Raw genomic sequence first — 144,179 nt, forward strand, 5'->3', positions numbered from 1 at the left:
GAGGAGAGGGATAGATTTTGGGACTGGGGAGGGTCTTGCTATAAAATGACATCTGCCCTGCTCAATCAGCTACTAGAAAATCACCCCACTTTTCAGGGTTACTTTCTCTCTGCAGTACAAACTCTAAGTGGAGTCTCTAAGAGCTCCAGATGAGAGCTGTGCCTCAGTCTCTAACCGAGGAATCCAAGGGAAGGCAGCCAGATATTTATTTGTGTCAGTTGGGAAGTCAGATCTCAAAGGGACCTAAAAAGTATCTTCTGCTCAGAGGAAGTTTCAACTGATGTATACATATATATAAGAAAGTGTGCTAATCTTACACGTGTGGCACAACAAATTTGTACATATGTACCTATCCATGTAACCACCTCCCACACCAATAAACCATTTCTGGCACCCCAGAAGGCTCCCTCATGACAACTCCTAATAGATTCCCATCTGTGTCAGAGATCAGCACTACTTTAACTTCTCTTACCATATTTTAATTCTGTCCATTCATGAACTTTTTCTAAACAGGATCACAAAGTATGTATTCTGTGTCCGGCACATCATTATGTCTATGGGAGTCAATCCTACCATTGCATTATCAGTTTTTTTCTTAACTCATGTGTCTTCCACCGTGTGAAAAATTTACACAGTCCCATTCTAATGTTTATGGATATTCCACCTCCATTTTTTGGCAGTTATAAATAAAACTGCTATGAACATTCCTGTGCATCTTTCTTGGTGCACCATGCATTCACTTCTCCCAGGTATTTATGTAGGAATAGAATTGGGTATGCATGTTTGGGTTGTTTTACCATTTTAACTCCTACCGGCAAAGTATGAAAGTTCCAGTCACTCTACATCCTTGCCCATACTTGGTACTCTGTCTTTTTAATGTTAGCCATTATGGTGGTTATCTGGTGGCTAAAAATAATCTCCCTGTGGTTTTCATCTGCACTTCTCGGGAGACTAATGATGCTAAGCACCTTTTCTTATTTCTATTAACCATGTAAATCATGGGTTGGGACCCCAGTACTGGTCCATGGCCTGTTAGGAACTGAGCCACACAGCAGGAGGTGAGCAGCAGGCAAGCGACTGAAGCTTCAACTCTATTTAAAGCCACTCCCCCATCACTTGCATTACTACCTGAGCTCGGCCTCCTGTCAGATCAGCAGCAGCATTAGATTCTCATAGGAGCACAAACCCTACTGTGAACTGCACATGCGAGGGATCTAGGTTGCAAGCTCCTTATGAGAATCTAATGCCTGATGATCTGTCACTGTGTCCCATCACCCCCAGATGGGACCATCCAGTTGCAGGAAAACAAGCTCAGGGCTCCCACTGATTCTACATTACATGAGTTGTTAATTATTTCATTATATATTACAATGTAATAACAACATAAATAAAGTACACAATAAATGTAATATGCTTTAATCATCCCAAAACCTTCTCTCCCCACCCCAGCCCACCCCAACCCCCCTAGTCTGTGGAAAAATTGTCTTCCACAAAGCTGGTCCCTGGTGCCAAAAAGGCTGGGGACTGGTGAAGTAGATGTCTTCTCTTATTATAAAATGGGCATTCAAGTCCTCTTTGGAGGGCTTGTCTGCCTGTTGCTCAGATTTACAGGAGTTCATTTTATGTTCTACCGGAAATACGTTTTTTATATATATATATATATATGCCGGAAATACGTTTCGTAAATTTTTCCCAGTCTGTAGCTTGCCTTTTCACTCTCCTAATAGTGCCTTTTGATGATTAGATGTTCTTAATTTAAATAAAGTCTAATTTACCCATGTTTTCTTTTATGGCTAGTACTTTTTATGTTCTGTTTAAGAAATCTTTCCCTATCCTAAGGTCATAACAAATATTCTCCTATGTTTTATTCTGGAAACTTAATTGTTTTACCTTTTACGTTGAGAGGTATAATACTTAAAGAATTAATTTTTATGTATAGTGTGAGACAGGGGTCAGGGCAAATGATTATTAGCAAAGTTGATCAAGTTTCTCTGATTAAGAGTATTTATAATTTAATCAGGCTTTTTTTTTTTTTTTGGAGACAGGGTCTCACTCTGTCACTCAGGCTGGAGTGCAGTGGCGCAATCTCGGCTCACCGCAACCTCCACCTCCTGGGTTCAAGCGATTCTCATGCCTCAGTCTCCCAAGTAGCTGGAATCACAGGTGCCCGCCACAACACCCGGCTAATTTTTGTATTTTTAGTCAGAACGGCGTTTTACCATCTTGGCCAGGCTGGTCTCAAACTCCCGACCTCAAGTGATCTGCCCACCCCAGCCTCCCAAAGTGCTGGGATTACAGGCGTGAACCACCGCGCCCGGCCAATCAGGCATTAACATAGCAACCACAATATACCTTGGGAGAGAGCCAAACAGAAGAGGTAAAAGAAGTTGAAAGTAAAAAACAAAATGAGAAGACAAACCTCCTTTGGTTTCCCAATGCAACGATTTTCTATTTCAGAACCAAGCACAGGATGTACTAACCTCACACCCGCCCTATTTATGGCCACTGTGAGGGAAACATACCTGTGAACTCAGACTTAAAGCCTGGGGGAGGAGGTCCTGCTGAGTTGGTGAATCTCTGGTAACGGTGGGAAAATGGAGGATACTCAGAGTACGGTGGAGGAGAAGAATACTGCCCGTCACTCAGGAACAGCTTATAGACTACAAAGGCAATCCCAAGGAGTACCACGATGGTAATCAATCCACTCATGTTACAGGAATCCGCAGAGGACCACTTATAATAATAATCAGAGAAAGAGGCAAAGCCGTGCTGCTTTCCAGACTCCTTCAGTTTCTGCAGGCCAAGTTCCGTATAATCTAAATTGTACTCCAAGCCACAAGAACCTCTTAGTACATACTGGTCTTCAGAGGACTCATAGCCTTCACAGCTCACCACAGTTTTTCCAAATTTGTATGCAATATCTAAGTCCGTCTTACATTCCCACTGTGAAGAAAAATAGAAACAGACTATTAGAAACAAACATTTTTTTCATTTAATATATGTTACTTGGGGGCCGGGCACAGTGGCTCACACCTGTAATCTCAGCACTTTGGGAGGCCAAGGCGGGTGGATCACGCGGTCAGGAGTTCGAGACCCACCTGGCCAAGATGGTGAAACCCCATCTTTATTAAAAATACAAAAATTAGCCAGGCGCAGTGGCAGGCGCCTATAATCCCAGCTACTAAGGAGGCTGAGGCAGGAGAATCACTTGAACCTGGGAGGCGGAGGTTGCAGTGAGCTGAGATCGTGATTGCACTCTAGCCTGAGCAACAGAGCAAGACTCTGTCTCAAGAGAAAAAAAAAAAATGTTACTTGGGCTATATATCCATCATAAAATTGCAAAATGAAGCAAGGGAATGATCCGCAAAATTCACAACGGTAAGTATTCATGTCTAAGGGAAGGAAAATGAGGGGCTTCAAAGATAATGGTGGTATCTGTGTTCTACTTCTTATGCTGGATATTGCGTATATGAGTATTCGTTTTATTACTATTCTTTATTCTTTACATATACATGTTATATATCCATCTGAACATATTAAGTATTCTACAATTTATAAAATTTAAGCAAACTGCCAAAATGTCAACTTTTTGCCACTGTTGTTCAAGATGCTTTCTTTAAAAATCCAGATTTCTTAAAAGATGTTAAGGCTCAAAACAGCATCATATATGAATGTCTGGTAGCTACACAAAGCAACAGAGATATTACATAACTTTCAGAGAAAAAAACTTTTCTACACAAATTTTATAAAACCATGGACTAACTTTCCAGGGTCCAATTCTATGTAATTCTCTTGTATTTTTTAAAGATATTTAGAAAAATGCAAAAAGAACCCAGGCTAGCCCCAAAAATGTCCACCTTATAGAAAAATATATGCCCAAGTTTGGTCTACATTCTATATTTTGTGGTGAAAAAGCAATATGCTTCTTTAACTCTTAAGATACAAGCTAAAGGCCAGGCGCGGTGGTTCATGCTTGTAATCCCAGCACTTTGGGAGGCCAAGGTGGGCGGATCACCTGAGGTCAGCAGTTCAAGAACAGCCTAGCCAAAATGGCAAAACCCCATCTCTACCAAAAATACAAAAATGAGGTGGGCATGGTGGCAGGCGCCCGTAATCCCAGCTACTTCAAAAATAGAGGCTGAGGCAGGAGAACGACTTGAACCCAGAGGCAGAGGTTGCAGTGAGCCAAGATCATGTCACTGCACTGTACTCCAGACTGGGCGACAGAGGGAGACTCCGTCTCAAAAAAAATGAAAAAAGATACAAGCTAAAGTAGATTTAATTGGTTCTGTTGCCCTTCTGCAAATTTTTGTACAAATTATTTTCCTCTTTCAAAGTTCACACTATTTTACTTCATTTATAATAGCCTTATTGAAATATAATTCACACATACCATACAATTCACCCATTTCAATGGTTTTAGTATATTCACAGTTGTGCTACTGTCACCACAATCAATTTTAGAATATTTTCGTCACCCCAAAGAAATCTTGTGCCCATTAGCAGTCACTCTCCATTCTCCCCCCGCACACCTCCCAACCAACTTTCTGTCTATATGCATTTCCCTAACTGGACAGTTCACAGGAATGTAATAATACAATATGTGGTCTTTTGTGACTGGCTTCTTTCACTTAGCATAACATTTTCAAGATTCATCCACGTTGTAGCATGTATTACTATTTCACTTTTTTATGGCTAAATATTTCTTTGCATGGATATACCACCTTTTATTTATCGTTCATTAGTAATGGACATTTGAATTGTTTCTACTTTTTGGCTATTATGAATAATGCTGCTATGTATATTTGTATGCAAGTTTTTGTGTGGACATGTGTTTTCAATTCTCTGGGGTGTATATACCTTGGAGTGGAATGACTGAGGCATACATGGTAACTCTACGTTTAAACTTTTGAGGAACTGCCAATTTTCCAAAGCAGCTGGACCATTTCACATTCCCAACAGCAGTGTATGAGGGTTCCAATTTCTCGACATCCTCACCAGCCTTGTTATCTTTTTTATTATAGCCTTCCTACTGAGTGTGAAGTGGTATCTTACTGTGGCTTTGATTTGCATTTCTCTGATGGCTAACAATAAGGAACACTTCTCATGTGCTTATTTGTTACTTATATATCTTCCTTGTAGAAATGTCTATTCAGATGCTCTGCCATTTTTAACTTGGTTGTTTTCTTACTGAGTTGTAAGAGTTATTTTATATTCTAAATACAAGTCCCTCACCAATTATGATTTGCTAAGCTTCCTCCCATTCTGTAGGTTGTCTTTTCACTTTCTTGATGATGTCCTTTGATAGTCAAAAGTTTTTCATTTGGATAAGATGCAGTTTTCCTTTTGTTGCTGTTACTACACTGTTTTTAAAATAATTTCATTTGGAGGAAGATTCATAAGTTTGTTGACTTAGGTAAATAAAACAAGCTAAACTTGTATTGGTATTTCATGTTAACTACCACTTCCTTAATCGTGTGTACTACAAGTAGCTTCTAAGTACTGTATTTAAATTTCAACTCTTGGAATAGAAGGAGTTTCTGTCCTGCTACTAAATGGCCTCTCTCCTGCTACTAAACATAAGCCAATGTATGATATGCTCAACATTCCTTTGCTCATGCTATTCCCTTCTCTAGCCTTTCCTCTCTAAAAATGTTATCATTCCTTCCTAACACAGCACAAATGTCTCATCCTTTAAGTCCCAATGGCTCCAACCAGACGTGACTTTATAATGTTGTGTTGGGACCTACATGTAATCTGAGTGCCTGTCTTACCTCTTCTACTAGTAAGACAGTTTCTTCATTCTACCTTATTCACTTTTGTATATTGCAATTAATACATGTTTAATGAATGACATCACCATTACTGCCTTTTTTTCCCATCAAGACTCTAAAAGTCATAAGTAAAGTGGGAGTGAGACTTCTGCTATAACCCAGAGAATTCTATGATTCAACTTAGCAGTACTGGGGGAAAATATTGTGAAGTAAGTATCACCCAGTACACATCAACTTCCTCTCTGAATTGCAAAGACCACGCATAAAGGTTGTATCAAACAAGAACATCATTCTGAAGGAGAGGGGAAATCATCAACACAAGTTTCTTGCCTTGTGACCAGTCGTCTTAAATCCCTTTTGAAAGCAGTCAGAATACAAAGTAGAAATATGTAACTAGTGATTTAAACTGAATTCATTTAATAAAATCTATCTCTAAAGCATATTCAGTTTTGGAACTTCAAGGAGATGCTCTGCTCGTATACAAAACACCAGCGTCCCAAAGGCAATAAATGAAACCTGCTGAAATGCTTCCATTCAAAAGTAACCACCCTCAGTTCTAAGACAATTTTAAAATCAAGTGCTAGAAGCACAATAGAGATATATGAACCCCTACTATTTACGATCTATAATTCCTAATTATCTTAACTTTGTCTTAAGGGTAGGTTGGTATTCTTTGAGGAACGACAGGAAAATGACAACCATAAGAGATCCCCTATCCCTCACCCTCAAGTATATAAAAAGTTGTGAAAATTTACAAATATCTTAGAAGGAGGTCACGATACAAAAACTAAAATGAGTATTTTCAGGCTTTAAAATTGGTTCATTTCTTTTGGAGGCCATTTCTTCCACAGGAAGAGTGATTGATTTACTTACATATTTTAGGCTGATCTGAGATTTCCGTAGGTGCACCCTCAAAAGACTGAATAATGTCCCAATAAACAATTTACTGAATAAAAACCCCATTTAGACTGCTATCACTGTAGTGGATATTACCTGTACATCATACCCATCCCAGCCTTTGTTCTGACACTGTATGACTTTTGGGGTATAAGAATCACAACCAGCTGTGCCTCCAACACATTTCAACTGTGGGATGGGATCCAGCCTGCGGGAGGTGGTATAGCGGTCATAGTGGAGGGTAAGAGCTTTTACATCCCGCAGCAACATTCTGTCTGAAACAGCAAGAAAACAGAGGAACACAAAGTAAGTATCGTGTCAGAGAAAGAAAGGTTCATCCTAACGAAACTCTCGTCATAGGAAATGCCTTTCTTGCCTTCTGAGGATGGCTAAGAGAGGATGAATCTATTTCTCAAAACTATCCCAACAACATTCAGGCCTTCTGAACAAAATTCAGGTCACACTTTTAAGATCTCCCTGCATTTCAGGCCAGATGCTTCTACAGCACAAGTTGTACATCATTTTTGCTAAATCAAAAGAAGAAAAAGTTAATTAACCTGAAACATTGTACTACTGTGTAATAATAATAGTGGTTAATTAAAATGGCAAAAATATAAGCATGTTCCTGAAGCACATTTAATGCTTCAAATGTCCATCAACAGGTGAAGAGATTAACACATTCTGACCTATTACAGTGGAATATTACATAGCAGTTAAAATGAGTGAACTAGAATTCATGTATCAAACCAGATAGATGGCAAAAACATTTTAAACAAAATACAAGTTGCAGAATGTTTTGTATGATAACTTTACATAAACCTTTAAAAAAGGCAAAACAGTGCTACATACTGTTAATGTCTATATGTATATAATAACAACATGAAAACATGTATGGGAAGGATTTAACACCAAATTCAAATAAGTATCTAGTCTAGGGAGAGAGAAAGAAAAGAGATTTTAGCTCTATTCCTAATGTTTTATTACTGGAAGTGGGGGATTTGTAGCAAATATGGCAAAATATAAAGATTCAATAAAACTGGGTGATGACTACATGTAGGTTCATTGTACACTTCTGTATGTTTAAATACTTTAGGTATTTCATAATTTTTAAAATCAAAACTTTATTTCACAAACTAAAAAATTTAAAACATACTGACAAGAGACTTTGAAAGGAGGAGTCAAAACAATAAAATTATGTCTGGCATTCATGTGCAAAAATGAATTTCTAGGTCGGGTGTGGTGGCTCATACCTGTAATCCCAGCACTTTGGGAGGCCGAGGCAGGTGGATCACCTGAGCTCAGGAGTTCGAGACCAGCCTAGCCAACACGGCGAAACCCCATCTCTACTAAATATACAAAATTAGCCGGGAGTGGTGGCACATGCCTGTAATCCCAGCTACTTGGGAGGGTGAGGCAGGAGAATCGCTTGTACCTGGGAGGAGGAGGTTGCAGTGAGCCAAGATCACACCATTGCACTCCAGCCTAGGCAACAAGAATGAAACTCAATCCCAAAAAAACAAAAAAATGAATTTCTATGCATTATTGGAAAATAAGGACAAAGTCTTCCTATTTATCATGTTGTGGATTATTGATGGAAGATGCTGTGGATTGGCTCAGTCAACATCCACTTCACCCTCAAACAGGTATGCCTTCCTGCAAAGCAAAAGGAATCCCAAAACCTCTTGCAGCTATAGTTGCCAAAAGCAATTTCAGTTCTGCCAACCAGAGGGACTCGAGCAAAATCTGGAAAGCAGACCCTAGACTTATACAGTGCTCTGTCCTTCAGCTAGTAAACACAGGCATGGAGACCATGAGTTTTCAAACTGATAGTATCCTCTAATCAGCTTCCTGGCTGTCATGAAGCTTGACACGAACAATCTATTTTTCAATGTGGCAGATGTAATAGGCATCGCTTTCTACCATTTTGTGAATACCCAATTCCCTATATTCAACCTGTCAGATTAGCAGAATTTGCAGCCTCCCAAAATTCTACTAAAACTATAATAAATACATTGTTTTGATGATGTGAATGACTGTGGTCAGGTAAAACCAAAGAGGAGATGACAGCAGAATTTTGGAAGGAGAAAGCAAATGGACTAGTGGTAGATGACTACACCTAAGTGAAAGACAAATGCCAGAACAGCAAAGGGGGAAACTGAGAATCAACCTGATGTACATAACAGAATCCCTAAAAAAAAAAAAAAAACAAAAAAAAAAACGGGAAATGGCAGCTCTGGAATGGGAGATGCCTGGAATACACACTACAGGGTGAAAGCTACTTGAGAGGAAGCCATATTCCCAGATCCTCTCCCCAACTCCACACTGTTCTAACTCCCTCTTCCCCACTAACGAAACTGTCTGGAGATGTATTCTCTGGAGAGGATAAAACTGAAGGGATTTGCATTGGGGACCATCTGGCATAGTAAAGGGCATGGGTACAAAAACAACCAAACAGGGAACCCAAGTGACTGTGCGCACTCTGACTGCTGAAAGCACAGTTCTCCTTCCCCGCATGGTGCACAAAATGCTAACAGCCATCCCCTTGTCCTCTTGTGGGAGACTGGATGACTATTCCCTTGGTAATCTAACCAAGAAGAAGTACCTAAATACTGACATCAGGAACTTCCTCCAAAAAAGAGCAACCTAGGTCACCCTGTTGTGAAGTTCAAAATCAAAAGTGCAACTGCACACTGATAGCTTCCAATGAGCTTTTTGGTTCTCCAGAGTTAACCATGAGCAGGGAGCCAAGTATTACTAAAAATATGAGGAAAGTCCCTGCTATGGTTTGAATGTGTTCCCCAAAGTTCCACATGTTGGAAACTTAATCCCCAATGCAACAGTGTTGAAAGATGGAATCTTTAAGAGGGCTCTGCCCTCGTGAATAGATTAATGCTGTTCTTGCAGGACTGGGTTAGTTATCGCAGGAGTGGACTCCTGATAAAAGGATGAGTTAGGCCCCTTTCCCCTCTCACTCTCTCCCCTTTCTGCCTTCCACCATGGGATGACGCAGCAAGAAGGCCCTCACCAGATGCCAGCACCTTAATATTGAACTTCTCAGCCTCCAGAACTGTGAGAAATGAATTCAGTTTTTTAATAAATTTCCCAGTCTTTGGTATTGTGTTACAGTAACATTAAACAGACAAAACAGCCCCTAACATGAAATACAGCAACCAGGACAAAACAACAACAAAAGGAAGCAGGAGGAAAAAAGAGATGACGCACAAGAAGAAAACTTTTTTAAAAACACTGTAATCCAGCACTTTGGGAGGCCGAGGTGGGCGGATCACGAGGTCAGGAGATCGAGACCACGGTGAAACCCCATCTCTACTAAAAATACAAAAAATTAGCCGGGCGCAGTGGCGGGCGCCTGTAGTCCCAGCTACTCGGGAGACTGAGGCAGGAGAATGGCGTGAACCCGGGAGGCGGAGCTTGCAGTGAGCCGAGATTGCACCACTGCACTCCAGCCTGGGCGACAGAGCGAGACTCCGTCTCAAAAAAAAAAAAAAAAAACACTGTAATATCCTCAGAGAGATCAGAGAAAAAGACTGCATTAATAAAACAATCATTTTTAAAAGGAATACTCAGAGAAAAAACAAGAGCTTTTGGAAATTAAAAACAGGACAGCCAAGATTAAAAACAACAGAACTGCCAGGTGCAGTGGCTCATGCCTGTAATCCCAGCACTTTGGGAGGCCAAGGCAAGCAGATCACTTGAGCCCAAGAGTTTAAGACCAGCCTAAGCAACACGGCAAAACCCTGTCTCTACAAAAAAAATTATAACATTAGCCAGGTGTGGTGGCACACACCTGCAGTCCCAGCTACTTAGAAGGCTGAGGTGGGAGAATCACCTGAGCCTGGGGAGGTTGAGGCTGCAGTGAGCCATGCACTCCAGCCTGGGTGATAGAGTGAGACCCTGTCACAAAACATAAATAAATAAATACATACATACGACAGAACTGTTAAAAGAAAATCTTCTAGAAAGTAAAGCAAAAAGAGGCCAGGCGTGGTGGCTCATGCCTGTAATCCTAGCACTTTGGGAGGCCGAGGCAGGTGGATCACGAGGTCAAGAGATCAAGACCATCCTGGCAAACATGGTGAAACCCCGGCTCTACTAAAAATACAAAAATTAGCTGGGGATGGTGGCGCGTGCCTATAGTCCCAGCTACTCGGGGGGCTGAGGCAGGAGAATTGCTTAAACCCAGGAGGCAGAGGTTGCAGTGAGCCAAGATTGTGCCACTGCACTCCAGCCTGATAGAGCAAGGCTCCATCTGAAAAAAAAAAGGAAAAGGAAAAAAGAAAGTAGAGCAAAAAGATAGAAAGTAGGAGAGAAAGGCCGGGCACGGTGGCTCACGCGTGTAATCCCAGCACTTTGGGTGGCCGAGGCAGGCGGATCACAAGGTCAGGAGTTCGAGACCAGTCTGGCAAATATGGTGAAACCCCGTCTCTACTAAAAATACAAAAATTAGCCAGGCATGGTGGCGGGCACCTGTAATCCCAGCTACTCAGGAAGCTGAGACAGGAGAATCGCTTGAACCCGGGAAGCAGAGGTTGCAGTGAGCCGAGATGGTGCCACTGCACTCCAGCCTGGGGGACAGAGCTAGACTCCGTCTCAAAAAAAAAAAAAAAAAAAGAAAGAAAGAAAAAAGACAGTAGGGGGAAAAAAAAAAAACAAGAAAATTACCAGTTCAGGACCAGTTCAGAAGTCCAAAAATCCAACAAGGGCTTCTGAAAGAATGAACAAGAGAATCTGATTAGACAAACTCCAGGCTGTAATTCAAGAAAAGTTCCCACACTGAAGGACTTGAGTTGTCATACTGAAAGGGCCCAACAAATACCCAGGCCTGAGAAACAGACCACACAAAGGCACACAAAAAGTAAATTTTAGAACACTGAAGACAAAAAAAGATTCTACAAATTGCCAGAAGAATAGGGAGAAAGCAAGCCATATAGAAAAGATAAGACTTAGAAAAGCTTCAGGTATCTCAACAGGATAGAAAAAGAAAATGGAGAAATATATTCAAAAGCTCTAAAGGAAAAAGTCTGGCTGGGTTTGCCAACCATCGCTTTGCTAATGGTGGAACAAACTGATGTTACAACATCTCCTATGATGCATTTCCCACAAGTATTTAATATGAATCTAATCAATCTAATAAACTTAAGGTCAATACCCTATCTATATAAAAAATATATATATATATAAAGAGACCTAAATATACTTCCAACCAGGAACCCAATAGGGTTTTTTGGGGAAAGAAATTATGTTAAATGTCCTGTGGACAATTTTTTTTTGAAAAAGAACACATAGGTTACCAGATAGTAAAGGTTACTATAAAATTATTATCATCAGCCAGGCACAGTGGCTCACGCCTGTAACCCCAGCACTTTGGGAGGCCAAGGACGGCAGATCACCTAAGGTCAGGAGTTCGAGATCAGCCTGGACAACATGGTGAAACCCCATCTCTACTAATAATACAAAAATTAGCTGGACGTGGTGGCATACGCCCATAGTCCCAGCTACTTGGGAGGCTGAGGCAGGAGAATCACTTGAATCCAGGAGATGGAGGTTGCAGTGAGCTGATACTGCTGTCACTGCACTCCAGCCTGGGCGACAAGAGTGAAACTCCATCTCAAAAAAAAAAAAAAAAAAGATTATAATCAAAATAGTAGGGAATTGGAACAGAGACAAGGAAATTGTGAAACAAAAGAAAGATCAGAAATAAATCAAGATACATTTGGGAATTCAGTAACATAAAGTGGTCTTTTTAATTTAATGGATAAAAGATGTCTTCTTTAATAAATAGCACTGGCATAATTGACTATGCAGCCACAAGAAAATCCACCTAAAGCTATATAAAAATTTAATTCCACATGGGCTACAGATCTAAAATTTCCAAGAACTATATTCAAATAAACTATGCTACATTAAACACAAACTACCTCCTCATACATAAAAAATAAGACAATGAAAATGTTCAATGGTTTAGAAAAATCAGACTGTATTAATCAACTAAATAACAGAAATAATAAATTGAATTTATTGTAACAGAGTTGCAATAATGCAAAGAACACTGAACTAAGTTGGTGTCACTAACTGGCTGTGACTTTGGCCAAGGCATTTATAATTTACCTGTGTAGAAGTTTCCTCACCTACAAAATTAAAATATTATCAACCTTGAAATTTGTTGTGAAGCTTAGATATAATTTATTACCTGGCAGAGTACTTGAAGCATGACAGGTGATCAGGTATGATAAATATTACTGAAAGTTTTAAGATGGAATAGCATTACCATAATCCTATAGCATCTTTCTTCCCTAGAGATTCTTAAGGTCCAAGAACAAAATTCTAATACCCACGCCCCACTAGTTAGATCAGTCAAGGGACACAGGAGCTCCCTGAACTCGACTCATAAATCAAAATCCACGGCAGGTCTCAAACAAGATAAACAAAACCAAACTCCCCTAAACCTGATCATCCCACATTCTTCCACATCTCAGGAAATGGTTAACTCCATGCTTCTAGTTGCTCAAGCCAAAAACCTTGGATTTCTCATCTTCTCTCCTCTCACTCCTACATCTAATCCTTCAGAAGATCATGTTAGCTCCACCTTCCAAACAGGTGACAAGAGAATCCAGCTACTCTAACCAGCTCTCCACTGCTCCTGCCCTGGGCCAAGCGGTCACCACTCTAACTTACCGTACAATATTAAAATAGACAGCAATATATATTAATTCACTGGTTTCCCTGCTTCCCTCCTACCCTCTTCGGTCTGTTTTCCACAGAGCAGCCCAAATGAGCCTTTAAAGATATAAGTAATTTCAGGTCATTTACTCCTCCTCCCAACTTCAGGTTTCCAGTCAAATGTCACCCTAACAGTGACTTCCCTGACCAATGTACGTTTTTTAAGTCTCCACTTCTGCCCGCACACCATGTCCTCCTTACCCTGTTTATCATACACGGTGCATACCAATTTTCACAATATAGCATGCTATTTACATGTTTATCTGTTTATTGTCTATTTCTCCCCAATAGAGGTAAAGTCCTTGGAGGCAAGACACTGTTTTGTTCACTGCTATATTCCCAACACCCGGAAGAGTAACTTAATATAAGATTACATTCAATAAGGAATTTTGAAAATTCATTGGTAATCTCTTTAGAATGGTGCTAATTTTTTTTCCAGACAAATTACTGCTCAATGTGAGCTAAAGTAATGGCATCCAAGTCAAACAAAAGATAAATTAGGGAGCTGATTAATGCTTTAGTAAAGGACTTAATAAAGAGTATGTCAATAAAGTATCTTCATTAAAAAAGTTCCTCAAAGTGCCGGGCGCGGTGGCTCACGCCTGTAATCCCAGCACTTTGGGAGGCCAAGGCGGGCGGATCACCTGAGGTTGGGAGTTCAAGACCAGCCTGACCAACACGGAGAAACCCTGTCTCTACTAAAAATACAAAATTTGCCAGGCATGGTGGTGCATGCCTGTAATCCCAGCTACTCGGGAGGCTGAGGCAGGAAAATCGCTTGAACCCATGAGGCAGAGGTTGCGGTGAGCCGAGATCGCGCCACTGCACTCTAGCCTGGGCGACAAGAGCGAAACTGTCTCAAAAAAACAAAACAAAACAAAAAAGTTCCTCAAAGTAAACTTTGAAGTAGAATTTACATAAAACAATTGAGTTTACTCTGCAAAATATTGTGGTGCTTTGTGTTCCAGAACAATAGTTTTACAGCGTAGACAAACCAGGAAGTGGTTCATCTTTAATTTAAATTTGGTTCTTCTTTTATAGTTTTTATAGTTCTTCTGACTCTTCAACTGCAAACTTCCTTTATTAAATTTATTTACGAACTGATTCAAAGTTCAACAAATTAAAGTTTCATTCTAGGTTTTTTCACTTGTAATTCTGATCAAGTCTCCCACTCATACACAGCTTTCTAGAAATACAAAAGAAAAACGTACAGACATTTAAACACAACTTGGCTTTTTATTTTTTGGTAATAAAACGTCCACATCAAATGACTACTCAACGTGATGTGCTTGCAAATAGCACCTTCTCTCTCATTTCAGCATGTAAGAATAGGCTATTACAGAAATAAACCTGTTGCTTAAATTCGACAATGCAGGCATTTCCAATCACCAAATCACAAAGGCAATATGCTTTCCATGCCATCTTTACTTCGCAAACCAAAAGTGATGTCGTTTTATTTATTTTTCTTTTTTTTTACAGAATTCCAATGTAACAGCATGCGTCATTTATTACATGGAAAAAGTCAAAATCTGTATCTAAGTATATAGACATATACGTATTAATTGCACGGAATATTACTGATCCCATGAAAATTCCTTAGACAATTTTAATACTGTACTGACATAAAAGAACCTCTTTCCTAAAACCCACTTATCATGTACCATCACCAAAAAAAAAAAAAAAAAAAACGAGAAAATTATTTTTTAAATTCTTCTCTACGGTGAAAGCCAATGGGAAGAGCTGATGCCGCGCGATGTACATCACTGCAATCGTCAGATAAGAGGCAGCGGTTCTCATAAAAACGCGGTGGCTCACGCCTGTAATCCCAGCACTTTGGGAGGATAAGGCGGGTGGATCACGAGGTCAGGAGGTCGAGACCAGCCTGGCCAACATAGTAAAACCCCGTCTCTACTAAAAATACAAAAAATTAGCCAGGCATGGTGGTGGGCACCCGTAATCCCAGCTACCGGTGAGGCCGAGGCAGGAGAATCTCTTGAACCCAGGAGGCGGAGGTTGCAGTGAGCCGAGATCACGTCACTGCAGTGCAGCCGGGGCGACAGTGTGAGACTCCGACTCAAAAACAAAAAAGAGTGCAATCTGCGATTCTGCTAACAGACCTGCGAGGTCTGCAGCCCTGTCCGCTAAGGGTGACTCAGAGGCTGCCAGTGGCAGGCAACGGCCGGCGATAGCAACAGGCAGCCATGACAACAGCAGGCCACGATGACATCACACAGCCATAACAACAAAGCAGATGCGCAGGTGAGTGTCCAGCTCTCCAGTTATACTGAGAGATGAGAAAGACGACAATGGGCAAATTCCGGGAGTCCGGGGCAGGGAGAAAGGGGACCTTAAGGATCCCCAGCCGTCCCGCCCCGCCCACTCGAGCCGTTCCTACCCGCCTCCCAAGACGCCTGGGAAGAGCAGTGGAACCAGGGAGAGCACGAACAGCAAAGAGGCCAGACATGAGGAATCCGGGCACCCAGGCTCCGGGGAGACGGCGCACGGAAACGCAGGGGAGCCTGCACCGGCTGACGGCGGCGGAAAAGGGCGAACGAAGCGCCTGAGGGCCCTGGCAGCACTCACCAGGGTCGTTCCAGCCCAGGGCAGGGTCCGCGGTCAGCAGAAACAAATGCAAGCCGAGGAGCAAGCAGTACCCGGCCGCTCCCGGCCCGCAGGCTGCGGCCATGGCGCTCGATGAAGATGGCGCTGGGCTGCCAGACGCCTGCGGGCCGAACCTGGGTGCGGTAGCGCGCGCGACGCTGCGCAGCTACACCGCCACCCCCGGCGGCGGCGAAGGAACGGCCCGACTGCAGAGCTGCAGCCGCAACGGATCCGTGCGCCAACCCTACGTCACTGCCGCTGCGGCCCGTGGGGCTCAGTGAGTGGCCGCCGTGGGCCCCCGCCCCTGGAGCACAGCGCGGCTTGGGGCGGGGCGAGGCGGTGTGGGCGGGGCCAAGGGCCAGGGGAGGCAAGGCTGGAGGCGGGTTGGAGGTGTGGCGCCGCGGTGTGGGCGGGGCCGAGGGCCTGTCACCGCCGCGCCCGCGGGCGGGGCGAGGGCGGCGCGCAGCTTTGTTGTGTCTCGTCTGAGATTCGGGAAGCTTCTGTGCGTAGGCGATGCAGTTTGAGAGGCTGAAAACGTCACGACGCGAAATCTAAGAAATGTAGTCAAATTATGTATTATTAAAACCTCAATAACTGTACCAAGGGTAGTTCTGTGCTTTATTCAGCTCTATGTGTTCAGCACTTAGCATAGCGCTTGGTACATGGTCAGTGTTCTATGACTGGTTGCTAAATACAGAGAAGATTCAAGCGAAAGGTAACAGGGAAATATATTGTCTGGTTTCAAGGCTCAGAACCTTTACATGGTTCCTTGCGCATGGAGGCCGGAAGACTATAAAATGTCAGGAGGAGAAAATATCGTCTGAATGAAGAACCAGCCAGAGAAAACAGTTCTCTGAACTTTTGAGGTCTGGCAGGCTTGGGTTTCTTTCATTCATTCATTCATTCATTCAGTCAATGAATATATGTTGAATACCTAATACGCACCAGGCACTGTTTTAGGCATGGAGGGTACAGACGAGATCCCTGTACTCATTGAAATAGAATAGGACAAACGACATACCAATTAAACAACAAAAATAATAGGTAATGATAGGTAATAACATTGATAAAAAAACAGGGTGATATAATGGAGCCTGGGGACACAACTTCAGGGAGGGCCTTGCTGAGGAAGTGGTTTTTGAAGCTTGGGACCTGAATGATGAGAAAGAACTAGCCGTACAAAGATCAGGGGACTCATCTTCCCATCCGGGGAACAGTGGATGCAAAAGCCCTAACTTTGTGTTTCGAGGAAGAGTCATTTGGTCAGATCCTATAAAGAGTTCAGTCCCACAAGATGGCCCCAACTTCAGACATCAATCACAAGTCTCAGGTTGTGACCTATGCTTCTGACCAACCAGCTATAAATTAGGGTTTCCAGGCCGGGCGTGATGGCTTATGCCTGTAATCCCAGCATTTTGGAAGGCCAAGGCAGGTGAATCGCCTGAGGTCAGGACTTCAAGACCAGCCTGGCCAGCATGGCAAAACCCCAACTCTACTAAAAATAGGAAAAATAGCTGGGCGTAGTGGTGCACACCTGTAATCCCAGCTATTTGGGAGGCTGAGGCAAGAGAATCGCTTGAACCTGGGAGGCGGAAGCTGCAGTGAGTCAAGACTGCCCCACTGCACCTGGACCATGGAGAGAGACTCCCTCTCAACAGATAAATTGGGGTTTTCATAACCTCCCATCTTGAGTTCCATAATTTGCTAGAATGGCTCACAGAACTCAAAAAAACACTTTATGTTTACCAGATTATTATATTGAGCACCTATTAGTACCTAACAGTACCTGCCAGGCACTGTTATCAGTATTGGGGATACAGCAGTGAATAAAACAAAATTTGAGGGACAAGAGGCAAACAAGGCCATAACTGAAGCAAAGTAAGTTAGGGGAAGAGTGGAATAAGAGATGGCAGAGCAGTGGGGCCTCGGCATGGAACCAACCAATGGTGAGACGAAGGACTGAAATAGAGATAATAGAGAATCTATTCTCAACATGTTAAGTTTATGGTGACTATTAGGCATCCAGGTAGACGTGTCAAATAAATAGATAAACTGTAAAAGTCTGAAGTTCAAAACTAAGGTAAATTTGGTAGTTATGTTGTAAATATAAAGATAGCATTTAATGTCATGATGCTATTGTTTGAATGTGTCCCCCAAAGCTCATGTGTTGGAAACTTAATCCCCAATGCAATAGTGTTGAGAGGGGGGACTCTTAAGGGGTGATTAGGTGATGAGGGCAGAGCTCTTAATGCTATTATCACAGGAGTGGGTTAGTTATTGGGGAGTGGGTTCCAGATAAAAGGGATGAGTTCAGCTCCCTTTCTCTTTTGCCTACCACCGTGAAATGACACAGCAGGAAGCTCCCCACCAGATGCAGGCCCCTGGACCTAGGATTTCCCAGCCTCCAGAACCATAAGAAATAAATCTCTATACTATAATTTCCCAGTCTCAGGTATTCTGTTATAGCAACACAAAATGAACTAAGACATGTGGGAAGAGACACAGTAACATGAGAGAATTGAGATACCACAAAAAAAGGAGGCCCAGGCTATGGGAACACTAACATTTTAACCTCAAGCAGAAGAAGATTCTAGAAAGAATCTGAGAAGTAACCTCTGGTGAAGAAGGAGGAAGAACTAGGACAATAGGATATGGTAATTGAGAGAAAGAAAGAATGGTCAACAGTGTCCACTGTTGCTGAAAGCTTGAAGCAAAATTTGGTCTCTGAATTTTGCAATGTAGAAATCACTAATTACCTTAACAAGAGAATGTTTGTTATTTTAGATTCCCACCATGTACCATGTACAGTTCTGGACAGTCATGAACAAAAGATGAAAGGTTGTTATAATAAACATTCCAGTGGGAGAGGTAGCCAACAAATCATGTCATTTCAAATAAATAAGTGCTTTGGGCCAGGCACGGTGGCTCACACCTGTAATCTCAGCACTCTGGGAAGCCGAGGCTCAGGATCACCTGAGACCAGGAGTTTGAGGCCAATCTGGGCAACATAGTAAGACCCCATCTCCACAAAAAATTGTTTTTAAAAAATTAGCCAGATGTGGCCAGGCACGGTGGCTCACGCCTGTAATCCCAGCACTTTGGGAGGCCGAGGTAGGCAGATCATGAGGTCAGGAGATCGAGACCATCTTGGCTAACACAGTGAAACCCCGTCTCTACTAAAAATACAAAAAATTAGCTGGGCATGGTGGCGGGTGCCTAAGTCCCAGCTACTCGGGAGGCTGAGGCAGGAGAATGGCGTGAACCCGAGAGGCGGAGCTTGCAGTGAGCCAAGATCGCACCACTGCACTCCAGCCTGGGCGACAGAGTGAGACTCTGTCTCAAAAAAAAAAAAAAGCCAGATGTGGTGGCATGTGCCTGTAGTCCCAGCCACTCAAGAGGCTGAGATGGGAGGATCACTTGAGCCCTGGAGGTTGAGGCTGCAGCAAGCCATGATTGCATCACTGCACTCCAGCCTGGGCAACAGAGCAAGACTCTATCTCAAATAATAATAAGTACCTTGAAGAAGAAAACAGAGCAATATGACAGGTAGTGCTATAACAAGTAGGATGGCCCAGAAAAGATTCTCTGAGAAATTACCATTTGAGCTGAGAGCTAAATGATGAGGCTGTGAAAGGAAAAAACAAACTGTTTTCTCCTTTCTACTGGCACAAAACACAGAGCAGTTCTGTGACCAGAAGGGGGGCTGGGGGAGTATTTCCCTACACACCAACCAACTCTAAAGGACATCAACGCGATGTCCTATAACTCAATTCAAGTTAAGGGCCCAGTCTCCCATAAGACTGCCCCAATTCAGACTTCAGTCCAGGAAAATATTTTATGTTTACCAGTTTATTGTAAAGGATTTATAAAGGATACAGATGAACAGCCAGATGAAGAGATGGATAGGGCAAAGATAAGAAGGCCATGGGGCTTCCATGCCCTCGCTGGGCACTCCACCCTCCCAGCACCTCCCTGTATTCAGCAACCTAGAAGCTCATGAAATCTTGTTGTCTAAGAGTTTGTATAGAGCTTAATCTCCAGCCACCCCCTCTCCCACCTCTCCTGTCGGTTGGTGGGTGGGTTGAAAGTTCCAACCCTCTAACACTCTAATCACATGGTCTTTCTGGTGACTGACTTTCTGGTGTCTGTAAACAATACAGTATAACAACTATTTACATACTATTTACATTGTATTAGGTATTATAAATAATTTAGAGATTATTTAAAGTATACAGGAGGGGCTGGGTGCGGTGGCTAACACCTGTAATCCCAGCACTTCTGGAGGCCCGAGGTGGGTGTATCACCTGAGCCCAAGAGTTCGAGACCAGCCTGGGCAACGTAAGAAGACCTTGTCTCTACAAAAAAAAAAAAAAATTAGCCAGGCATAGTGGTGCATGCCCATGGTCCCAGCTACTCGGGAGGCTGAGGCAAGAGGATAGCTTGAGCCTGGGAGGCAGAGGTTGCAATGAGCCGAAATCACACCACTGCACTCCAGCCTGGGTGACAGAGTGAGACCCTGACCCAAAAAAAGACTTTTTTTCTCTGAGCTTTCTCTTAATCAACCTGTAAGAGTTAGTAATTCTCAGTTTACAAAATTGTGAAGAGGATTAAATGAGATGAATGCTAAAGCACCAGGCACATAGCACCTGCTCAAAAAGTAAGAATTCCCTCCCTCTCATCCACATTCTCATCTCCACCATTTAACTTTGGAGAATGGAAAACCATCCATATAAGAAGTATTGAAACTGAAAGGTAACACTAATTAGCTATTACATAACAATAGAGAACATTTAAAGGATATGACATTAACTAGCATTTAGGGTTCCCTTGGAAAACTGGTGGAGAAAACTGACATTCTACCTTTTTTCCGACAATGACTTTCAAGCTTTGCTTTAGTTTGCACAGGAATCGTTTGAGATTCTTGTTAACTTTTCAGATTCCGGGCTTTACCCACAAGAGTTCTAAATTCAGAAGGTCGGGAGTAGCAGTCAAGAATTTGGAAGGCATCCCAAAGTATTCTGCTTTAGGTGGTCCTTGAAATACAACATTTAGACACACTGTTTTTAAGGTCTCAAGTGACTGTGAGAGGTGACAACGTGCTAGCAGCCCTCGCTCACTCTCGGCACCTCCTCGGCCAGGACGTCCACTCTGGCCGCGCTGGAGGAGCCCTTCAGCCCGCCGCTGCGCTGTGAGGGTCCCTCTCTGGGGCTGGCCGAGGCCGGAGCCGGCTCCCTCTGCTCCCGGAGAAGTGTGGAGGGAGAGGCGCGGGCGGAACCCGGGGCTGCGCCCGGCGCTCACCGCTCGCGGGCCGGCGCAGGTTCCGGGTGGGCGCGGGCTCCACGGGCCCAGCACTCAGCGCAGCTGGCCGGCGCCTGCTGGGCTTGATCAGAGGCTGGGTCCCGTGCGTGCACCGCCATTCCCTCTTCGCAGGGTCGTTGGCCAGAATGGCGGGTCTCCGTCTCTTTCTCGTTTCCCCTCTTTTCCTCTTGGTTGTCTGGGACGAGCGCCTTCTGGGCTGCTGGAGCACCCGGGGTAGGTGCCTCAAAATCCCGTGAAGAGTGTCAGTGAGAGGTGAAGCCGGCTGGGCTTCTGGGACCAGTGGGGACTTAGAGAGCTTTCTGTCTAGTTAAAGGGCTGTAAATGCACCAATCAGCACTCTGTGTCTAGCTAAAGGTTTGTAAACGCAACAATCAGCCTCTGTGTCTAGCTAGTCGGGTGAGGACTTGGAGAACTTTTGTGTCTAGCTAAAGGATTGTAAACGCACCAATCAGCACTCTGTGTGAAGCTAAAGGTTTGTAAATGCACCAATCAGCACTCTGTCAAAACGGACCAATCAGCTCTCTGTAAAATGGACCAATCAGCAGGATGTGGGTGGGGCCAGATAAGGGAATAAAGGAAGGCCACCAGAGCAGCAGCGGCAATCCGCTGGGGTCCCCTTCTTGGGTGTGGAAAGTTTCTTCTTTTGCTTTTTGCAATAAATGCTGCTGCTGCTCACTCTTTGGATTAGTGCTGCCTTTATGAGCTGTAACACTCATAGCGAAGGTCTGCAGCTTCACTCCTGAAGCCAGCGAGACCACGAACCCACTGGGAAGAACAAACAATTCCAGACGGGAGGAACGAACAGCTTTGGACGCGCCACCTTTAAGAGCTGTAACATTCACTGCGAAGGTCTGTGGCTTCACTCCTGAAGTCAGTGAGACCACGAACCCACCAGAAGGAAGAAACTCCGGACATGTCGGAACATCAGAAGGAACAAACTCCGGACCCACCGTCTTTAAGAACTGTAACACTCACCGCGAGGGTCCACAGCCTCATTCTTGAAGTCAGTGAGACCGAGAGCCCACCAATTCCGGACACAACTGGTCCCTAGACCAGTAAACCAAAAATGGTCCTTAGAGTGATGAGTGTTTTTGTGCTGGAAACACTGAATCTCATGGGAAAGATAAGGAGCACAATCTTTCAGGATTCTGTGACCATGGGAGAAAAGAATATAGATTCCTGTAACCTGATGAGTAATCCCAGTTACCCATGAATGTTGTCAAGGACATCTGTACTGCCAACACATTTGTACTGAAAAGAGCAAATCAGGCTGGGGGTAGTGGCTCACACCTGTGATCCCAGCCCTTTGGGAGGCCAAAGTGGGAGGATCTCTTGAGTCCCAGAGTTCAAAATTAGCCTGGACAACATGGCAAAACCCCGCCTCTACAAAAAGTAAAAAATTAGCGGGCCATGGTGGTGCATATCTGTGGTCCCAGCTACTCGGGAGGCTGAGGCAGGAGGATAGCTTGAGCCCTGGAGGTGGAGGCTGCCATGACAGGAAGCTACCATGACTGTGATTGCACCACTGCACTGCAGCGTGGGCAGCAGGATAAAACCCTGCCTCAAAAAAAAAAAAAAGGAAATTTATCTTTGTAGCTATCTTATCCTACATAAGATAGCTACAAAGATAAAAATAATAATAAAAATAAATGAAAAAAATAAAGCTACATACCTACCTCACAATTTGCCAACAAGGATATTCCTTGTGGACAAAGGACAGAGAGAACTCAAAGTCATCTTTTGCTCACTGTGAGACAAATGCTTATCTGATTGCTTCCTTTGCCCTGTTTTTTCACTAACCCAGACTAAAGCATAAGTGACTATACCTGTAAATTCTGTATTCTGTGAAAGGCTAATCAGAAACTCAGAAGAGGCCGGACATGGTGGCTCATGCCTATAATCCTAGCACTTTGGGAGGCCGAGGCAAGTGGATCACTTGAGCTCAGGAGTTCGAGACCAGCCTGGCCAACATGGTTAAACCCGTCTCTACTAAAAATACGAAAATTAGCCAGGTGTGGTGGCACATGCCTGTAATCCCAGCTACTTGGGAAGCTGAAGCAGGAGAATCACTTGAACCCAGAAGACGGTTGGTGCCACAGCACTCCAGCCTCAAAAAAAAGAACAAAAAAATTAGCCACGTGTGGTGGTGGGCACCTGTAATCTCAGCTATTCGGGAGGCTGAGGCAGGAGAATTGCTCGAGCCCAGAAGTTGAAGGTTGCAGTGAGCCGAGATCGCGCCACTGTACTCCAGCCTGCAGCCTGGGTGACAGAGTGAGACTTGGTCTCAAAAAAAAGAAAGGAAGAAAAAGAAACTCAAAATAGGGCAACCGTTTGTCTCTTATCTACCTATGACCTGGACACCCCCTCCCCACTTTGAATTGTCCCGCCTTTGCAGACCGAACCAATGTACACCTTACATACAGTTATTGATGTCTCATGTCTCCCTAAAATGTATAACACCAAGCTGTGCCCCAACCACTTTGGACACAGGTCATCAAGACCTGCTGAGGCGTGTCAAGGGTGCGTCTTCAACCCTGGCAAAATAAACTTTCTAAATTGACTGAGACCTGTCTCACATACTGTGGGTTCACAGAACAAAACAAGAAAAAGTGTTGTGGTAGGTGACATGTGGGATGGAATTATGCACTTCTCCAGGAATTCTACCTATCCATTCAAGATGGCTGGGGAGAAGGACGCATATGCCTGCTTCAGTAGTTTAGGGAAAGGAGCTGGTGGCTCACAGATTCCGTGTAAACAGCGTGTACTTCCATGGCATATGTTCAAGTGTGCCTTGTGGTTTTGTTACCACATCCTTAAATGGAAACTTTTTTCATGATACAGGAAAGAGATGGTAGATCTTTCTGCACTAACTTGAACAGAAAAAAATTCTACTCTCCTACAAAACACCCATAGAATCATTTGGTGCATTAAGACTCAAGAAGTGTCCTGTTTGTTGTTGTTGTTGTTGTTGTTGTTTAAATTGTAATTCAATTCTAGAAATAGTAGAGAGAAGCGAAGTGGGTAATGCCTCAAGCTTCCCAGTTGCTCTCATTTTAAAGCATATTGGAAATATCTCTTCTAAACATTCATTCCACAGTCTTACATGCCACTTTATGTTAGTCTGATGACTGAAAAAAAGTTAAAAATTCAAATCGTACGTAGCTCACCCCCACCTACTTCCTTTTAAAACCTTCGAAAGATTTTTGTTGCTCAGAGAGAAAACCCAAAACTGCTTGTGTACGTCCCTACTATATAAGCATGCTGCCCTACCCCAACCTTGACCAACCCCATTAGCCACCTCTCTTCTCTCCAAGGGACCAAGCAAGCTCCTTGCTCCATTTGCTGGCAAAGCTCCTAACTCCCCACCACACATACATACATGCGCACACGCAAACACACACACAAACACACAAAAACACAACACACAAAACAAACACGCATGCACAAACACACGCACACACACAAACATGCATACACACGCAAACGTGCACATACATACAAACACGCACACAAACACATGCAGGCACACACAAACACGCCCACAACACAGACACGCACGCAAACACACGTGCACGCACAAACGCATACACAAACACGCACACAAACGCATGCACACACAAACACGCACACACACACACACACAACACCCAAACACGCACAAGCAGGCACACACACGCACACACAAATACCCATGCACACGCAAACACGCACACAAACACGTACACACAAACACGCACAAACACATGCATGCACACACACATGCACGCACACACAAACACAAACACGCACACACACAAACACACGCAAACACACACACACAAACAACACACCCCGCCACCTGCGATGGCTTTTCCGTTCTCTATTAACACATTTATTGATCACTGTGTTGTCTCTCCTTGGGGGAAATTTTCCCTGGCAGATGGCAATCAAAAGTTTTCAGAGAACTATTTACCCATCTTTCCTAGTGTAGGAAAGGATAAAAACTTTCTTGACCCTCCTAGGTTCAGAAGCTGAGAACTGTGAATTAAACTAACAAAGTACAGATTACCAGGAAAAAAAAAAAAAAAGGTTTATTTTGCATGCACAAGGAGGCTTCACAGAAAAGAAGTGAAAACTCAAAAAGTAATTAGGCCTGGGAGCATGTATCATTTTAACAAAGGGTGATGCATTGTGGAAAAGTAGACAAAGGAAAGGTTTTGGACTTCTAGGGGCAGTAGATTTTAAGAAGGTAAATATATACGGGAAAACTAATGAAAGATAAGGGCTATTTTAGTAATGTTTTCACAGACTACAATAAATGCTGTTTACTGGGGCATAGGAGTTGCATCCTCTCCCTGGTCTGGGAAATGTAAATATTTATAAGTAGAAAAATTTGTTTACACATTTTTTGGGGGCCAGGCGCAGTGGCTCACACCTGTAATTTCAGCACTTTGGGAGGCCCAAGTGGGCCGATCACTTGAAGCCGGGAGTTCAAGACCAGCCTGGCCAACATGGTGAAACCCTGTCTCTACCTAAAAATACAAAAATTAGCCGGGCATTGTGGCTCATGACTGTAATCCCAGCTACTTGGGAGGCTGAGGCAGGAAAATCACTTTAACCAAGAGGCAGAGGTTGCAGTGGCCTGAGATCACACCACTGCACTCCAGCCTGGGCGACAGAGCAAGACTGAAAGTTAGCTGGGCGTAGTGGTGCGTGCCTGTAGTCCCAGCTACTTGGGAGGCTGAGGCAAGAGAATCGCTTGAACCCGGGAAGCGGAAGTTGCAGTCAGCCGAGATCATGCCACTGCACTCCTGCCTGGCCACAGAGCGAGACTCCGTCTCAAAAGAAAAACAAAACAAAACAAAAAGTGGAACTTTATGTTATCTTTACAAAGGGAACTTAAGCATGGCCTTTGGGTAGAAAAGGAGAGAGCAGAGAGCTCCTCCTATGCCTGTTGCTTCTTATTTGCTTTCAGCTCAAAACAATCCTTAGCCTTATTTTCACTCATGTCCGTGTGAAGAGACCATCAAACAGGCTTTGTGTGAGCAACAAAGCTGGTTATTTCCCCTGGGTGCAGGTGGGCTGAGTCTGAAGACAGTCAGCGAAAGGAGATAGGGGTGGGGCCATTTTATAGGATTTGGGTAGGTAAAGTAAAATTACAGTCAAAGGGGGTTATTCTCTGGCAGGCAGGGGCTGGGGTCACCAGGTGCTCAGTGAGGAAGCTTTTGAGCCAGGATGAGCCAGGAGAAGGAATTTCACAAGGTAATGTCATCAGTTAAGGCAGGAACCGGCCATCTGGATGTGTACGTGCAGGTCACAGGGGATATGATGGCTTAGCTTGGGCTCAGAGGCCTGACATTTATTTGTTTGTTTGTTTGGAGACAGAGTCTTGCTTTGTTGCCCAGGCAGTGGCACAATCAGAGCTCACTGCAGCCTCGACCTCCTAGGCTCAAGCAATCCTACTTCAGCCTCCCAAGTAGCTGGAACTACAGGCACACACCAAGCCTGGCTAATTTTTTTTCGTTTTTGTAGAGATGGAGTCTCACTATGTTGCCAGGGCTGGTCTTGAACTCCTGGGCCAAAGCGATCCTCCTGTCTTAGCCTCCCAAAGTGCTGGGATCACATGCCTGAGTCACCACACCAGACTTCAAAGTGGCATATTTTAGAGTGACATATTCTGATCCCCTTTACTAGCAATTATCATTATTGCAATTTTACATTTTTTGTGTGTCTGTCTTCCTCACCAGTCTGCAAACAGTACCTGGTTTTGCACATCTCAGCGTCTAACCCTGTGCCTAACACATAGTAAATGTTCTATAAATAATTGTAGGATGTGTAAATAAAGGTATTGAACCTGGGCTTTCACTTTTTTTCGTTGCCTTGTTACTACCAAAAAGACAGCCACCCAAGGGACTGGATTTCTATTAAATCCACCCTTTACTGAGCCCTGCTGCTCCTATCTCTGGAGGTGGGTCCTCACCAGAACCCTACTCTTGTGTAGGAAACCAAGGAGCCAAGTGCAGACCACCCAACTAACCTTAATTATAGGACTGGGGATGGAGGGATGGAGGGAGAGAGGAAAAGGCACAGTAAAATAATGTGCGCAGTGGCTCACACCTGTTGTCGTAACCGAGAGAGTTATAGAGAAACGCCACACTTTGAGACTAATTCAGGAGTCCTTTATTGCCGGCGACCGAGAGACGACTACAGCTCAAAATTCTCTCGGCCCTGAAGAAGGGGCTAGATTTCTTTTTATACCTTGGTCTAAATAGGGGAGGGGTAGTCTAGCTGAAGCAATTTTTACAGAAGCAGAACAGGCAAAGAGTTAAAAGATAAATGGTTACAGAAACAGTTACAGGAAAATAAACAGTTCCAGGTGCATGGGGCTTAAATTATCACAAAGAGATAAACGCAGGGGCTTTGGGTACCATCAACCGAGCGCGTTCCCAGGAGCTGCTGGTACAGCTTGCCTCAGTATCTTATCAGTAAGCACATTCCTGGATGTGCTTGGTGTCAATTTGCACCAGTTATGTCCTTAAGGGAGGGGGACAAGGTGCTGCAAGCGAAGAAACCAAAATGGAGTCTGTCCCGCTCTCTCAGCTAAGAGAGAGTCAATCAGGTTAAAACAAGGTAGGGTATCAAGCTGTAATCCCAGCGCTTTGGGAGGCCGAGGAGGGCAGATCCTTGAGCTCAGGAGACCAGCTTGGGCAACAAGATGAGAGTCTCACACCCCGCCCTGTCTCTACAAAAAACAAAACAAAACAAAACAAAACAAAAAGCCAGGCATGGTGGCTCATGTCTGTGGTCCCAGTTACTGCGAGGCCGACGTGAGAGAATCACTTGAGCCCTGGAAATCGAGGCTGCAGTGCCCGTGATCACACTCCAGCCTGGGCGAAAGAGACCCTGTCTCAAAAAACAAACAAAACAATGTGAAATTAAACCAAAAGCCATCACACGTGCATCCAAAGGACGGCCGCTACCCGCGACCCCTTCCCAAAGCAGGCGGGAGGTTGCGGGATCAGGGACAGGGGCTTCAGCAGGGAGCCCCCAGACCGGCCCTGACAGGAATTCAAGACCTGGCGCCTGCTCATTCCCCTAGTCGGGGCGGCGGCGGCAAGCCTCGGCCGGCGGCGATCTGCAGACCAGCGGAGAAGAGAGGCAGGGGTTGACCCCACAGCCCAGCCCGGCGCGTCCCCCGCGCCCCCGCGCGAGCCCGAGCCGCCGGCGGAAGTGCTGCGTCGCGCACTTCCGGGTGTTGTCTGGCCGCCGTAGCGCGTCTTGGGTCTCCCGGCTGCCGCTGCTGCCGCCGCCGCCTCGGGTCGTGGAGCCAGGAGCGACGTCACCGCCATGGCAGGCATCAAAGGTGGGCCTGGGTTGCAGGACGCGGGAGGGCTGGGGCCGGCGGGGGAAGATGGGCCGGGGGTCCCACGCGGCCCCCGCACTTCCCCTCCGGGCCCGCGCGCGCGCGTGGGGTCCCTGCGCCGGGGAAGCGACCCCCGCCCCGGCCCTGCGCTTGGCCCGGAGGTGGGCGCGGCGCCCTCGGGCAACGGACGGTTGCGACCCCGGCTTCGCCCCGCAGCCCCCACTTTCTGCCGATTTCGGCAGCCTCTCTCCCACCCATCGCCCCCCGGACAAAATATGAAGTGGTTGGCGGTCAGTGAGGAGTCCCGTCGCGATTTGGACGGCCACACACGTTTTGCAGGAGTTTGCATCCGAGAGAGAGGCAGGCAGAGCGTGGGATTGAGGAGGCTGAGGCTGCTGGAGATGCCAGCTATGGAAAACCAGTCATTTCCCACCGAAAGGCACAAGTGCGGTCTGCGGGCGCTGCACGGGTCTGCCCGAAACCTCGACCCCACGTCCACCCCGGCCGCCCGCGCCCGAGGCTTTACAGGCTCCCGAAACGGGTGCATTTTCATCTGCGGTGTCTGGACCCTAGAGTTGATCCTGTAGGCGACCCCAAAGTGCTCCTGGCTCTCTTCCCTCTCCGCAGTTGCACCCTGAGGCTTTTTCAAATTTCAAAATTTTTCTTTTTTTCTTTTTTTTTTTAAGAAGATAAAATACTGCTACAACTTAATGAAAAACTACTGGCTTATTCATGTATTTTCTTTTAAAAAAAGGAATGTTGCATTTGTTCCAACTGTTAGGTAGTTTTGTTGTCAGTGTGATGAGAAGCAAAGTTTTCAGCTACTGCTTAACTAATTACATTGATTTCTTGACCTGCCGCTCTGTAGAAGGGCAGTCAGGCAGGAAGCAAGAACTTTGGGAGCAGTGGTTTTCTTTGTATTTTTTCTTCTCTAAGGAAAACTTAATCGAGTTTTTTTTTCAGGGTCACAGTCTTACTGTTTCTTGTTTATTTTCAATGTCTGAAAACATTTCATTTCCCATATAAAACCTTCTCATTTAAGCAACTGGGATACTTTGTAATCTCCTTTTGAACTGTGATAGACTCTAAACCCTTATGTGAAAGGCAGTTATTGTGAATTGCTGTGGTTTTTAGGATGTTGCCCGTTTCCCTGTTCTTCCCTGTTTCTTCAGTGTCAATAATACGGGAGTCTCTTAAGAAAATAGCTTTGTAATTTACTTCTCCAGACCTAGGGAAATACTGCATTAAACTGATGAAGGTGCCTCAGGTGAACTGCACTTTTGATTTCAGCAGGATTTTCTGGTTGTTATGAGTCAGTATATTTCTTTCTCTTGGCCTAATATCTTTATATTAGGAAGGAGTGTTGCTGTAATTAGAGACCATTAGGCATTTCTTGAGCCATTTGTCTATTACTTTTTGATATATTGGATTTTCTGGTAACTCCCAGGTTAGAGAAGTGGTCCCTCCTTCTACTCTAATTTCTTTGTAATCACAGAATCAGCATCTTGTCTCTAGAGAGTTTTGCTAGATAATTGGGCTGCTCCATCCCTAGCCTAGAGGCTTTGGGAGTAGAAACCAGACTTACCTAAGCTTTGTCTTCCAAATATTGCATCACTCAATTACTGTATGAATTCTTGCCTTGTTGATGTGTCATTTAAGAAACAGATTATATACAAATGATGAAGTGTATATATAAATCTTCCTAGTTGCCAATTTCATAAGATTGAAGAAACTGCAAGTTTTGAGAACACTTTTAAGCAATTTATTTAACCTCTAATTGGCTACCTTATTCGGTATGACTGGAAGATGAGATGTCACATCAAACTGTGTTATGAATATTTAAAAAAAATTTAGTATTTAATCCCGGCGCGGTGGCTCACACCTGTAATCCCAGCACTTTGGGAGGCCGAGACGGATGGATCATGAGGTCAGCAGTTCAAGACCAGCCTGTCCAAGATGGTGAAACCCCATCTCTACTAAAAATACAAAAAAATTAGCCGGGCATGGTGGCAGGCACCTGTAATCCCAGCTACTCAGGAGGCTGAGGCAGGGAATTGCTTGAACCCAGGAGGCAGAGGTTGCAGTGAGCCAAGATTACGCCACTGCACTCCAGCCTGGGCAACAGAGTGAGACTCTGTCTCAAAAAAAAAAAAAAATATATATATATATATATACACACACACACACATATATTTAGTGTTTAATGGAATAGAAGTATTATCTCAAGGTATCTTGATTCCCCCAAACAAATGTTATTCCAGTATTCATATTCATAGCACTTACAATAAGACAATCTTGGTTTATGTTTTTAAAATTGTTTTTTGATACCTGAGCCTTATCTCATTTTAGTCCCTTGGTTTTGTTTTTTTTTAAGGAATCATTTTTCATTAACTTTGTAAGAGTGTAATCAAAGAATTTAGGCCTTCTTTTTTGATAAAAACTTGAATGACTGTTCTCTGTCACAGAACAGCCACCTTCAGAGGCCCTCATGGTCCTAAGGTGGCTTGCCACTTGCGGAGATTACCGTGAACATGCTTTTTGAGATTTTTCTGCCTGGTTTAAATTTTTTTTGTTGTTTCCTCCCTCCTGTCAAAGGGCAATTCTTGCTTGTATGCAACTCTTTCTCCTAATTCCCATTTGTTTCAGTGTGGGAAGATAAACTTAGAAAATTTTGTGTCACAAGGTATATAAGTAATAGTGATTACTTTTGATAAGAGAAAGTTCCTTTTCACTTAATTTTTGTTCTGGGTATATGAATTACCTATTGAAAAATATATATAAGTGAGCATAGATGATTCTTTAAAATAAAAATGTGTTTTACTCTGAATTCCCATCTAACAATTGTGTTACGAAAATGAGTTAGTATAAATAAGAACTTAAGGGTCTGTTTATAGAGAATGTTGGCTTTAGTATATGGGCTTTGTAACATCTATTTTGTCTCTTTTTAGTGGCCTTTGTTTTCTCCAGGATTCTAAGTTGCGTATAAATGGCGTCTGAATGAATGAGGTGTTACTAGGTAGTATTTATAGTAATGGACTTAGCTGTCTTAACAGTACCTTTAGTGTTCAGAAAATTATCTGCATTTAAGATCTAGTCCAACTGTCATTTTAGAGAAGGAAGAACTGAGACTCATAAATTACTTGGACAACTAGTTAGTAACTATTAGGGCCTTGGACCCTCCTGAGTCTCAGTTCCATGCTGCTTCCACTCTGCTACATTCATTCCACAAATATTTGTTGAGTGTTAAGAGCCAGGCACGATCATCACAACAGAAAAACTTGCTCCCTCCTTTCATGAAATGGACAGTTGAGAAGGAAAGACAAAATACAAACCAGTAGGAAATCGCAGCTGATAATTGAGCAAAGGAGAGGCATTCAGTGAACAGAGAACCTCAGCATACACGGGTCTCTGCCAGGAATACTCATCCCAAATACCCACATGATTTCCTCCCTCCCCTCATACAGATCTTTGCTCAGGTGGTGCTTCATCAGAGATGCCTTCCCTGGCCACTGTATCTAGACTAGCACTCCCATCCCTTACTCTACCTGACGTTTGTCATCACTTGACATTTATTCACTTGCTTGTTAAAAATCATTTTCTTCTCCCACTAGAACGTGAGAGCAAAAGCTTTGATTGTTGTCATTGCTCTGTCTCCAGTAGCAAGAACAGTATCTGACACACATTAGGTGCTCCATAGATGTTTGTTAGAGGAATGAATAAATAAATATAACAGGGAATTGGTCTAATCAGGAGGTTTGGAAAAACTTCACTGAGGCCAGGTGCGGTGGCTCACGCCTATAATCCCAGCACTTTGGGAGGCCAAGGTGGGCAGATCGTGAGGTCAAGAGATGGAGACCATCCTGGCCAATGTGGTGAAACCCCGTCTCTACTAAAAATACAAAAAAAAAAAAAAAAAATTAGCTAGGCATGGTGGTGCACAGCTGTAGTCCCAGCTACTCAGGAGGCTGAGGCAGGAGGATGGCTTGAACCTGGGAGGCAGAGGTTGCAGTGAGTCAAGATCACGCCACTGCACTCCATCCTGGCGACAGCGCAAGACTCGTCTAAAAAAAAACCAGCAAAAAAAACACTTCACTGGTTGAGCTGAGATCTGAAGGAAAAGCAGGAGTTAAGTTGGAGGAAAGTAGAGAGGAGTGGGAAAGGACCATGCCTCATTCACTGTTGTATCCCTAGTGCTTGTCACATATTTAGTGCTCAGTGAATATTTCTTGAATGAAAAAATGTCTGAGGCAGAAGGGACAAAGTGTGCACAGGCCACGTGAGTGAGCAAGTCTGCTGATTTCCAGGAAAGGAAAGAGGGCCAGTATAACTGAAGTGAGGGTTCAGGGACACTGTAGTAGCCTGGTGTGACACATCACAAGAGAGGTGGGCAGGGCCCGGTCATGAGAACCAATGTGGAACTGAAGAAAACAAATGGTAAATTCATTGTTTTCCTTACAGTTTATATTGCATTCCCCTGTAAACTTGAAGTGCCTCGTTTGCTGTAAAGTAAAAATGCAATTCTTTTCCTGTAGCTGGAAATAGAATGGTATTCAGGACTAAGTGATGTGTTCGGGGTTGCCATGACCTGCATCAGCGATCTAACCAAAAACCAAATCTGCCAAGCCACTATGTCATTGGGTGTCCTTGATTATGACCGTTTTAGTTGTGCAGAGTATATCAGTAGTACTTGGCAAAGTTTAACTTGTTTCCTGTTCATTTTGGTTTCTCTATGTTAGCCTTTGTTTTGGTAACTTTTAGACCTTCTACAAATCTTTCGAATTTTAACTTTTGAATTTTAATAAAATGACCTAACAACAACAAAACTAGTTATTTTCTTAGCCACTGTAACTGTAGAAATACAGGTTATATAGAACTCAAAATAAATTTATCATTTACTTATTTATTTTTTTTTTTGAGATGGAGTCTTGCTCTGTCGCACAGGCTGGAATGCAAAGGAGCAGTCTAGGCTCACTGCAACCTACGCCTCCCGGGTTCAAGCAATTCTCCTGCCTCAGCCTCCCAAGTAGCTGGGACTACAGGCATGTGCCACCACACCCAGCTAATTTTGTGTATTTTTAGTAGAGACAGGGTTTCACCGTACTGACCAGGCTGGTCTCAAACCCCCAACCTCATGATCCGCCCGCCTTGGCCTCCCAAAGTGCTGGGATTACAGGCGTGAGCCACTGCACTCAGCTATCATTTATTTCTTTGCTTTAGTCTAGGTCATTGGTTAACTATGCCTATTCAAGAAAGTTGTTTCTATTCACTAACATGTGAGAGCATCTTAAAATGTACTACTGTGTGTGTGTGTGTGCGCGCGCGCACGCGTGTAGCTTTAGAAACTATATTTCACCTGTAGAATGCATCTATTGCTTATAATAACGTGTTAAAGTAGTGATACCTCAGAAGGATTATAACCCATTGTCCTACAGATTTTCTAATGTAGATTAGGGAAGGAAACCCAGCTCTACTTTTGCAAACTATTTAAAGATTTGCAACAAAATTAATTGATTAAAATCATTAACTACAGATATTCTCGGGCATTTTTTCTGGTCAGTTTTATGCACATTGAGAGTATATGTGCAAGAAACAGGAGCTGATTAGAAGAGGTTTTCCTATAGGATGAGGTTTCTAAAGTCCAGTAAACTTGAGAATGTGGAGTTTCTCCACATACTGCTTTTCAAAACTGTAGTGATCTGTGAAGTAAATATAATTCTAATGCCCAGAAGAGCATTGAGCCTGTGGACTTTGACTCTTTAGAAAGGGAACCAGCGTCTGGGGAATATGGTGGGGTACTAGCAGTAGGTTAGCGCTTTAAAAATCGGTGTCACTGGCTGGATGTGGTGGCTCACGCCTGTAATCCCAGCACTTTGGGAGGCCAAGGCAGGTGGATCACCTGAGGTCGGGAGTTCGAGACCAGCCTGACCAACATGGAGAAACTCCATCTCTACTAAAAATAGAAAATTAGCAGGATGTGGTAGTGCATTCCTGTAATCCCAGCTTACTCAGGAGGCTGAGGCAGGAGAATCACTTGAACCTGGGAGGTGGAGGTTGTGGTGAGCCGAGATCAAGCCATTGGACTCCAGCCTGGGCAACAAGAGTGAAACTCCATCTCACAAAAAAAAAAAAAAAAAAAAAAAAGGCCAGTGTCACTTCATTTTGCCTTGAAGATACCACAGAAGACTTATTCTAAGACTAGATAACTTACACTTCTGATGGCAACTTGCTATTAATACGTTTGAGGGATTTTTGTTTCTGAGGTTACAGATAATGTTCAGACTGCTGATATTAATAAAAATAATATTTAATTTATATTCCTGTTGCACTTTTTATTTGCTTTGCAGCTTTGATTAGTTTGTCCTTTGGAGGAGCAATCGGACTGATGTTTTTGATGCTTGGATGTGCCCTTCCAATATACAAGTATGTAAAATGTTTGTCTTTCTGAATATTTAAGGGTAAAATTTTTCTACTTTTAAAGCTTAAAAAAATGTTTTTTTACTACTGTAAAAGTAATGCAGAGAAATGTTCACTTACCAAACACATACCTTTGTAAAAATCACCACTTAAAGTTTGTTTCTAAAGATTTTAGGACACCAAGATGCAAATAAGATTTTTGGCTGTTACCTGCTCTTTCACTACTGCTGAGTCTGCAGTGGCAAGATAGCTACACAGTACCTCAGCCCTCCTGCTCAGTTTTTAAACATCTATTGATAATACTAACTACAAGAAAATTTAAAATGTCTTTTTGCAAAAAAATACCATAAGCAGTCAAAACACAATGAACTAAAAAAAAAAACAGATGTAAACAATTACTTTCCGGCCAGGTGCGGTGGCTCATGCCTGTAATCCCAGCACTTTGGGAGACCAAAGCGGGAGGATTGCCTGAGGTCAGGAGTTCGAGACCAGCCTGGCTAACATGGTGAAACCCCATCTCTACTAAAAATACAAAAAAAAATAGCCAGGCGTGGTGACGCGTGCCTGTAGTCCCAGGTACTCGGGAGGCTGAGGCAGGAGAATCGCCTGAACCCAGGAGATGGAGGTTGCGGTGAGCCAAGATCGCGCCACTGCACTCCAGCCTGGGTGATAGAGCAAGACTCTGTTTCCAAAAAAAAAAAAAAAAAAAAAAAAAATTTCTTTCCTTAGGATAGAAAGAACTTCTCAAAGTTAACATTTTAACATTTAGATAAATTAGAAAAAGATGGACAACTCAATAGAAAAATAAATACAAAAAGAGAACTATAAATTGCTAATAAGCACATAAAAATATCCCCAGCCTCACTCAAAACTAAACAAAATCTATTGACAAAGACAAGAGACAGGGCAAGCAGGCACTCTTTTGTGCTGTGGGGGGAGTACACATAGATAGTTTTCTTGGAGATAAGTTTGCTTGTAGCTCTCAAAGTATATATTCTTTGAGTTAGCCCTTTCACTTGTTAGACTTTCTCATACAAACCCACTTGCAGATGTTTACAAAGATATATTTAGTGGGGGAGAGTATGGATGTTCAAGCAGCCTTGTTTATTTTTTGTTTTTTGTTTTTGTTTTGTTGTTTTATGCCTTATTTATAACAGCGGAAAAAAATTCTGAAAACATCCTAAATGTCCTTCAAAAGAAAAATGGTTAAATTATAGTAAATCTTTTAATGGAAATACTAGGCAGTCTTAAAAAGAATGAGGAAGAGCTGTGAGTGCTAACATGTAAATATGTTGAAGACATATTGTTAGAAAACTGCAGGGACCCATTCATATTTTAAAGTTTATGTGGAAATGTGGAAGGGTCCCCGAGAAGCTCAATAGGAAAGTGGGCAAGAGGAGATTTGGAACTTTTAGTCTTTACTTTTTGTCCTTTTGTACTGTTTGAATTATTTTTCTTAAGCATATATTCAATTTTTAATTTTTTTTCTTAAAATATTTAGGAAATGGTCAGGCACAGTGGCTCATGCCTGTAATCCTAGCACTTTGGGAGGCCAAGGTGGGTGGATCACCTGAGGTCAGGAGTTTAAGACCAGCCTAGCCAACATGGTGAAACTCCATCTCCACTAAAAATACAAAAATTAGCCGGGCATGGTGGCGCACGCCTGTAATCCCAGCTAGTCAGGGGGGCTGAGGCAGGAGAGTCACTTGAACCCAGGAGGCAGAAGTTGCAGTGAGCCGAGATCATGCCACTGCACTCCAGCCTGGGCAGCAGAGCAAGACTCTGTCTCAAAAAAAAAAAAAAATTTAGGAAACATAAGTAGCTGCCTATCATTAGCCTCTGTATAATCAGATCTCCACCATGATACCTATTTTATTCTATGGTAGTTTTAAGGGCATCTATTTCTTTTTAACTTTTTATTTTGAAACAATTTTAGATTCTGAAGAAGTTGTGAAAATCATACACAGAGGTCCCCTGTACCCTCCATACAGCCTGCCAGAGTCATAAGATCTTGCATAACCATAGTTATCAAAACCAGGAAATGACTGTGGTACAATACAGTTAACTAGATGTAGAGTAAAAGCCATCTATTTTTATTGTGATAAATTCCATATTCTGACTGAAAGTGTTCAAAATTACTTTTAGTTTCTTTTCTGTATTTTGATTTCTGTAATTTGGGAGTTCCTCGTGTTGTAAGGGAAGTTTAGGGTTGTTTCAGCTTTATGCTAAGGTTGGGTATCATCCATTAGAAGTCAAGCGATTGAATCTTGATTTTTTAAAAAGACCATATTTTGTGTGTAGGAAAATGACGTAGCAAAAATTACATTAACTTATTTTTCTTTTTCTAGCAAATACTGGCCCCTCTTTGTTCTATTTTTTTACATCCTTTCACCTATTCCATACTGCATAGCAAGAAGATTAGTGGATGATACAGATGCTATGAGTAACGCTTGTAAGGAACTTGCCATCTTTCTTACGACGGGAATTGTCGTATCAGCTTTTGGACTCCCTATTGTATTTGCCAGAGCACATCTGGTAAGTGAATATATTCTTCCATTAATGATTTTATATTGAACATGTGTTACATTTTTCTCAAGCAAAGTTTTTGTTAATGATATGAAAAGAGGTGAAAGACATAAGAGCCTAGAAGATAGAGATTAAAATCTCACTTTATTGTTTGTTCTTGTTAACTAATAAAAGTGATATTGGAGAACGTGGCTTGGATCTGCAGCAGCTGTTGGCTTGCTAATACTTTTTTTCTTTTCTTTTTTTTTTTTTTTTTTTTGAGATGGAGTCTTGCTCTGTCGCCCAGCCTGGAGTGCAGTGGCGTGATCTCAGCTCACTGCAAGCTCTGCCTCCCAGGTTCACACCATTCTCCTGCCTCAGCCTCCCGAGTAGCTGGGACTACAGGTGCCCGCCACCACACCCAGCTGATATTTTTTGTGTTTTTAGTGGAGACGAGGTTTCACCGTGTTAGCCAGAATGGTCTCGATCTCCTGACCTCGTGATCCGTCCGCCTCGGCCTCCCAAAGTGCTGGGATTACAGGCATGAGCCACCGCACCCATCTGGCTTGCTAATACTTAACTGTCAGAGTTGAGCATATCAACTCCCCCAGTGCTGAACAACCCAGGCCTATCCTGTAAAACCTAAAATATGGAAGACCTGAGAAGATGCATGTGCTCTGCAGGCAGAAAAGCACTGAAGAGGGGAAGGGGCTGGCTACGGGTACTCAGTTCTTCCTCCCAAACTCACTGATCCACGCGCCTTCATCTCTGGGGAGGTAGAGAAGACAGCCATATGGAGAAGGCAATTGTTTTCCCACCCCTTCAAAAGAATGTACATGGGTGTGTTTCCATCTGTGATATGCTAAAATTTAATCTACTCTAGATAGATTTTTATATTAAGGAAGAGTAAGCACATTCCTTTATAAACAGAAACTTGTAGAATTTTATGCTGCTGCTTCATAGCCCAGAAGTCAAGCTTGTTTTTGAATGGTCATTTCATGACTTTCTTTTTAAAGGAACCAAAGGTAAATGAAAATACTAGTATAAAAGTACCACTTTTATACTATAAATATATTTATACTATATATATTTATATATATTTATACTATATTTTTTTACTATATATTTATACTATATATATTTATAAGTATGTGTTCAGCACTGTGACAATTATTGTTACAAGCCATGTTTCTTTTAGATCATAATCAGGATACAACTAGAGCCTTGATTTTTTTTTCATTTTCCTTTCGTTTTTCATGCCTGTTGACTGAGTGTATCTTATTTCCATAGATTGAGTGGGGAGCTTGTGCACTTGTTCTCACAGGAAACACAGTCATCTTTGCAACTATACTAGGCTTTTTCTTGGTCTTTGGAAGCAATGACGACTTCAGCTGGCAGCAGTGGTGAAAAGAAATTACTGAACTATTGTCAAATGGACTTCCTGTCATTTCTTGGCCATTCACGCACACAGGAGATGGGGCAGTTAATGCTGAATGGTATAGCAAGCCTCTTGGGGGTATTTTAGGTGCTCCCTTCTCACTTTTATTGTAAGCATACTATTTTCACAGAGACTTGCTGAAGGATTAAAAGGATTTTCTCTTTTGGAAAAGCTTGACTGATTTCACACTTATCTATAGTATGCTTTTTGTGGTGTCCTGCTGAATTTAAATATTTATGTGTTTTTCCTGTTAGGTTGATTTTTTTTGGAATCAATATGCAATGTTAAACACTTTTTTAATGTAATCATTTGCATTGGTTAGGAATTCAGAATTCCGCCGGCTCTATTACTGGTCAAGTACATCTTTTCTCTTAAAATTATTTAGCCTCCATTATTACAAAAAATTATAAAAATAAGTTTTCAATCAGTCAGGATGATATCACTCCCAATGTTATGCAGACATGCAGACGGTTGGCATACGTTATAGACTGTATACTCAGTGCAAATATAGCTGCATTTATACCTCAGAGGGGCCGAGTGTTAATGCCCATGCCCTCCGTTAAGGGTTGTTGGTTTTACTGGTAGACAGATGTTTTGTGGATTGAAAATTATTTTATGGAATTGCTACAGAGGAGTGCTTTTCTTCTCAATTGTTAGAAGAATTTATGTTAAACTTTAAGGGTGTAAAAACAGATTTTTGAGATAGGGTTTTTATTTATGTTTATTATTGTTAGAGTGAGTTGCAATGTGGGAAGAAATGACATTGAAGTTCCAGTTTTTGAATCCTGTTTCTATTTATAAGTGAAATTTGTGACCTCCTATCAACCTTTCATGTTTTACCCTGTTAAAATGGACATACATGGAACCACTACTGATGAGGGACAGTTGTATGTTTGCATCATATATGCCAGAAAACCTTCCTCTGCTTCCTCCTTTTGACTTATTTGGTATGTTGTATATATTACATAAAATAACTTTTCAAATATAGTTTAATAACACTTAGAAGTGTTTACTTACCTGGAAAATAATTGCTATGCCGTACATTCAGAGTGCCCCCTCCCCTGCAAGGCCTTGCCATGATTAACAAGTAACTTGTTAGTCTTACAGATAATTCATGCATTAACAGTTTAAGATTTAGACCATGGTAATAGTAGTTCTTATTCTCTAAGGTTATATCATATGTAATTTAAAAGTATTTTTAAGACAAGTCTCCTGTATACCTCTGAACTGTTTTGATTTTGAGTTCATCATGATAGATCTGCTGTTTCCTTATAAAAGGCATTTGTTGTGTGAGTTAATGCAAAGTAGCCAAGTCCAGCTATATAGCAGCTTCAGAAACATACCTGACCAAAAAATTCCCAGTAACCAGGCATGATCAATTTATAGTGGTCATTTACATCTAATAATTATCAGGACTTTTTTCAGGTGTGGGTTATAAAAACATTCAAGTTGGTCTGACAGTATTTTGTTAAGGATATTTGTTTGTATGTTTATTCAGTATACTTACATAAAAATTATTTCGCCATCAGCCAAAACTCAGTAATCATGACAGCTGTCTGTTGTTTTATGAAGTTTATTTCTCAAGAAAATGGGAATAAATTTGGGATTTGTTCAACTTTTTTACTAAAGATGCCTAAAGCCACAGGTTTTATTGCCTAACTTAAGCCATGACTTTTAGATATGAGATGACGGGAAGCAGGACGAAATATCGGCGTGTGGCTGGAGCCTTCCCACTGGAGGCTGAAAGTGGCTTGTGGTATTATAATGTTCAGACTTCAAGAGGAAGGTGCAGGTACACATGAGTTAGAGAGCTGGTGAGACAGTTGGGAACTCTTTGTGCCTGTGATCTACTGGACTTTTTTTTGCAGGAAGTGCATTCTCTGGTCCTTCCCTATTTTCTGTTCTGGATGTCAGTGCAGTGCACTGCTACTGTTTTATCCACTTGGCCATAGACTTTTTCTAACAGCTGCGTATTCTTTCTATATACTAATTGCATTGGCAGCATTGTGTCTTTGACCTTGTATACTAGCTTGACATAGTGCTGTCTCTGATTTCTAGGCTAGTTACTTGAGATACGAATTTTCCATAGAATATGCACTGATACAACATTACCATTCTTCTATGGAAAGAAAACTTTTGATGATGAAACAATAAAGATTTTAAATATCTATTTTAGTTTGTGGGTGTTTTTGAAATGAAAATATATGGCACACTTTCATTCTGAAGTGCATTAACATTCTAATAAGGTGATGTAAAGCAAGATGACATTGGTGTAATGTTAGACTTGCAGAAGTTTCCATTCCAAAATAAAATGGAAACCATAGTTACAGATATTACAATGCAGCCCTGTAATTTTGAGCTGTAGTAAAAGGATTGGTAATCTGGGAAGTAGAATTTTTACAAAATCTTTTACAAAAACAGTCATAAAAGGTTTTGTTGACATTTAAGACTACTACTGATCTAAAGGCAAGGTCCTACTTCTTAAATTTTCAGAACATTTTTATGACTTCTTACTATGTATTTATTACCACTCATTATTATAGCATGTTACTTTTTGCAAACATTTTAAACAAAAAATATTTCTGTTTGGTACACTGTGAAGAGAGAAAAGTACTGTTCTGTATTTTCAAATATTAGTCGTGTCCCAAATTGTCCTAATTATAATCTTATCATATACTTTAAAAAGTTTAGGCCGTGGACACTAAATGTCTGCTCTAATATGATTTTGGGGACATTGTCAATACAGATTTTTTTTTTTTTGAGACTTGCTTTGTGCCCAGGCTGGAGTGCAGTGGTATGATCTCGGCTCACTGCAACTGCTAGGTTCAAGCGATTCTCATACCTCAGCCTCCTACGTAGCTGGGATTACAGGCATAGGTCACCACACCTGGCTAATTTTTGTATTTCTTGTAGAAACATGGTTTTGCCATGTTGGCCACACTGGTCTCAAACTCCTGGCCTCAAGTTATCGCCCTGCCGCTCAGCCTTCTGAGTAGCTGGGATTATAGGCCTGCACCACCACGCCTGGCTAATTTTCGTATTTTTTGTAGAGACGGGGTTTTGCCATGTTGGCCACGCTGGTCTCAAACTCCTGGCCTCAAGCCATCACCACCACAACCCCCCTCCAACCACCCCCCCCCCCCCCCCCCCGCAAAAAGTGCTGGGATTACAGGCGTGAGCCACCACACTTTGGCCAAAATAATCCAGATTTCTAAAGTCTAGGATATTTATATTGAATGTGACTAGATTCTTAAGTTTCAGATAACTTTTAATCAATGCACCAAAGTTAACAAGCAACACAACGTTATTGTTAAGTGGTATGTGTGTTTTAGATCCCAGGATGCTTTATGATGTATACGATTGGTGGGAAATTGAAATTCTTATTTCTTCTCTATAAGCTTGTATTGCCCTTTCTTTCAGTGAAGATTAGGAGCTCTGATTTTACTACAGGTCTGTTCATTTTATGGCATTCTCAAGGAAGAAAACATATCCTGTAGGTAAATATTTTAGATCAATGAAGCTTAGCTTACTAAGAACTAATGTTTGTTTTACTTTAATCATTTGATGAAAGTATTAAATGGATCGTACACTTGTGCTTTCTTAGAATATATTAAAACACTTTAATTTTTCCTTCGTAATTTAGGACTATCATCATAAACTATTTCCCCCGCATCATAAGTGGCTGCAGACCTGTATTTTTCTGGAATTGTGTTTTTGATCCTTTTCATACAACTATTTGTTTCTAGCACCCCTTAACTTATTTTGTTTCCAAGTTGCTGACTTACAGTATGTTAGGAAGAGTGGAAAGTGGTCAAGGAAAAAAATAAGGCAACCAAGCTTATTAAATCAATTATGTAACATTTCTGTACACAGTACATCAGTGGACTTAATTAGGGTGCCTCCTACCTCTTACACAAATGAAATGCTTAGTGACAGGTATTCTTCCTCTTGAAAGGCTTTTTTAAGAAAAAAATAATTTTTAACTGTATACTAGATAATCTGAGATTGCAAAAGGAGCACCAGATAAGGGAGGTGTTACCATGCTGTGCAGCAGAAGAAGGCTTATAATTAAGTTTACTACACTTTAATGTTGGGGTTATTCTGAGCTCAAGATACTCATAGACCTTTGTCTGATTTCCGGGGTCTTATATCTCACTTCACCCTTCGTGTTTAGTTACTGAAAGTTTAGGGATGAAGATAGATTTACAGTTTATTTTTACAAGAAACTTTATACTGTATGCTTTGCTTCCAGTCTCTTGAAGATTATTTGAATTCATCTGTGGGTTTATGCCCATACACACGGTTAGTCACAGTAATTCAGATATTAACTGTTAAGCTTGTAAATTCTAGCAGAGGGTGGTGGGAACAGAGCAAATCCAAACCTGTTTCTATGAGTGAGAGATTAAGACCATAAAACACTTATCTTTCAACTGTAATTTTGCGGAGTTTTGTATTTAGAGGCAGTACTCCATGTGTGTGTGTGCGTGCGCACGTGTGTGTAGTGGGGGCAGAATCAGGAATTTTTTTTTTTACTTCAAAAGCCAGTAGAGGCTGGGCGTGGTGGCTCACACCTGTAATCCCAGCATTTTGGGAGGCTGGGTTGAGGGGCGGTGCGGATCACTTGAGGTCAGAAGTTCGAGACCATCCTGGCCAACATAGTGAAACCCCATCTCTTCTAAAAATACAAAAATTAAGTCGGGTGTGGTGGTGGCGCCTGTAGTCCCAGCTACTTGGGAGGCTGAGGCAGTAGAATCGCTTGAACCCAGGAGGCAGAGGTTGCAGTGAGCCAAGATCACGCCACTGCACTCCAGTCTGGGTGGCAGAGCGAGACTCTGTCCCAAAATAAAAAAAAAAGCAAATAGAATGTCTAATACTATGAAAGAGAAGCATTGTGGCAGTTTACAACCATAGAAACCAGCCAATAGAATAAAATACTAAAGAATAAACCTGAGTATTTCCATATCTGTTTGTAAAAGCATTAGTATTTATTAATTATCTTGATATATAGTGTGTCTGGCATTTAATATCGGAAGTATCTTTTTCTCTTGGTAGATCAGTTTATTGTATAATATCATGTAAATACAACTGTGACATAAAAGTAAATGAACTTGTGTAGATTTGGGAACCTCCCCAAAATAGGACAGATGTTTTCCTGAAAGCTAGGTTTACTTGTGTCATCTATTTGAGGATTGTTTCTGAAAGGGTTTACAACTGAAACAACTTCCTAGGATTAAACCAAGTGTAGGTGGATTTATTTTTGTCAGGGAGGGTCTAAATCATCAACTTCCAAAACATAAGCAAGAATTGGCTCTAAACATTAACTGAGTGTAGCAGTGAAGACAAAGGTGTTAGTCCCTAAGAATTAAAAGAAAAAGAAGATGGTTTTGAGCTATACTTCATACTACAAATGATGTTTGTCATTTACTTATTTAAATGGCCTAGTAATTATTTAAATTAAGTAATTTATTATCAACTAAATCAAAACTGCTTAAAACAGTGATTTCAAAAATATATACATTTAAAAACCCAGATGCTAAGAAATGTCCAATGTATTAGGTAGAAACAACTTGGTGTTCACATCTCTGTAATTCCCTTTGGCTATGTCATGAGATAGTTATGCTGAAATTCCGCATTTGGTTTCAGCTTTTCCTCTAGAAAACTTCCTTGTTCCCAGTGGCAGTTACATGCCGCATTCCAGGTACTACTGGAAACAGGAAAATCTTGGAGCACAGTCCCTCTCTGAAGTGGTAATCTAATGAGATAAGAGAGACATAGAAATATATCGAAGCCAATTCATCTCCAAGCCAAGAGAGAAGTGTGGAGTTCACGGAAGGGAAAGATTTGGGAGACAGACAGAGGTCGGGTGGGGGGTGGTTTTCTGTTGCTCTGGTGAGTCTTGTGCCAGCCAGCAGGGTCACAGGATGTGAGAATTCCTTTGGAGCAGCAGTCTGGGGTTCTTCAGCATCCTGGGGTTTCAGAGGCAGTTGGGGACAGCTTTTTGATTCTGACACGGTGATCTCTGGATCCCAGATACCATGGAGATATAAAAAGTGGTGAGACTCAGGCTATATTTTAAAGGAATAAAAGCAGGTTTGCTGATGAGTTGTGTGGAAGACAGAGTGGAGTCAGTGATGACTACCAAGTTTTTGCTCATCCATGTCACCTGGGTAGGAGTAAAGGAGTAGTAAGGGAGAGATGGAAAATAAAAATCAAGGTTCTGGAACACAGATCCAAACTGGTTCATCATATCCACCTGTTACCCAGACATGCCACAATTTGCCTTGTTTCAGACCCTTGCCAAACAAAACACTATTCAGAGTTGGGACGCTAACTTTGTAACCATTTTCTTTTCTTTCTTTGAGATGGAGTCTTGCTCTGTCGCCCAGGCTGGATGGAGTTCAGTGGTGTGATCTCGGCTCACTGCAACCTCCACCTCCTGGGTTCAAGCGATTGTCCTGGCTTAGCCTCCCGAGTAGCTGGATCACAGGTGTGCGCCACCATGCCCAGCTAATTTTTTTTTTTTTTTTTTTTTTTTTTTTTGGATTTTTGGTAGGCACAGGGTTTCACCATGTTGGCCAGGCTGGTCTCAAACTCCTGACCTCAGGTGATCTACCCACCTCGGCCTCCCAGAGTGCTGGGATTACAGGCATGAGCCACTGCACCCGGCCTTTGTAACCATTTTCTAAATTCCTGGAGGGTTTACATTGTAGCACACATCACAGCATAGGGGCTACATACCAGGTTCTGGAGGCAGACCACCCAACTTCTAGCTCTTCTTGATGCTAGTGGTGTAATCTTAGCCGAGTTATTTAACCCGTGTCCCATTTCCACATCTATAAAGTGAAGATACTAATAGTATCTACCTCATAAAGTGGTGAGATTTAAATGTAACCCGCAGAGAGCTCACATAGATAGTGAATGTTAGATGTTCGCTGTTGCTTTCACTGTTTCTTACCAAGTGCCTGTATTGCTAAGCAGTTTCCTCTTTTAAGAGGACAAACTTTTTAAAAACACATTTTAACGATCTACTGGACTAAGCATATTGATCCTCCCTACCCCTACTCCTGCACCGAATCTTAGAAATGATACCCTTTTTGGCCAGGTGCAGAGTGGCTCACGCCTGTAATCCCAGTACTTTGGGAGGCTGAGGCTGGCGGATCACTTGAGGTCAGGAGTTTGAGACAGCCTGGCCAATATGGTGAAACCCCGTCTCTCCAAAAAAAAAAAAAAAAATTAGCCGGTTGTGGTGGCTCATGACTGTAATCCCAGCTACTCCGGAAGCTGTGGCAGGAGAATCGCTTGAACCTGGGAGGCAGAGGTTGCAGTAAGCCGAGATTGCACCACTGCATTCCAGCCTGCAAAACAGAGCAAGACTGTCACAAAAACAAAACAAAGAACAGAGAAATACATTGGCAAAGTTAAAACAAGAAAGGGAAGGCTTGGTGGATCTGAAACTAAGAAATTTCTGAGAAAACGAAAACATACGGGATCGTATTGAAGAGGGAAACTGCAGCCTAAAATGCTGCTAGCAAGCGTGGGAGAATACTACCGTAAAAGTTGGGACCCCTGCCAAAGAGCCTGTCATCGCTACAAGTGGTGGAATCCAGGAGCAGGAGGGGGCTTACTGAGGCAACTTGCAGAGGGAGGACTTGGGGTGTGGCAGGGGAGCAGCCAAGCCGGCAGATGACTACGCATCTCCACATACACACAGGTCTCCATCTCACCCTCCATTATGGGCCGGAGAGAACATGTTTCCTGCAGTAGCGAGGATAAGAATACCAAGTCTGGAAGAGCAGCCACCGGGCCCTCTGCTCAGCAGCACATCGTTTTCATCCGTAATGCTGGGAAAACACTGTGCCTCTCCGTTTAGTGAGACCCTCAAGCAGGCATGGCTGGCCGTCCAGCCAGGGGGTCTCCATGCAAAGAGGATCACCCAACAGTGCAGGAAGAAAACTAATTCAGAGAACTCACCACTGAGGAAACAATGGAATACACCGAAGCTCCGTTTTTACGGTTTTAAGTATTGGAGCCACCCACCGGCCTAGGAAGACCCTAACAACTGTTGTACAAAGTTAGGCTGATGAGGGTTAAAATTAGAGAACATTTTACATTTTTTGCACCCAAATCCAATTAGGCTGCCCCAGGACTGAACCCTAGGGAAAACATTTTGGTTTTCCTCAGAGGCTCTTTGTTTTATCACAAAGATGGATTTGATTCAAAGACACATAGTATAATCTTAATACGGATAAACCTTATTCAACAATGTATTCTCCTTCCTTTAACACTCGTCCTGAGACAATGAACCCAGAACCTGCCATCTGCTTGGATAGGAAGGTAAGGAAAAGTTATGCTCAGAATGACACATCTTACATGACATTTTTTGTTTTGTTTTGTTTTGTTTTATTTTTTTGAGATGGAGTCTGGCTCTGTCACCCAGGCTGGAATACAGTGGTGTGATCCTGGCTCACTGCAGCCTCTACCTCCCCGGCTTAAGCAATTCACCTGCCTCAGCCTCCCGAGTAGCTGGGATTACAGGCGCCCACCAGCACACTCAACTCGTTTTTGTATTTTTAGTAGAGACAGGGTTTTACCATGTTGGCCAGGCTGGTCTTGAACTCCTGACCTCAAGTCATCTGCCTGCCTTAGCCTCCCAAAGTGTTGGGATTGCAGGCGTGAGCCACTGCGCCCAGCTTACATGACATTTTGGATACCCACCTAGAACCCTGCATGGCCCATTGTGGACATTTATTCAAGTTGGAAAACTCTGATGGAGTCCAGATGGGCTCAGTTATGCTTCAGCAGCGAACGACTCCCATATCTCAGGGCTAACAACAAAGGTTTATTTCTCACTCAATGTATCACAGATTGGCTGTGATTCTGCTGGAATATTGTCTCAGGAACCTGGGCTATCAGTAGCATTGTCCGTCTTTTAGCAGACTTGGGAACAAGCATGGAGGCCTCCATGGTGGCTGTTAGATCTGCCTGGAGGTCACACGCACCTCCTCTACTCCCCTTTCGTTGCCGGAGCAAGTCACACAGCCACACCTGATCTCAAGACATGGGGGAATGTGAACGCCAGCAAGACAGTTGACCGCCCTTCTTTATACAACTCTTCCCTTATTTCTCTCCTGCTCCTGAAACTCAGGTACAGTATTTGACTTTTTTCTGATATAAATACTGTGGCCCAGGAGTGGTGGCTCACGCCAGTATTCCCAACACTTTCGGAGGCAGAGGCGGGTGGATCCCTGGAGAGCAGGAGTTCAAGATCAGCCTGCGCAATATGATAAGCCTCATCTCTATAAAAATACAAAAATTAGCCGGATGTGGTGCCGCTGTGGTCCCGTCTACTCCAGAGGCTGAGGTGGGAGGATCACTTAAGCCCAGGAGGCAGAGATTGCAGTGAGCCAAGATTTCACCACTGCACTCCAGCCTGGGCAGCAGAGCCAGACCCCATCTTAAAAAAAAAAAATCTATATCATGTACCCCCAGATATGATGTACTGAAAAGCACACCACTTCCATGATATTCTTATCAAAAATGCATACCTTCATCTAATCCTGCACCCTTGATCTCCCTGGGCTTAGGTGATCCTCCTACCTCAGCCTCCCAAGTAGCTGGGACTACAGGCACGCACCACCATGCCTGGCTAATTTTTTTTTTTTTTTTTTTTGTAGAGACGGGGTTTCATCATGATGCCCAGGCTTAGGAGAATGCTTTAAAACCTCACAGATAAGGAAAAGACAAAAGGCCCAAGAGAGAAATAGCAAAATATATAAACAGGCAATTTCTGAATAAAAACCCGTAAGTGGCAAATAAAGAGTGTGGGAAGGGGCATTATTCTCATTAGTAATCCAATAAATGAAGTTTAAACATCAATATGATACTTTATATTACCCACAAATTTGGCAAAGATCTATAAAAATTATAATACCCGGTGTTCCTAAGAAATTATAATACCCAGGTAGTACATATGAAAATGATCACTCTCATAGATTTTAGGTGGGAGTGTAAGTAGTTGGTCTCAACCTTCTAAAATGTAATTTGGTAGTAAATATTAAAAGCCTTCTGTAATGTTGTGATATAATAAGAAATATATTGGGAGGCCAAGCTGGGCAGATTGCTTGAGCCCAGGAGTTTGAGACCAGCCTGGGCAACATGGCAAAACCCTGTCTCTACATAAATACAAATAATTAGCCAGGTATGGTGGCACATGCCTGTGGTCCCAGCTACCTAGGAAGCTGAGGTGGCAGAATCACCTAAGCCTTGAGGTAGAGGCTGCAGTGAGCTGTGATCATGCCACTGTGTTCCAGCCTGGGTGACAGAGTGAGACCCTGTCTTAAAAAAAAAAAAAAAATTGGTTGCTACCCTCATTTCCTGGCACACAGCTCATAACATCTTTGCAGTCTGTTAGGTCAGCAGTCCCCAATCTTGTTGGCATCAGGGACTGGTTTTGTGGAAGACAGTTTTTCCATGGACAGGGAGGCGGGGGATGGTTTTGGGATGGAACTGTTCCACCTCAGATCATCAGGCATTAGATTCTCATAAGGAGTGCGCAACCTAGATCCCTCGCATGTGCAATTCACAATAGAGCTCATGATCCTGTGAGAGTCTAATGCCACCACTAACCTAACAGGAGGTGGAGCTCAGGTAGTAATGCTCGCTCACCAGCTGCTTACCTCCTGCTCTGCTGCCCGGTTCCTAACAGGCCATGGACTGATACTGGCCCCTGGCCTGGGGGTTGTGGGGCTCGGGGGTTGGGGACCCCTGTCTTACGTGATAAATGTCCTTCTGTTCCTGAGTTGTATCCCTTAGGGTAAACAGGTAATAAAGTAAAGCACTTTCCTGTGTTCTATAAGCTACTGTAGCAAATGGTCAAACCCAAGAAGGGGGTTGGAACCTCTGATTTGTAGCCAAGTCAGACAGACATCGTGGGTTCTCTAGGGACCTACTACTTGTGATTGCATCTGAAGGGAGGGACAATCTTGTGGGACTGGGCCCTCACCCTGTGGGATCTGATACTAACTCCAGGTAGTATTAGACATGAATTGAATTATAGGACACCCAGCTAGTGCTGGAGAACTGGTCAGTATGGGGGAGAAAAAAAACCATACATTTGGTGATCAGAAGTATTGAGAGATGTGTGAGTAGAGGAAAAAAAATGTTTTTTTTTCCTCTTTACACCTTCAAAATATGCATACTGTTTGACCTACTAACTCCTTGTGTTGTAATCCTAGGGAATTAGTCAGAGACAGAAGATGATCATCGCTTTATTAATTATGGTAATGAAAAATCAAAATGATCTTAAGGCCAGGTGTGGTGGCTCAGGCCTGTAATCCCAGTGCTTTGGGAGGTGGAGGCAGGAGGATCACTTGAGGCCAAGAGTTTCAGACCAGCCTGGACAAAATAGTGAGACCCTGTTTCTTTTTTTTTTTTTTTAATTGTCCATGAGGCATTTGGTTTGTAAATATATGCTGCATTACATCCCTAGAAAAAGAATCCCAGGATTTTCCCTCCTGTATGTTTTCATCTTGCTTCTTCATGGTCCATGATGCCAGCTGAGGTTGTCAGTACAATGAAACCAAACTGAAGGGATGGAAGCAGATTATTCTGCCATTTTTCCAGATCTTTGAGTTGCACATCAAATCTGGGGCTGATCACTCCACACTTGTTTAGCCTGTCTGTGAGGTTCACAACAATTTTCCCAGCTCTGTGATCATCAGTGATTTCGAATTCGCCAATGTAACCATGCTTCATCATCACAGTGAGAAACCGGATGATGACTTTGGAGCACGGCCTAATAAGCACCTGGCGTTTGCCTCTCTTTTTGGCATTGTTGATGCTCTTGAGAGCATCAGCCAGGACATTCATGCGCACCATTGTGGCGGCGCAGAAAGATGGCAGGAGGAGCAGTGAGACCCTGTTTCTATAAAAAATTTTTAAAATCTAAAAGTTAGCAGAAGATTGATTAAATCAACTATGACTGTATTAGGTGGTTATTTAAAATTACATTGTAGAAAAATGCTTATAGACATAAAGTTTAAAAAGCAGGCTATAAAATAGAAATTAGTGTGAATCTACTGTTTGGGAAAAAAAATCTATATATATATTTTTTGATTTGGTTGTTTTTTTTTTTTTTTGAGACGGAGTCTCGCTCTGTCTTCCAGGCTGCAGAGCAGGGGCAGAATCTTGGCTTACTGCAACCTCTGCCTCCTGGGTTCAAGGGATTCTCCTGCCTCACATTCCTAAGTAGCTGGGATTACAGGCACCCGCCACCACACCTGGCTAATTTTTGTATTTTTAGTAGAGACTGGGTTGGCCAGGCTGGTCTCGAATTCCTGACCTCAAGTGATCCAACTGCCTTGGCCTCCCAAAGTGCTGGGATTACGGGTGTGAGCCACCATGCCTGGCCAGAAAAACACAAATATATTAATATATGTACATACAGATACATGTGTACATGTGGAAAAAGCTAGAAGGTTATTATATTAATTTGCCAGGGCTGCAATAATAAGGTACCACAGACTGGGTAGTTTAAACAACAGACATTTATTTTCTCACTGTTGGAGGCTGAAAGTCCAACAGTAAGGTGTCAACAGGTTCAGTTTTTTCTGAGATCTCCTGAAGGAGTGGCCTGCCCCTCCACACCGGTAGGTATATCTCGTCAGGTGGGACAAGAGACTGAGAAAAGAAATTAAGACACAGAGACAAAGTATATAGAGTAAGAACAGTGGGCCCAGGAGACTGGCGCTCAGCATATGGAGGACCTGCACCGGCACCGGTTTCTGAGTTCCCTCAGTATTTATAACTATTTTCACTATCTCGGCAAGAGGAATGTGGCAGGAGAGCAGGGTGATAGTGGGGAGGTCAGCAAGAAAACATGTGAGCAAAGGAATCTGTGTCACAAATAAGTTCAAGGGAAGGTACTATGCCTGGATGTGCACGTAGGCCGGATTTATGCTTCTCTCCACCCAAACATCTCAGTAAAGAATAACAAAGCAGCATTGCTGCCAACATGTCTCGCCTCCCTTCCTCTTTTACTAATCCTCCTCAGCACAGACCATTCATGGGTGTCGGGCTGGGGGATGGTCAGGTCTTTCCCATCCCACGAGGCCATATTTCAGACTATCACATGGGGAGAAACCTTGGACAATACCCAGCTTTCCAGGGCAGAGGTCCCTTAGGCTTTCCGCAGTGCATTTTGTGCCCCTGGTTTATCGAGACTGGAGAATGGTGATGACTTTTACCAAGCATACTGCCTGTAAACATTTTTTTAACAATGCACATCCTGCACAGCCCTAGATCCCTTAAACCATGATTCCATGCAACATGTGTTTTTGTGAGCTCAAGGTTGGGGCAAAGTTACAGATTAACAGCATCTCAGGGCAAAGCAGTTGTTCAGGGTACAGGTCAAAATGGAGTTTCTTATGTCTTCCCTTTCTACGTAGACACAGTAACAGTCTGATCTCTCTTTCTTTTCCCTACAGTCTCCCTCATTGGCTTGCAGATGGCCCATTCTCCCTGTGTCCTCACACAAAAGTGTTAGGATTATAGGCGTGAGCTGCCACTGCACCGTATCTAGTTTTTTTATATAAACTTTACAATTCACTTGTCAATTTCTATTTTGTGTCTGTGTCCTAATTGTCTGATTTTAGAGGGATGCCAGTCATATTGGACGAGGGCCCATGCTAATGACCTCGTTTAACCTTAATTACATCTTTAAAGCCCTTTCTCCAAATATAGTCACATTCTGAGGTACTGGGGGTTAGGATATGAATTTTAGGGGAATGCTACTCAGCCCATAACAGCTATATACGAAAATATTAACTAGGTATTTTTAAAATATGTAGAATTTTTTCATGATTTTTTAATAAAAATGCTTTTAAGTTGGGCCTGGCGGCTCATGTCTATAATCCCAGCACTTTGGGAGGCCGAGGTAGGTGGATCACTTCAGGACAGGAGTTCAGGACCAGCCTGGCCAACATGGCAAAATGCCGTCTCTGCTAAAAATACAAAAACTAGCAGAGCGTGGTGGCGTATGCTTGTAATCCCAGCTACTAGGGAGGCTGAGGCAGGAGAATCACTTGAACCTGGGAGGCAGAGGTTGCAGTGAGCCGAGATCATGCCACTGCACTCCAGACTGGGCAACAGAGTGAGACTCCATCAATAAATAAATAAATAAATAAATAAATGTATGTTTTTAAGGCTGCGCATTAAACTACCTCAAATAAAATAATAAAATTATAATTGATTGTCATTATTACTAATGATTTTTGCCCCAAGCAAGTTTCTGAAAAGGGTCCAAATAGCTCATCCCTTTGAAGCAGATTCTGAGTTGGAAAATCTGTTAACAGTTGCTTCCTCCATAACAAACATAAAAGAACAGCATGGATCTAGATCTCCCCCAGCCATTTGGGGAAAAATAGAAGAATAAGAACTATCATAAGACTGCACGTGCATAAGATGTTACATGATACTCTTTTAGTTGTAAAATATAAAGAGGGCAAAATGTAAATGGTCGCTTAATAAGTTGTATGTATTTGTATATGCATATATATATATATGTATTTTTTTTTAACTCTGGTAACAAAATACATAACATGAAATCTACCATCTTTGTTTAATTTTGTTTCTGAGACGGGTTCTTTCTGTGTCACCCAGGCTGGAGTGCAGTGGTGCAATCTCAGTTCACTGCAACCTTCGCCTCTCCGGCTTGAGCAATCCTCGTGTCTCAGCCTCCCATGTAGCTGGGACTACAGTCATGAGCCACCATGCCTGGCTAATTTTTGTATTTCTTTTTAGAGATGAGGTTTTGCCATGTTACCCAGGCTGGTCTTGAACTCCTGGGCTCAAGTGATCCACCAGCCTTAGCCTCCCAAAGTGCTGGGATTACAGGCATGAGCCACCACACCCAACTGTTTTGTTTTTCTTTTCAAACAGGATTGGCTGAAATACCATGTTAAATTATTAAGTGTACACTTCAGTATTGTTATATACCCGCATAATTCTATACAGCAGATCTCTAGAACTTTTTCATCTTGCATGACAAACTCTACTCCCATTCCCCCTGCTCCCAGCCCCTGGCAGCCACCATTCTACTCTGTTTCTGTAAGTCTGACTCCTCTAGGTACCTCCTATGGAATCATATAGCGTTTGTTCTTCTGGGACTGGTTGATAAGCTGTATATTGTTTACTGATTCCCATCCCCTTTTATCTCAGGAGCCTTTAAACTACATTTACTCGATTCTCTTACCTCCAGGGTTCTGTGTTTCATCTACATATAGTGTTTTGTGTGTTTTGTTGTTTATTGTTTTTGGGGTTTTTTGTTTTTTTGTTTTTGTTTTTGTTTTTGTTTTTTTTTGAGATGGACTCTCACTCTGTCGTCCAGGCTGGAGTGCCGTGGCTCCATCTCGGTTCACCACAACCTTGGCCTCCTGGGTTCAAGCGATTCTCCTGCCACAGCCTCCCAAGTAGCTGGGATTACAGGCACCCGCCACCACGCCGGGCTAATTTTTTGTATTTTCAGTCTAGACAGGTTTTCGCCATGTTGGCCAGGCTGGTCTCCAACTCCTGAGCTCAAGTGATCCGCCCATCTCAGCCTCCTAAGGTGCTGGGATTACAGGTGTGAGCCATCACGCCCAGCCTAGATATTGTTAATAAAATAAACTCATGAGATGACTTGGAAACCTGAAGGAAAGCAAAAGACATGCTTCCTCTGCCAGCAGTGGTATGTGGGCTTTGGTGTGTTTTTTCTGGAGCTGACAAGACTCCATTGCACTGCTTTTTACCCGATGCAGGGATGTGTGATTCTGGCAGTGGTTTCTTGGCCTCTGGATGGCAGTAGAAATGTCCTGGCCTCTGGATTAGGGGTGTGGGGTCTAACAGGAAAGCTGGTGGAGAGCTCCTTACCTTCTGCTCCCCCAAGCATTCCAGTGATTTCTTTTTTGTTTTCTTTTTATCTTTAAAAAAAAATTAGGCTGGCACAGTGGCTCACCCCTGTAATCCCAGCACTTTGGGAGGCCAAGGCGGGCAAATCACTTGAGGTCAGGAGTTCGAGACCAGCCTGGCCAACATGGTAAAACCCCATCTCTACTAAAAATACAAAAAATTAGCTGTACGTGGTGGCACGCGCCTGTAATCCCAGCTACTCAAGAGGCTGAGGCAGGAGAATCGCTTGAACCCGGGAGGCCGAGGTTTCAGTGAGCCGAGATCATGCCACTGCACTCCAGCCTGGGCAACAGAGCGAGACTCCCTCTCAAAAAAAAAAAAAAATTAACTTTAGGTGTCAAGGTAATTCAATGTGGAAAGAATCACCTCTTCCAGATGATTCTGCTGGGATAACTAGATATCCACATGCAAAGGAATGAAATTGGACCCCTACTTCACTCTATATTCAAAAATTCACTCAAAATTTTTATGTAGAGTCAAGGTGTCACTATGTTGACCAGGCTGGTCTCAAACTCCTGTCCTCAAGCAATCCTCCCACCTCAGCCTCCCAAAGTACTGCGATTATTGGCCTGTGCCACTTCACCCAGTCTAGTATTTTCATATAAACTTTAGAGTTAGTTTGTCAATTTCTATTTTTAGAAACTTTTGGGAGGGCCAGGCATGGTGGCTCACGCCTGTAATCCCAACACTTTGGGAGGCCAAGGCAGGTGGATCACTTGAAGTCAGGAGTTCAAAACCAGCCTGGCCAACATGGTGAAACTCCGTCTCTACTTAAAATACAAAAAAAAATTTAGCCAGGTGTGGTGCTTGCCTGTAATCCCAGCTACTCGGGAGGCTGCAGCAGGAGAATCCCTTGAACCTAGGAGGTGGAGGTTGCAGTGAGCTGAGATCGCGCCACTGCACTGCAGCATGGGCAACAATGCAAGACTCTCTCTCAAAAAATCTTTTGGGAGTTTAATTGGGATTGCATTGAAGCTATAGATCAATTTGGGGAGAATGAATCTTAACAATTGTAACAGTTACCTATTGCAGCATAGCAAACCACCCAAAACCTATTGACTTAAACCAATAATCATTGGTTCAGCTCACAAATCTGTAATTTGGTCCGGTCTTAACAGTAAGTGTTTGTCTGCTCCACATGGTGTCAGCTGGGGGTTGGTGGATCATCTCCCAAGATGGTTCACTTACATAGCTGGCAATTGGTGCTGGATGTCTAAATGGGAGCTCAGCTAGTATGAAGGCCAGGGGTCTCTGCTTCTCTCCATATAAAACTCTGCCTCTCCATGGCAATGTGGCTTTCTTACATCCATTCCAAGAGTGTGAATCATCCCAAGAAAACCAGTCAGAAGTGTGTGGACATTTTATGACCTACCTTAGAAGTCACGAAGCATCACTTCTGCCATACTCTAGTGGTCAACCCAGTTGTGTAAATGTCCCCCCAGGTTCAAGGGGAATGACCATGGACCATTCAATGGAAGAGTGTTAATGTTACATTGTAAGAAAAGCATATGGGAGGGAATATATTATGGTGTCCATCTTTGGAAAATGCAATCTGCCACAATTTTGAGTATTTCAATCAATGAACATGATATATCTCTCAATTTATTGAGGTTGCAACATCTCTCAGCAGTGTTTCATAGTTTTCCAAGTACAAGTCTTGCAGTCATTTTACTACATTTGTTCCTAAATATGTCAGGTTTTCTCATGTCATACTAGCATTCCTCTGTTTCGCTTCGTCTCTCTCTCACTCACACACACATACATATACACACATACAAACCTCAAGTATGAAGTATGTTTGCATGGTTCCCATGTCTATATTTATTCCTGCTTAGGAAGCTCTATCCAGACCTATAATTTATTCATTTAGTCAAACAATAAATAACATAATTTCAATCAATAAAAAGTAAATGAACCAAATAGAGCAGAGTGAGGAGATGGGAATGATGGCATGGGAATGGGATTTATTTTAGACAAGGTGTTCCTCTCTGGCAAGATGTCATTTGAACAGAGACATGAATGATGTAAAGGAGCAGCATCTCTATCCATAGAGACCTGGGTAAGAACATTCTGGATAGAAGGACTAGCAATTTCAAAGGCTAAAAGGGAGGAATATGCTTTTTTTTTTTTTTCCAGAAGATAGCAAGGCCATTGTACCTGGAGTGCAGTGAAGAAGAAACTACCAAAACACAAAGTTGGTAAGATTGTTAGTCTTATACTAACTGTCTTTTATAACCTAATCTCAGAGGTGACATACCATCACTTCTGTCATGTAATATTCATCACACAGACCAACCTGGATTCAATGTGGGATGATGAAAATGCCAGAAGAGGGGATGGGTCACTGGGGCCACAATGATTTTTTGCAGTTTTTGATCTTTTCATTAGGAATTGGGGAATGGAAATTCCTGTATCTGACTTCCTTCTTCCTTATCTACCCAGAAGTCTCTTGCACACTTGTTTTCATATAAATTTTCAAACCTATAAAAAATGGAATATATTGAACTCCCAATCAACCAGTTTCAACAATTCTGAACACATGGCTGTTCTGTTTCATCCGTGTATTCTCCATTCTCTCTAACTTAGATTATTTTAAAGCAATCCAAGATTAAATATCATTTAATCTGAATATCTCTAAAATGTGACCCTTCCTTATTCTTAAGAAAAACCACAATATGATTATTACACCTGAAAAAGTTAACAATAAAGCTTTACTATCCAATTAGTGTTTAAATTTCCCTATAATATTCTTTCAAAGTCGGTTCATTTGAATCAAGATCTAAACAAAGTCCATATATAGTTCATAAATATAGTTTATTATATAGTTATGTAAATATATAAACAGAAAAAAGTATAAAAATAAAATGTACTTAGGGTCAGCTGCATATTTAAGAAATAGGGAGGAAATTACCTTTGCTCTTCTCTTCAATCCTAAACAACATGTTCCCTTGAATTCAGGTCATTACCATGAGTGTCATCCATTAGGAGTTAACATAATGTTCTTTCTACAGGGAAATGTCATCTAACCTCTAAACAAACAATTTAGAAGCAAAGTTGTGGAAAGCATTCCTTTAGTAAGTTGAGAATGCCAGAAAACATCACCTCACATGTCCTCAGGCTAATGAATCCACCTAAGGCACTCAATGTAACATATCCAGATTGGCCATGAAACTAAACCAAAGTATCACTTGAATCTTATGAACTGCACAAATGCCCTGCAAGGAAAACATACGTACATAATTATCTCACTTGTTGTAACTTAGAAGGTGTTTCTGAAGAAAAAGGTGCAGCAAGAACCAAGTAAGACAAAAATACTTCCTTAGAAATAATCTGGCATCTCTAGCTGTTGTTATGATTGTCCCTGGAAACGAACCAGAACAGATTAATAAGTATCTGACTGTTATGAGCTGCCAAATAAAGGCTAAGAAATTAAACCTACTATTCAGGAAAGAAAGAGTCAGAGAAGTTAACAGTGTTTTCTTAGTAGGAGAGAACTATTGTCAACTCTCAGTTTTTTGATGAGCCACAAAAATATCACTTTGTTCTTTTTATACAATAGAAAACAAATGGAAGGAATATAATAGGAAATGCCGGGTGTTTATAAAGAACCTTGAGCACTCAGCAGATTTTCTTCCATTGCTTTCTATAAAATTCTTGTTGGATGAATAGAGGCAGGTTGGGAGATGGATGCCTTACTTTTTCTGCTTAATGTGTTGAAAATTTAATAGAACACTTATACAATCATAATGCCTTCAGTTTTAAAATTAAATACTCTAAAAGGAATATTTTATCCACATCCTGTTATGGCGTACTAGGAAACTTGGGGCCCAGAGGGAATTGCTTGGGTCCCACAGTTGGCCTGTGCTAGAACTGGGACAGGGCCAGAACTCCTGCCTCCAGGAGAGGGGTTCAGACTGCTTCCCCATGAGATGGCTTTACTAACATCCGAATCAGCCATTATCAGGAAGAAAATGCTAAAGTAGTCACGGCCATTTTACTCTATAATTTCCTTTGAAATGTTTTGGAAATAGATGCATTTAGACGTTTGGAAAAAGCTCACATAAAATATAATCACTATCCCTTCACCTGTTAGTACTGAACTCTTAGACTATGGAGAATCAAGTTTCCTGAACCATCTCCTATGTTATAAATCTGTGAAGAATCTGTTGTAAGTGATTTGAATGTACTATCTAATAGTTGGCATTCTAATCAGGATAATTACTAATGATTGCAATTGGTCATTGCAATGCCCATAATCTATCTATAATCTTGCCTGCCACTCACCTCCTGTTGTGTGGCCCAGTTCCTAACAGGCTGTGGATCAGCACTGGGAGTCAGAGACCCCTAGATTGTACCGTATAACCTATGTATGTAGTAGGCTAGACCATCCAGCTTTGTGTAAGGCCACTCTATGATGTTCATACAATGACAAAACAGCCTAACAATGCATCTTTCAGAATGTGTCCCTATATTAAGTGACACATGACTGTACCTTCCATTAGGCCCCATCTCCCAACACTGCTGCATGGGGGATTAAGTTTCTAACATTTGAACTTTAGGAGACACATTCAAACCATACCAACCTCGTTTTCCAAGTCCTCATGGAATTGATGAATCCGGTATAGATGAATCAACAGACTGAATGTGTATCAGTGAAGCCTTCCTGTGGTTTGCTTTATGAAACTACATAGATAGAAAAAGGCCAAGGTTGGATTGTCTCCTATGGAGAAGTTTAACTACTGGAGTGGATTGCTAAACCTGGGACATACATTAAAGCCACTGGCTGCCTGTTGATCATGACAACTGTCTACAGATTAAGAAGGAGGCCAGCCCAGCTTAGTAGCTGCTATGATTCAGAAGGATGGGGCTGCACTATGAGGGTAGTATATTCAGAATAATATGTTGACAGGCCAGACCAGCACTATGGGAGGCTGAGGCGGGAGGATCACTTGAGGCCAGAAGTTCAAGACCATCCTGGCCATCATGGCAAATCCCCATCTGTACTAAAAATACAAAAAAATTAGCTGGATATGGTGGCACACGCCTGTAATCCAAGCTACTTTGGAATCTGAGGCATGAGAATCGCTTGAACCCAGGAGGCGGAGGTTGCAGTGAGCCGACATGGCACCACTGCACTCCAGCCTGGGTGACAGAGTGAGACTGTGTCTGAAAAAAAAAAAGAAAATACAAAATAATATGCTGACAGACGACCTGAGTTCTCATGACACTTCCTAGGTGATGATGCCATTTCAATCTATAAATAATGAAGGCTATACTTTCTTGCTGCTCTTAGAAAGGCTAATGCTGTAGCTTTCTGCTAAACATTTTCTTATTAACCTTTGCCAGCATCCTGAGCTTGATGGTTTTCATGGCTTAGCTTACTCTCCTCTTAGGGATTTCTTAATCACCAAACTCTCAGACACTATTTTCAAACAAATGAATGAGATCCCCTGGGGACCTGAAAGAGTTGCCAGACCTCTCAGAGTGATTCGGCTGATGAAAGTGGGAGGCCAGAGGTCAGGAGGCGTGTGCCCAATGGGCGCTGTTTCCATGGGTTACTGAGCTCTAGTACTCGGTCCACAGAATTGAGTTCACTTGTCCAGGGCTACTGCCTGCAAGACAGAGACAGCTGGCCCCATCCTTGCATTTGTAAGGATAGGCACGATTCATCAAAATACTATTCTATACTTGGGAGGCAGACGTGGGAGGATCGCTTGAGCCCAGGAGTTCAATGCTGAAGTGAGCTATGATTGTGCCACTGCATGCCAGCCTAGGTGACACAGTGAGACCCTGTCTCAAAAAAAAAAAAAAAATACACACACACACACACACACACACACACACACACACACACACACACACACGTATATGTATTCTGCTTGGGCCAATAAATGGGCCAGAACAAGACAAAAAGCAGGGGTAACCTGAGGGTTACTTCTAGATCAAGCAAGAGAAGGAAAACATCAAATCCGGATCTGGAAGCGAGGTCAGGGCACATTAATGAGAGGATATTCCAGAAGGGTAGTGATTGAATTTTTTAAAAAGAGCGGGTGGGGTGTCAATAACCAGGTACCACCAGTCATGTAGCAAAGGGAATTCAGGAGCAATGGGCAGAGTCTTGGAAGTAACAGAGTGGGTAACGAAGGATAGGGAAACTGTTGCCAAATGGGAGGGAGCAGCGGGGGCAGGAGTTGGGAAGTGAATGAGTTAAGATCTAACAAAAGAATCAGAACTGGAAGGAGACACCTCCTCTCTGTTTCTGCCCATCTTGGATCCGGGCTGTCCTCTGGGCAGACAGATGGCTCCAGTCTACATCTCTGGCTCCGGCTTCTTTCCTTGGATCAATTCCCACAAATCACTTTCTACTGTCCAGAGAAATGAATCATTCTCTACAGAATGCAAATAGAAAAAGAAGGAAGCAGACGTCCTGGTTTAACCAATCAGAGGAGTAGAAATTACCCCTGGCCATCAGTGGGGAGATAGATTTGGAGGCCAGATTGCATTTTAAAAGGCTTTGTTAACCAAGTTCTTTTTTAAATTTAACATTCCTTCATGAGCATTTCTCTAATCATGAAGAGTAGTCACTTAAAAAAATTATGGGGCTGGACACAGTGGCTCACGGCTGTAATCTCAGCATTTTGGAAGGCCAAGGAGGTTGGATCACTTGAGCTCACGAATTCGAGACCAGCCTGGGCAACATGGCAAAACCCTGTCTGTACAAAAAATAAAAAAAATTAGCTGGACATAGTTGTGCGTTCCTGTAGTCCCAGCTACTTGGGAGGCTGAGGTGGGAGGATTCCTTGAGCCCAGGAGGCAGAGGTTGCAGTGAGCCGAGATCATGCCACTGCACTCCAGCCTGGGTGACAGAGCCAGGCCCTGTTTCAAAAAAAAAAAAAAATACTGAAGTGTAACATATATATGGAAACTTGCACACATCTAAAGTGTACCTCTCGAAGGATTTTCATCAACTGCACACACCCCTAGACAGCTCCCCAGAAGTGCCCCTATAAAAAGCACTCTATTTTTCTTTTTTTTTTTTTGAGACAGAGTCTGAAACTATTTTTTGAGACAGAGTCTCTTTGACTATTCCCAACTCTGGGAAACCCCATTTATCTACTTTGTCTCCTCTGAGCTACTGAGTATGGTGAGAGAAAGTATAGAACTCTTCTGGTTAAGGCACTACAAGTTTTGGGTTTGTGTGTGTGTGTTTTTTAATAGAGATGGCATCTCCCTATGTTGCCCAGACTGGTCTCAAACTCGAGGGATCAAGAGCTCCTCCTGCTTCAGCCTCCCAAAGTGCTGAGATTACAGGCGTGAGCCACTGCACCCCACCAAGGCCACTACAAATCCTTGCCATCTCTGTTCATCAAGACCCTCACTGTGTTATGTTCTGAGTGCTAAGATTGGGCTCGTTGTTTGCCTTCATGTTAATCAGTGATATTGACCTATAACTTTCTAAGTTATCTATAACTTCTAACTTAGTATTATCTTTGCGAAGTTTTAATGATTAAAAGTGTATTAGTCTGTTCTTGTAATGCTATAAAGAACTACCTGAGGCCGGGAGCAGTGACTCACACCTGTGATCCCAGCACTTCAGGAGGCCAAGGTGGACGGATCACTTGAGGTCAGGAGTTCAAGACTAGCCTGGCCAACATGGTGAAACCCCGTCTCTACTAAAAATACAAAAATTAGCTGGGTGTGGTGGCATGTGCCCATAGTCCCAGCTACTTGGAAGGGTGAGGCAGGAGAATCGCTTGAACCTAGGAGGCAGAGGTTGCAATGAGCTGAGAGCACACCACTGCACACCACTGCACTCCAGCCTGGGTGACAGAGTGAGACCCTGTCACACACACACACACACACACACACACACACACAAAGAACTACCTGAGACTGGGTAATTAATAAAGAAAAGAGGTTTAATTGGCTCACAGTTTTACAGGCTATACAGGAAGCATGGCTGGGGAGGCTTCAGGAAACTTAAAATCGTGGCGGAAGGTGAAGAGGCAGGAGGCACGTTTTACATGGCTGGAGCAGGAGGAAGAGAAAGAGCGGGAAGGCATTACGCACTTTTATAAACAACCAGATCATGTGAAAACTCACTCACTATTATGAGAACAGCAAGGGGGAAAGCCACCCCCATGATTTAATCACCTCCCACCAGGCCCCTCTTCCGACACTGGGGATTACAATTCAACATGAGACCCAAACCATATCAAAAAGCTTATTTGCAATTTTACATTTTGAAAACGATAAGAAGGATTGGTTTGGAATACTCAACAAGCTGAGATGCCTGTACAGTGTTTTGTATGGTGGGATAGATGTCACCCTAGATAAGCAGATGGTTTTACACAGAACACAAATACAAAGTTTTTTTTTTTTTTATTTGAACAAGCATGTATTTCTTTTAGTGAGTACTGGAGTAAAATAGAATTAGCACACCAAACCCAATTTTCATCACTGCCATTGCTTAGAAGGAGGGTAAGTTTTATAAATAAGTTGAATTAAAGTTGATTAAAGAAAAATGGTAATTACATAACAGTACAGGTGACCTGCAGATGTGGCAGTAATTTGTAAGTGCTAGTTAAATGACATTGCTACTGCATAATTTAGAAGTCCTGAAACCTTTCTCTTGTGTATTTTAAATCCTAACAGGAAGAAACAGAGGGAGTTATTTAGGATATGCCAAGAAAAAAAGAATCAAACCCACCCTCAAAGTCATATTAAAATAGTGTTTACTTCCTGTTATTGATCTCTTTGTAAGACATGTTTATGAGTCAGCTGTGTATTTAACAATTATGTAAATAGTTATCATGTGGGTTTTTACTTATTAACATATACCTGGGAATAATATCAGCCATTTATTTTTGGGACAATTTTTTTTTCAAATTTTCAAAAAAAAAATTTTTTTTTTTTTTGAGATGGAATCTTGCTCTGTCGCCCAGGCTGGAGTGTAGTGGTGTGATCTCGGCTTACTACAACCTCCACACCCTGGATTCAAGCAATTCTCCTGCCTCAGCCTCCCAAGTAGCTGGGACTATAGGTGCCCACCACCACGCCCGGCTAATTTTTGTATTTTTAGAAGAGACGGGGTTTCACCATATTGGCCAGGCTGGTCTTGAACTGCTGACCTTGTGATCCCATGACCTTGTGATCCGCCCGTCTCGGCCTCCCAAAGTGCTGGGATTACAGATGTGAGCCACAACGCCTGGCCCAAAAAATTTTTTTAGTAGATGGGGTCTCCCTCTGTCAACCAGGCTGGGGTGCAGTGGCACAATCACAGCTCACTGCAGCCTCGAACTCCTGGGCTCAAGAGATCCTTCTCAGCCTCCAGAGGAGCTAGGTCTTTAGGTGCATACACCATGCCCACCCAAATATACATATATATATATGTGTATATATATATATGTATATATACATATATGTGTGTTTGTATCTATATATATATATACACACACACATATATATATTTTGAGACAAAGTCTTGCTATGTTGCCCAACCTGGTCTCAAACTCTGGGCCTCAAGCAATCCTTCCACCTCAGCATTGCAAAGTGCTGGCATTACAGTTATGAGCCACTGCACCTGGCCCAAATTTCCAAATTTAGAAAAAAAAGTTCAAACCTAATAATGGATATAAGTCTGTAGTCCACATAACAAACCGATATGATAATGAGTTAGGTTTTGTTTTGGTTTTGTGTTGCTAAAGTTCCCATTCCAGGATCAGGTGGGCCAACTGAACATTCAATTTTGGGGTGTCTATATATAGAGCGTTTGCCATCTGGTTCATAGCGCCTTGTGTTTTTATGTATCACTTTACTTAATCTTTGCTTCCACATCTAGACTGTAAACCTTAAGGGAAGAAACCACATCTTTTTCCTTTTTGTATCCTCAGTACCAGCAGAATAGCTTGCTAAAGTAGATACACAAATTCCTACTGCAAGTCACTGGGTATATCCATCCAAAACTTTAGAAAAAAATTTATTATGGAAGAGTTCAAATGTATGCATTATCGATGCGTCATCTGGCACTTTCTAAAATGTTTCCTGGGTGTTTAAGGTGAAAGCCAGGGAAAGATGTCAGTTACATTTGTGCTTTCTCTTCGCCAATAGCAAAAGCAGAATACAGTACACCATGGGAAAGACACTGTTGTATGAATTACAGAGCAACCAGAGAGAGGAGAGGCTCCTGACCTCCACAGCCAGCATGATGTAGGCAATGATCAACTGGGTGTGGGCCCAGGTGAGGGTTCTATAGAACAGCCTCATCGGCCAGGATCTGATAAACTCATTGGCAAAGGAGTGAATCAGGTAGTCAGCTTCCACCATCACGGCCCAGCAAACGAAACCAAACACCTGTCCTGGATGGAGTCCATGCCACCAGGCAGAGAAGGCAAATGTCTGCAACAAAGGCCAAGCCCTGCTGTGCTGGAATACAAGCCGTCGGAGCCATCGAGCTGTGCTTTGGTTCCACTTTCTTGCGAACACAGATATCCTGTGGGTTCTTTCCAGGGTCCAGATGTCCGCATCGGGGACATATCCCTCCTCTCCAGGGCTCTGACCAAGCTCAGGCCCAAAGCCCGCTGCGTGGAGGAGGGAGTCGTCCAGGATCCAGTGGGAGTAGTAGGTGAGCTTGAAAAGCCCAGCTGTGGTCCACATGACATAGATGCACTCGAATTGCTGGCAATCAGTCAGTCCCGCTCCTGCATCCACCACCCTGCTCACTGCCACGTTTAGGCATTCTAGTCCAAGAATCTGCAGACCCCTCCAGCTCAGAGCCCAGAAAGAGTGTCTGGGATACAAAGCACTGGACCCTTGAACACGAGCCTGAAATCGCTGGAAGGAGCACAGAGAGCCTCCCAGGAGAGCAGGGAAAAAGAGCAAGTAGCTGAAATAGGGCAGTGCCTTACAGACATGCTCAGACAAAGAGCTCCTGCTCCTGAAGCCTCCGGATGCTGCCTTCACTTTCCCCTCACAAATGTCCAGAGAGAGGGACGTGACCCTCTGGGTCAAGAGCATGAGAGAAGAAAGAGTGATGCAGAACCTGCAAGATAATTTTTTAAAGAACATAAAAACACTCTGTATTTATTCTCTCTCTCTTATTCCATTCTGTCATACATGATCTCACAGGAAATAGATAGGTCTGTACAGCTAAGATTAATCTCATGGCCTGCAGGACCCCACACAAAATAAATCTTAAAATAAAATAAATCAATCTTATTTATTTATTTTTTTATAGACATGGGGTCTCACTATGTTGCCCAGGCTGATCTGAAACTCCTGGGCTTAAGCAATCTGCCTGTCTCGGCCTCCCAGAGTGCTGGGATTACAGGCATGAGCCACCGCCCCTGGCAATATTTATAGATCTTAAGTATACAGTGGAGCTTAAGTCTAGACTAATATACCCCAAACTTTTAAGAATAGTTACCTCTAGGGAATGAAATTAGCATAAAAAATCTTTCACTTTTTGCGTTGTTTGAATTTTTTGTAATGATCATGTGTGTTTTATAAATAAGCATATGTATATCTGTATGTATATGTGTGTAAATTTGCATATATATTTTTTGTTTGTTTTAAAGAAAAGGTTAGATGCACACATTTACACACATGTTCAACTTGAGAAGCCTCCCAGGGATCTCAGAGATCCATCCCATCTTGCATCCTGAAATCTTCCATCCTGAATAGGAGAATTTGCCTGGGAAATTTTACTTTAACAGCTGAAGATTCTTGAATTAATTTGGAACCACACAGTACTCCAATTTGAAAGTTGTGGGAATAAAAATGGAATCATGGCTGGGTGCAGTGGGTCCCATCACTCTGGGAGGCTGACGTGGGTGGAACCCTTGAGCCCAGGAGTTCAAGGCTGCAGTGAGCTATGATTGCACCACTGCACTCCAGCCTATGCATCCAAGTGAGACCCTGTCTCAAAAAAAAAAAAAAAAGAAAAAAGAAAATGAAGTCACTTGTGTTAAAAAGCAAAACAAAACAAAACACTTCTGACAAACAGAGCCAGGAAAAGGTATGAAGAGAGGGTTCTCAATGCTTGTATGTCTGATAACAAAAACTACCACAAAAGACTGCAAAAACCACAACCTTGCATAACAACCATTGCAACCCTATACAAAAAAATACTTTTGTGAGGTCACCTGCCCAGCCACTTCCTGCCCAACCACAGACTGGCATCACCCTTGTCATTGAGCCTGTACTCAAGGATAATGATTTCAAAACAATTATGTAATGCTCCTTATTTTTCTGTTAAAAAAACTTTCTCTTACCAGCTGGGTGTGGTGGCTCACGCCTGTAATCCCAGCACTTTGGAAGGCCGAGGCAGGTGGATCACGAGGTCAAGAGATCGAGACCATCCTGGCCGATATGATGAAACCTCATTTCTACTAAAAATACAAAAATTAGCTGGGTGTGGTGGTGCACACCTGTAGTCCTAGCTACTTGGGAGGCTGAGGCAGGAGAGTCACTGGAACCTGGGAGGTGGAGGTTGCAGTGAGCCGAGATTGTGTCACTGCATTCCAGCCTGGTGATAGAGCGAGACTGCATCTCAAAACAAACAAACAAACAAACAAAAAAACAAAAACTTTGTCTTCCTTTACCTACCTGAATACACATATGATGGCACACATATTCCCATTGTAATGCCCAATTCCTAAATAAGTATCATTTTCTTTTTTTATTTTTTTGGAGACAGAGTCTCGCTCTGTGGCCCAGGCTGGATTGCAGTGGCGTGATCTCAGCCGCCCAACGCAACCTCTGCTGCCTCCTGGGTTCAAGTGATTCTCCTGCCTCAGCCTCCTGAGTAGCGGAATTACAGGTGCACGCCACCACGCCCAGCTAATTTTTGTATTTTTAGTAGAGACAGGGTTTCGCCATGTCTGCCAGGCTGGTCTTGAACTCCTGATCTCAGGTGATCCGCCCGCCTCAGCCTCCCAAAGTGCTAGGATTACAGGTGTGAGCCACTGCTCCCAGCCATAAGCATCCTTTTCTTTTTTCTTTTCTTTTCTCTTGTTTTGTTTTTCCTGAGACACGGTCTCACTCTATCGCCCAGGCTGGAGTGCAGTGGCACCATCTTGGCTCACTGCAACCTCTGCCTCCCAGACTCAAGTGATCCTCCCACCTCTCCCTCATGAGAAGCTGGAACTTCAGACATGCGCTACCACGCCTAGTTAATTTTTGTGGGTTTTTTTTTTTTTTTTTTTTTTTTGTAGAGATGGGGTTTCACTATGTTGGCCTGGCTGGTCTCAAACTCCTGGCCTCAAGTGATCCACCCACCTCAGCCTCCCAAAGGGCTGGGATTATAGGCGTGAGCCACTGCGCCTGGCCCCATCATTTTCTTTTAGGGAGACTCTTTCTATTTGTTATTTAGGGTGACATCAGGCAGGATCAAGTAAATGGGGAAATTAAACATTAGAGATGCAAATAAGAGAATGATGAGGAACATTGTGGGAAATGTTGCTTATAATATTTCCAAGAAAGGCCTACAAAGATTAGGATCAGAGACTTGGGAGAAATTTGCCGTAGAGGAAATAAAAACTCGGTAGTGAAGAAAAGATAGGAAGCTGAAGATTTTAAATACGAACCAGGCCCTGGCTGTAGGACTTTGCCGAATGTGGGATTTGTACTGAGGAATGGATCACAGTGTGTGCTGAGCCATTAGCAATTTGAAATATGGTCTTAACCAATCACCTGAGCTCTTACTGCTTCACCATCAAAGATCCCGCTGGCAAGATTATTGAGGAGAACAATGAATGGAAATTAGGCTGGGCACAATGGCTCACACCTGTAATCCCAGCACTTTGGGAGGCTGAGGTGAGGTGGGCTGATCACTTGAGCCCGGGAGTTTGAGACCAGCCTGGGCCACATGGCAAAACCCCGTTTCTACAAAAAATATGAAAATTAGCCCAATGTGGTGGTGCATGCCTGTGGTCCCAGCTACTGAGGAGGCTGAGGTGGGAGGATTGCTTGAGCCCGGGAGGTCGAGGCTGCAGTGAGCCATGAGCATGCCACTGTGCTCCAGCCTGGGCAACAGAGTGAGACCTTGTCTCAAAAAAAAAAAAAGGAAAGAAAATTACAATGACACACTCTACAATCAGAAATGCTGTCCTGTGGAGAGAAAACAACAGTCTTCTAACTGCGGCTGTTTCTATCCATGTGTCTGAAGATTCAAGAAAAACTGACCCCGTCAATTGACTGATTCTCACTGAAAGCAAGGTAGCCTCCAAATGCCACCAAACCCTGCTCATTCACTCTCTATTATGGACTGAATGTGCCCCCAAAATTCCTGTGCTTATGGTCTAACCCCAGTACCTCAGAATGTGACTGTATATGGAGTTAGGGTCTTTAAAGATGTGATTAAGGTTAACTGAGATCATTAGGATGGGCGCTAATCCAATATGCACAGAGTCCTTATGAGAACAGACAATTAGGACACAGACACATGCACAGAGAGAGGAGTGACCATCACGCGGACATACGGGGACACTGCCACCCGCAAGCCACGAGAATGGCCTCAGAAGAACCCAGCCCTGCTGACGTCATCATCAGTGACTTCCAGCCTCCAGAACTGTGAGGAAATGAATTTCTGTTGTTTGAGCCACCCAGTCTGTGGCACTGTGTGATGGCAGCAGCCCTGCCCGACTAGCAGAGCCCCCCATTCCAGGTCTGCTCCAGCCTGCCTCGCATCCAGCCAGATCCTGTTCAACTTGCCCTCCCAGCCCCATCAGGCCCCAGCTCCCTACTGAAATCCTGATTCACTCCATCCTATTTGGTACTTCCTACGCCCCACCCACCTGCCATCTTGCCTTTTCCTTAGAGCAGCCGACCTGAAGCCTTTGGTGAAAATAGTCTCTCCCCCCCACTTTTTTTTTTTTTTTTTTTTGAGACAGTGTCTCCCTCTGTCACCCAGGCTGGAGTGCAGTGATGCGATCTCCTGTCTCAGCCTCCCAAGTAGCTGGGATTCCAGGCGTCCGCCACTATGCCCAGCTAATTTTTGTATTTTTAGCAGAGACAGGGTTTCGCCATGTTGGTTAGGCTGGTCTTGAACTCCTGGCCTCAAGGGATCTGCCTGCCTCAGCCTCCCAAAGTGTTGGGATTACAGGAGTGAGCCACTGTGCCTGGCTGAAAATAGTCTTTACAGGAAAATTAAAAAAAAAAAAAAATCTAGGTATAGTCAGGAGGATGGCAAAGCAAGTGAACCAACCGCAGGCTAGAATCAGATAGGTGACCACCTGGAGCATCACAGCCTCTGTGCTCCAAGTGACCCTGAAGCCAATTGTGATCACCAGAGAGAGCCAGGAACATGAGATCTCCAGATCACAAAGCAATGTTTCCCCTCATCTCAGGGATCTTGCTGATTCATGACAACACTTCTCTAGACTGTAATTAGCTCTTGATTTCTGTTTTCTAGATGGGGTGCCTACCTTTCTTCAGCAAGATGGGAACAGCTGAGTCTGAAGGAAGAGAAACACTGACACAGCAGCTGCCTCTCCCAGCAGCCGCCATGGGAAGATTGTTACCTGCAAGCAGAGTGTCCACTCAACCCGTGCTGAGGCTGGCAGACAGTGCTGAGTCACTTCTGGGCAGGCCTGCTCTGTGGGCTCTAGGATTCCTGCTTTGCCCTCCCTCTCAGGCACAATGACAACTACTGCTCAGTGCCAGACACTGCACCATGTAGGCAACACGTGGCAGCGATGATTAGTCACAAAATCAGATTTATATTCATTCTAATGAAACTGCCATTGCAAAATTATAACTGAGACAGTGAAAGAAGTCTGACCTAACCAACTCCATCTTGCTTCTAACCTCCAAGCTGTCCTTGTTCATTCCTGGGACTCATTTTGGGAGGAACTTAGTTAATAGCTTACAGTTTAAAACAAAGACAATCACAGACCTTTCCCAAAACAAACCCCCTTCTTGCCTGGAAACTAGACTGCCTTTGTAGGATTAACAAATCAGCCGAAAGATTAGAAATTATGGTTTAGGAGTCATGCAGCTGGAGATGACAAGATTCTGACACTCCTCCAATTGCTCCTGGGGATAACATTACTATTCTAAGGCCTCACATCAGTGCTTGAGATATTTTGCAGACCCTGCCCTTGATGGATCAGCTGGTACTACCCAGATCGATAAACTGGCTCATCTTATCTTGTGGCCCCCACCCAGGAACTGACTCAGTGCAAGAAGACTGTTCTGACTCCCTGTGATTTCATCTCCAACCCAACCAAGCAGCACTCTCAACTCACTGGCCTCCCCCTACCCACCAAATTATCCTTAAAAACTCAGATCCCCAAATGCTCAGGGAAACTGATTATGATTACCCCAAACGCTTGGAGTAATAATAAAACTGGCCTGTCTCCTGCACAGCCAGCTCTCTGTGAATTACTCTGTCTTTACTGCAATTCCCCTGTCTATCTAGGCAGTGGAGAAGGTGAACCCACTGGGCGGTTACATTAACATTCACAACAATCTTGCAGCACAGTATTGTTAGCCCCATATCTTTTCCAGAAAAAGAAATGAGTCTGAAAGAGGTAAAATGACTTGCTCAAGGTCACACTGGTCAAATGTGGAAAAATTAGGACTCCAACCCAACACCCAGGTTCTCTCTGCTACCACCGTGGTGCAAGCAAACTGTAGGTGGGCTGAGCATGACCAACGAACAGGCTGCTTACCTCACAGAAGGAGGCTCATGCAGATAATACTCAGTGTAGTGCAGACCTAGGTGACACAAGGTCTGCCAGCTCATCTGAAAGCAGAAGGTCCACCTGTGGACTTGCTGAGGGGCCAGGGAACAGAGGAGAGCCACGGCGCAGAAAGCAGGGGTGAAGATGAGCACGGCGTAGGAACCCATGGCAGCCACGGCCAGGGCACCTCCTCCAGCCAGGAGAAAGAGGTACCTGAAAGAGAAGGGACATCTTGGGGAGAATGACTTAGAACTGCACAGCAAAGGAATTACTGCAGATGTCACTCCAGGGAACCCAATCTGGTAGGCCCCACACAACACCTAAAGTAGCCGTGCTGTTTGCACTCTGGGGCCTTCCTTTTGTTCTTCAGAAGAAAAGAATCACGGGAGAAAGAGTCAGGGTAAATTTGTAAATTTCCGCCTTGAAGACAAATCTTTTTTTTTTTTTTGAGACAGGGTCTCTCTCTGTCACCCAGGGTGAGTATAGAGTTGCAATCATGGCTCACCACAGCCTTGACCTCCTGGACTCAAGTGATCCTCCCACCTGGGAGGAACTACAGGCATGCACCACCATGCCTGGTTAGCTTTTTATTTTTTTAGAGATGGGGTCTTGGTGTGTCGCCCAGTCTCAAACTCCTGGCCTCAGGTGATCCTCCTCCCTCGGCCTCCCAAAATGCTACAATTGCAGGCATGAGCCACCCCCCTGGCCTGGAGACAAATCTCAATTCCTGCCTTAGTGGCCCTGGAACCTCTCTCTTTGATGCCCTCCATTCAAGCGATTCCCTCCCAAGGTATTCCACCGCCTGCCCCTGACCGTCCTGGAAGTCTGGCTAGCAAGGACATCTTTGAAATCTCCTGGTACGTCGTCTGACTGAAAAGCACTGTGAACCTAGTGTCAAGGATCTAGAAGAGCGCCCTAGGCATCCTCTCAAGACAAGTACCTTCCTTTTCACAGGGTCGTGCTACCCGGAAGCATTCCAGAGGCTGACAGAGAAAGGAGACTCAACACTTCCCTTCGAAAAGTGAAAACTCAGAAAAATCTTTATATCCACCCTTCATCCTTACTACTGCACTTTAAGATCTTATGAGTTAGGATTTTGTTTTGTTTTATTAAAGTTTATACTTATTAAAGTTTAGGCCGGGCACAGTGGCTCACACCTGTAATCTCAGCACTTTGGGAGGCCAAGGAGGGAAGATCACTTGAGGCCAGAGTTTGAGACCAGCCTGGGCAATATAGCAAGATCCCATCTCTACAAAAAAAATTTGTTTAATAGCCATGCATGGTGGCACTCCTGTAGTCCTAGCTACTCAGGAGTCTGAGGTGGGAGGATCACTTGAGCCCATGAGTTAGAGGCTGCACTTGAGCGATGATGACACCATTACACTCCAGCTTGGGTAACAGTGCAAAATCTTGTCTCTAAAAAAACCCAAAAAGTTGTTACAGTTTATTATATCCTGTCACGAAAAATCTGCACAATCACCGCAGATGAAGTCATTGCAGAATCTTTTTTTTTTTTTTTTTAGACAGAGTCTCGCTCTGTTGCCCGGACTGGAGTGCAGTGGTGCGATGTTGCTCACTGCAACCTCCGTCTCCCGGGTTCAAGCAATTCTACTGCCTCAGCCTCCAGAGTAGCTGGGATTACAGGCACCTGCCACCATGCCTGGCTAATTTTTGTATTTTTAGTAGAGATGGAGTTTTGCCATGTTGGCCAGGCTGGTCTCTAACTCCTGGCCTCAGTCTTAGACGCTGTCTTGAACTCCTGGTACAGTCTTAGACACTGTACCTAAGGTGACCCGCCCACCTCAGCCTCCCAAAATGCTGGGGTTACAGGCGTAAGCCATCGTGCCCAGCCATTGCAGAATCTGGACTCTTTTTTGTCAGCACCAACACTGGCTTTTGGGGCCCCCTGACTTTCTTCATTCTGTCCTTGCATTCCTTTTGCTGTTTTCTTGATGTCTTTTTCTCTCATCTGGGCTATGTCTTGCAAGTTTATGCTTGGGTTCACTTTTCTTTACATAATCCAGGGAATCATAAATCATGCCAGTTATCTTGCTACAACAAAATGGGATCAGAATCTAAATACAAAGACGATCTCCATCTTATATATCATGTCCATGAGATCTTGTACATTTTGGCTAGTTTTTCCCAAATTTCTTTCTTATTACTGTTGCCTTCCCAGAGTGAAGGGTGACCACGACCGTATGTTTCCACCAAAGTTGTCAGTTGATTAAGATCTCCTTTGAATGGGTAGCTGCTGTGTCTTCCATGATAGTGGCCAATTTTCAGGTGGCCAGGGAGGAAAAGAGCAGTGTTTTGTCTTGTTTTTGAGACAGGGTCCCTATTGCCCAGGCTGGAGTGCAGTGGCACGATCATGACTCACTGCAGCCTTGACCCCCCCGGCTCAAGAAATCCTCCCACCTCAGCCTCCCTAGTAGCTGGGACTATCGACACGCACCACCATATCTGGCTAATTTTTTTTTATATTTTTTGTAGAGATGGGGATTTGCCATGTTGCCCAGGCTGGTCTTGAACTCCCAGACTCATGCAATCCTCCTGCCTCAGCTTCTCAAAGTCCTGGGATTACAGGCATGAGCCAGGGTGCCTGGCCAGTGTTTTTGTAATGTTGTAAAATACCCACATTGATGAAATGGTTTGTGAATCATGCCTCTCTCAGAAGCCAAGGAGATGCGGATCTGCAGAGGCCTGGGAAGCTTCACATTACGCACGCTTGGTTCTTCCTTCTGCATTATATGGAGGCTTGTTTTTTAATTGGTGCCAAGTTAATAAAGCTGAATGAAGGAGTCAGAAAAAGTGTGGAACAGCTGGGCGTGGTGGCTTATGCTTGTAATCCCAGCACTTTGGGAGGCTGAGGCAGGCAGATCACTTGAAGTCAGGAGTTCAAGGCCAGCCTGGCTAACATGGTGAAACCCTGTCTCTACCAAAAATACAAAAAAAATTAGTAGGGTGGGGTGGTGGGCCCCTGTAATCTCAGCTACTCGGGAGGCTGAGGCAGGAGAATCGCCTGAGCTCAGGAGGCAGAGGTTGCAGTGAGCTGAGATCGCACTGCTGCATTCCAGCCTGGGTGACAGAGAGAGACTCCGTTTCAAAAAGAAAAGAAAAGAAAGAAAAGAAAAGAGAAAAGAAAAGAAAAGAAAAAAGGACTCACTGGTCCTTTTGACTCGCTGGGAAAGCGACTCAAAGAAGCCTAGGATTTCTCTACCAACTCAGAACCAGGAAACACCATTGCAAGGCAAATGTGTGTCACGGCTCCGGGCACAGTGCCAAGTACAGGTTAGCAAGAACCACTTTTTTTCTTGGGGGAGAGCGTTAAGTGTCTCAGTGTGAGAGCATCTATGACTCAAAAGCCTGGGCCATTCCTGTGCTTCTCTTTGAACCGATGCTTGGGGTGACTTCCCACCTCAACACCCCAGTTAACATTGTGGTCCAAGCCTTCACTTCCCTGCTATGGGAAAACAAAAGGGGGAACATTTATCCTTTACACAGCAACCCTCCCACCCACAGGCAACTCCCCTAGGAGATTTATAAACATTAAATTGTCTGTACATGGACAATATAGAATGTGTGACTTAGCGATGTGTGACTTAGCGATTGCATATTTCATTCTAGGCATAGCGCTAATAACCCTTTACGAGAAATATATTTATTTAATACTTAAAATAACCCCATGAGGTAGGCATTATGTTTTCTGTTCTACAGATAAGGAGGGCATTTGGGTGAAGTATATTGACATACACAAGGACACTTAGTTAGGTGAGGGAGTCAAGACTCAACAGGCTGAATTCAAAGTGAGAAGTCTTTTTTATTTTATTTTTATTTTTTTGACAGAGTCTCTCCCTGCTGCCCAGGCTGGAGTGCAGTGGCATGATCATGACTTACTACAACCTCCACCTCTTGGGCTCAAGGGATCCTCCTGCCTCAGGCTCCTAAATAGCCGGGACTACAGGCATGTACCACCACACTTGGCTAATTTTTTGTACTTTTTGTAGAGACAGGGATTTTGTCATGTTGCCCGGGCAGGTCTCAAACTCCTGGGCTCAAGCTATCCACTTGCCTCTGCCTCCCAGTTACTGGGATTACAGGTGTGAGCCACTGCATCTGGCCAGAAACTGAGCAATCTTCACCCTAAGGTAACTCCATGAGGATTAATCCTTATTTTTGCACTCATGTTGCTTTATTGTTTTGAGAATCTTTCTCAAAAGGAAACTTCTTTACAGCTGTCCCCTAACTCCAATCTCCATAAGTGAAGTTAAGGGCCATGAGACAGTTGTGAACACGTGATCATACCATTGTTTAATCAAATTCCACAATCCTAACTGATCGTTAGATACAGCTATATTTTATTTAAGAATCCCAATATATAAAAATCCTAATTCCCAAAATAAGTGAATTATTAGGAAGTGGCCCTTTGGCAACAGATTTTCACTTTACAAAAGGACATTCCACAAAACCTTGTTAAAAATAGGGACTGTCAGGGAAAAAGGGTTGAAAAACTAACTCTTGGGTACTGTGCTCACTACCTGGGTGATGGGATCAATCATACCCCAACCCTCAGCATCATACAATATACCCACGTAACAAACCTACACATGTACCTCTAGAATCTAAAATAAAAGTTGGAATTATTTTTTAAAATGTATTTCAAATTAGCTGGGCATGGTGGTGTGCACCTATAGTCCCAGGTACTGGGGAGGCTGAGGCAGGAGAATCCCTTGAATCCAGGAGGTGGAGGTTGCAGTGAGCCGAGATCGTGCCACTGCAATCCAGCTTGGGTGACAGAGAGAGACTCTGTCTCCAAAAATATATATAAATAAATAAAACAAAAAATGTATTTGCGACTTTTCAATTTAACAGAAAATCATGTAGCCATGTTAACAGTACACTCACCATTTCTGTTCTATGCTCAGTTAAGTTCTTGTCTTTGACTATGTTAAAAAAATAAAATCTTATATGAGCAATCTAAAAAAATAGGTGCTGTCTCTAATGTGTTGAGGTTATTTGATATTTAAAAAATTATTACAATCAAGTCATCACATCTCTAGTGACAATAATTTTTGAACTTCAAATTATCATATAGGTAATCTGACAAGATTCATTTTGACTTATTTCATTTCTCTGAGAATTCATATAAAGGCACTTTAAAAATCACATTTAGTTATAATAAAACTTAGACTGATGTAACTTTTTATAAAATTTAATTTGATTGAAAATGATAAAATTCCATAAAATTAGGACTATTCAAAAATATCTGATATCCATGGTTGACAGAGATGTATCCATTTGGAGAATTCCTGTACCATCGCAACAACCATCTCTCCTGAGAGTTTATTTTCATCCATCTGCCATTTAACGTGAACCCAGCAAACCTTACGTCAGTGCAGACAGGATGTGAATTTCCAGTTTAGTTTTACTCTATTATACGTATTCATTATCAAACAATCAATAATCAGTGACAGTGAGAGTAAGTTAAAAACAAGTGTAATTAATATATTGTAATCTTCACATCTGCAGTCGACTCTGCTTTTTGCCCTACTATAGTATTTCTGAATTTTTTTTTTTTTTTTTTTTTTTTTTTTTAGATAGAGGCTTGTTCTGTTGCCCAGGCTGGAGTGCAATGGCGCCATCTCGGCTCACTGCAACCTCCACCTCCTGGGCTTAAGCGAGTCTCCTGCCTCCCTCCCGAGGAGCTGGAACTACAGGCATGAGCCACCATGCCCAGCTAATTTTTTTTGTATTTGTATTAGAGACAGGGTTTCGCTATGTTGGCCAGGCAGTTCTCAGACCCCTGGCCTCAAGTGATCCGCCCGCCTCAGCCTCCCAAAGTGCAGGGATTACAGGCGTGAGCCACCACACCCAGTCACTATAGTATTTCTGGATGTAAAAGTAAAAATAGCCATCCAGCCTACCTGGCACGAGTAGAGAATGAATCCATGATGCAGAGATAATTGAAGAGAAGTGCAAAGGGAAATGCAGCCCCCTGGTAAAATGATACAGGATGGAGAAAGAACAGCCGAAGCCACTCCATTAGGAACCAGAACAAAAGAGCCTGTCTTTTCCAGTGTCCTTAACTGATGCCTTCCTCCAAGAGTAATCTCAACCAGGCTGTCTCTGGTCTTTTTATCTGGTTTAGCGGGGCTAGGGTGAGCAAAAGGCAAACAAAAGCTCTGGAGATAAGCAGAATAAAAACTGGCTTTCTGATTGAGGAACTGCACTATGGAAACCAAAACACATTTTGGTGTAACATAAATCATGACATGCACTAAAAACATTGCTTTTGGAAGTGTGGTTTTGTTTCATTGACATAGTATACTATTTACCTTTCCAGTCATCATGCTGTCATATTTTCTTTACTAAGTTAATGAAAAATCTCATTTCCCAACTGTGGACAGACAACTCTGTGGACTGAAAAGGGGAAACAAGAATGTGACCAGGAGGAAGGGAAGCAGGTTCTTTTCTATTTCTTTTTTTGAGATAGGGTCTGGCTCTGTCACCCAGGCTGGAGTGCAGTGGCACAACCTTGGCTCACCGCAACCTCTATCTCCCCAGTTCAAGTGATCCTCCCACCTCAGCCTCCTGAGAAGCTGGGGCTATAGGCATGTGCCACCATGCCCAGCTAATTTTTATATTTTTTTTGTAGAGATGGGGTTTTGCCATGTTGGCCAGGCTGATCTCAAACTCCTGGTGTCAAGCGATCCTCCTGCCTCAGCCTCCCAAAGTGCTGAGATTATAGGCATAAGGAACTGCACCCAGCTGGAGGCAGGTTCTTAAGGCAAAAACCAAGATTCCCCTTCCTCACCACAACTCTCCTCCTTATGCTACTTTTTTTTCGTATCAGTACCTCTTATGTATCTATTTCTCAATTCATTTTCCTGCCCCCTTTACAACATGAGCTCTACAAGGGAAAGACTTTGTTTTGTAGATTACTATATCCCTAGCACATAGAACACTGCTGAATACATACTATATACCCAGTAAATATTTGTTTAAAAGATTTTGAGGAGGCTGGCTGCGGTGGCTCATGCCTGTAATCCTAGCACTTTGGGAAGGCGAGGTGGGTGGATCATCTGAGGTCAGGAGTTCAAGACTAGCCTGGCCAACATGTGAAACCCTGTCTCTATGAAAAATGCAAAAATTTAGCTGGGCATGGTGGTGGAGACCTGTAATCCCAGCTACTCAGGAGGCTGAGGCAGGAGAATCACTTGAACCCAGGGGGCAGAGGTTGCAGTGAGCTGAGATCATGCCGCTGCACTCCAGCCTGGGCAACAAGAGTGAAACTCCATCTTGGAAAAAAAAAAAAAAGGTTTTGAGGATATCAAAGTGTAGAGGGGAAACATTTCAAGAGAATCTTTTCTTGACAAGTAATACAGAAGAGACTTCCTAGAGGCAAGACATCTCTTGGCTAGTAGCGATCCATCTCCTGAGCCCAGGGCATTCCAGGGCTGTCCCTGATCAGTTGTTTTCCCTCTCCAAAGGCACTTGCATGAGCAAGTTGTCAATAAAGGACAGGAAAATCTGACATGAGCATCTTCAGGGCAAGGACCATCTTTTAGTGAGAGACTGTATTCGTCCATTTTCACACTGCTATAAAGAACTACCCGAGACTGGTAATTTATAAAGGAAAGAGGTTTAATTGACTCACAGTTCTGCATGGCTGGAGAGGCCTCTGGAAACTTACAGTCATGGTGGAAGGCAAAGGAGAAGCAAGTACCTTCTTCACAAGGTGACAGGAAAGAGAAGTAAGAGCGCAGGAAAAAAACACCATTTATAAAACCACCAGATCTCGTGAGAACTATCATGTGAGAATGATCATGAGAACAGCATGGGGAAACCGTTCCCATAATCCAGTCACTTCCCTTCCTCAATACATGGGGATTATAACTGGGGATGAGATTTGGGTGGGGACATAGACCCAAACATATCAGAGACTGCTCTGCACAGAGAAGAAAATCCAAAAGAATCTTATTGATTGGGGAACTTTGAGCAAGTCACATCACCTCTCTGGGACTAAGCTTCACCTTAAAACTAGACATAATTAGGCCTGTCTCAACAGAACTGTTATGAAAATCAGATAAAGCATGTAAAAGCATGGCATATAAAGCTGGCTGGTTGAATGTAGCTGAAGGTAAAATGATTGAATAATTAACATTATGAGCATTATTGGGCTACCACTTTATGACAGACTCTTTGCTAAGCACTAGGAATATGGGGATGAGTAAGACATGGTCCCTGCACTCATGTTGCTCTCAGTCTACTGGAGAGACAGAAATGGAAATAAATACCTTTCTTCATGAACTGTAGGTGCACAGGTGTATAGTAGGGGATAAAGAAAGAAACAATCACCTGCAGAAATAGGGAGTCAAAAAGGATTTTGGAAGAGTGGAACTGCTTAAGTTGGCTCTCTATGAAAGGATGTTTGCAAGCAGATGGGTGGCTTATTCTAGGCCACAGAAGGCACAAAGTCTTAGGCAACAATAAAACAGTTAATGGGAATGCCGAGAGTAGTTTGGTCGTGGAGACCCTAACCCAGCAGCACTAGAGGAATTAAAGACACACACACAGAAATAAAGAGTATAGAGTGGGAAATCAGGGGACTCACAGCCTTCAGAGCTGAGACCTGAGAGCCTCAAACAGAGATTTACCCACATCTTTATTGACAGCAAGCCAGTGATAAGCATTGTTTCTATAGATTTTAGATTAACTAAAAGTATTCCTTATGGGAAATAAAGGGATGGGCCGAAATAAAAGGATGGGCTCTGGCTCGTTATCTGCAGCAGGAGCATGTCCTTAAGGCACAGATCGCTCATGCTATTGTTTGTGGTTTAAGAACTCCTTTAAGCAGTTTTCCGCCCTGGGTGGGCCAGGTGTTCTTTGCCCTCATTCCAGTAAAACCACAACCTTCCAGTGTGGGCATCATGGCCATCACGAACATGTCATAGTGCTACAGATATTTTGTTTATGGCCAGTTTTGGGGCCAGTTTATGGCCAGATTTTGGGGGCCTGTTCCCAACATGTCCCCCTTCTTTGATTTACAAAACAATACAAGCAAAGGCAGCTTTGTCACAGTGAGCTACTTCCCACAGGAGTCAGGATATGCATCTGCAGACTACACAAAGACAAACAACACAGATTAAAAGCACAATCATTATTGAAATCACAGAGCATCCAAGTGTTTTTATCCATTTTAATGGGTTACTAGCTGCTAATCTGTCTGCAGCTTCTTCAAGCACTCCAGTTCCTGGCATTAACGTCAGGTGTGCCTGGGATGCTTTAAATATTTGTTCTTTTAATTTTGTGATATCCAAAGACAAGTTTGCAGAGTGTCCTTCTAGATGCTTTTTTATTCTTTCCCAAATTTTGATCTTATTAAGAGCTATTAATTGTTTCCACAAATCCTTATGTTTAGCTCCTACAGTGGGCCATATCATTTGAGGTTGAGGTGCCACTATACCACCATGGTTCCAGATAATAGGAACTCTTGCCATACTTCTTACTGTTTCTACCATCTGACTGTTTTGTTCAGACCAGCTGAATATAGTGTGGCCATGGCACACAGACTGAGAGGTGCAATTCAAGCTAAACATCCCCTTAGGGGACGAATTAATAATGATTCCATAGGAATCATTGCACAGCACCTCTGCCTGTTCTGCAATGCAATCTTCCCAAACAAGTACGTCCATTAATTCTGGCCAGGTCCAATTCTGTTTACAAATAGGTTTTTGAGGGTGGTATGCCTCAATTATAGGAGCAGATTTATTATGGTAAATACTGAGGTCAGAAAGCATGTGTAACTGTGTCATAGACTGATTACATCCAGGCATTATTGCCAGCCAAGATTGATAAATATGCCCAATAAGTATAATTGTTCTTTGTGTCAGCCCTTGTTGAAGGAATACTTACGGCAATGGTGATCACCACATCATAGCTACCATTAAATTACTCATTGTGACTGGTTGTCCCGCTTTTCTCAAGTTTTCTTCTGCCATCTGTGACAGCTTCTTGATCTGTCCTCAGGTGGGTGGCTGTGTTTGATGGGTGTTGCTCATGACAATTGGGGTCCTCCTCAGCATCAGTCTCAACATGGCTGTAATTGGGGGGTCCTCAGGATCCTCCCGGAATCTCTTCCTCAGCATCTAGTTCATGATAAGTTTTCAGGTGTCTTGATGGTATCCAAATTGGCTGTTGATTTGGTCCTGGAGAAACACAAGCATAACCTCTACCCCAAGTTATTATTTTAAGGTTGTATAACTGAATTAATGGCTCTTAAGTCAGTTAACATTCTCCATTTACCTGATTTTTTTCTTAATTACGAAAACTGGAAAATGTTGGAGCTATGTGCCCGTTTTCTAATTGTTCAGTAACGAATTCCTCTAAAGCCTCCAGTTTCTCTACTTAGCGGCCATTGTTTTATCCAAATTGGCTACCCTGTTAACCATTTTAAATGTACAGATTCTGGAGGCTTAACAATGGCCACCATCAAAAATGATATCCTAAACCTTGGCGGGAACTTTGTCTTTCCACTTGAAGCGGTTCCTTTAAACCTTGCAAACTTTTTCCTAGTCCCATACCAGGGACATACCCCATTTCATGCATCATATGTTGACTTTGAGGGCTATATAATTGTTCAGGAATTAGAACTTGTGCTCTCCATTGCTGTAACAAATCTATTCCCCATACATTTATAGGTACAGAAGTTATAATTGGTTGAATAGTCCCAGGTTGTCCATCGGGCCCTTCACAATGCAAAATATAACTACTTTGATATACTTCAGGGGCTTTACCAACTCCAACTATGTTAAATTGAGTGGGTCGAATTGGCCATGCAGATGGCCAGAGCTGTAGAGAAATGATTGAAATGTCCGCTCCTATATCTACCAAACCTTTAAATTTCTTTCCCTGAATAGTTATTTCACAGGTAGGACATTTATCAGTAATTTGATTTATCCAATAAGCTGCTTTGCCTTGCTTATTTGTGCTTCTAAATCCTCCTGTTCATTTAATTTCATTTTTCCCCATTCCCACATATGGCACAATCGGGAGCTGTGCTCTGTGTTCTCCTGGCTCTGCTTTCCAGGGAACGGAAGTAGATATAACAATTTGAATTTCCCCATTGTAATCTGAATCAATGACTCCTGTTTGTACTTGTACCCTTTTTAAATTTAAACTAGACCTTCCTAAAAGTTAATCCTATCATCGCTGCTGGCAAGGGTCCACAGACTCCTGTTGGGACATTTTGCAGGGGTTCCCCAGTCAGAAGGCTCACAGCTTTTGTGCAGCATAAATCTACTGCGGCACTACCGGCTGTGGCAGGGGACAGACATTGTACGGGGTGAGGGAATGGCCTGAGCCACAAATGCCCTGGTTTGGAATGGGGCCGGGATGGGCCCCTCAGGGTGTTTCCCGAAATCGGGTTCCCATCTTTATCGAACTTAGAATGACACTGGTTAGCGCAATATTTTCCTTTTTGCATTTTGGACATACTTCAGGCTCAGCAGTTTTCTTTTTTCCCCCATCTGGTGGCCTGACTTCCTGATTTTTTCTACATTCTTTTTTAGTATGACCATGCTTCCCACAGTTAAAATAAGCTCCAGGAAATGGAGTATTTCCTTTATCCACTCTCAGTCCTGCCATTGCCTGTGCCAACAAAGTAGCTTTATGCAGATTACCTCCAATACCATCACAGGCCTTGATATAATCAACTAAATGTGCTTTCCCTCTAATAGGTCGCAGAGCAGCCTGGCAATCGGGATTAGCATTGTCAAAAGCTAATAACCGCAACACTATATCTTGAGCAGCTGAATCTGCAATTACCTTTTTAAGAGACTCCTGTAACAGAGCTATAAAATCCTCATGTGGTTCTTTTGGTCCCTGCTTTACAGCACTAAAGGAAGGGTATTGCTCTCCACCTGAAATGATTTTTTTTCCCAGGCTCTAATGCACACTCCCCTAAGCTATTCTATGGCATCATCCTACATAACCACTTCTGCATCTAAACCAGCCCAGCCGCCGACCCCCAAAAGTTAGTCTGCAGTTATATTAATTTGAGGTTGGGCCTGGGTGTTGCGAGCAGCCTGAATGGAAGCTTCATCTGCCCACCAAGTTTTAAATTGTAAGAACTGAGTGGGAATTAGACAAGCTCGAGTAAGAATGTCCCAGTCAGTAGGACTCATCCGACTGGAAACAGCAACATTCTTTAACAGTCCCATTACAAAAGGAGAACCTGGTCCATACTGATTAATAGCTTGTTTAAAATTCTTTGAGTAATTTAAGAGGAAAAGTCTCAAATGTAGCTGTAATATTTCCCTGTTGATCAGGTGGGTGTATTCTAACAGGGAACTGCCAAGCCTCTATATCACCCTCTCGTCTAGCTTGCTGAATTCCTGCCTGAATAGAACTGAGAGTGGTCGCTGGAGGCGCTGCTTGAACAGTCACTGGGGCAACTACTTTTCACTCAGTGTCCTCCAGAAAAGAAAGATCTGGAGGGTGAGGCCACTCTTTTTCTTCAAAATAATAATGAGGGGGTACAGAAGGGTAGGGATGAACCTCTCCCTCCTTTGCCACTTTAGCTTTAGCTGGCAAATAAACCTGCTCTGTAACCTCTTCTGTTATTTCATTGTATTCTCCTTTCGAAAGTATAGGAAAGTATACTTCCTTTCAAAAGTATAGGAAGAGTATACTTTCGTTATACTCTTCCTATCAGTGTGAAAAGGTTCCCAAGTGGAACGAACCAGAGCCCACACTTGTCCCATTGTTACTCTGATGCTTCTGAGCTCCCCTTCTTACCCACCATGCGGATTGCTTTAAGAGTACTTGGGTGTCCTCCAGCTTAGTTCCACATTCTCCAACCATTGCTCTGACGACCCTTCAACCTGGGTTTGAGCCCCCACGTATGGGCGCCACTTGCCAAGACCAGCTCGGTCCTGGAGACCCTAACCCAGTGGCACTAGAGGAATTAAAGACACACACATAGAAATATAGAGTGCAGAGTGGGAAATCAGGGGTCTCACAGCCTTCAGAGCTGAGAGCCTTGAACAGAGATTTATCCACATATTTACTGACAGCAAGCCAGTGATAAGCATTGTTTCTATAGATTAACTAAAGCTATTCCTTATGGGAAACAAAGGGATGGGCTGAAATAAAGGGATGGGTTTGGCTAGTTATCTGCAGCAGGAGCATGTCCTTAAGGCACAGATCGCTCATGCTATTGTTTGTGGTTTAAGAACACCTTTAAGCGGTTTTCTGCCCTGGGTGGGCCAGGTGTTCCTTGCTTTCATTCTGGTAAACCCACAACCTTCCAGCGTAGGCATCATGGTCATCATGAACATGTCACAGTGTTGCAGAGATTTTGTTTATGGCCAGTTTTGGGGCCAGTTTATGACCAGATTTTGGGGGCCTATTCCCAACAGGGAAGAAGAGGGCTCCCTAAGGAACTAAATAAGCTAACATCGTATTAAACATATTGAATGAAACCAAATCCCACATCAAATATAATTTCTAGGTATAGAAGAGTTGAATTGCAGTTGATTAGTTAAGAAAAAAGTTGCTTTGTAGACATTGAATTAAGTATCTATGTGTGGGTTTGGACGCAGTGACTCATGCCTGTAATCCCAGCACTTTGGGAGGCAGAGGCAGGTGGATCACCTGAGGTCAAGAGTTCAAGACCAGTCTGGCCAACATGGTGAAACTCTGTCTCTAATAAAAATACAAAAAAAAAAAAAAAAAAAAAAAAAGCCAGGCATGGTGGCGGGTGCCTATAATTCCAGCTACTCAGAAGGCTGAGGCAGGAGAATCACTTGAATCCGGGAGGCGGAGGTTGCAGTGAGCCGAGATCACGCCATTGCACTCCAGCCTGGGCAACAAGAGTGAAACTCCATCTCAAAAAAAAAAAAAAGTATGTGTGCATTTATTTATTTTATTATCGAGACAGGCTCTTGCTCTGTTGCCCAGGCTGGAGTGCACTGGCATGATCTTGGCTCACTGCAACTTTGACCTCCCGGACTCAAGTGATCCTCCCACCTCAGGCCCCAAGTAGCTGGGACTACAGGCACGTGCCACCATGCCTCGCTAATTTTTGTATTTTTTGTAGAGACAGGGTTTTGCCATGTTGCCCAGGCTAGTCTCGAACTCCTAACTCAAACAATCCACCTGCCTTAGCTTCCCAAAGAACTGGGGTTACAGGCGTGAGCCACTGTGCCTGGCCTTAGCATTAATTAATTCCTACCTGTACTGTTTACATTCTGGAATCAGTACATTTTATTTTCAGGTTTCAAACAGTTCGTTGATCCCCAAAAAGCCTATAGGCCCTAGACACTGTATCTAATACTGATAAAATGGTCCTTTATAAGTATGCCATAGAAGTCTTTCAAATTAATATAGATAGACATTGCTTGAAAATGGATAGGTGTTTACATGGTTGGCAGTGACAAAACACTCTAAATTCATTCATATACTTATTCAACAAGTTTAGAGGAATATCAACCATGCACCAGGCACTGTGGTTGGTGCTGAGTAAAGAGTGGGAACAAAACTCACATGGCCCTACCTTCATGGAACTTAAGTCTTTGGAGGAAATGGTAAGATAAGTAAGTATAGCTGGTGATGAGTGCAATCCTTACCCCACAGAGAAAATAATTAGAATAGGAAGGGTAGCCTATTTTTGATTAGATGGTGCTATGGTCTGAATGTTTTTGTCCCTCCAGAATTCATATGTTGAAATAAAACCTTCAAGGTTCTGTCCTCTCTGCCGAGCTTCACATCTGATATTTTATTGACTACTTGGCAATTAAGAGGTGGGACATTTGGGAAGTGATTAGGTGATGAGGGCTCTCATCAGACACAGAATGTCCAGCGCTTTGATCTTGGACTCCCCAGCCTCTAGGACTGTGAGCAATAAATGTCTTTGTTTATAAATAACAGTAGTCGCACTTATCCATGGTTTCATCTTCTGTGGTTTCAGTAACCTGTAGTCAACATCAGTCCAAAAATATTAAATAGAAAATTCCAGAAATAATTTGTGAGTTTTAAATCGCACACCATTTTGAGTAGCATGATGAACTCTCGTACCATGCTGCTCTCTCTAGGCAAGAACATGAATCATCCCTTTGTATCCACACTGTTGGTACTACCTGCCCATTAAAGCTTTCTCAGTTATCAGATACATTGTTGCAGTATCAGAGTACTTGTATTCAAGTCACTCTTATTTTACTTCATAATGGCCCCAAAGCAAAAAAGTAGCGATGCAGGTGATGTGGATCTGCCAAAGAGAAACTGTAAAATGCTTTAAGTGAAAATGTGAAAACTTCTTGATTTCAAAAGGAAAGAAAAAAAACTATATGCTGAGGTTGCTAAGATCTATGGTAAGAATAAATCTTTTACCCATGAAACTGTTAATGAGGAAAAGGAAATGTGTGCATAGTATATAGAGGGTTCAGTATTATCTGTGGTTTCAGGCATCCACTAGAGGTCTTGGAATGTATCCCCCGAGGATAAGGAAGGACTACTATACCCAGTCTAAGGTATAACTGTCCCTCAGTATGCTTGGGGAACTGGTTCCCGGACACCCTGATGCCAAAATCTGCAGATGCTCAAGTCCCTGATATAAAATGGTGTAGTATTTGCATATAACTAACTGAGGCATATCCTCCCATATCCTTTTAATCATCTTTATATTATTCAGAATATCTAATACAATTCCTACATATCACTTCATTCATGTGGCTTCAATGTAGTACTTGGCATGCAGCAAATTCAACTTTTGCTTTTTGGAAACTTGTGTAATTTTTTTCCCCCAAATTTTTGATCCAACGTGGGTTGATTTCAACCAGCCACAGATGTCAAACCCACAGATACAAAGGGCCAACTGTATTTTGTTATAGCAGCCAGAAAGAACTAAGACAGTCAAGGAGGGTTTCCCTGATTGTGATGGTCAGTTTTTTGTGTCAACTTGGTTAGGCTACATTCCCAAGTCATTAGTCAAACACTAATCTAGATGCTGCTGTAAAGGTATTTTGTGGATGTGATCAAAGCCCATCATCAGTTCACTTTAAGGAAGAGAGATTATCCTAGCTAATCTGGGTGGGCCTGATTCGATCAGTTGAAGGTCATAAGAGCAGAGATGGGCTTCCCTGAAGAAATTCCTCCTGTGAACAATAGCCTCACCCCTTGCATGAGAGTTCCAGCTTAGTGTACAGATTTTGGACTTGCTTAGCTGGGGCTCCACAATCATGTAAGCCAATTCCTTACAATAAGCCTTTTGATATCCATCTACTACTAGTTCTGGTTTCTCTGGTTGGAAACTGAGTATGTGACATCCGAGACATAAAGGGTCAGAAGGTGTTAGGGTGGGGGCAAGTGGAAGCGGTTGGGGGTGGAGAGTCAGCTTTGCTTTTTTGGAGAATGAGGGTGTGATCGAACACATAGAAAGAGGAAGAGAGAAGTAGGCAGGGGCTGGATGTAGCTCAGAGATAGGTTATGGAAAGCAGTTTGGATTTCAAGAGGAAGGGGAAATAAAATAACTGACTTTGGCTCTTATTTTTTTTTTCCATTTAAAAAATACATTATAGAAAAAAAATATAGAGACGGGATCTTGCTGTGTTGACCAGGCTGGTCTCCAACTCCTGGCCTCAAGCGATCCTCCCATCTTGGCCCCCCAAAGTGCTGGGATTACCGGTTTGAGCCACGCGCCTGGCCTCAATTTGTCTTTTAAAGGATGATTTTGTCTACAAGAGAACTACTTGGATCAGGGTTGGGGGTGGGAGATGAGGGGGTGTGATTTCAAAGGCCAAGTACAGAATGAGTGAACAACTGGGAGAGACACATCGGCTGAGATTAGAGAGATGGTCGGGTAGACAAAAGTGTAAGCATGAGACCCGAGCTAGGACAAGCAGAACTTGCAGATCTATTACAGATGTAGGGGTGAGGAGTGCCAGGGTGACTCTTGAGTGTCCGGCTTGAGCAACTAGGCAAATGGTGTGGATCAAAAAAGCAGCAGGTTGGAGGGAGGACGGCAGTGTTAATCGAAAGTCATGTTCTGTAAGTTTTAGGTTCGATACGACTCTGAGCGGAGATGTCAATTAGTCAACCGAATGTCAGGGGTGAAGATCGGCACAGAGGGCAGAACCAGAGACATTAATTAGAGAGCAAGCAGGTAGAGGGCACTTAACCTATAGGAAGGATGCGCTCATATAGAGCGAGAAAAGGGCCAGAAGGAGCCCTAATGAGTAGAGAAAGACAGAGGCTGAAAAAGAGCATCGGCGAGGTCGGAGGAATACCTTTAGGGTGTAATTACGCCTACGCGAGTGGGTAAAATGAGGGCATAACGACGCGGACTGGATTGCAATAAACAGCTTTTATTCTTTTATCAGAGACACGATCTAGCTTTTTAGCCCAGGCCGGAGTGCAGTGGCATCCTCACAGCTCGCTGCAGCTTCACTGGGCTCAGGCGACCCTCTCGAGTAGCTGGGTTACAGGCGCAGGCCACCGTGACAGGCTTTTTTTTTTTTTTTTTTTGTTTGAAGAGAGGGTCTCACTATGTTACCCAGGCTAGTCTCGCAGTCTGGCACTCCTGGCCTCGAGCGATCCTCCTGCCTCGGCCTCTCGGCCTCCCAAAGTGCTGGCCTGTGCCCAGTCAATGGCTGTTCCAAATTAGGGTCTACCCATCTCTGTGCAGGGCTAAAGTCCGCGGGCGGCCCCGCACCTCTGCCAAGTACAGTCCTCTGCACCCAGACACAACGCAGACAAGAGCCTCAAGCTTCCGGGTCCCCGCCCCACCCCGGCTCCGCCCCTCCCCCAACCCTGCCAGGCTCTCCAATCGCATGTGGAATTATCGCTCTATCCAGGCGGTGGTGTCGATCTCCGCTCCAATTGGGGCCGTACCATGGCGGAGAAGACTCAAAAGAGGTGGGTCTGCTGCTTGAGAAAAGCCTTTTCTCAGCTTTCCGTAGGGGTGGAACCTGTTCCTGGTCGCCAATGGTGGCGACTCAGAAGGTGTCTCATCCTAGGCCTTCGGGCTGAAGGTACCTCAAGCCCAGACCTGGCGTCCACTGAGGGAGGGGGCGACGGAGTGGGGGCGGGGAGGGTTGAGAAGGGACGCGGAGTCGCTGCGTGGAAGGTTTTTGTTCCTGTCTGGCCGTCCCTCCCCACATGCGCCTGCGCAGAGGGGGTCTCCCGGCCGGGAGGGCGGTGGGGGCTCTGAGGGGAGGGTGACGTCAGCTTTTTCCTGGGGGAGGCCGGCTCCCTTCTCCCGCATAATCGGTGGTGCTTGGCGCCGCTGTATCCCACGGCTTGGCGCTGGATTCTCTGCTGCATGTTGCGAGACCCCCACGCCAGTGCTGGCCGCACCCCAGGCCCTTCCTGTCTCTGGAGGGTGGGGTGTGTAAAGGGATTTACGGTCGCTGTCAAAAGGGGGGCCGCGCCTGGACTTGAAATGTGACACACACACACACACACACACACACACACATTATATAGATGCAAGGAGTACATGCGCAGATTTTTTGCATAGATATATTGCGTAATGGTGAAGTTGGCTTCTAGTGTACTTACCACCCAAATAGTGAACATTGTATCAGATGGGTAATTTTTCAGCCCTCAAACCCCTCCTACCCTCGCTGCTTTTAGAGTCCCCAGTGTCTGTTATTTCCCTCTTTATGTTTATGTGTACTCATTTTAGCTCCCACTTAAAAGTGAGAACATGTGCATTTGATTTTATTTCTGAGTTATCGCGTAAGGTAATGGCCTCCAGTTCCATCCATGTTGTTGCAAAAGACATGATTCCTTTCTTTCTTATGGCTCTGTAATATTCCATCGTATAGATACACCACATTTCCTTTATCCAATCATCCGTTGATGAACACTTAGGTTGATTCCATACTTTGCTATTGTGAATAGTACAGTGATAGTCATAGGAGTGCAGTTGTCTTTTTAATACAATGGTTTCCTTTGAGTAGATCCTGGGTCGAATGGTAGTTCCATTTGGATTGGTAGCTCTATATATGGATTGCTGGGTCCAATGGTACTTGTCTTTAGTCCTTTGAGAAATCACCATACTATTTTCAATAGATGAACTAATTTATATTCCCACCAATAGTGTATAAGCTTAGAACTGTGACATTTTTTGCCAGTCGTGGAGTGGACAAGCTCCTTTGTAAACATGTGGGGACAGGAAGTTTGGCTTCTCCGGTAGTCTTCATTGCTGGGGGCTGTTGGTGGCTGGGATGAGACAAATGCATAAGTAAAGCCATTTCGAACAGCAGCAGTGTTGAGCTCCCTCTGCTGACTATTTTTGACAAAGAAAACTGACATTGTTTCTGGTGCCATAAATTAAAATGTAGATTTTTCTTCCATTTAAGTAGATACTCTGTAATCTTTTTTCATAAGCTAAAGAGGAACAGATGTACTATAAATATTATGTGCAGTAGATAGCAGTAGATAGTAGCTTACAGTGAAGATTAAGGTATTGTTGACTTGTTACTTTTACAGATCTGAGGTTAAGTCTTGCCCTCCCATCTGCCGGCTCACCTCTCTGCTCCCACCACTCCGAGATACAGAGAGATCCTTGCAGAGATATCGGGACCACGTTTTAGTTGGCCTGGTGGCCTGCCCCACTGAGAAGTGTGCTGATTGTGACGCAAGCATTACCTGGGATCTCTCCCTTGGCGTAAAACTGAAGGCAGGGGGCATTTGTGAGTCTCTCCTACTCTCAGTTGCCCAGGACAAGTTCAATGTTAGATAATGCTCTTTTCATAATGAGAAGGAAGCTGAGGAAATGGAAAATTGCAATGAGAAATGAGGTCTAAAACAAGAGACATTTTATAGAGGCTAATTTATTTGACCAGGGCTTAATAAAATTGCATATTTTAACAAAAAAAACCCACTTTAAATGAAAAGTATCAGAGAAATGACATTTACAGATGGTGATACATTCAAGGACAGTGTCGCTCATTTATCATGGAAAAACATCTGGAGTGACAGGATGTTTCCAGAAAACTTTCAACTAGAAGGCAGATGACTGATTTCAGGACAGTGATGCCCCAGGAATGAACTCTGCTCCAAGAAATTTCTAGTCTCTGAATTTCAGTTTTTTCTTCTATAATATGAGAGGGTTAGACCAGGTGATTTTCTTCTAATCTTACTAAAATCTTTCTTTCTTCTCCAATACAGCAGGAGGGCTACATATTTTCTGTTATTTCAGCAGATTGACTTTTTTTTTTTTTTTTGAGGCAAAGTCGCTCAGGCTGGAGTGCAGTGAAAGCTTTGCACCATGCCTGGTTCCTTTTTTTTTTTTTTTTTTTTGAGACGGAGTCTCACTCTGTTGCCTAGGCTGGAGTGCAGTGGCACAATCTCAGCTCACTGCAACCTTTGCCTCCTGGGTTCAAGCGATCATCCTGCCTCAGTCTCCAGAGTAGCTGGGACTACAGGCACCCACCACCACACCTGGCTAATTTTTGTATTTTTAGTAGAGACGGGGTTTCACCATGTTGGCCAGCTGATCTTGAACTCCTGACCTCAAGGAATCTGCCCACCTTGGCCTCCCAAAGTGGTGGGATTACAGGCGTGAGCCACTCCACCTGGCCCAGATTGACTCTTGACAGGCTGTATCACCCAGAAGGACCATTGGTAGGATTTCATTGACTTACGCCTGGTAAAAAGTCAGAGCCTGACAAAATGATGGAAACAGCTGGAGCTGTGTCTATTCTCAAAACGATTTCTTGAGGATATACTCGGGGATTATTAGTTTTTTCTATTTGATACATTTTTTTTTGTTTACTTAGAGCTTTAAAAATTCATGGCGGTGTGAAGGTTTGTCCACCCTAATTTGTGGAAGAAAAATTTGTGTATGTCTTCTTTTTTTTTTAGTTCATCACACCAGTAGGGAAGTTGGTACAATCTTAAAAATAGTTTTCCTCTTACTTTGCATGTATATTAGGGAATACTTGGGGGGAAGATTCTGGCATAGAAATGATGGAGAGACATGTTAATGAAAGTATCTTTACCCTTCTGACTCTCAGAGCTGTATTTTTAGAACTCTCTTATGAGCTTCAGAATCTGTATTTTCAGTCGCTTATTGGGTATATCTGGTGACCATTCCATAGATACCTCAGACTGAGTTTATCTAAAATTTAGCCAAATGACTTTTTTCTCTGAAATCTACCCCTCCTCCCATAGGCTATTCTCAGATGGTGCCATTAGTTTTCCAGATCAGAAACCTAGAGGCTTTGACCTTGCTCCCTAGCTCCAGACTTTTGATTAGTTTTCTTTTCTTTTCTTTTTTTTTTTTTTTTTTTTTTTTTTGAGACAGGGTTTCACTCCATCACCCAGGCTGGAGTGCAGTGGCACAATCTCAGCTCACTGCAACCTCTACCTCCTGGGTTCAAGCGATCCTCCCGCCTCAGCCCCCCAAGTAGCTGGGAGTACAGGTGTAAGCCACCATACCCGGCTAATTTTTGTATTTTTTGTAGAGATGGGGTTTTACCATGTGACCCAGGCTGGTTTTGGTTGTTTTTCTGGCATAAGTGAAGCAGAGTCACAGCAGCTGACTTTGAGCCCTGGAATTTGAGCTTCCCTCTCCATCAGGAATCATCCCTTCCCAGGAAGGGGACAAGATGGCACCAGTTTCCTTATTTCACTCCATGCCCCTCACCCCCATCCTTCTGTAGTTGATACGGTTTGGCTGTGTCCCCACCCAAATCTCATTTTGAATTGTAGTTCCCATAATTCCCACATGTTGTGGGAGGGACCAGGTGGAGATAATTGAATCATGGGAGCCGTTTCCCCCATCCTGTTCTCATGATAGTGAGTTAGTTCTCATGAGATCTAATGGTTTTATAAGGGGTTTCCCCCTTCACTGGGCACTCATTCTCTTCCCTGCCACCATGTGAAGAAGGACATGTTTGCTTCCCCTTCTGCCATGGTTGTAGGTTTCCTGAGGCCTCCCCAGACATGCTGAACTGTGAGTCAATTAAACCTCTTTCCTTTATAAATTACCCAGTCTCAGGTATGTCTCTATTAGCAGTGTGCACAGAGAAGAAAGCAAATATAGTTTGCTCTTTATATCCATGGGTTCCACATCCATGGATTCAACCAACCTCAGATCGAAAATAGGAAAAAAAAAATTGTGTCTGTAAACAATACAGTATAATTATTTACATAGCATTTACATTGTATTAGGTATTGTAAATTATCTAGAAATGACAAAGTATGAGAAGATGTGTATAGGTTTTATGCAAACACTGCAGCATTTTATATCAGAGACTTGAACATCTGAGGACTGGTCCTGGAACCAATCTACCACAGATACTGGATACTGAGGGATGCGACTGTACGCACTTTGCGGTCCATGGGGCCTGTAACAAGGAATGGGAAATACCTACCTTCAACGTTGCCTAGAAACCAGATTTTTATTAAATGTGTTTGTTGCCAAGTCTTGTTTCTATTTCCTAGACATACCTGCAGCTTCTCCTATGTGCTACCAGTGCATTTGATATGGTTTGGCCCTGTGTCCCCATCATATCTCATCTTGAATTATAATGCCCACCTGTTGAGGGAGGGACCCGTAATCAAGTGATTGGATTATGGGAGTGGTTCCCCCATGCTGTTCTTGTGAAACCTGATGGTTTTATAAATGGTAGTTTTTCCTGCGCTCACACTGTCTCTCTGTCCTGCTGCCTTGTGAAGAAGGTGTCTGCCTCCCCTTTACCTTCCTCCATGATTGTAAGTTTCCTGAGGCCTCCCCAGTCATGTGGAACTGTGAGTCAATTAAACCTCTTTCCTTTATAAATTACCCATTCTCAGGGAAGTTCTGTAGAGCAGTGTGAAAATGGACTAATACAGCATTTCAGGCCTGCATTATCTCTGTAGGATTAGACCAACTGCCTCCCTGACCCCCACCACCACCAAGTACTTCTTCATACAAGTGTCAATTATCTGCATACCATTTGGTGACATTGTTGGCTTGGGAATAGGAATCCTTCAGTGACTTCTTGCCTACAGGTGCAAATTCAAATCCCTGGTCATGGTGTACAAGCTTATTCATGGGCTGGTCCTGCTTTTCCTCCCAGCCTTACCTGCTCCCTTTCTCTTCATGACTTTTGTGCTTCTTCTCATTCAGTGATGTCCAACCTGGGAGGGGGGAAGAGGTTTTTACTTTGTTACTTACCAGTCTTTGCTTAGATGTATGCATATGGTATTTAAAAATAGATAGAATAGATAAAATTGTGTTTTTATTTTTATTTTTATTTTTTTCTGAGACAGAGTCTCACTCTGTCGCCCAGGCTGGAGTGCAGCGGCGCAGTCTCGGTTCACTGCAAGCTCCACCTCCCGGGTTCACACCATTCTCCTGCCTCAGCCTCCCGAGTAGCTGGGACTACAGGCACCCGCCACCACGCCCGGCTAATTTTTTGTATTTTTAGTAGAGACGGGGTTTCACCGTGTTAGCCAGGATGGTCTCGATCTCCTGACCTCGCAATCCGCCCACCTTGGCCTCCCAAAGTGCTGGGATTACAGGCCAACCACGCCTGGCCTTAATATTTTTACATAAGCGTTCTTGCACAAATATTTACACTTTTCTTTTCTTTTCTTTTCTTTTTTGAGATGGAGTCTCGCTCAGTCACCCAGGCTGGAGTGCGGTGGTGCTACCTCGGCTCACTGCAAGCTCCGCCTCCTGGGTTCATGCCATTTTCCTGCCTCAGCCTCCCCAGTAGCTGGGACTACAGGCCACCACCATGCCCGGCTAATTTTTGTATTTTTAGTAGAGACGGGGTTTTGCTATGTTGGCCAGGCTGGTTGGTCTCAAACTCCTGACTTCAAGTGATCCACGCGCCTTGGCCTCCCAAAGTCCTGGGATTACAGGTGTGAGCCACCATGCCCAGCCCAAAACTATTGTATTTCTGTATACTGTAACAATTGGAAATCAAAATTTTGAAAAATCCAAACAAAATTACAAAGACAAAATATCTAAAATGTTAGTGTTATTTCATAGTAGCTGAGAGCAGATTTAACACCATGAATGTCATTGCCATTTAGAAAAATTCTTTTATTAATGAAAAGAAGTTTCCTAATAACTATCACTGTAATGGAGAAGTCATTTGATGTACTTCCTCATGTCAGTTCATGGTTCAGCTAGGGTCAGTGTTTACATACAGCTTTGTCAAACAAAAGATAACAGCAGAATATAAAAAAGCATCAATAAGTTATATGGAAATTATTAGAGTCTTGAAGAATTTGTACTACAATTTATATTACTTGGTAAAAAGTTTCTCATATATGTGTATGTATATATATATATGAGAGTAAACAGAAATATTTGTAAATTTTAAATTTCTAAGTTAGTATTACCTTGCTGGTTGTTAAATAGTTTGAATGTATATTTTTTCTTCCTACCTTTACAAAAATAATGGCATATTACATACTGTCCATTTTCTCACTTCACTTTTTTTTACTTTTAACAATATAGCTTGGAGATCATTCCATATTTTTTTTTTTTAAGAGATGAGGTCACCGGGCACGGTGGCTTATGCCTGTAATCCCAGCACTTTGGGAGGCTGAGGCGGGCGGATCACCTGAGGTCGGGAGTTCCAGACCAGCCTCACCAACCTGAAGAAACCCCGTCTCTACTAAAAATACAAAATTAGCCAGGTGTGGTGGCACATGCCTGTAATCCCAGCTACTAGGGAGGCTGAGGCAGGAGAATCGCTTGAACCTGGGAGGTGGAGGTTGCAGTGAGCCGAGATGGTGCCATTGCACTCCCGCCTGGGCAACAAGAGTGAAACTCCATCTCAAAAAAAAAAAAAATGATGAGGTCTCACTATGTTGCCCAGGCTGGTCTTGAATTCCTGGGCTTAAGCAGTTCTCCTTCCTTGGCCTCCCAGAGTGCTGGGATTACAGGTGTGAGCCACTGTGCTCAGCCATTCCAAAATCTTGACAAGGGATTATTCATTCTTTTTGATGGCCATGTGATAGTCCATAGTGTGCCATAATTTATTAACTAATCTTCCACTGATGAATATCTAGGTTGTTTTCAGCTTTTTGCTGTTTAGAAACATGCTGGTATTAAAAGAAAAGATTCAAAACTCTTCTCAAGTGTTTTAGCACATGTGATTTGGGATGATGGACAATATACCAATTGAAAAATTTATAATCTATTAAAACCTTACCCTCTTACCATTGACTTTCCATTTTTCCATCTTTTTTTTTTTCCTGAGACAGAGTTTCACTCTTGTTGCCCATGCTTGAGTGCAATGGCGCGATCTTGGCTCACTGCAAACTCTGTCTCCCGAGTTCAAGTGATTCTCCTGCCTCAGCCTCCCAAGTAGCTGGGATTACAGGCGCTCGCCACCACGCCTGGCTAATTTTGTATTTTTAGTAGAGATGGGGTTTTTTCATGTTGGTAAGTCTGGTGTCGAACTCCTGACCTCAGGTGATCCGCCCACCTCAGCCTCCCAAAGTGCTAGGATTACAGGTGTGAGCCACTGCGCCTGGCCTTTTTTTCCATCATTTTTTAAATCTTGTTTTCATTACAATGTCACAGTAGCTCCTCCAACAGTATGTTTAATCTTACCACTGGTAAATGTTACTTTTCTTGCTACAGTGTGAAGATTGCTCCTGGAGCAGTTGTATGTGTAGAAAGTGAAATCAGAGGAGATGTAACTATCGGTAAGAAATAATTTATTTACTGTTTTTCAAGAATTGATGTGATTTAATCTATTTTAGTGCTTTACAATTAGATACCATCTTCCATGTTTATTTCACTGATGTCCTAGTTTTATTGACAAAATAATGCATTTTCTCCTATGCGTTTAAATTTCTGAAAGAATATAGTGTGATGGAGGCTGTGTTTAAACTCCTATCTGAAATACTAATGAGGCTGTATAACAAAATCATTCATGTATTTAAGAGAGATCTGTTGTGTACCTGCGATGTGCCAGGCACTGTGCTAGTGCTAGGGACACGTCAGTAAGCACAGCAGACAAAGGTGCTGCCTTTGTGGAGCTTCGTGGAGAGCGTGGGCCATGGAGTCAACAGACCTGGGCTACTTTGCTCCTTGTTCCTTTCTTGCTGGGTTACTTTGGACATATTACTTAACCTCTCTAACCTTGATTTTTTTCCCATCTATATAATTGTGTGTATCAGGATCAGGTTCGGCTGCATGTAGGGGTGGCTTACACCTGCAGAGGTTTATTCTCTCATATAAAAAGTTTCAAGGTAAGTAATGGAGGGCTGATCAGTTGATTGTCCAGCATGGAGCTCCGGCCCTGCAGGCCAGGAAGTGATGGCTAGAGCACCAAGCATCATCTTGGATGAGAAAGGGGAGGCGTGGAAGCAAAAGGGCATGTGTTCCAGCTGTGAGTCAGCTCCCTTTAAACAGCCTTGCTGAAAGTTCCACACTACCCTTCTCTGTGTGTCTCATGGCTAAGACAATCTCATGGACACATCAAGCTGCAAGGGAGTTTGGGAGTTGTAGTCTTAGCTGGTTGCATTGCAGCCGCTAATGAGATCGGGGTTCTATTACAAGGAAAAAGAGGAGAAGAGATATTGGATGGCAATGAGCAATTTTCATAACATGCAAAATAGTAGTATCTACCTCCTAGGTTTCTTGAAAGAGAATGTGAAAATTGTGAGTAGTAAGCTGTCAATAAATATTTGCTGTTAACGCTGTCAGATCTTCTCAGTGTAGCCTTGCCAGAGTTCAAGTCCAACATTTTACTTACGTGAACTTGACTAAGTTCCTCAAACATTTTACTCTGTTCTTTTAACTGGGGTTTACCTGGATATGGTGCCCCTGTAGTTTTATTGGTGTGAGCTCCTTCTTACCAGCAGCCGCATGTCACCTGTATGCTACCAGACTAAAGTGTTCAGTGAACTATTACACTTTCAGAGAGGAAATACACTTTATTTCCTTAAATGAACAGTTTCTTTAATAGAAAAAAAAAACCCTGTAACGTCATTTTTTTTTTTCCAAAAAAAATCTAAGCCTCCAAACAATTTAGGCATCTTGTCTTATAAAACCAGTGGAGATTGTGCCAGTATTATGGAACACTGTTAAGAATTTACCAGGTTAGGCTGGGCACGGTGGCTCACGCCTGTAATCCCAGCACTTTGTGAGGCTGAGGCGGGCGGATCACATGAGGTCAGGAGTTCAAGACCAGCCTCAACATGGAGAAACCCCGTCACTACTAAAAATACAAAATTAGTCAGGCGTGGTGGTGCATGCCTGTAATCCCAGCTACTCAGGAGGCTGAAGCAGGACAATTGCTTGAACCTGGGAGGCGGAGGTTGCAGTGAGCCGAGATCACGCCGTTGCACTCCAGCCTGGGCAACAAGAGCGAAACTCCTTCTCAAAAAAAAAAAAAAAAAGAGAATTTGCCAGGTTGGTTGATTTAATTATTTCTTTTCAGTGCTGTGTTAACTCTTTGTCTTTTGTATTACCTAAACCACTTGCAAAGTGTTTATGAAGCAAAATGAGGAAAGTCATGTTTTTTAATTTTTTACAATCTCTACTGCAGACTGGGACCACATATTTATCAAAATGCTCCTCTGTGTTCTTTTTACTCATCATTTTACTGCATTATAATTGTGGCTATCATCATGATATTCTAGGAATAATACCTCATAGTAGTTTGCAATGCATTCTTCAGTTAGAAGGAAAGTAAGACTGAAGTGATGTAATTAATTATGTAGATTTTCCCTGGCATTTCTACTTCTTCCCCATTTTACTTTTTTTTTTTCTTTTTTTTTTAAATCCCCCAACGTTACAACAACCCCGTTTTGGTTTTTTTTTCTTTCTTTTTTTTGAGACAGGGTCTCGCTATTTTGCCAGGCTAGCCTTAAACTCCTGGGCTCAAGCGCTCCTCCTGCCTCAGCTTCCCAAAGTGTTGGGATTACAGGAGTGAGCCATCACACCTGGCCCAACAACAACCCCATTTTAAATAAGTATATAATGTCTACTATAAGATAGGTATGTAGATAGTATAGATACATCTGCAGGCATAAATATACACAGGCATGTGGTGGGGGGGAGATATGTATTTCAGATTTGAAATAACATCTTTTGCAGAAGCTTTTCTGGGCTGTAAAGGCATTATCCTGTGCAAGGAAGGTAGCTGCCAGTGATTGGTGGACCACTGCCTAGGACTGAGTTTTAGGGGTATCAGGGATCAGTATTCACTTTCCTGTTTCTCTCTCTGGTTTTCACTACGTTGTGCTCCTCCCCCTTCTTTAACCCTCTTATGTTCCTACCTTCCCTACATGTTGAAATTATTTAAGGAAGTACAGGCTGGATGCCGTGGCTCATGGCTATAATCCTAGCACTTTGGGAGGCTGAGGTTGGGAGGATCACTTTAGCTCAAGAGTTCAAGACGAGTGTGGAAAATATAGTGGGACCAGAAAGAAAGAGAAAAAGAGAGAGAGAGGAAGGGAGGGAGGAAGGGAAGAAAGGAAGGAAGGGAGGAAGGAAAGGAAGGAAGGAAAAGAGACAGAAAGAAGGAGAGAGGAAAGGGAGGGAGGGAGGAAAGGAAGGAAGGGAGAGAGAAGGAAAGAGAAGGAAAGAAGAAAGGAAAGGAAGAGAAAGAGAAAGGGAAGGAAGGAAGGAAGGAGAAAAAAGAAAAATTAGCAGAAGGAAGGGAGGGAGGTAGGAAGGGAAAAATTAGCTGCATGTGGTGGCGCATGCCTGTAGTCCCAGCTACTTGAGAGGGCTCAGTGAGCTATAATTGCACCACTGTACTCCAGCCTGGATGACAGTGTGAGACCCTGTCTCAAAAAAAAAAAAATTACATAAGGAAGTGCATTGTTTAAATCTACTTTCCTTTTAGTTTGTTTGTTTGTTTAGAACCAAGGTCTTGTTCTGTTGGGCAGGCTGGAGCGCACCAGTGTGATCATGGCTCACTGCAGCGTCGAACCCCTGCACTCAAGTGATTCTCCCACCTCAGCCTCCCAAGTAGCTAGGTCTACAGTGACACACCACCACACCTGGCTAATTTTTGTATTTTTGCCTAGGCTGATCTCAAACTCCGGGCCTCAATTGATCCTCCTGCCTTGGCCTACCAAAGTGCTGGGATTACAGGTGTGAGTCATTGCTCTTGGCCCTTCAGCTAGTTTTTGACCACTAGCTGGTAGTGCACAATTCTGATAGTTAAAATGACATTTTAACACAGATTTTCTTTCTTTCTTTCTTTCTTTCTTTCTTTCTTTCTTTTCTTTCTTTTCTTTCTTTTCTTTCTTTCTTTCTTTTTTGAGACAGAGTCTCGCTATCTTGCCCAGGCTGGAGTGCAGTGGTGTGATCTCAGCTCACTGCAACCTTCACCTCCTGGGTTCAAGCGATTCTTGTCTCTCAGCCTCCCAAGTAGCCAGAATTACAGGCATGTGCCACCACACTTGGCTAATTTTTTTGTATTTTTAATAGAGACAGGGTTTCACCATGATGGTCAGGCTGATCTCAAACTCCTAACCTCAAATGATCCACCCTCCTCGGCCTCCCAAAGTTAGCACAGATTATAGCATAAGAAGTGGTAATACATTTTTAAGGAAAGAAATCTCTAGTGATTTAAAGTTTATCACAGCAGACAGCCTCCAAGTGAATACTTGTTATGTTTACTTTGACCCAGTGTTTCTAAACAAGAAAATTTTTGCTCAAATACTGAGGAGAAAAAACTCAATTTTAAAAGTTAAGGAAAATATGAGGAAAAATGAAGGTTCAGAAGAGTTACATAGTTACCCATGGTTCTGTCTTCTACAATTCTTGTCTCATTTTTGTTATGTATGTTTCTTATCTTCAACTGTATAATATGGGAATTTTCCAGAATTAGTAATTAGATAATCATTTTTGTCATTGTTATATTTGGTATAAAATGTCTCAAGTCTTTTGGCTTCTATTAATTCATGTTTCTGATGTAATGCATCAGATGAAAAAGCTCCTGGGAGATATAATTATAAAAGCAAAGAGTGGAGATAAGTCATCTGATTACAACTCTCCCCACCCTGCTTTATTTTTCATTTTAGGGCTTTTATTGTTGTTTTTACTTAGTTTATCTGAGTTAAGTAGCAATAAACTGTTGTTTAATTCATAGATTTTTTTCAGGATGTTTTGTGTAATTTTCCATCTTCTAGTCATGTATACTTTTACAAATTATTCCATTCTGAAATATTTCAGGAAGAAAGTAATGTTTTCCTTTGCTATGTTTCAGGCTAATGTAACTTTAAACCCGATCTGTTTTCCTAGAAAAGCAGGTATTTGTTTTTTCAGAGAAACTAGCTGGATGCTTGGAAGTATGGTCCTTAACCAGAAACCCTATGACTTGAAGCTCTGCTGGAGCCTGACCCCCTTATTCAAGGCTGTTCAGAGACAGAGCTTGGGAAAAGTAACAGCCCTCTTGTTAATTATAATTTGGGTAAATAAGGTTTCATAGCATCAAGCCTATTTTTAGTTAGTCTGCCTTAATTCATGGCCCACGAATTATTTCCTGTAAATCTTTATTTTGAGAGCTGAAAACATTTCTGAAAGGTACCTTGAAGCACCGTCCCGTGGTCCATTACAGGGCGAGAGGCCGGGACAGAACTTGGTCAGGACATCAGTATGTGAAGGCAGAACTCGGCTCAGTGGAAATGTTTTGTGCTGGAAGCACTTTGTCCTACTTACTTAGTCTCTCTATGAGAGTTTTAATACGGACCAAAAGCCTCCCTTTCATTGCAGCAGTCTTTTTCAGTAAGGCAGAACAGTGGCTTTGACTTGAGAAATTATCACCTATAAAGCACTCTTACAGGTACTTCAGCTTACAGTTCGAGAAAATTGTTTAGCTGTCAAAAAAACAGAGCTTAAGGCCTTTTGAATTATTTATTGACAAATGGAAATGTACACAAAGATTGCTTTCTGTGGCAAAGATAGACAGGAAAAGTGTCCTTTACCAGGGAAATGGAAATTGGATGCAAGGAATATCTTTCTGGCTATGTGGCACCAAGCCCAGCCAACCATTTAGAAAAATAATTCATCAGCCAGTAAGGCAGTTCCAACTCTAGACACATTTATCCAAACAAGCAGATAAGCCAAATAGGGCTTCAGCACATTTAGTAAGAAAATACACAAACTACCCTGCCAGAAGGAGCGCCAGGGTTCACAGCAGGCTTTCAATGTTTTCCGTGGTGACAGATTTTTATTTTTAAAGCACTTTAACCTCAAGACCCTTAAACTTTATGTTGAATTCAGACCTGATCTAGGTGTAATAAAAGTGCTCATGGCATCAGAAAAGCATGAAGTGAACCGTGGCCACGTTTCAGTGTGCTGTTTCTTACGGTGCTTGAGTTGCTGGGCTCTGGGCTCTGGGCTCTGTGCTGCCCAACCTCCATCAATAGACCACGCAGACAAAGCAGAATTATCCGCATCATTCACGGAAATCACAGCCTTCCTTTAAGAAGTTCACCAGGCCAGACGCGGTGGCTCACGCCTTTAATCCTAGCACTTTGGGAGGCCGAGTCGAGCGGATTTCCTGAGCTCAAGAGTTCGAGACCAGCCTGGGCAACACGGTGAAACCCTGTCTCTACTAAAATACAAAAAGTTAGCTGGGCGTGGTGGTGGGCTCCTGTAGTCCCAGCTACTCGGGAGGCTGAGGCAGGAGAATTGCTTGAACCTGGGAGGCGGAGGTTGCAATGAGCCGAGATCGTGCCACTGCACTCCAGCCAGGACGACAGAGCGAGACTCCGTATCCAAAAAAAAAAAAAGTTCACCAAACCAAAATCTAGCGGTTATGTATCCTGAAGTACGCTTATGCTAACTACTTCAGTCTGTGCCCAAAAAAGACGCGCAAGAAGTTGAGAGAAGCTATTTGATGAGTTATTGCCTGTGACATTTGCTGTCACCTCACAATTTAAAGCTGATCATTTCTCAAACTTTTATTTCAGCGTCTTAACACTGGGACCTGTAGTTTGGCAATGCTGCCAGCAGGTGGAGGTGGTGTCTAAATCACTGGTCTCACCTAAATGCAGCGGTGCTTTCTCTCCCTCTCTGGACACAGCCCTCAGATTTCTAACCAGGCATTTTCCAGTTACTTGTTTAATAATTATTAATAATGATAAAGACAGTAATAACAATAATAAAATAAAATACCTGCTTAAAATAGCTCACATATTATTTTTTAAATATTGTGCAAGACATCTTATGGGACTTGGGGTTATTTTAATTTTTTTTTTTTTTGAGACAGAGTCTCACTTTGTCACCCAGGCTGGAGTGCAGTGGCGCAGTCTCGGCTCACTGCAACCTCTGCCTCCTGGGTTCAGGTGACCCTCCTGCCTCAGCCTCCCAAGTAGCTGGGATTACAGATGCCCGCCACAATGCCTGGCTAATTTTTGTGTTTTATTAGAGATGGGGTTTCGCCATGTTGCCCGGTCTTGAACTCCTGTGCTCAAGTGATCCACCTGCCTCGGTCTCCCAAAGTGCTGGGATTACAGATGTGAGCTACCACACCTGGCCTATTTTAATTTTTAAAAATGTGTGCTTCTGGTATCTTCTGTGAAAAAAATTTTTAAAAATTTTTAAAAAGTGTGCTTATTTGTTTGAGTTCTTTATATGAGAAACTTGTATTACTTAGTCATTTTTGAAAGGGATAAATGAAACTGTCACTTGTTTTCATAAGTTTTAAAGAAACACACAGGTCCCAGGGGTATCCTTGTCTTGTCAAGAACTACAGCTTGACGACCGACAGAATATCTAGTGTCTCTGGCTACTTATCTAGCAGTGGCAGAGGATCTGCTTTCTGTAACAGATATGACGATCACTTCCTCCTATCTTTTTTTTTTTACCCTCAGAGACAGTGTCTTGCTCTGTCGCCCAGGCTAGAGTACAGTGGTACAATCATTGTTCCCTGTAGCCTCGAACCCCTGGACTCAAGCAATCCTCCCACCTCAGCCTCCCAAGTAGTTGGGACCACAGGTGCACCCCACCATAACTGGCCAATTTTTAAAATTTTTTCATTTTGTAGAGAAGGGGGTCTGACTCATTGCCCTGGCTGGTCTGGAACTCGTGGCCTTAAGTAGTCCTCCCACCTCAGTCTCCTGAAGTGCTGGGATTACAGGTGTGAGCCATTGTGCTCAGCCCCATATCTAAGATTTTTAAAGCTAGTTATGGAAAATACTCTCATTAATCTTTTTACTGTCTGATCATGTGGTGTGGAATTTTTCCCCTTGGCTAACAGGAGGTATTACCCTGATACCTGAGTAGAGGTGCAAAGTGGTTCTTTTTCTTCTGTGTCCCAGACCAGAATTAGTTATTTTGCTTACTATGAAAAAGTTGTGCATTAGCTCTTAGTAGTAAATAGTGATAAATCTCCCATTTTTTAGGAACCATGGTCCAGACCCCACAATCCCTCTTTCAAACATTTCATATAATCCACATTTCAGCCCAATGAAGTAGGTTACAGATCTCTTCTTTCTGTAGATGAGAAAACAAGCCTCTGTGAGAGTAAGCACATCACCTTTAGTGATAGAGTCCGGTGTCTAGACTCTCTAGACAAGGGGGGTGGGGCTGGCTGGGGCTTTGATTACAAAGAACCTAAAAGAGGCAGATTGTGTCCTGTTATCATAGAATATTTTGACATAAAATATAAACCTGGTATGGTGCAAACTACACATTTCAGTTGGTTCCCACAGCTGGAAGCCTTACAATTTCTCCTTTAAAAGAAATCCACTGCTCATTTCCCTGTTGTTTAGGATCACAGCCCCGAAAGTTGTGATGTCTAAATGCCATTATTAAGGGACCTGTGAAATAAATTATGGTATATTAATATAAAATGAGATACTTTTCAGCCATTAAAAAGAATATCTATCTAGATATACTTACATGGAAAAATTACCATGAAGTAAGCAAATTGCAGAAGAATAAGTAATATTTCTTGGTGTGAAAGAAGTGTGTGCTTGAAATGCATATTTTTCTCCAAATCGTATTTATTTTTAAACTTTTTAATGAGATATAGTTTATATGGAGTGATATTTACAAATTTTTTTTTTTTTTTTGAGATGGAGTCTCGGCTCTGTCACCCAGGCTGGGGTGCAGTCATGTGATCTTGGCTCACGGCACCTTCCACCTTCCAGGTTCAAGCGATCCTCCCACCTCAGCCTCCTGAGTAGCTGGGACCACAGGTGTGCACCACCATGCCTGGCTAATTTTTTTGTATTTTTCGTAGAGACAAGGTTTCACCATGTTAGCTAGGCTGGTCTCAAACTCCTGACCTCAAATGATCCACCCGCCTCGGCCTCCCAAAGTGCTGGGATTACAGGCATGAGCCACCGCCCCCAGCAGTATTTACATATCTTAAGTGTACAGTGGAACTTACGTCTGGAATAATATACTCCAAACTTTTAAGAATAGTTAACTATTTTTTTGTAATTTTTTGTAATGATCATGTTATTATATATATATATCTCTATGTGAATATGTGTGTATATATGCATATATATTTTTTGTTTGTTTTAAAGAAAAGGTTAGATGTACACATTTATACTCATGTTCAACTTGAGAAGCTTCCCAGGGATCTCAGAGATCCATCCCATCTTCTATCCTGAAATCTTCCATCCTGAATAGGAGAATATGCCTGGGAAATTTTACTTTAACAGCTGAAGATTTGGAAAGCCAGAAGTGACTGAGAGATCAAGGCCACTCTTGTTATTTCTTACCAGACTGTGCGTTCTGATCAGAAATGTTGGGATGTTGGACTGAGCACCCTGTTTTAGGCCCCCACCCTCATTATCAGCCCCCAGCAATTCCTCATCAGGAAAAAGAATAGGCATTCCTGAGGTTCTCTCCAATTCTCTGGGCACCAGAAACACCTCCTTATTTATTTTAGTACATTTGTGAATGAGTGTGTATTAAGCATTCCCAGTTTTCAAGATAACAAGTTCAAAAGAACAAAAATAACATGTATTTATTTTTGTTGCCCCATAACATATAGTGAGGCATCTCAGCTGTCACAGGCAGATAATAATTATGAATTGACAATTTATATAATTAGGTGGGGCACAGTGGCTCACGCCTGTAATCCCAGCATTTTGGGAGGCTGAGGCAGGAGGATTTCTTGAGGCCAAGTGTTCAAGACCAGCCTGGGCAACATAGTGAGACCCCATCTCTAAAAATTAGCTGGATGTGGTGGCATGTGCCTGTAGTTCCAGTGATTCAAGAGGCTGAGGCAGGAGGATTGCTTGAGCCCAGGAATTGAAGACTGGAGGGAGTTATGATCACACTACTACACTACAGCCTGGGTGACAGAATGAGACCCTGTCTCTTAAAAAAAAAAAAAAAAAAAAAAACCAGTTTACACAATTGAATACTGAATTTCTTGGACAGCGTCACTTTCCTAATCCCCCAGCCCCTCTATCAACACTTCTGTCCACCCTCCCTTACTTTCAGAGTCAGTTACTTCATCTGCACTTGTTTACCCATAAAAATTGCCTTGGTATTGAGGGGTACGTGGGATGGATATTGGAGAGAGGCTAAAGGAGGCTATGTTTTCTCATCAGTGGTTTCATTATCACCAGAACCCTCAGCCTGTGGTAGATAAAGCTGGGAGGGAGTGTGTTAGCATTCCAGGCTCAGGGCAGGGTAGACGGTGCTGGTGAAGTGGGAGTAATGAGGGCCCTGGCTGTTCCCTTCAATTCGAGACTGGAGGCATCGCCTCAGGGCTCCCCATGCCAAAGTCCTAGGACTCCAGTGATCACCTTTGGGTCCTTCTGCTGCCTCCCTTTAACCTTTTCAGCTTTCACTGGTTTAAATCATATCCTGGGCCAGACAGCAGAAGCTGTGCCACCTTTCAGTAGGTGCGCTCATAATAGGGACACTGACAGAGGAACAAAGCTGTTAGATCCCATAATTTCTGACTTCTGTCCACCCATATTTCTCCTTTTTTTTTTTTTTTTTTTTTTTTTGAGACAGGGTCTTGCTCTGTCACCCAGGCTGGAGTACGGTGGCATGATCTCAGCTCACTGCAGCCTTTGCTTCCTGGGTTCACATGATTCTCCTGCCTCAGCCTCCCAAGTAGCTGGGACTACAGGCGCACATACCATCATGCCTGGCTAATTTTAGTATTTTTTGGTAAAGATGGGGTTTCGCCATGTTGGTCAGGCTGGTCTCGATCTCCTGACCTTAAGCGATCTGCCCGCCTTGGCCTCCACATTTCTTCTCAATTATGTAATAAAAAGACTAATTCGGAGGTACACTCGCATAAGAAAGCAGAACAGCTTAAGCAAAGAGAGTGTTACCTTGCTGAGGGAAAAGAAGGAATTAATTTTTATTGCCACCTTTGTGTCACATGCTGTGTCTCCAGCATTATCGCCCCTAGCCCTTACAGCAACCCTGTGGGACTGGTGTTGTCATCACCTCTGTTTCACCACTGAGATCACAGGAAGCTTCCGAGTGGAGGCTGAGCCAGAGCTGTCTGGCTGTAGTGCCTGTGCCATTCCACTCACATTGGCTTGCAACTTGGCCCTGACTACTGATGATAAAGCCTGGGAGATAGTATCTGTGAAGTACCTAGCTTGGTGCCTGGCACATACTTAGAAAATGTTCCTCCCAACAGCCTCACCCATCCTCAGTCACCTTCCACCCTTCTGTTGGAAGCATAGCCTCCACCAATAATTTCTTCTCAAACTATTTTTAACAGGACCTCGGACAGTGATCCACCCTAAAGCAAGAATTATTGCAGAAGCCGGACCAATAGTGATTGGCGAAGGGAACCTAATAGAAGAACAGGCCCTTATCATAAATGCGTAAGACTTTTATACATACTGTGAACCAAGTACCATGGGTAACGGTTTTTCTTAATTTCAGCTGTCTGTAAGAACCTTTTCAGCTGACATCCAGGAGGCCTACTATTTTAGAGCTAGAGAAGCATTAAGGGTCTTTTTCAACATAAGTAAATGAGCAAACCAAATACCATATGAGGGAAAAGACTTGTCCAAGATGAGAGAGCTGAGTAGCTGCCTAGAATCTTTGACGCTCGGTCTGGTCATCTTCCCCTTACATGTGGCTATCTCACCCATGCCTTAAGCAAACATTTCCCGAGCACTTCAAACCTCCAAGTGCTGTGCCCACCACCTTGCAGAGTTTTTTTTTTTTTGGATTTTTTGGTTGTAGCTGAAATGTTATTACTCATGCCTAAACACGTGAATTTAACTCAAATATATTTTTTCACATGTTTTGCACAGGTGACACCCAGAATTATAGTTGAAAAATGTGGAGTCCTAGAGGCAATTTTTAAACTGTAAAGATTAAAAAATAATAAAATACTAGAACATGTGCATGATCTGAGTGAACTAGACTGTAATACCTATGAATTTTTCATAAACATAAGTTCTTTCTAGATAAAATTTTGGGAAGGAATTCAAGCTTATACCTAATTTATAGCAACCATGTATGGAATTTGTAAGAAAGACCTTGGGAAAATATTTAACTGTCAGAAAAAGACTGATTTAATGCTTACTTAGGATTTAAAATACATTTGGCACTTTCAGTGTAAGTCAATTAACAGCAACTATATTCTGCAGTAACTCAACTGTCAGAGATAAAGCACCATTTAAAAATGGCGTCCTCCTCTTAGAACACAAACATTTTATCTTCCAAATATTTCAACTAGCTAACTAATAGCAATAATTATTTTATGTGAATATCTGTTTATGTTTCACAATCCCAAATGATTATTAAGGGTGGAAAATTTTCAAGTTAGGCATGATTTTGGTTCTAATTAACAGCCTAAAAAGATAGCTAACATCTTCTTTCCTTTGTCCTGGAGAAGACCCACTGGACTTTGAATTTAAAAAATAAAGTAGGCTGGGTGTGGTGCCTCACGCCTGTAATCCCAGCACTTTGGGAGGCCGAGGCGGGCAGATCACGAGGTCAGGAGTTCAAGACCAGCCTGACCAATATGGTGAAACCCCGTCTCTACTGAAAATACAAAAAAAATTATCCGGGCGTGGTGGCACCCCACCTTGTAGTCCCAGCTACTTGGGAGGCTGAGGCAGGAGAATCGCTTGAAGCTGGGAGGTGGAGGTTGCAGTGAGCCAAGATCGTGCCACTGCACTCCAGCCTGGGGGACACAGCAAGATTCCATCTCAAAAAAAATAAAAAATAAAAAAATCAAATAAATAAATTAAGGAAGGCTGTTCTTTTCTACACACCAATGACTTCTTCACTTTTCAGTAGCTCTCTTCAAGTCAAAATCAAGCCTTCTCTAGCACACAAGATGAATGAATCACTTGAATTAAGAAATAACTTACATAGGCTGGGCGTGGTGGCTCATGTCTGTAATCCCAGCACTTGGGGAGGCCCTAGCTGGTGGATCACCTGAGATCAGTTCGAGACCAGCCTGGGCAACATGGTGAAACCCCATCTCCACAAAAATACAAAAATTAGCCAGGCCTAGTGGCACGTGCCTGTAGTCCCAGCTACTCGGGAGGCTGAGGCAGGAGAATCTCTTGAACCCAGGAGACGGAGGTTGCAGTGATCCAAGATGGTGCCACTGTACCAGCCTGGGTGATAGAGTGAGATTCCATATCAAAAAAAAAAGAAAAAAAGAAATAACTTATATAGTCATGTCTTTTAAGCTTGATGTAGGTAAAATTGAAAGAATTAACCCAAATTTGAAAATGGGAAGAAAATTGCTTATTGTGTTATTGACTTTTTGGATGATTTGTTTCTTCTGTTTACAGTTACCCAGATAATATCACTCCTGACACTGAAGATCCAGAACCAAAACCTATGATCATTGGCACCAATAATGTGTTTGAAGTTGGCTGTTGTATCCTTTACAATAATCTACCATAAATAATTCCTGGCTCTCCTTTAGCACCTAAGTCTTCTCCTGTAGAAATTGTAAAATTGTCATAATTTATCTATCAAACATACTTACATTCACAATATATATTATAATTACATTTTTAAAAGTAGGTCATCCAGGCTGGGTGCGGTGGCTCATGCCTGTAATCCCAGCACTGTGGGAGGCTGAAGCTGGCGGATCACTTGAGGCCAGGAGTTCAAGACCAGCCTGGCCAACATGGTGAAACCCCATCTCTACTATTAAAAAAAAAAAATTACAAGAATTAGCCGGGCACGGTGGCGCACGCCTGAAATTCCAGTTACTTGGGAGGCTGAGGCAAGAGAATCGCTTGAACTCGGGAGGCAGAGGTTGCAGTGAGCCAAGATTGTGCCACTGCAATCCAGCCTGGGTGACAGAGCAAGACTCCTTCTCAAAAGAGAATAAAAATAAAAATAAATAAAAGTAGGTCATCTAGCTCTTTGAACAGACTTCTTGAATAGTATATATTTTAAAAATGGTCCCTTCTGTTCCTGTAAATAAGTCAGTAGAGTAAAGTAAGTATGCCATTTTTAGACAAACGCAGACACACACATATCTGTAGCTCAGCACTTTGAAAGTAACCACTTTCTTTTGCTGGTACTACAGCTTGTTGACAGGTAGCAATGGCTGAGTGACAGTAAACATAGAAGCAGCAATGCTGGCTTCCTTCTTGATTCAAGAACCCCAGCTTTGTCAGTTTGGTTCCTCTGTAGTTTTAGGTAGACAATGCATTGCCTGATTCAAGAAAATGGTGTGTAGGGATGAAAATATTCCATTATTCATGTGTTGTCTTTTTCCCCCCTAGAATATCTCCAGTTCTTTAGCTTAGTTTAGTACTCTAAAAAGATGGTAAAATCAGGCCAGGCACGGTGGTTCATGTCCGTAATCCCAGCATTTTGGGAGGCCGAGGCGGGCAGATCACCTGAGGTTGGGAGTCTGAGGCCAGCCTGACCAATGTGGAGAAACCCCGTCTCTACTAAAAATACAAAATTAGCCGGGCGTGATGGTACATGCCTATAATCCCAGCTACTCGGGAGGCTGAGGCAGGAGAATCACTTGAACCTGGGAGGCGGAGATTGCAGTGAGCCGAGATCGCGCCATTGCACCCCAGCCTGGGCAATGAGCGAAACTCCGTCTCAAAAAGATTAAAAAAAAAAAGATAGTAAAATCTTACGGTGTCAGCAAAACATACTATAGTAGAAAATATTTAGAAGGAAAAATCTAAATGTTCAATGATAGCAAGATATTTAAATAAATTGAACTATGAGCATAAAACCACTAGGACCATTAAGCAGTCATTTAAAATTATGTTTTTAAAGATTTTATTTTATTTTATCTTTTCTGAGACAGGCTCTTGCTCTGTCACCCAGGCTGGCATTGCAGTGGCACAATCATAGCTTACTGCATCAAGCAATCCTCCCATCTCAGCCTCCCAAGTAGCTGGAATTATAGGTGCACACCACCATGCCCAGCTAATTTTATTTTTGGTAGAGATGGTGTCTCACTCTGTTGCCCAGGCTGGTCCTTGAACCCCTAGGCTCAAGCAATCCTCCCACCTTGGCCTCCCAGAGTGCTGGGGTTACAGATGTGAGCCACCCTGCCTGGCCTAAAGATTTTAATAGCGTGGAATAATGCTTGCAAATTTGAGTGAACTGAATAAGCTATAAAAGTTTATACAGTTTGATTCCCACTTATATACAGGAAATTCTATATATTTATATAAAGATATATCAAACTTTTAACAGTGTTTAAGTGATTGCGTGATGGATAGTTTTAATTGTCTTGAAACAATTATGAAAATATTTTACTCATAAAATCAGGGTATAAGGTGCTCAGTTCTTTAAAAACACAAGTCATTTATTTATACCTAGAGACACTTACGTTTAAAGATTAAACCGTTACCACAGATTGCCCAGAGCAAAGAGTTCTGGCAAGGGTGAGCCTGCATGGCCCATCTGACACCCCTGTCCTCTGTCCCAGTGCAATATAAGTACATACTGTGTTAGTGGGGACTAAAGATGAACATATTTGTAGTATTTACCTAACTCTGGCTTACAGATTCCCAAGCCATGAAAATGGGAGATAATAATGTCATTGAATCAAAAGGTAAGCTACATTCAGAGTTTCATTGTCAAAGCAGTGACCTCTTTTCTCTTTGTGGTGTCCTGGGAAACAACCTAATAGAAACTGTGGCAAGGTGTTGTGCTTGGAAGTGGGCTACAGTAGCTGGCGAACTAATTGTTTGCCACTAAGGAACCTAATCTGGTGATGTGGTTATCTGGTAATGTTAAATACATTAAATTTAAAATCAGCTATGTACAGGATTGAATTAAACCATAAACTTTAAATGAAAGATTTGGAAAAGATTTCTACTAAATACTAGTCTCTGAAATTTTAGTTGGTTAGTGTTGTTGTAGAATTAAAGAGGGGGGAAAAATCAAAGTGTCTGTAGCAGTTGTTTTCTTTAATTTCAGGAATACTTTTCCCTAGCCAATCAGAAACAAATATCATGTGCTTGTAAGTGGGACCAGACAGGAGATTACCTAAAGTCACTGTCACTACTGGGAAGCAACTTCAAGAGCTTGTCCCACCAAGGTCCAGAAAAAACCTGAATGATGACAATTCTTTAGAATAGTGGGTTATCTTTCTTGGTCCTGAGTGGCATGAAAGAAAATGCTTCTTTTTTAAATAATAAAATTACACTTTTTGTTAATCTACTTAATGACTTTTATTTTAATTTGGATTATCAATTATCACTATTATCATCAGCATTTTCTGTTTATTTTATGCTTACTGTGTGTCAAACCTGTGCTCATCACTTTACATCTGTTATCACATTTATTCCTTAAACTGTGAAGTAGAGTGGCCTCTTTGTTTTATAGATGAACTTGAGCTTAGAGACTTTGCAGCAACTTTCCCAAGGTCACACAAGTAGCGGCAGAGCTCCATTTTGAATTCATCTGACCCTGGCTTGTACTGCCTGCCTCTGTGTTGTCCATACAAACTCCAAACTGATGTATTTTCTTTAACTTTTTTCTTGAGGCCAGTTTACATTTTTATACCTAAATCACCTTAAGAAAAAAAGTGTTGGAATCATTTGATATCTTAAGTTGCAGTTCTTTCTGTGTTTTTATTGCAGCATATGTAGGCAGAAATGTAATATTGACAAGTGGCTGCATCATTGGGGCTTGTTGCAACCTAAATACATTTGAAGTCATCCCTGAGAATACGGTGATCTATGGTGCAGACTGCCTTCGTCGGGTGCAGACTGAGCGACCGCAGGTACTAGAACCTCTCTTTAAAAAGAGTTCTATCTGCTGATTTTCCCAAAATACAATGTAATTGTCTTCATGAGGCAGCAGGTACACTATTTAAGAACATAATTAAAATAAAACAAAAGATGCCAGGCTCAGTGACTCGTGCCTGGAATTCTAGCACTTTGGGAGGCCGAGGCAGGAGGATGACTTGAGGCCAGGAATTTAAGACCAGCCTGGGCAACACAGTGAGACTCTGTCTCTACAAAAACTAGAAAAACTAAGCCAGGTGTGGTGGGGCATGGCTATAGTCCAGCTACTGAGGAGGCTGAGGTGGGAAGATAATTCTTGAGTGTGAGGTTACCATGAGCCATGATCATGCCACTGCACTCCAGCCTGAGCAACAGAGACCCCAACTCAAAAAATAAATAAATAAAAAGAAAACAATGAGAAACATCCCGAAAACCAGGGTTTAATTGCAGTTCAATCCCTAAAATCAAGATTTAATTGCAGTTCAATTATTTAGTCTTTAGGTTAATATCAAAAATATATACAAGGATGACAGTGACAAGTCTGTTATGAGAAAAGATCCAGAAATGTTACTCTTGGTCTCATGCATTGTCACTGACAATGCATAAACAAACTGTACAAGCCATATTGATTTACTCCTAAAATATCAGTCTTCAAGGTTAAGGAATGACCATACTACATTTATCCTGTGCCTCTAACTGGGGTGTGTCTATTTATTGCCATAGCTTCATAATAAACACAGCTTGTGAATAAGAAACTGTGTTTGGATATTTTCCTGGCTTGAGAAATTATCTCCTCCTAGAAATTCAGATCAAGAATAACGTAGAGTACATATTTGGAGTTTAATATTAGAGTAGGAGATGAAAAAGATAGGGCATTTGGGCTTCCTTTGGACATAAGACATTTGTATTGCAGTTTCGAGCCTCATTGCTTGGCACATTCGATATATATTTCTTTAGTTACCTAGCCTCCTTTTCCTCCCACTAAAGAAAATAGTTTCAAGCACTGTGCGAGGCCAAGGCGGGCAGATCACTTGAGCCCAGGAAGGAGTTCGAGACCAGCCTGGGCAACATCATGAGACCCCATCTCTACAAAAAATAAAAAATAATTAGTTGGGCATGGTGGCATTCACCTGTAGTCCCAGCTACTTTGGAGGCTGAGTTGGGAGGATCGCTTGAGCCCAGGAGGTCACGGCTGCAGTAAGCTCTGTTTGTACCACTGCACTCCAGCCTGGGAAAGAAAAAAAAAAAAAGAATAGTTTCAAGATATAACTTTGCCTCTGATTCTTAGCCATATTTTATCAGAAATCAAAACTCCAGTTCTTTTTGGGTTACTCTATTTCTGTAATGTTTGGCTTCATTATTATTATTATTATTTTAAGCAAGTATTACTCTATAGACTAAAAAGGAAATAAGGTCAAATCCAGTCATTTGTTTTACTTTCTACATAACAGCAAAAATGACTGAAGAGTGGGAAATGAAGCTGGTGTTGGGGAAGGGAGATTAGAATTAAGTGAGCAAGAATATCTGAAGCTTTATATTTTATAATATGCCTAAATTTCACTAATCATAAGGATTATGTAGAGGTCTTTATTAAAAATAAAGATTCCCCACACTTACTGAGTCACAGTGCTAGGGCAGGGGCCTAAAAATCTGTATTTTTCACAAGTACCGCAGTGAGTTTTACAATCAGGAAAATCTGGGCAGTACTGGTATATGAAGAGTGAAGATCAGACAGATGTATCCAACCAAGTACACCTCAGCTGTGTGGCTCTGTAGGTCACGTGGAAAACAAAATACTCTGGGTGTTTTACTTATGTGGTCTTCTGTAATCGGAACTTTTAACTTTTCAGAAGCCAGGGTGAAATCTACAAAAGTGAGTTTTAAAACTGATTTCTGTATATTTTTATATAAATATATAAAATCTGTTGGCTTTTTCTTGTAACCAAACTTAGTATATGTTCATTATAAATTAAAAAAAAAAACAAGCAGGTAAGCAAAAATGAGTTAATGAAAAGCACCTGTAATTCCACAACTTATTAATAACCATTGCTACCTGGAACTTTTTTTTTTTCTTTGAGACAGGGTCTGGCTCTGTCACCCAGGCTGGAGTGCAGTGGTGTAATCATGGCTCACTGCAGCCTCAACCTCCTGGGCTCAAACAATCCACCTGCACCCCTGCCGCCCTGCTTCCACCTCAGCCTCCTGAGTAGCTGTGACTACAGGGGTGTGCCACCACACACAGCTAATTTTTAAATTTTTTTAGTGACAAGATCTCCCTATGTTGCTCAGGCTGGTCTGGAACTCCTGGGCTCAAATCATCCTCCTGTCTGGGCCTCCCAAAGTGCTGAGATTACAGGCATGACCCACCACGCCTGGTTGCTGCATGGTACTCTTGACTTTGCTTTCTGCCAGTCGGCCTTAATTACCTTATCTTTTTAGCCCCAGACACTACAGCTGGATTTCTTGATGAAAATCTTGCCAAATTACCACCACCTAAAGAAGACTATGAAAGGAAGCTCAACTCCAGTAAAGAACTAAGAACAGTATATGACATGAAGATAACATTTTGTCTTTGACCACTGTCTTTTGAATGGGCCCACAGTGTTTATGTACTCTTAACAACTCACAGAATAATACATGTTCACTTTATTTTGTAAAATTGGGTTGAGAGGAAACTAATGGAGTTTCATTGTAACTGTCCTTTGTAATTTATATAAATGTATTATTTTCCTATATCCTTGGTTCTTTTCTGATAATTTACAGATTTAGCTTTTCTTTTGTTATATAAACTGCTAGCCACAAATTTTAGTTATGTAAAAGGCTACCCTTGACAAGAAAAGACATACTGTCATGTATTTATATTCTAGCATAGACTAAACTGAATAAAAATGCTGATAACAGGACCTTTAGTAAGCATACTTTAATAAGTTTTTCTCCTTGAATTAATCTTTTCTCTTAATTTTTATTATGTACTAGTTGTATTAAAGCTAATGTGTTTACTTTTTCCTCTTGTGGATTTGTAGCTGTTTAAAATTTCAGGTGAATTTCAGTAGCTATTGAATTAATTTAGACTTCACTTTGTTTTTAAGAAAAGTACAATTTTTTCTTTTTGGTAAAACAAAAGTAATCAGGGAAAGATGTTTTCAGTAGAATACAAATTAGTGGCATTCTTGGGTTTCTGAGGACAATGAAACTAAAAGAAATTTTGAAATTATACAAATTTATGAAATTATTAATATTTTAGCATAGTACTAATCACTAATCATTGAGCTTTATTATTCTGTTGTCTATGTAGTGAGCAAAATGTTGAGAATTTTATAATTCCAAATTTTTAAAATAATTCAAGTGCATAAATTTACTGGAACATACTTCTCAACTTTTGAATTAGTAGATATTGACTAATACTAAGATACTAAAATACTAAGATATTCTCTCAAAATTTAATTTTTATTTATTTATTTTAGAGGCAAGGATCTCACTCTGTTACCTAGGCTGGAGTGCAGTGGCACAGTCTGCTCACATGGATCACTTGACCTCCTCAAACTCAAGTGATCCTCCCGCCTCAGCCTCTTGAGTAGTTGGGACTATAGGCATAAGCCACCATGCCTAGCTTTTTTATTTTTTTTAACTTTTTGTGGAGACAGGACCTCACTGTGTTGCCTAGGCTGGTCTCAAACTCCTGACTCAAAATTTAATTTTTAATTGTGAATAGAAAAAAATATATTTTTGAATTTCTGAAACTGACAGCGCAAATTAGCGTAATTGTTCGAAATTGGAATGATTTTGGTAAGAATACTCATGACTAAACTTGGAAAACTATACTGTAGCAGATGAAACATTGAGCTTTTGAAAAGGAGAACATAAATACCCTATTTCTGTTAACTGCTATTTATTCATTTTTCAACCCCCTGGTGATCAGTTCAGAATGTTGTTGATCACGGAAATTTTCTAGATAAAAGAAATGAGAAATTACAAGACAGTCTTTGAAATTCTATACTGGTTCTAATGTATTCTCTTTGGACAGGCTCTGATATGCTAAGTAAATGGCCTCTCCAAACTACACAGGTACTATGTGGGGCAGCAGTGAGATACCTTCTAAGGACTTGATAAGAAGAAACCACCAGAGAGTCTACACATAGTGAGGAGAGTCTCAATGCTTCCCAGGTACACTGTAGGTTATTACATGATGTTAACTCATTTGAGAAAAGAAAATAACCGAAATTATCAACTCACCAAAATGGGGTTTGAAGAAACAAAATATGACAGTGTGTATACAGTGTTATCCGTGAAAAGGAAGTCCTGCATCCAAGAGATGTGAGTAATTCAGTGACCAAAAGTGTTCTCTACTTCAGTTAGGACTAGTTTATCAAGACCCAAGGTATGTGGCTTAGGGAGAACATACCTTGAGACTTGCCACTTCTTTTGGCACTAATTACAAGCCTAACTGAACCATCTTCTGATTGTTGATATGGCCTTTTAAGCTATTATTGTTTGGGAAAAGGGAGAATTCTGCATGAGGGCACCAACATTTCATTCCGCACATAGTAAATTTAGAGAAATTCTCTGGTTTATATGTCAGTCTCATGTGAATTTTGTGTGTGTGGTTCTGCCCCCAAGTTTGTCAGTTTAGCCTATGAGTTTCTAAATATTCTGATGAAACATAGTTTCTGATTCTTCAGGATAGAGAACCAAAGCCCAGACAGATTATTGCAAACTTCACTCTTTGGGGCTTCTGCATAGCCAGGCTGTCAGCCTTCTTCTAGTGGCACTCTATCTCACTTGAGACTACACTCAAACTGCATCCCAAATATTCTAGACAAATAAGCTAAGTGGTAAGGAGAACCCAGACATCCATGTGACATGAGGTAGTAACTGGGTAGGGAAAAGAGAGAAACCACTTTATCAAATCATCTTATTGCAATCTGGCACTAGCTCTTCGGGCAAGATGATGGATCTTCACCAGTTGAACAGTGTAAGGTCTAGAAACAGTGATGAAACTTCACTTCATCCATAAGCACACACTGTAGTAGTTATGTATGCTGTGTAACAAATTACCCCCAAAACTAAAACAACACACATCTTATTAGCTCACTCAGTTTCTGAGAATCAAGAATCTGTGTGTGGCTTAGCTGATGCTGGGGCTGCAGTATTCATTTCCAAGATGGCACACTAACATGGTTGTTGCCCGAAGGCCTCAGTTCATCATCACATGAGCCTCTCTACAAGGCTACCTGGGTGTTCTCTTGACATGGCAGTTGGCTTTTTCCAGAATGAGTGATCCCAGAGAGGGTGGAAGCCACAGGGCCTTTCATGACCTAGTCTCTGAAGTTGCACACGATCATTTCCAATGAATTTGATTTGTTAGAAGTGAGTCACTAAGTCCATTCTACACTGAAGGGATGGGGAATTAAGCTGTACCTTTTGAAGGGAATAGCATCAAAGTGTTCATGCTCATATTTTTATTTTTTATTTTATTTATTTATTTATTTATTTATTTTGAGACAGAGTCTTGCTCTGTCACCCGGGCTGCAGTGCAGTGGCACGATCTCAGCCCACTGCAGCCTCTGCCTCCCAGGTTCTAGTGATTCTCCTGCCTCAGCCTCCTGAGTAACTGGGACTACAGGTGTGTGCCACCATGCCCGGCTCATTTTCGTATTTTTAATAGACAGGGTTTCACCATTTTGCCCAGGCTGGTCTCGAACTCCTGACCTCGGGTGATCCACCTGCCTCAGCCTCCCAAAGTGCTGGAATTACAGGCGTGAGCCACTGTGCCCAGCCCATGCTCATATTTTTAAACTCCAGCATGTATGTACACATCCATTTACATCTGGGTTTCTCCCAGTGCACTATCAGCATCTCTTTAGAGAGTCTCCACACTGGGAGGAAGATGACTTTGGGAAGGACTGCTGTATATTAATTGCCATGGCACATGACGTCATCAAAGGTCATCTTACCCACTTGAAGCCCCATTGTGTAGTGTTTTCTGACATCAAATGTGTGGTTTTTCCAACACCAGCAACCGATTCTCCAACACCAACTGAATGTCCAGCAATTCAGAACAGTTCTGGTGCTATCTGGAGTTAGCCCAGACCCCACACTCCCATAAAACTACCCCCACTTCATTTGCCAGCATCAAATAGGGTACTCAAACTACCCGTACTTCTGCCCAGCCAACTGCAAATTAGGGTATTCTCATGATCCTTCAGGCTCAATAATTCTCTAGAATGATTCAGAGAACTCAGGGAAGTGTGTATTTACTACTGCAGATGTATTACAAGGATACAACTCGGAACAGCTGAAAGCAAGAAGTACCAAGGCCGTGGGATGGGATGGGATGGCACAGGGTTTCCATTCCTTCTTTGAGCATGTCAGCCTCCCAGCACAGCACCAGCCTCGAAGCTTTCCAAATCTAATCATTCAGGAGTTTTTATGATCCGGTCTGTAGCCCCTCTAACCTCCCTGGAGTTCGTGAGTCAGGGCTGAGAGTTCTGATCCTCTAGCCCTATGTTCTCATTAGCATACAAAAGACAGTACATTCTGGCCAGGCATGGTGGCTTATGCCTGCAATCCCAGCACTTTGGGAGATTGAGGTGGGCAGATAACTTGAGGTCAGGAGTTCAAGACCAGCCTGGCCGACATGGTGAAACCCCATCTCTACTAAAAATACAAAAATTAGCCAGGCATGGTGGTGGGCACCTGTAATCCCAACTACTTGGGAGGCTGAGGCAGAATTGCTTGAACTCGGGAGGCAGAGGTTGCAGTGAGCCAAGATGGCACCACTGCACTCCACCTGAGAGCAAGACTCCGTCTCAAGAAAAAAAAAAAAAAAAACCCAGTAATTTCCAAGGGTCTGAGAAGCTCTGTGCCAGGGACCAGGGACAAAGACCAAATATTTTTTATTTTGCCACACCTACTACTTAGCAATTTAGATTACTTTCCCTTAAATATAACAAATTCCATTAAGCATCAGTTTAAGTTGAGGCGTAACAGAAATTATTATTAACAAAAACCTTGAGAGATAAGAATACTGAGCGGGAGAAATAATAGAAGAACTATTTTAACCCTAATGTACTTTGTCAAGTCTGACTTTTTAAAAAATCGCATTTATTAAGCTTGCATAGAGCTGACTACATGCCAAGCACTATTAAAAGCAGTTTACATGTAACTTGTTAATTGCACATTATTTCCTTTAATTGTCTTAATCAGGTAGGTGATATTACTATCCTTATTTTGCAGAACTGGAAATTGAGGCACAAAGAGGTTAAGTAACTGCCAGAGGTCCACTCAGCTAGTAAGTGGCATTTTGGCTGCAGAGTTCATGATCTTAAGCATATTCTCTGTTGCTTTATTGGAAGACTAAATCTTTTAAGGTAGATATTCTTATAATTCAGTGGGCTTCCTAAATGCGAATGGGGAAAACAGATGTGGATTCACCTTTCCTAAAGGCTTTGCCTCTCTTTAAACTCTTAAACTGAGTGATCCTCTCTGGGATCACTCATTCTGGAAAAAGCCAACTGCCATGTCAAGGGAACACCCAGGTAGCCTTGTAGAGAGGCTCATGTGATGATGAACTGAGGCCTTCGGGCAACAACCATGTTAGTGTGCCATCTTGGAAATGAATACTGCAGCCCCAGCATCAGCTAAGCCACACACAGATTCTTGATTCTCAGAAACTGAGTAAGCTGGGATTACAGGTGTGAGCCATTGTGCCCAGTCTGGGTCTGCTTGTTATAACTAATTAACTGTAGTGGTAATTTGTGGTGGTGTTTTGTTCTGTTTTTTAGTGTGTGTGTGTTTTACTGGTAAAAGTAATACATTAATAATTTCATTTTACACAGTTTAGGAGGTGGGGAGAAAACACTTCTGATTCCATGGCCCCACCTCAAGCACCACCACTTGAATCGTTTTGGGGCTAATTTTTAATGTGCAATCCAAGGTGAATGAAGATCTCTCAGACACATGCACCTTAAAGCTTCACAATTCCCATGTAGACCTGCTGTTTTAACACAAGAGGGCTCCAGAGACAGGATAGTCCCCCCATAGTGTCTAACAAATGGGTGCTCTTGGAGAGTTTTATTTATTTATTTATTTTTATTTGAAGACAGGGGCTGGCTGTGTTACCCAGGCTGGAAGACATGACTCACTGCACCCTCAACCTCCTGGGCTCAAGCAATCCTCCTGCCTCAGCCTCCTGAGAAGCTGGGACCACAGGCTTGTGCTACCAGGCCCAGCTAATTTTTAAATTTTTTTTTGTGGAGATGGAGTCTCCCTATGTTTCCCAGGATGATCTCGAATTCCTGGGCTCAAGTTGTCCGCCTGCCTGGGCCTCCCAAAGTGCCAGGATTACAGGCATGAGCCATCGCTCTTTCTGACCCATTTTAAGGATACTTTAGACTTTAATACTTTATTAAACAAAACTAGGAGCAGTTCCTTTCCTGTCTCCTTTAAAGGGTGTTGTATTTAAATATTTTAGAGCATTTAGCTGGGACTAGGTTCATGACACTAAACACATGCAAATGGAGGCTCAGGCTTTGAGAAGAGAATCACTGTCAGGCCCGCTAGAGACCCAGCCAAGAATGGATTGCCCAAGCCTTCATTGTCAGCATCCCTCTCCACAGGGTTTCAGCACTGCTCACCTTCATGAAAGTTTGGTGCTAAGTCCCTGAATTTAGACTTTCTTTTTTCCTTTTTTAAATTTTCAGTGACAGGGACTCACCATGTTGACCAGGCTGCTCTTGAACTCCTGGACTCAAGCCACCCTCCTGCCTCAGCCTCCCAACGTGCTGGGATTACAGGCATGAGCCACCATGGCCTGCCTAGCTTTTCCATTTCTTAAACTAACTCAGCTTTCGTTAGCTACCTATATGGTTCAGACTTTTAAGCCAGTCTCTGCTCTCAGTGAAAAATAATGCCTGATGCTCAGAATCCAAATTTCCCCTACTATGAAGTCGTCTGCTCCTTGGTAGGCTAATCACTGCTCTCTCTGAGTTGTATGCTTTCCAAAAATCAGTTGTATTTGGCCGGCCATGGTGGCTCACGCCTGTAATCCCAGCACTTTGGGAGGCCAAGGTGGGCAGATCACTTGAGGACAGTCCAAGACCAGCCTGCCAACATGATGAAACCCCATCTCTATTAAAAATACAAAAGTTAGCTGGGCATGGTAGTGGGCCCCTGTAATCCCAGCTACTCAGGAGGCTGAGGCAGGAGAATTGTTTGAGCCTAGGAGGCGGGGGCTGCAGTAAGCCAAGACTGTGCTGCTGCACTCCTGCCTGGGCAACAGAGCAAGACTCCATCTCAAAAAAAAAAAAAAAAAATCAGTTGTATTTGTTCCAAAACTTGTTTTTGCAAGTTGTACTTAATAACGATGTAATTTAATTCAATATTACCAAAATCAAACAATTATGAGTGTGAAGAGAGTAATCTCTATGAAAAAAAGTTGAAAACTTGGGAAAGACCTGATAAAGACGTGTTATTAAAGAAAAAAATGCTGTGGAATTAGGTGTGGGCAAAGCAACCATGAATGTTTGGAAGGGAGAGAAAAGTATCAAAATATAGGACTTTGCCCTCATTTTGTTTCACAAGTGTCTTGAGTCCTCATTCTACTGAAGCTGAAATTGATAATGCTTCTTGCTGTGCTAATCAATGTCCTCTGTGCAGCCACATCAGCAGGCCCACACGCAAAGAAAAGGTCTTAGCCTGACATCAAAGGAATGATGGGTAGATAAACCTGTTTATATTTTAAATTAAAAATAAAATTTTGAAGATATATATAATAATTTTATGAAGCCCCATATAGCTGACTTTTTTCTTTAACCAACCAACTACAGATTCTGACTGCGTAGTCAGGATGGCCAGGTGCAGTAGCTCACGCCTCTAATCCCAGCACTTTGGGAGGCTGAGGTGGGTGGATTGCTTCAGCCCAGGAGTTTGAGACCAGCCACACCTCATCTCTATTAAAAAAAAAAGAAGAAGAAGAAGAATCAGAATTTCTGCAGTATAGTTCCAGGAGCTGCCAAACAGTGGTATAAGGAAATGAATTGCCTGGGCCTCAACACATCCTCAGTGTCAGTGACACATGTATAGTTTCAAATGAATAACCTCTTTTTATGAAGATTATACTTTGGCATCCCTTATTGGTAGGCTAGCTGTGCTTGATTGTAACAGAATAGATTTTTAGGACTTAATCATCATTAATGTATCTGTATTAGTCTGTTTTCACACTGCTGATGAAGACATACCGGAGAATGGGCAATTTACAAAAGAAAGAGGTTGACTGGACTTACAGTTCCACGTGGCTGGAAGGCCTCACAATCATGGCAGAAGGTGAAAGGCACATCTCACATGGTGGCAGACAAGAAAAGAGGGCTTGTGCAGGGAAACTCCCGTTTTTAAAACCATCGGATCTTGTGAGACTGAGACCGAGACCAACTCACTATCACAAGAACGGAACAGGAAAGAGTCACCCCCATGATTCAATCACCTTCCACCAGGTTTCTCCCACAACGTGTGGGAATTGTGGGAGTTGCAATTCAAGATGAGATTTAGGTGGACATGCAGCCAAACCATATCAGTATCTACACTTGTTTGTTCAGAGAACAATTTCAAGTCTTTCAACTTATCCTGCAACTGTGCCTAAAATATGTTCCTTTTTTACTTAAGGCTACCTGGCACTGCTGTAGATGTGTAATATATTTTGCTTAAATGCTTAGCATGAAAGGGAAGACTTCCACTTTTGGTTGCTGTAACCAGTGAACTTTTGCCATTATGTTCAGTAGACTTTGTAATCAGAAAAAAATAAAATGACCATATTGAATCCCAGATGGCATTCTTTTTTTTTGTTGTTGTTTTTTTAAGAAAGGGTCTCGCTGTGTCACTCAGGCTGAAGTGCAGTGTCACTATCATGGCTCAATGCAGCTTTGACCTCCCAGGTTCACATGATCCTCCCACCTCAGCCTCCCAATTAGCTGGGACTACAGGCATGCACAACCATGTCCAGTTCATTTTTAAATTTTTTTTGTAGAGACGAGATCTCCCTATGTGGCCCAGACTGATCTCAAACTCCTGGGCTCAAGCTATACTCCTGCATTGGCCTCCCAAAGTGCTGGGATTACAGGTGTGAGCCACAGAACCTTGACCCAGAGGGCATTCTTTACATTCTAACTTTATCATAATGCAAATAGAAAAATTAAAAAGCTCTTTACTAAGTTATAATTATTAAATTTTGTTTGTCCCACATAAAATCAAGTGCATTTTCAGTTTTGAACACTGAAAATGAAGGGTGAAATCTCTCATGTTGGAAATGATATTTTGCTAAGGCTGCCTTCCTCTTTTTGCAAGATATGTGGCCCCTTCTGTATGTTTAAAGCTCTGCACCAAAGAAGAGACATATGAGATCAAGGACACGCATCTGTCTTTCATGTCTTGGTCCATTTAAGCTGCTGTAACAAAATGCCATAGACTGAGGGGCTTAAACAACAGAAATTTATTTCTCACAGTTCTGGAGGCTGGGAAGTCCAAGATCAAGGTGCTGGTAGATTTGATATCTGGTGAAGGCCATCTTTTTACTGTGCCCTCACATGGCAAAAGGGGCAAACAATATTCCTTGGGCCTCTTTTATAAGGATGCTAATCCCATTCATGAGGGCTTCATCCTCATGACCTGATCATCTCCCAAAGGCCCCACTTTCTTATTTTTTTTTTTTATTTTTTTTTTTTGAGACGAAGTTTCACTCTTGTCCCCCAGGCTGGAGTGCAACAGTGCAATCTCGGCTCACTGCAACCTCCACCTCCCAGGTTCAAGTGATTCTCCTGCCTCAGCCTCCCAAGTAGCTGGGATTACAGGCATGTGCCACCACACCTGGCTAATTTTTTGTATTTTTAGTAGAGACGGGTTTCACCATGTTGGCCAGGCTGGTCTTGAACTCCTGACATCAGGTGATCCACCCGCCTCGGCCTCCCAAAGTGCTGAGATTACAGATGTGAGCCACCGTGCCTGGCCTAGTCCCCACCTTCTAATACCACCATCGTGGGGATGGAATTTCAAACATAAATTTGGGGAATGGGTCACAGATTCAGACCATAGCACATCACTTTCTTCTTCCTGACAGATCTTCAATTTTGTTCAACTATCCACCCATCCATGGATTGACTTTAATCAGTCCATTCCAATGAATATTTGGCCTTTCCCTGATCCACAGGTGCATATATAATTTGCCTAATACAAGCTAAGGGAAGAACATATTTCATAGTTGGGGGAGGTTTTCCTTCTTCCACTGGATGTGAATAGGGGAACATGCTGCCTGTTTGGAACTGGCAGCCACCTTACCACCATGAGGGGAAGCAACAAAATGCAAAGATATAAAAAATATAGATGCTTCAAGACATGGCTGAGCCCAAACCTAGAGCCTAGTCCTTGTAGATAATACATTTTCTCCCTATTTAAGCAAGAGTGAACTGCGTTGTCTGTGACTTGCAGAAATTTTGTGTCCTGTTACAAAATATCAAAAATTTGCCTCAATTTTCTAGTGTCCTGCTCTACTGATGCAGTAAGCATCTGCCTGGTACCAACATTGCTGGCTGCTGTAGGGATGGTTAACTGAAAAGGGGCAAGAGCATGTTATACATGTACAGTCACGCACTGCATAACAGCGTTTGAGTCAATGACAGACCACATGTATGACAGTGGTCTCATAAGATTATAATGGAGCTGAAAAATGCTTATCACCAAGTGATGTCATAGCCATTGGAACATCATAGCGCAACACATTACTCATGTGTTGTGGCAATGCTGGTGTAAGCAAACCTACTGTGCTGCTAGTTGTATAAAAGTATAGTACTTATCATTGTGTTACAATCACCTATAGTATTCAGAGCAGTAATGTGCAGTACAGGTTTGTAGCCTAGGAGCAATAGGCTATAGCCTAGATATATAGTAGGATACATCATCTAGTTTGTGTAAGTACACTCTGTGATATTCATACAATGATGAAATTGCCTAATGATACATTTCTCAGAACTCATCCCCATTGTTAAGTGACACATGATTGTAGATATGAGGTCAGAGAAAAAGCTTTGTTTAACAAGAGATAATGGCAGCTTTGGGATGTGGCACTAAAGATATGGACAAGTGGAAAAATTAAAGATGTAATTAAGAGACAAAACTGATAAGATTCAGGGATGAACTAAATACTAAGGGAAGGGAGAGACAGGTGGCAAGCATGACCCTAGGAGTTTCTATTTTGCATAAGTAGATGGATAGTGATACACTCACTAAGCTCCAGAGATCACCAGAACAGAGAAGGTTTGATATTGAAGAACAAGAATTTGATGTTTGCCGGGCGCAGTGGCTCATGCCTGTAATCCCATACTTTGGGAGGCTGAGGTCGTGGATCATGAGGTCAGGAGTCCGAGACCAGCCTGACCAACACGGTGAGACTCCGTAAAAATACAAAAATTAGCCGAGTGTGGTGGTACATGCCTGTAATCCCATCTACTCAGGAGGCTGAGGCAGGAGAATCGCTTGAACCCGGGAGGCAGAGGTTGCAGTGAGCCGAGATCATGCCGCTTGCACTCCAGCATGGGTTACAAAGCACGACTCCGTCTCAAAAAAAAAAAAAAAATTGATGTTTGACACACTGAGTTTGAGATACCTTTGAAATATCCAGTTTAGATTTTTCTATAACAGCTTTATTGATATATAATTTACCTTTTAAAAAATTATCTGGTTTTTAATATATTCAGTTATGCAACCATCATTTCTATCTAAATTATTTTTTAATATTTTCATCACTCCAAAAAGAAAATTTCATATCCTTTAGCAGTCATTTCCTATTCTTCCTTCCTCCTAACCCCTGGCAACCACTAATCTGCTTTTCTGTCTCTAATGCTGGCCTTGGATTCAGCCTTCATGAGCTGTAATGGCTTTCCCTAGTGTCATCCATTAGAATATTTAAGGTGACAATTTTTTTTTCCCATTCTGGGAGCCAACCACTTCAAAAAATCTTTGTCAGGTCACTGATGACTCTATAGATAGTAGAACAGAAACTTCAGTGGCCAAACGCAACTGTGAATACACACTTTGCAAAAAAAAAAAAAAGTTTGAAAAAATCAGTTAGCAAGTGGACAGCAGCAGCCTTCAAAAAGCAAAAATCAGCAATCACTGAGGAGGAGGAGAAATTGATTTCCAAAGTTACCACATTACAAAACGCAAAATATCCAGTTCTTAACAAAGAATTACAAAGCATACAAGGAAACATAAAAGTATGGCTCATTCACAAGATAAAAAGAGTTGAACAGAAACCACTCCTGAGGAAGCCCAGACACTGGAATTACTAGCCAAAGATGTAAAATTAACTCTCTCTTAAATATAGTCAATAGGTTAAAGGAAATCAAGAAAAAGTCTGATGGAAAACAGGAGAATAATGTATGAATGAATATGGAACGTCAATAAAGAAATAGTAAAAAAGAATCAAATAGAAATTCTGGAGCTGAAAATTACAACAGCTGAAATGAAAATTTCATTAGAGGAATGCAATGGCAGATTTGAGGAGACAGAAGAAAGAATCAGCAAACTGAAAGATAAAGCAATTGAAATTAACCAGTCTAAGGACCAGAAAACACAGCAGAAAGAAAAATGAACAGAGCCCAAGGAACTTGTGGGACACCATCAAGCATGTCAACATATACACACATCATAGGAGTGCCAAAGAGAGATTAAAAAAAAGAAGAAAAATATTTGAAGGAAATATTTTAGGAAATAATAGCTTCTCAAATTTGAGGAGAGACATGAATAAACACATCCAAGAAACTCAAGCAGGATAAACTTAAAGAGACCCACACCAAGACACATTATAGGCAAATTGTCAAAACCCAAAGACAAATATGGAATGCCGAAAGCAGCAAGAGAGATGCAATTCATTATGTACAATGGATCCTCAGCAAGATTAACAACTGATTGCTCATCAGAAACCACAGAGACCAGAAAGCAGTAGGGTAACACATCTAAAGTCTTTAGAAAATAAAAACAAAAACAATAAAAGACCTTTCAACCAAGAATTCTAAACCAGCAAAACTATTCTTCAAGAATAAAGGATAAATTAAGATATTTCCACTTTTTTTTTAAGTTGAAGAAGTTTGTTGCTACTAGATCTGCCCTACAAGAAATGCTAAAGAGAATCTTTCTGGCTGAAATGAAGGAATACTAGTCAGTAACTCAAAGCCATAGAAGAAATAAAGAACATGAGTAAAGGTAACTACATAGGTAAATACAAAATCCTGTATTATTGTGTTTTGTTAAGTAACTCCTCTTTTTTCCCTATATGATTTAAAAGGCAAATATATAAAACAATAATTATGAATCTATAGGAATGGGCCCATGATGTATAAAGATGTAATCTGTGGTAATAACAATATAAGGGAAAGGGATACAGATGTATAGGAGCACAGTTTTTGTGTACTATTCAAACTGGTGTTTATTAACACTAGTTAGTGTTAATTACTGTACGTTGTTGTAAGTTTAAGTTGTTCATTGTAGTGCCCAAGGTAACCAGTTAGAAAATAACTTTTATATATATGGAAAGAAAAAGGTAATTAAAATTGTAGCACACACAAACAAAATCAACTAAATTATAAAAGGAAGTGATGAAAGAACAAAAAGCATATAAGACCTACAGATATGATGCTAAAGCATAGGCAACAACAAAATTAAAAGCTTTTCTGTATCAAAGGACACTATCAAGAGAGTGAAAAGACAATGCACAAAATGGGGAAATATTTGCAAATCATATCTGATAAGGGCACAACATTCAGATTATATACGGAAACTCTACAATTCAACAATTAGCACACAACCCAGTTTTAAAGTGGGCAAAGAACTTGAATAAATATTTCTCCAAAGATGATATACAAATAACCAAAGAATTCATAACATCATTTGTCATTAGAGAAATGCAAATCAAATCCACAAGATACCATTTCACACCCACTAAGATGTCTGTATTCAAAACAATGAAAAATAACCTGTTGGCAAGGACGTGGAAAAATTGGATCTCTTGCTCATTGGTGGTGGGAAGAAACATGGTACAGCCACTGTGAAAAACAGTTTGACAATTCCTCTAAAATTAAACATAGATATTCCAGTTGACCCAGCAATTTTACTTATAGGTAAAATACCTCCAAAAACTTGAAAACAGGAACTCAAATATGTGTACACCAACATTTATGGAAGCATTATGTACAACAGCTGCAGGTAGAAAATAGCCCAGTGTCCATTAACAGATGAATGGATTAAAAATATGTAGTATAGGCCCGGCATGGTGGCTCATGCCTGTAATCCCAGTACTTTGGGAGGCGAAGACGGGCAGGTCACCTGAGGTCAGGAGCTTGAGACCAGCCTGGCCAACATGGTAAAACCCTATCTCTACTAAAATACAAAAATTAGTTGGGTTTGGTGGAGCACGCCTATAATCCCAGCTACTCGGGAGGCTGAGGCAGGAGAATAACTTGCACCCAGGCGATGGAGGTTGCAGTGAGCCAAGATGGTGTCACTGCACTCCAGTCTGGGTGACAGAGTGAGACCCTGTCTCAAAAAACTAAATAAATATGTACTATGTTCATGCAGTAGACTATAATTTGGCCATAAAAAGGAACAAAGTACTGATACTTGCTACAACATGAATGAATCTTGAAAACATGCTAAGTGAAGGAAGGCAGACCCAAAAGGCCTCATACAGTATGATTCCATTCATATGAACTATTCAAAATAAACAAATCTATAAAGACAGAAAGATTAGTCGTTGACAGGAAATGAACAGAAGAGGAAATTGGAAGGTACAAGGCTTCCCCTTGGGGGTGAAGAAAATATTCTGGAATTAGATAAGGATAATGGTTGTACAATATTGTAAATATAATAAAATATCACAAATTGTATGCTGCAAAATATTTAAAATGGTGAATTTTGTTGCTATTTTCAAAACATGTGTTTCCCTGGAAATCATATCCTAAAACTTAATCTCCAATGCAATAGTGTTAAGAGGTGGGGTCTTTGGGAAGTGATTAGGCCATGAGGGCTCCACCTCCATGAATGGGATTAATACCCTTACAAAGAAGCTTGAGGGAGCCTGCAAGCCCCTGCTGCCATGTGAGTACACATAGAAGTCACCTTCTACAAGGAACTGAATCTGCTGGTGCCTTGATCTTGGACTTCCCAGCCTCTAGAATTGTAAGAATTAAATTTCTGTTGTTTCTAAGTTATCCCACTTAAATCTTTTCCTATAGCAACCCAGATGGACTAAGACGTTTGTTAAGTGAATTTTACCTAAAAAAAAAATTCTGTATCAGAGTTGTTAAAGAATGATGAAACTAGCACTCAATACCTGAAATAAAAGAGCAAAACTGAATTTATTGCTTCTATAATGAAGGAGAACTATACCACTACACTGGTCAGGCATGGTCTCCAGGAGCAGACCAGACTGCTGATCTGATCTCATTTAGGGTTTTGGAGAAGTTCACAGATATAAATAGGTTGACATCATCTGTAGAAGTGTGGTCACATAAGTGAGACATAACATTGATTTGTTGTCACTTGGAGGTATTTTTAATGAAGCAAATCCATTCTTTTTTTTTTTTTTTTTTTTTTTTTTGAGACAGAGTCTCACTCTGTTTCCCAGGCTAGAGTGGAGTGATCTTGGCCCACTGCAACCTCTGTTTCCTGGGCTTAAGTGATTCTCATGCCTCAGCCTCCCAAGTAGCTGGGATTACAGGTGCCTGCCACCATGTCCACCATGCCTAGCTAATTTTTTTTTTTTTTTTTTTTGAGATGGAGTCTCATTCTGTCACCCAGGCCAGAGTGCAGTGGTGTGATCTTAGCTCACTGCAACCTCTGCCTCCCGGGTTCAAGCAATTCTCCTGCCTCAGCCTCCTGAGTAGCTGGGATTACAGTTGTGTGCCACCACACCAGGCTAATTTTTGTATTAATTTTTGTATTTTTGTTAATAGTAGAGACAGGGTTTTACCATGCTGCCCAAGCTAGTCTCGAAGTCCTGGCCTCAAGTGATCTACCCACCCACCTCACTGCAACCTCTCCCTCCCGGGTTCAAGCAATTCTCCTGCCTCAGCCTCCTGAGTAGCTGGGATTACAGGTGTGAGCCGCCACACCTGCCCCAAATCCATTCTTATTAGCTGATTTTCATAAGCAAAGGCTGACATTGATTGGTTGGTTTGCAAAAGCATGTTCACTGAGGCTAGTTCTCACGAATTAATTGAACAGATTTAAAATTGGTTCTGGTGGCTGTTTGTTACCATGGCTACAGAACAATCAGTCTTTCCCTAAATTTGTGAGACCCTTTTTATTCTCATCCCAACCTCTTCCATGTTTTCAATAACCTCTTCTATGCTGTCCCTCAGGAGAGCCTCTGCTCTTTTTTATTCATGTATTTATTCAACAAACTGTTATGGGGTTCAGAGGAGAATAACACAGTTCCTGTCTTCAGAGTACCTACAGTCTAGAGAGGGAGCCCAGCTAAACAGTTAATTCCAATTCAGTGTGGAGGAATGCCCAGGGAACCCAGAGAGGATACTCACTTTGTCTGAGAAACAGAGGGAAGTTTCACAGGAAAGGTGTATTAGTCTGTTTTCATGCTGCTAGTAAAGACATACCCGAGACTGGGTAATTTATCATGGAAAGAGGTTTAATTGACTCACAGTTCCACATGCTGGGGAGGCCTCATAATCATGGTGGAAGAGCGAGGGGTGTCTTACATGGTGGCAGGCAAGAGAGCATGTGCAGGGGAACTCCTCGTTATAAAACCATCAGATCTCATGAGACTTATTCACTATCAGGAGAACAGCATGGGAAAGACCCACCCCCATGATTCAATTACCTCCCACCGGGTCCCTCCCTTGACATGTAGGAATTATGGGAGCTACAATTCAAGATGAGATTTGGTTGGGGACACAGTCAAACCGTATGAAGAGGAAAGCCTTGACTGGACCTTGACCTTGACTCAACCTTAGCCCTTACTCTATGAGCACAAGTACACAGGACAATACTTGTGATGGTTAATATTGGGAGTCAACTTGATTGGATTGAAGGATGCAAAGTATTGTTCCTGGGTGCGTCTGTGAGGGTGTTGCCAAAGGAGATGGACATTTGAGTCAGTGGACTGGGAGAGGCAGACTCACCCCTACTCTGGGTAAGCACCATCTAATCAGCTGCCAGCTGAATAAAGCAGGCAGGAGAAGATGGAAGAGCAGACTTGCTGAGTCTTCTGGACTTCATCTTTCTCCCGTGCTGGCTGCTTCCTGCCCTCGAACATCAGACTCCAAGTTCTTAAGCTTTTGGACTCTTGGACTTACACCAGTGGTTTGCCAGGGGCTCTCGGGCCTTTGGCCACAGACTGAAGGCTGCACTGTCGGCTTCCCTACTTTTGAGGTTTTGGTACTCGGACTGATCCACCGCTACCTTCCTTGCCCCTCAGCATGCAGACGACCTATCGTGGGACTTTACCTGGTGATTGTGTGAGTCAATTCTCCTTAATAAAATCTCTTTCATATATATATCTATCCTATTAGTTCTGTCCCTCTAGAAAGTCCTGATTAATACAAGTCAGGAAAAGGGTCTTTCAACAGAAGCAGCTTAACAATAGTTACTAATATTCTATATTAATCAGAGATAAAAATTAATGGTTACCTACTGTGTGCTAGGCATTTTCCTAGCTGCTTTAAATGGATTGTCTTCCTAAAAGCCCACAAAAACCTTATGATTAGATACCACTAATACCTGATTTTCCTGTGGAGAAATCTTGTCAGGGAAACAAATATAATAACTAGCCCAAGGTTTTTTGGTGAGTAGTACAGCCTGGATTCAAATACAGACAGTCTGACTTGGATACCTATGAAAACTAAGCTTGGATTTTTTTTTTTTTTTAATCTTGCCCAAATTCCTGTCTAAGGGGCCTGGAGAGTCATGCCCTACAAACCACAAATTCTCATCAGATGGCTTTTATTTAACACTATCTATCATGACTTACTTTCCAACCTGACTCTGGCATAACTTCACAGGACAAGGAAGAAAATCAAAATATTTTACCCCAAAATATGTTTCTTTGCCATATCTTGATATGGCCTGGCAAAGCTGTTCTTTCTGGGGGAAATTTTGCATCTGTAAAGAATCTCTGTTAACATAGCTAGTTTTTTTCTTCCAGGTCCTCCCAATCCTGAAGAGATTAATTAAAACTCCAGCACCTTTTAAACATCTAAATAGGAAACACTTGTCATCTATTGTGTCTAAGGGCAGCCACTATAAGACTTCAGAAGAACCCTGATCTCCACAATTTTTTATTCTAACCTGAATATTTCATTTCTATCGATCTCAGGTCTTTAGACAAACTCCACCAATTGTCAATCAGAAAACGTTTAAATTTACCTATAGCCTGAGAGCCCCTGCTTTGAGTTGTCCCGCCTTTCTGCACTAAACTAACGTATTTCTTGAATGTATTTGATTGATGTCTCATGCCTCCCTAAAATGTATAAAACCAAACTGCTCCCCCACCACTTTGGGCACATGTTCTCAGGACCTCCTGAGGGCTGTGTCACGGGCCATGGTCACTCATATTTGGTTCAGAATAAATCCCTTCAAATATTTTACAGAGTTTGACTCTTTTCATTGACACCTATTTGGCCCTTCTTTGATAAATTACAAGTTCAGTAGAGGCCACCCAAGGGTAACCCACAGAAGAAGTTCTTCAATTTCTGTATGAACTATTCGTAATCCATCTTAACAGGATATTTACAAAGTTTGGGGCACGCATCACAATTTGCATTTGGAAAGTATTTGAATAATGTTCACAAGGTAAAATTCATTGATTTTGGTGAACTAATTGTGGACAACATGTTAATAAAATTTCAACTAATTCTACACAATGCTGTATTTTAATGGCTGAACTATTAAAAATTTATATCCTATTACTGAACAGATGATAACAGTAATAATTCTAATTGAGCTATCAGGTAAAGAAATTAAAGTAAATTTACAGAGTAACAATAATCTTATCCTTTATAAAGAAATTTATAACTGACCAGGTACAGTGGCTGATGCCTGTAATTCCAGCACTTTGGGAGGCCAAAGTAGGAGAATCACTGGAACCCAGGAGTTCAAGACCAGCCTTGGTCACATAGGAAGACCCCTGTCTACAAAAAATACAAAAATTAGCAGGCACGCTGGCACCTGCCTGTAGTTTCAGCTACTCGGGAGGCTGAGACAGGAGGATGGCTTGAGCCTGGGAGGTCAAGGCTGCAGTGAACCGTGATTGCACCGCTGTACTCCAGGCTGGATGACAGAGCAAGCCCTGTCTCAAAAAAAAAAAAAAAAAATCTAACTACTGCCATCCTCAAAAAGCTAAGAATGATTGCTGTAAGATTTTCAACAGGGAAAGATGACTAATACATCCTTAATGTTTGCTTCCATTTGCATTTCTAAATCCATGTTAATTATTGCTTAAGTTATGCATTTTGCCTTGGTTACCATTTTTCCTAATTAAGGATTTGGGGGCCAAGAGATAAAAACACTACTTCAAACTAGCTTAAGCAAAAGGCCTTTTCTGGGAGGCCTTGGAGATAGCTAATGGATTCCAAGAGCACCGAGGATAGCCAGCCCCACAGAGGGCTGGACCAGGAAGCCGGCGCCGGCTGCCTGTGCTTTCATTCTTTCTCGAATTTGTCTGCTCTGTAGGTCTCAGCAGTCACACGTGGTCACTGCTTATGCATGCACAAGACCCACCGTGGCAGCTCTCAGCTCCCTGGTTTATGTGTCCTCTGTTGCTTGCCCTGCAGGAATGACTAAGTAGCATCTCACAGTCCCAACTTGAAACTCTCAGGATCCAGAGAGTGTGTGGTCCTGTATTGCAAGCACAACTGCTGCTCCTGAACAGGGGCAGCTCTCAGGAAAGAGGGGCAGGAGCTGAGAGCAATCATCCATGTCTCCTACTCCACTCATTTGAAAAGGAATTTGCTTGTCTAAGTATTCCCGAATTTCAGAAAAAAGAGATAGGAGAAAGGGTTAATGGACCAGACCAGGGAAGCAGAGACAAAAGGAGTCTGGGCCTGGGCCAGGTCAGTCTTTCAAGGAAGAGTGTTTTAGGTGGCAGAGCCTTCAGATGCAGATGCAAAGTTCTTATCATGAGTGACTGCCAGACAGTGTCAGTTGAGACAGCCATTTCAAGCTGCTGAAAGCCTGACCTTTTATAGTCACAGAGTCCTCTGGTGAGAACTGATCCTGGAAGAGTGTGCCTGTTTGTGTCTTTATCTGGTTGGATGCAGTCTTTATCTTTTTATTTGTTTATTAAACAAAACATCTTATCCTTGTTGGCAGAGTCCCCTGGGAAATATAAAATGGAGTCTTTTTCTAAGATGGAGTTAGTTATGTCAAGGGTGCTCAATACGGTAGTGGATGACTGTGAGCATTCCCTTCAGCTCTGATTATTCTAGTCTAGGGTCCCATTTGCCATGGTCCTCACAGAAGGGTTACACCCAGATTATGAGAGAGTCTGTGGAAGCCCTTGACCTTGGTTGTGCATTGACACCCCCAGGCCAGACCTCAAAATCTCTGAAAAACTTTAAAAGTTTCCCAGGTGGCACATACCCCCAAAGGGTAAAAATAATTAGACTTGAATTTGCAAAACAAGGCTAGAAAATTTTTTTGCAGATTTTAGTTTTATTATAAATCACATTCAGTACATGAAATTTGGGGAAAAAGGAAAGAAAAGGAAAAAGAGACAACTACTTTTTTTTTTTGAGATAGAGTCTTGCTCTGTCACCAGGCTGGAGTGCAGTGGCGTGATCTCGGCTCACTGCAACCTCCGCCTCCCAGGTTCAAGCAATTCTCTTGCCTCAGCCTCCCGAGTAGCTGGGACTACAGGCACATGCCACCATGCCCAGCTAATTTTTTTTGTATTTTTAGTAGAGACAGGATTTCAGCATGTTGGCCAGGATGGTCTCAATCTCTTGACCTCGTGATCTGCCTGCCTCGGCCTCCCAAAGTGCTGGGATTACAGGGGTGAGCCACCACACTCGGCCAAGAGACAACTACTGATACCACTTTATTAGATTATCTTTTGTCTTTTCTTTCTTCTTCTTCTTCTTCTTTTTTTTTTTTTTTTGAGACAGGGCTTGCTCTGTCATCCAGGCTGGAGTACAGTGGCATGATCTCAGCTCACTGCAACCTCTGCCTCCCAGGTTCAAGTGATTCTCCCACCTTAGCCTCCTGAGTAGCTAGGACTACAGGTACATGCAACCATGCCTGGATAATTTTTCAAGGTTTATGTAGAGATTGAAGTTTCACTATATTGCCCAGGCTGGCCTCAAACTCCTGGCCTCAAGCAATCTTCCTGCTTTGGCCTCCCAAAGTGTAGTTTCTTTTAAACCTTACCTGGAGGCACCTGGAAATTTGTGTGAGAAACTTTGAGTTAACACCCCTGATTTCTGAGGGCCAGCCTACACTGATGTTCCCAAAGTCTTTCCCAAAGATGGTATAACCAGGATAGGAGATAAGTTCCCAGCCCCAGAGGGAGCGCCACAGGACATAATACCACCCAAGTGATGGGAACCAGTTGTTAGCTGACAGTGGCTTTTCCTGCCCTTCCAGTGAAGGTGTCACATTGTCTCTCTCAGATTTCGGAAGGCCCCTCGAAAATGGCTTCCTGCTGGGTGTGGTGGTTCATGCCTGTAATCCCAGCACTTTGGGAGGCCAAGGTGGGTGGATCACCTGAGGTTAGGAGTTCGAGACCAGCCTGACCAACATGGAGAAACCCTGTCTCTACTAAAAATACAAAATTAGCCAGGCATGGTGGTACATGCCTGTAGTCCCAGCTACTTGGGAGGCTGAGGCAAGAGGATCACTTGAACCTGGGAGACGGAGGTTGCAGTGAGCCGAGATCGCACCATTGCATTCCAGTCTGGGCAACAAGAGTGAAACTCTGTCTCTAAAAAAACAAAAAGGCTTCCCAGTGGCAGGAGTTCTTGTCAATGGGCAGCTGTCCTCCTCTCTGGAAATCTAAATTCTCTTTAAAAAGTTTATATTTCTATTAGGTTATTGTACATAATTATTCTGCATAATTTTGTAGGGCTACTCAGGAGAAATGAAACAGCTTAAAGAAATGATGCAGGCCAAGCACAGTGGTGGCTCATGCCTGTAATCCCTGCACTTGGGAGGCCGAAGCGGGACGATCACTTGAGCTCAGGAGTTTGAGACCAGCCTGGGCAACACGGTGAAACCCTGTCTCTACTAAAAATACAAAAATTACCCAGGCATGCTGGTGCAAGCCTGTAGTCCCAGTTACCTCTGTAGGCTGAGGTGAGAGGATCACTTGAGTCTAGGAGGTCGAGGCTATAGTGAGCCAAGATCACACCACTGCACCCCAGCCTGGGCAGCACAGTGAGACACTATCTCAAAAAATAAAAGAAAAAATAAAAATAAAAAAGAAACAATTATATATATACCACATATTTGTTGAAAAAAAAAAGAGTCCAAGTCTGTAAAATATTTGAAGAGATTTATTCTGAGCCAAATATGAGTGACCAATGAATGGCCTGTGGCACAGCCTCAGAAGATCCTAAGAACGTGTGCCCAAAGTGGTGAGGCTGCAGCTTGATTTTATACATTTTTATACATTTTAGGGAGACATGTAATCAACACACGTAAGATGTACATTGGTTTGGTCTAGAAAGGTGGGACAGCTGGAAGGTGGGGGTGGCATTCCAGGTCGTAGGCAGATTCAAAGATTTTTTGATTGGCAATTGGTTGAAAGAGTTCTTTTCTAAAGACCTAGAATGTCTGGGTGAAGATAAGGGGTTGTAGAGATGAAGGTTTTATTATGTAGATGAAGCCTCCAGGTAGCAGGCTTCAGAGAGAATAGATTGTAAATGCTTCTTTTCAGACTTAAAGAGTCTGTCCTATCAGTCTTCAGGTCTCTGTGTTGATGTTAATGTTGGTCAGCTGGGCCTGAATTCCAAAAGAGAAGAGGGAATGAGGAGGCATGTCTGACATGTCCCCTTCCCATCATGGCCTGAACTAGTTTTTCAGGTTAACTTTGGAATGCCGTTGGCCGAGAGGACAGGGTCCCTCAGTTGGCTTAGAATACTATTTTTGGTTTACGTATTTATATGCACACACACCTGCATACATTGTTCCTGAGGACAAGTGCAAAGATTATGTGTCTATGACTACACATTATTTATATTGAAAAGGAGATTGAATCAGATTTCATTCTAGAAGACTTGACACCCCACAAGTCCATTACGATCCAAGGGCAGTGATAGAAATGACAAAGCCTCCTTCCAGAATACAGGTTGAGTATCCCTTCTCTGAAATGCTTGGGACCAGAAGTGTTTTGAATTTGAGAGTGATTTTTTTTTAATATTTACATTATGTAATTACCAGTTGAGCACCCTAATCCAAAAATCTGAAATCCAAAATGCTCCGATCCTTTGAGCATCATGTTGGTGGTCAAAAAGTTTTGGATTTTGGAGCATTTTGGATTTTCCATTTTTCGGATTAGGGATGCTCAACCAGTTCCTAGTAATAGAGGAAAGGCCTTTGCCCCCTGCCATGCCCAAATAAAAACTTTACTGTTTTGTTTTCATAAAATACCACTGTTTCAACAAAGTAAACATTAGCAGAATAATTTAACAAGAATGGTGGTTGTTTTTCTTCCTAGTAAAAAGTACAACTACACCAGCTATTCTTTAGAGTTTTAGAACAAACAAAGCCTTCACAATTGATCACTCTTTAGAAAATCATTCCAAATATTTGTTTCCCTGATTTGTATGCTTCCTCTTTCTAACAGTAATTTGCAGGGGGTTAAGATTGAGAATGTGTATACATCAAGGTTAATAAAGTAGAAATGAACAGAGCAACAGGGAATGTGGAGAAGCAGATGTGCTAGCCCTGACTAACTAACCACTGTGACTGATTATGAGATGATTTGACTTTGAGACCATGTATACAAAGCAGTTAGCAGAAAATCTGGAACACAGGAGTTGCTAATAAATGGTAGCTAATAGTATTATATTTCACAACCAGTATTACACTTCTCACTCATGTTGTGTCACCAAATGAAGTTGCAGCTACACTCATTCTTTTTTTTTTAATTTTTGAGATGAAGTCTCACTGTGTTGCTCAGGCTGGTTTCAAACTCTTGGCCTCAAGTGATCCTCCTGCCTCAGCCTCCCAAAGGGCTGGGATTACAGGCTGGAGCCACTGTTTCCAGTACATCCATTCTTAAGGCTTTAAAATAATTCTGGAACAAGACACCACTGGGTGGACCCTCCAGCCCAGTCCAGCATCAAGTTCTACCAGACAGTGTGTGATCCCACTCTTAGTTTTTTGTTTGTTTGTTTGTTTTTTAATAGATATGAGGTTTTGCTATGTTGCCCTGACTGGTCTCGAAATCCTGGGCTCAAATAATCCTCCCACCTCGGCCTCTCAAAGTGCTGGGATTACAGGTGTGAGTGAGCCATTATGCCCTGCTGCATTCTTCTTTTGACCCAGGAACTTCTGAGCCTTGTGTTTCAGGAAATAAAAAACAATAATTAAACTCACAGTATTCTTTCCCCATAAGTTTAGTTCTTTCTTCTCTGCCTGGAAAATTTGGAAGCAATAAAGTCCCCAATATATTGGTCTGAAAAACATCTCTGTGATTTTTGGTAACCATGACAAATAAGAAAAAAGAGTAAGGCTATTGTTCTCATCACACATAAAGGAAGCTTTCAGCTAGAAGGTCCTCAGAAAATATTTCCAGTGCAGGTCAGAGAGACTGCAGAATCCAACCAAACAGGATTTTCCTCTTATCACTGCACATCTGGATCTGAGATTACTGCCCTCAGTAACCAACTTGTATACCCCTAAGGCCCCAGAGCAGCCCCAGAGCTGCCCCAGAGTCTCCCAGCAATGCCCAAGTGTGGGATGTGGAGAGAGAATCCTACTTGCTACAACAGACAGTGGTTTGCATCAATAGCACAATTGCTGACCTTGGAAAAAGCCAGCCAGAGGCCGGGCGTGGGGGCTCACGCCTGTAATCCCAGTGCTCACACCTGTAATCCTAGCACACTGGGAGGCCGAGGCAGGTGGATCACCTGAGGTCAGGAGTTCAAAACCACCCTGGCCAGCATGGTGAAACCCTGTCTCTACTAAAAATACAAAAAAAAAAAAAAAAAAATTAGCGAGACATGGTGGTACACACCTGTAATCCCAGCTACTAGGGAGGTTGAGGCAGGAGAATTGCTTGAACCGGGGAGACGGAGGTTGCAGTAAGCCGAGATAGTGCCATTGCACTCCAGCCTGGGCAACAAGAATGAAACTCTGTCTCAAAAAAACAAAAAAAGAAACAAAAAGCCAGCAAGATTCTATCTAGGCCTGAAGGCCAAGGCTCTCTTCATATGCCTTCCTATAGCTCTTCCCTTTTGCCTCCCTCTAAATCCTTAGAACCTTCCATTTTTGTTTTTTTTTTTTTTTTTTTTTTGAGACAGGGTCTCACTCTGTTACCCAGGCTGGAGTACAGTGGTGCGATCACAGCTCCCTGCAGCCTCAGACTCCTAGGCTCAAGCAGTCCTCCCAACTAGCTGGGACCACAGGTGTATGCCACTGTGCGTGGCTAATTTTTAAATTTTTGTTAGTGATGGGGTCTTGCTATGTTGCCTAGACTGGTCTTGAACTCCAAGACTCAAGTGATCCAAAGTGCTGAGATTACAGGCATAAGGCACCATGCCCAGTTCCATTTTATTCTTTGATTCACCTAAGGCAATATCAGAAGGTAGTGTGTAAAAGCCTGGCCTTTCCCCAGGTATCCCAGCATAGCACATAGTAAGCAGGCAATAAATGAATTAGAACCAAAAAGCAATTCAGAACAAAAATGGCTCTAATGCTGTGAGTTTGGTCCAGGTTTTTCTTTTTTGTTTTGTTGGTTGGTTGGTTGGTTGGTTGGTTGTTTTTTTTTAGAAACACGGTCAGCCTCTGTTGCCCATGCTGGAGTGCAGTGGTGTGATCATAGCTCACTATAGCCTCAAATTCCTGGACTCAAGCAATTCACTCACTTCAGCCTCCCAAGTAGCTGGGACTACAGGCACTTGCCACCATGTCTGGCTAATTTTTAAATTTTTGGTAGAGATGGGGCCTTGCTATGTTGCTCAGGTTGGTCTCGAACTCCTGACATCAAGCAATGCTCCCACCTCAGCCTCCCAAAGTTTTGGGATTATTCCATTCACAGAAAGAAAGAGGGGAAAAAAAGAAGAAGAAGCATTGATATTACAGCCATGAGACACTGGAAAACTACTTTTTCAAATAAGGGAATGAATTGTCAAAATAAAAATGTCTAGATGATATCTTACAGATTTCCCCATACACGTAACTCGCCCTTTGCCCACATCTGTTGGATGTGCACTCAGCCTCTATCCAATTCTCTTTCTCGTATCAGAAACTACCATCAAATATTATTATTTGGCAACTCTTCCTTAATGAAAATAAGAGGATTTGGGGTGAGGGGAGGAACAATAGGTGGAGTATGTTCTGTTTTATGAATTGATAAGAAGGAAAGGAAGGAAGGGTGATATGGTTTGGGTTTGTCCCTTCCAAATCTCATGGTGAAATCTGACCTCCAATGTTGGAGAGGCGGCCTAGTGGGAGGTGTTGGATCATGGGGGTGCATCCCTCATGAATGGCTTGGTGCCCTCCTTGTAGTAATGAGTGAGCTCTTGCTTACATGAGATCTGGTTGTTTAAAAGAGTGTGGAGTGGCTCATGTTTATAATCCAAGAATTTTGGGAGGCGGAGATGGGAGAATGGCTTGAGCCCAGGAGCTTGAGGCTGCAGTGAGCTATGATTGTGCCACTGCACTCCAGCAGGAGCAACAGAGCATGGCCCTGTCTAAAAAAGAAAAAAAAAAATTGTGTCACCTCCCCCTCTCTTTCTCGCTCCCGCTCTTGCCATGTGACACTGCCTTCTCCTCATTGTCCACCATGATTGTAAGCTCCCTGGTGTCTCACCAGAAGCCAAGCAGATGTTGGTGCCGTACTTGTACAGCCTGCAGAACCATAAGCCAACATGCACCTCTTTTCTTTATAAGTCACCCAGCCTCAGGTATTCCTTTATGGCAACATAAACGGACTAACACAGAGGGAATGTGGACATGATCAATTTCCATCAGTAATCAAATAGAAAATACTAATTTTTTAAAAGAAAATTTGAGGGTTAAATGTTTTTTATTTTATTTTATTTTATTTATTTTTTTGAGACGGAGTTCCACTCTTGTTGCCCAGGCCAGAGTGCAATGGCGTGATCTCAGCTCACTGCAACCTCCACCTCCCAGGTTCAAGTGATTCTCCTGCCTCAGCCTCCCAAGTAGCTGGGATTACAGGCGCCTGCCACAGTGCTCAGCTAATTTTTGTATTTTTAGTAGAGATGGGGTTTCACCATGTTAGCCATGCTGGTCTTGAACTTCTGACCTCAAGTGATCTGCCTGCCTTGTCCTCCCAAAGTGCTGGGATTACAGGCGTGAGCTTTTTTTTATTTAAAAAAAAAAAAAATCTGCATTTGGTCTCAATCCACCAAATGAATGTAATTTTCTTGGGATTTATCTAAGGCTAATCACTACCCTATCTTGATTCATTCATGGTTAAGAACTTCCAAAATCTGCCCTGTGTCCTTTGGAATTTTTTTATTTAACCAAAGAAATAAGCATTAATACTAACATATGTATAGTTACATGATTATTATGAAAAGTAGAAAAATGAGAAAATGATTTGTGCAGCTGTTAATATGATTGTTAAGTTCTCCAGTCTCACCCCGTCACATTCCCACATTAAAAATCTTCAGAGGTGACTATCATACTTGAGCCATGCATTAAGAAGTCTATTTGTTTGTACACAGGTCAGAATTGTAATAGACATGATTCTGCAAATAATCTGAACTTAGGTGCAGAACTCTTTGTGGCCCTATGACACACTGTTGCTTATTTCTTGGGTTAAGTAAAATTTCCAGCAGACACATGGTAGTTTTTTGAGGTGCTTAACCTTGAAGGAGGCAGGATAGAAACTGGCTCACACACACATGCGGCTCTTCTGATTGTGAGAAGAGGGCTTTTTTTCCCTAACTGCTGCAGTCATGACCTTCATCAATCAGCCTGATACCAGATCCTTCAGCCAAGGAAGAGCAGATCCTTAAGAAGCTTTTTTTCTTGTTTTTCTCCTGGAATGTTCCTACCAAAAGATCAAAGCCATGCTCAGAAAAATGTCTGCCTAGTATATACACAGATTTTTTTTTTTTTTTTTTTTGAGGCAGAGTCTTGCTTTGTTGCCCAGGTCAGAGTGCAGTGGTGTGATCTCAGCTTCCCGAAGTCTTGAAATCCCAGCCTGGGCT

General features: G+C 42.5%; 5 protein-coding genes across 15 annotated transcripts in view; 2 read left to right on the forward strand and 3 right to left on the reverse strand.

Annotated features, from left to right (window-relative positions):
- The window catches only part of SARAF (store-operated calcium entry associated regulatory factor), a 20,478-nt gene extending 4,031 nt beyond the window's left edge, over nucleotides 1-16,447 (reverse strand). The window contains exons 1-3 of one of the 2 annotated variants that reach the window (XM_004046848.5): nucleotides 15,993-16,447; nucleotides 6,768-6,946; nucleotides 2,523-2,943 (exon numbers count right to left, since the gene is read on the reverse strand). In XM_004046848.5, coding sequence (XP_004046896.3) covers nucleotides 2,523-2,943; nucleotides 6,768-6,946; nucleotides 15,993-16,095 — 703 coding nt within the window. In that variant the 5' untranslated portion in view covers nucleotides 16,096-16,447. The remainder of the gene's footprint in view (nucleotides 1-2,522; nucleotides 2,944-6,767; nucleotides 6,947-15,992) is intronic. The other variant, XM_063709177.1, reaches the window with a different exon arrangement.
- An 11,026-nt stretch (nucleotides 16,448-27,473) lies between these two features.
- On the forward strand, nucleotides 27,474-72,802 carry LEPROTL1 (leptin receptor overlapping transcript like 1). 10 transcript variants are annotated; one of them, XM_055348341.2, is made up of 5 exons: nucleotides 27,474-28,671; nucleotides 35,016-35,091; nucleotides 37,434-37,620; nucleotides 47,965-48,173; nucleotides 70,386-72,802. In XM_055348341.2, exons 1-5 carry the CDS (start codon nucleotides 28,656-28,658, stop codon nucleotides 70,447-70,449), a joined length of 552 nt encoding a protein of 183 aa, XP_055204316.1. In that variant the 5' UTR covers nucleotides 27,474-28,655; the 3' UTR covers nucleotides 70,450-72,802. The 10 variants fall into 10 exon arrangements, with proteins under 10 accessions (XP_055204316.1, XP_030869663.1, XP_030869665.1 ...); XM_063709182.1 differs by lacking the exon at nucleotides 27,474-28,671 and adding an exon at nucleotides 29,040-29,116; XM_063709180.1 differs by lacking the exon at nucleotides 27,474-28,671 and adding an exon at nucleotides 29,127-29,254.
- LOC101150855 (small ribosomal subunit protein uS8-like) lies at nucleotides 50,520-50,921 on the reverse strand. Its single transcript, XM_055348343.2, has one exon. The coding sequence runs from the start codon at nucleotides 50,903-50,905 to the stop codon at nucleotides 50,552-50,554; it is 354 nt and encodes a 117-aa protein (XP_055204318.1). The 5' UTR covers nucleotides 50,906-50,921; the 3' UTR covers nucleotides 50,520-50,551.
- Nucleotides 64,904-77,705, reverse strand: MBOAT4 (membrane bound ghrelin O-acyltransferase MBOAT4). Its single transcript, XM_004046849.5, has 3 exons — nucleotides 77,583-77,705; nucleotides 71,647-71,871; nucleotides 64,904-66,014 (listed from the first exon to the last, which is right to left on the reverse strand). Exons 1-3 carry the CDS (start codon nucleotides 77,699-77,701, stop codon nucleotides 65,051-65,053), a joined length of 1,308 nt encoding a protein of 435 aa, XP_004046897.5. The 5' UTR covers nucleotides 77,702-77,705; the 3' UTR covers nucleotides 64,904-65,050.
- An 11,737-nt stretch (nucleotides 77,706-89,442) lies between these two features.
- Nucleotides 89,443-124,596, forward strand: DCTN6 (dynactin subunit 6). The gene is made up of 7 exons (XM_019032826.4): nucleotides 89,443-89,571; nucleotides 97,259-97,323; nucleotides 108,303-108,408; nucleotides 110,347-110,435; nucleotides 112,551-112,598; nucleotides 113,632-113,774; nucleotides 116,218-124,596. The coding sequence occupies exons 1-7, from the start codon at nucleotides 89,549-89,551 to the stop codon at nucleotides 116,314-116,316; spliced, it is 573 nt and encodes a 190-aa protein (XP_018888371.1). The 5' UTR covers nucleotides 89,443-89,548; the 3' UTR covers nucleotides 116,317-124,596.
- Nucleotides 124,597-144,179: the final 19,583 nt, after the last annotated feature.

Source organism: Gorilla gorilla, chromosome 7 (assembly GCF_029281585.2).
Source record: "Gorilla gorilla gorilla isolate KB3781 chromosome 7, NHGRI_mGorGor1-v2.1_pri, whole genome shotgun sequence".
Classification (NCBI taxonomy): Eukaryota; Metazoa; Chordata; class Mammalia; order Primates; family Hominidae; genus Gorilla; species Gorilla gorilla.

What these genes read in the sequence shown, in the direction of transcription:
- LEPROTL1 (XM_063709178.1), top strand. An exon ending in TGTGCCCTTCCAATATACAA is followed by an intron (nt 35,092 to 37,433) that starts GTATGTAAAATG and finishes TTCTTTTTCTAG; the next exon opens with CAAATACTGGCCCCTCTTTG. An exon ending in CTCCTGCTCCTGAAACTCAG is followed by an intron (nt 48,174 to 70,385) that starts GTACAGTATTTG and finishes TCTGTTTTCTAG; the next exon opens with ATGGGGTGCCTACCTTTCTT.
- LOC101150855 (XM_055348343.2), bottom strand. Translation starts at nt 50,905, where the DNA reads ATGGTGCGCATGAATGTCCTGGCTGATGCTCTCAAGAGCATCAACAAT.
- MBOAT4 (XM_004046849.5), bottom strand. Translation starts at nt 77,701, where the DNA reads ATGGAGTGGCTTCGGCTGTTCTTTCTCCATCCTGTATCATTTTACCAG. An exon ending in TCATTCTCTACTCGTGCCAG is followed by an intron (nt 71,872 to 77,582) that starts GTAGGCTGGATG and finishes CTTCTCTTTCAG; the next exon opens with GTACCTCTTTCTCCTGGCTG. An exon ending in CATGAGCCTCCTTCTGTGAG is followed by an intron (nt 66,015 to 71,646) that starts GTAAGCAGCCTG and finishes ATTATCTTGCAG; the next exon opens with GTTCTGCATCACTCTTTCTT.
- DCTN6 (XM_019032826.4), top strand. Translation starts at nt 89,549, where the DNA reads ATGGCGGAGAAGACTCAAAAGAG. An exon ending in CAGAGGAGATGTAACTATCG is followed by an intron (nt 97,324 to 108,302) that starts GTAAGAAATAAT and finishes TATTTTTAACAG; the next exon opens with GACCTCGGACAGTGATCCAC. An exon ending in TGTGTTTGAAGTTGGCTGTT is followed by an intron (nt 110,436 to 112,550) that starts GTATCCTTTACA and finishes TCTGGCTTACAG; the next exon opens with ATTCCCAAGCCATGAAAATG.